The following is a 125589-nucleotide window of genomic DNA, read 5'->3' as shown; positions in this document are numbered from 1 at the left end:
AACTCATTCTTACAGACCTGTTTTTAGAAGCTGTATGATTAAACCGAAGAAATGTTTTTTTATCGATGTGCAATAGCCTCATAGTCCTTGTATGTAAACCACCATATGTTTAATTGCAAGCTATAAAGCTCATTCTGTAAGCATCTGGGTGACTGGCCAGAGGTCACAGAGCTATTGCTTGCAGTGTTGTATATTATTGCATAAAAATCTGTGTTGGGTGGAGAATGATGTCAAGGTAAAGGACAACATTCAAGGTGATTTCTTTGTTCCCCTCCCACTAAATGAGAGAATGTTACACACATCTGTTTACATTCACTTTACCACTGATGAGTTAATAAAGGTGGTGTGATTTACGTGTTGTGGAGCTGAAGAAGACACGTTCAAGTCACTTTCACTGTCGTGCATCCAGCTTTGGACACGATGCTCTCAACCAGCGTGGCTGGAGCTGCGATGGTGTTCAGTGTGCAGATCCCTGTGACACGGTGAGACTGACTCTGCCAGCTACAGGCATTTTAAGAGATGGGCCAGAGTATCTTTGCCTCTTTTCCCACCTTTCCTTCAGGAATACCCACAGAGTGGGGCTTTCAAGAGCTTCCCCTGGGTCTGTGAATCCGATGGATGTGTTACGGCCAGGGAGCACCATGGCGCAGAGGTTCCTGTGGGACCTTCGTTGGAGCACTTACCCTCACCAATGGCTTTTGCCACCCCCGCCGTGCTCCCCACTGTCACCCCACCGAGCCACCCAAACTCTGCCGAGAATGGATTCTTGTTATGAGCACGGAGGGACTTGCTGAAATTCAGTACAGTAACTTTTTGGTTAGTTTACTGTGATGTGAAATTCTTGAAAGTGAGATGCCTATCTCAGTGTTATTTCCCTGGTAAAATGTTTTAATTAATGAAAGCCATTTTATTCCTACTTAGTCTTTATTTCTGGTAGTGCTACCAGGGTTAGACATTTAACTTGTAAATGCCAAGCATTCTATCACTCCTGCTCAGTCTAATAAAACCTATTTATGACTTTCTCCTACAAACCATTCCAATTAGGACAAGTCCAAGGCTTCAAGTGGGTCAGTTCCATTTGCAGCCCTCACTTAGTTTAGAAGCAGATGAAGCATCTGTTTGGCACTGGAGTTCTTTGTGATGGACCGTCAAAGGTCACATTCAGTGCAGGTGAGTCCAAAATAGTCTTTAGAGACGAGGCATTTCAGAGTCTAAGGAAAACAAGAGCTATGTGACCATTTCCTATAAAAATCTATTTGAAACAACCTGCCTTGGTAATAGCTTGTGTCCTGACTACTGTCATTGCCAGAGGCTGCACTTTTCACAGTCCAAGGCCATACCCTGATGGAACAAGAGGACCACTCGATCGTTCCACAAGGAATTGATCCAAAAACCTCGGTTCTCTGTAAGCAAAATATCAAGAGCTATTCCAGCATACACTGTGAGGAGGAACGTCTTGGCCTTTAAGCAATGAGGTGTCTGGAGGAGCAGTGGTACACACACCTGGTGGCTCAGATGAAATTCCAAACGTCAGGCAAGAAATCATGACGCAGTGGAAGAGCTGCTGTAACTTGTACATTGTGATTCTTCTCTAAACCTCTTGCTGATGCTACAGCTACAAGGGAGGGTTGACCCTTTGGATCCGTGCACTGACGTCCAAGTTTAATATTATCAGTACCAAAGGATTTAAAAACTTCCTGTTAGTTGCTTAACTGTGGGTAGCAGAAAGACGTAGACTTCTTTACAGCATCTTGATGCTTTCTGAGTTGAGTCTTTCCCATGAAGATTTCCTGTGGCTGCTGTTTTACCTGCTGGATTCTCTCGTATCACTGGTCTTTGGGGAAGGGAACACACAATTTGTTTTCAATTGTGTATCAAGAAGAGTTTTCAAAACTGACTTTCGGGCCAATATCTTTATGCACCAGGCAACAGGGTGGTTTGCATCCCCATTTCTTCAAGGCAGGGAAAGACATCTGGAGATTAAACACTTAGTGTACAATGTGAGGTTCTTGTAGGCAGCAAAAGGATTTCAGTTCCACAGTTTCCCACTATTACTAATGTGTTTAGCTGCATCACAAACAGGACAATACTAAAGCTGGCAGATTTGGGGAAAAAAAAATATAAAAGGAGAATTTATGGTTGCTGGGGAAAGAATGTCCTTGGGCTAAGAGATAAAAAAAGCCCTTGGCAGCTGTTAGGTATAAAGTACCAATGTGGAAAAAAGAGCAGGAGGTGGAGTGGAGCAGGGAGTGAATAACATCTACTGCCAAGAAAATTTATTGAAATAACTGAAATATAAGGAAACCAGCAATGAGTTTTAAGGCCAAGAGATCACAAAAAAATAGCTGAAATTCTCACTTTTGAGTCAGAAGGCGATGGAGGGGAAGCAGGGACAAGAAGCTGCACCTCTGTCTCTGTACCATTAGTGTGGAGAAAAAGGACATGGAGGATGCATAATGCAACAGTGATTTTTAAAGGGAAAAAAATCTTCCAGCTCCAGGGCAAAAAAAAATGTGCATTTCACTGGGTTTTTACCAAAGGGCTGTTACACAACAGAGAGTTAATTCTGCTTTGTTCTGATTTACATACAATGACATGTTTAAAAAGGTGAAGCATCCCCCGGGTTGGAGGCTGGAACCAGGGTCTGGGCTCTTCTGTAGGACACGGTAACTTGGAGGATCTTTCCTTTTTTCTTTTCTCTCTCTCTTTTTTTTTCCCAGCTCTCTGGCAGAATGAATATTGATCTGTTCACATACAGTGCCAGCCCCAAGGGGGAGCACAGAAAGCTCCTCAGCGGAACATCCTGTAATCTGGTGGTTCACGCATTCCTGTTGGATGTTGAAAGCATTTCAGGGGGAAAGGTTTCCTACACTTTGTAGATAAAAGAACAGGAGCGGCAGCAACATCCATCGCTCTGGCTGACTTTAGAACGAAGGAATTGCCTCCTAAGTGTTGGAACAAAAAGGCACGAATATCGGTTGTAAGGAGGTGAATTCCAGAAGAAGGCACTTAAATCCCAGAGGGGCAGAATCAGTTACACTGCCCTGTGCACAGGGGTGTTTTTGTGCAGGATACTTAGGTATTTAGAGGGCTGGCAAACACGAGATAGGTCTTAAGTATTTTATGGAGTGCTAAGTGTAAATCTGATCCTAAAAATGCTATGTGACACTAACAGTCTGCCAGATCCGCTACTCCTGCCAGGCCGAGCAATGCTGAGTAAGCCTGATATTAACAGCTGATGAAATGAGAGGTCAGTAGTTCGTTTGACCCAAGCTGGACTTCTAGATAAGCAAAGATAAGTTACCCAGCTCAGTAGGTCACTTGCAAAGTGGAAAAACTCCCTGCAAGGCAGGGATGGACACACCAAATGCATGAGCAGGAGCCAGAGTGCTGGGTCTGGGGTGGGATACACAAACTGGCAGCTTGTGACCAGCTGGAAGTTCAAGGTGCTCTGTCCTGAATAGTCTTCAGACAGAAAAAGTTCCATGTTTTGGGCTGAAAAGAGAGAAAAAATCAACACATCTATGCCTCACAGTGATGTGATGAGTTCTGCTAGATGCGCCATGCATAGTATTTGGTACCATGAGCCTTTGAGCCCGTTTTGTGATTGGAGCTTGTAGGTTGCAGAGTTTTTATCAAAACTGAAGTAGGGAAAAAAATACTCTAAGTCGTAATCATGTACCTTAAACATATTAGGATATATGGAAATAGTATTTTAAGACAGTTAGGTGTTGCCCAACTTGGAAAGAAACCCAGCAATTTCTAATGGAAGACACACACTTTACTCCCTGCCCAGTCTTGAGAAGCTGTCTGCAAATCAACCTGGCAATAGTCGTTTATGTCTTTATGACTTATTGACCTTGTAACTTCTTTCTAGGGAAAAGACCCTAATTTGTAAATTGCTGTGTTTAAACAATCATATAGTTTATGTTTTACATATAAAAGGAGTGACATTGGGTAAGGGAATGTGTCAAAACCTCACCCAGCTGAACAGTCACGTACAAAGATACAGATAAAAGTTCCCAGTTCAGGTGGAGTTTCCCCTTACCCAAACAGAGATGCCTCCTCGAGACTTGTGGAGGGGACTCCTGTCTCTTCAGTGACCACCCATCCTGCCCAAGAGCTTTTTGATCAAGATATGCCCCATTTCCAAGGTCCCAATAAACCTTGTTCAGCAACACATTGCTGCAACACATTATCCATAGGGAATGGGCAATGAGCAGTTGTTGGCAAGTAGGGAGATGTGCAGGGAGAAAGGGAAACAACAGAGACCCAGAGAGCTTGAACACCGCTATCATCTTTTTGCTTGATCGAAAGAATCATAGAATCATTTCAGTTGGAAGAGACCCTCAGGATCATCGAGTCCAACCATAATCCAACTCTGACACTAAACCATGTCCCTAAGAACCTTGTCTAAACACCTTCTAAACACCTCCAGGGATGGTGACTCCACCACTGCCCTGGGCAGCCTGTTCCAGTGCCTGACAACCCTTTCCATGAAGAATTTTTTCCTAATATCCAATCTGAACCTCCCCTGGCACAACTTGAGGCCATTTCCTCTTGTTCTATCACTTGCTACTTGGGAGAAGAGACCAACCCCCTCCATGCTACAGCCTCCTTTCAGGCAGTTGCAGACAGTGATAAGGTCTCCCCTCAGCCTCCTTTTCTCCAGGCTGAACAGCCCCAGTTCCCTCAGCCGCTCCTAATCACACTTGTGCTCCAGGCCCCTCACCAGCTTTGTTGCCCAAGAAGATCTTTTAAAGATCAACGGCGGGTCAGAACAAAAACCCTTAGGAAAATCTACCTGCAGTAGTCGAGACAGACTCCATCAGAAAACTCCAGCTTCTCCATCCCACTAAAACTCCAGTGATAAAAGATATCATTATGGACTCTTCCCCTAATGCGTATTAGAACCTGACACTGTCACCTGGGTGGGCTGCAGAGCTGGACTGGGGAGTTCCTACCTGGGAGTATCTCAGCAGGAAAGCAGGGTGCTCTGGGTCTGCTGCAGAAATTTATAGCAATAAAGATTCCAAAAGCTCTACTCAAGCCCTTTCAAATGCTTAATTATCACTAGCCTTCTTTCGACAGGCTTGCTTAACATCTTCCCTAGTTACACCTTGCTGAAATTTAAGCCCCTGGCTTCTCACTCTATCTCCAGGGGACCTATAAAGCAGTTTATTACCATCTTTATGACGGCCCATTTCATACTGGAGGATGGCTTTCAGATCTCTCCTCAGTCTTCTCAAGGTTAAATGACGTAAATCATTTTAGTCTTTCCCCACAGGTGATATTGTCTGTAGCTCAAACCATTCTTGTTGCTCTCCTGTTGCTTCACCTCTTTTCTGAAACATAGTTCTGAAAATTGGGCAGAGCGTTCAATTGAGCCCTTGTTGGGGCTGAAGCGAGTGGAAGGATTTATTATACCGTTCTTGATCACTATGCAAACACCTACAGATCCCCAGGTCTTTTCCTGAAACTGATACTAAACTGGCCGTTTCCTGCATTTTGGGAAATATGTTGCCTACATTTGGGTAGACAACTGGTTTTGCTTGTGTGTGAAGCTTTGTACTTACCATCACTGAATTGCTTCATTTTATTCATTTTATACTATCACTCCACTGTGTTAAAATCCTATTGAATTATAAACCTGTTGGCCAGAAGGATTTAAACCAAGATTTAAATTCTACAAAAGCAATATAAGTAAGACTCAGAAGCTCATTATCGGGAAACATTTGTTTTATTGTGCAATTATAAGTGCCTGAACAACGAACGGTGCAGGCTGCAAGGGTAAGGAGAATTAAAGAGGTGATTATCAATCTGATTTCCAGGGAATGGAAGGTGTTAAGGGATATGGAGAATGCCACAAAAAGGTTAAGATTTAGATCACGTATGAGAAGAGATTTAAAAAATAATCAGCTCCAAACTAAAAATCAAATGTACCACAAGCCCCAGTATCAGAGGAAGCAAAACATGGACAGAGAATTTGACTAAAGCACAACATTTACAACACTTTTTTTAACCTCATCTGTGACCCACAGAGGCCCCAAGGGAAGATGTTGGCTTCTCCCAGCTCAAGTGTTACAAAAGCTCATTATATCTGAAGGAAAACCTCCCTGGGAAGCTTATTTAATTTAACATCACGGTTCAAATGAATGGACAGGAAGATAAACAGAGATGGGGATCGCTGGCAGGCGAGTAGGGTGGCCCAGCTTTCAAATTGATGCAGAATTTATTCATTCTAAAGGAATGAACTCCTTACAGGTGTCCCTCACGTGCAGTTTGGAGTTAATCATCAACCTGACCTGGCTTTGGGGCCCAGCTTGGAGACAAAAGGGAGAAGGGGAAAAAAAGACCAAACAAACACCAGATTCTGGCAGACATCCTGAGGAGACTTGTTTTCTTCACCTAAGCAGACACCATTTTAGGATAAATCAGCAATGAATTCATTTCTGGCCTCAGCTGGATGAGGACTAACGCACCAGTGCAAAGAGGCCCAGGTAATCAGGGAGATATTTAATTTTGCCTCAGCCAATTCTGCGCAGAAATGCAGAGTAAGAGGCGGCAGCCACTTGTGGGGAGGATGGAGGATGATTGTCAGGAGTACAGTTCTCTGCTCAACACACAAATTGGAAAATGGGGTTGTAGTCTAATGCATGACACTTCCAATTAATTAGAAAGTCAGAAATTCAGTGTGTGCAGCAGATGAATCTGCCAGAAAATGAAGGGGGGGAGCAAGAGAGAATTTCTACAATAAATTTTTGATGCCATAGAAAAAATGATCATGAACAACAACAGTAAAAATATAGTTAGCCAGAAAACAGTCTCATATATGCCATGCCAAATGGTAGAGGGAAGCAATCTGAGGACTCAAAGGTTAGAGGCAGCAAGATATGCGACTTTTTCTTTTAACTTGTGGACAATTAATAGTGAGAGTTTTACTATCAATAATAACAGTATCTATGAAGTGCAGATGAAAGATTGGCAATGGATTAAATTACCAGTGTAGATAGCAAAAGGTGAGGAAGGAATAACCCGGATGTTACCCAGCTAATCAGACTTGAATGAAGGTGACATGAAAAAAATGCATCCCAAAAATGTGGAAAGGTTGTGTGGAAGCTAGACCTTCAGAATTCGAAACACGACTCTGTATAGTCAGGAGAGCAGAGAAGACAACAAACTGCCTGGGCTTACAGAGGATAATAAAGACACACTTGATAACATGAGAGGGTCATACAAAAATTGGTGGCACTTCAAAGATGCCATGGGAGAACCAGCTGATTGCAGGCTGCTGTTTTCGGTGGAGATGAGCTGATCAGGCTGGGGAAGCTTCTCAGGTAGGTAAAGATAGGATGTGGTTAGAAATTTGAAATCCCAGAGCCAGCCTGCCTACTAAAGCCATTGCAGAATGGCAGAAATACAAACTGATTCCTTTCCACTCCCCGAATGCTTCTGACAACTTGCTAATCCCAGAAGGAAGCGTGCCAGCCTAAAGTGAGCCCGGGAGCCAAGGAATATAGTAAATGCTGGCACAGAATGAGGCAACACAGGTGGGAAGGAGGAATGAAATCCCAAAATATTTCTGGGCCTTCTTCTGGTAAGGGACTGCATACTTTGATGCAATACAGCAGAATATTCGAAGGGATTTTCTGGTTTGTCTTTCAAGCAAATGGTTGCTGTTGTCCAGCTGGAGAATGACATAAGATGATAAGAAAATTCAGGTTGGGTGGGGGATCAGGAAGTCTCTAGTCCAACCTCCTGCTCAAAGTAAAGTGAGCTCTGAGGTCAAGACCAGGTTGCTCGTGGGTTTATCCAGTCTGGTCTTGTAATGGTGAAGAGAGAAGAGACGCGCTAGGCCATTGAGAAAATATATCAGGAAGGTGTAATACAACCTTCAACCCATTTTTTGGACTCTTTTTCAAATCAGATTAAACAAGAAAATGAGACATCAGGTTCTGTGGACTCCAAAAAATGAAACACGTTTATTTTTAAGGGTTTTTTTCTTCATCATTACCAAGAACAAATGATGCCCTGGATACCCTAGCAGATGCATTCTCTTAGTCTATTCTGTTTTTAAAAATTGAGAAGTTTTCTCTCCCCTCTTCCCCCCCATCACACCTGGGACTAGTGTTTGAACTACGGTTATTATCAAGTTGGACCAGCATTCAAGATCAGAGTCCTGCTGTCCCACAGTGATACGTGGACATTCAAAGATTCAAGTCCTGAGCAGATATCTATTGGTCGTGCCACGTCCATGCAAACACCAACAAATAGCTGTGCTGTTCCATTCCTCACAGACACTGGGCTAAAGTGTTTTCAAACTGCATTCCTTCTGCGCTACTCCACATGGCAAAAGAAGAGATTTACAGATGACCTAATGGAAGACTCAGGCCACCAAAGATACAGCTGACATTAAAACCAGACATACATCCATTCAAAAGGGGTTATTACTGTGTTCAGATATCAATTAATGAAATTTCTGCCCACCAAACAGAAGCTAAGCAGAGCCAGCTGTTAATGCCTCCTCATCTATTCTGTGATCTCCCACACTCATTGATCAATGTTTTTGTAGGGCTGTGCTCTTCAAACAGAAGTTTTGGTTCTTGCTCTACCTCTTCATAGGTTGTGAGAAAAAGGCCAATTTTAGAGATCAAATTGAGAGTTTCAAGGATTGAAAAGGGCTCCTGTGATTGTTCCTGCTCCAGCCTACCCATATTTTACAGTCCCTTTCACGCAGAACCAAAATAACCTGAAAAGGTGGCCACTTATTATAATAAGGCTCTTGAGTTCTCTTGTGTGAAATTATTGTACCACCCAGAAAGAATTCCTGGCGATCATCAAATACAGAATATTTTCACCTGCATTTCTTTGGGAGGAAATTTGTGGTCAGGACTGGCCAAGCTTCCCTATAATGGCTCTTTAGATTCAGGGCAGCTTGCCTAGGGCTTGGAAAAACAGCACTGCCCTGATTTTATAGGTATACATAGATCAGCACACAAGTGTGGTAAAACTGATGCCTCATCCAGAGGACCTTGTTGGGAAATGAAGAGCAAACACTACCCTCAGGCAGCTTGTGTGAGGAAATGACTGCCATGCTAAAGAGATACATACTTCTACAATTCCACAATTTGAAAACACAACAGTTTCCAAAACCTATATGGCCATACAGCATGGAAGGCAGTGGGAATGGATTGTGAAGTAAAAGAAATTGTCCTAAAGACTCAGGGCTCTTCTCAGTTTCTGGGATCTTATGGGTTAAAAGCTGAGGAACTTTGAAGCCAAAGCACTTCAGTGAGGTCTGAGAAATCTAATAATCCTCAAAAATCTATACCTGAACACAGTGGCACGGGGCAGATATTGAGGATTAAATACTCACCTGGCTATCCAAGGAAAACAGAGCCAAAAAATCAGAGAACACATCCCAGTATTTGTAATTCACAGTACAGCAGATGCAATTTACTATCTACCTCTTTTAAATGTATGCATCCTAAGAAACACATGCAAGGCAGAAATCAGCTGGGAAATGTACAAAAAGGGTCGACTTCTTTAATATAGTAGTAAGGTTAGAAATGTAGCCTTAGAGAAGCACAGCTTAATCAGTACAGCCCTCCTGAAAAGAGTAGGTCTTCTAAAGGAGTGCAACGGATGAGAGAACAGAACGTTTCACCCTTACTCAGTGCCACCGCAAGCACAAAAAGCTTGAAAACCAGTAAAAAGCAGAAGAAAATTCATGCCATCTCTTCCCAGCGCAGTGTCACAGCCGTGAACAGCCAACCAAGAGCTGAGCCCCAGCTGATGTGTAGAAGGTTCAGACTTTGCTTACATGACCACTGCTAATTTTAAAACCATAAGAAGTAATTTTTATAAACAACTGACTCACTTCAGCTGACAGGTTACATATGATTAATATGCAATGTAAGAAAACAATGTTTAATAATTTAATGCCTTTAAGTACAATGCAAAATCTTTAATGATACAAATTAAAACTGCTGCAAAATCTTTATAACTATACACTTCTAAAATTTAAATTATATTTCTTTGATCACTTGAGGACTAATGCTGAAAGATACTGAGCACCTCTTAGAAGTTTTGTGCTTGACTTCAACTTCTAAATAACTAGTAGACTTTGAGGACAGTTTCATATTCCATAAGCACAGAGGCAGAATTTGGCAACCAGTAAAGTTATGAAACAAACGCATTTAAAGAATAAACTCTACAGAAAACCAAAATATCAATAACAAATCCTAACATTAAAGTAGGAACCTAAATCCTAAAAAGTATAAGGCTGAATCCTAAAATTTAGTATTACACCAGTAACAGAAATAATAGATTAGACAAAACTATAATCCTCCCTCTAAAGTATGCTAAGGCTACAGTATACTAATTCAGTTTGAAATTAATTAACTTGACAACAATCTGGTTATTTTTAATGTATTTAGGCATCCAGTTTTGTTCATTTGTTTTACTCCAAAATCCTAAATAGAAATTAAGGTGGAAACTCTTCATTTCCAAAGAACTCTTGCTAAGTCTGTGGAACATGACATTTAATATGTGATGCAAACCAAGCAGCTGCCTTCTACTCAAAAATTATAAAATAAGCTGAACACAACAGTTAAGCACTTGCTGTTGCAGTTCAAATAGCATCTTTCTAATGCCAGATTAGAAGTATTTTTACACCGGCACTTCACAAAATATTTAACATTAAAGTCTAAACATCCATATAACTCAAATGTATTTTTTGCGTTCCCAAAGGGTTAATATTGTCTTGCTTCATTTCTTACATGTAGTAATTTAGCTCTGAACAAAAGCAGCTCCCTGCTGGTTACCTTGGCTAAAGGAAACACGATGAACTGGTAAAAACCAGTTTTATCTGACTGCTGTTGCCCAGGGCTACAGACAAAATGAAGTAAAAAAATTCACATGCAGAGTATTAGGTGCTCATGAAAGATCCAGCAGCGCTGTTGCCTAGTGATCCAGCGAGGAATCAGCGCAGGCCAATGAGGTGTACGGCACTGAACAACATCCCCGATGGCTGCTTTACATCTCCTGCAATTCTGTCATACACCCCCATGATTTCCCAGTGGTAAGAATCACTTTCAAGGGAACCTGTCAGCAAAGAAGAAAGAAGAAAAAAATTAAACAAACACATCACATACAGCAAGATTACTATTTTTGCTTTTCCCTTTGGATGTTGATACTGCTCTAAATTACATGCCTATCCAATAGGAAATGTTCTTCATATCTATTAATGCTTAATTATCGCTACCATTTTGATTAAAATACCTTAACCATCAAGATTAACTTTCAGTTTTGAAATTGCAAATACATGTTACTGAATTGCAAGGAAATGCTGAAGCAAAATTAAGCTTATTATGCTTTTCAGAAGAGCCACAAAATCAGTGTTTATAATGAGCAACTTTGTCAGTAATGCATAAAGATACTAGGGTGTATTTTTTTCCCATCCACTTTTCCAGTTCTGGGGTATTTTTGCTGTTGTTTTTGTTTTACCTCAGTTTGTTTTGCAGTCACTGGTGTTCTGTTACACAGTGAATTTTCTGACATGAAAGCTGCCTCATTAGCAAGGACTATATTTTGGGAAAAAAAGCTACTTCAAAGATAAGACATCTTTTTTCCTCAAAGAAGAAAAAGAAGTCTTTCCCCAATAAGACTATATATGTGCTCTACTTTAGTGACACTTTTTCTCCATATTAAAAAATCATATTTATATTAACAGAGCACATAATACATATTTAGTTGAAGCAAGTGTGCTGAAGGAGAGCAGGAGCATTTCACAAAAATCTTTTCATCTTCAACATCTCTAATCCTAGCAGACATATTCTTACTGTATAGAAGAGTAAACACCACCAACAAAAATATAGATTTTTTTTAAAAGATCGCTTTCAACGTCTTCTCTGAGATCAAGCTGTTGGTACTTATGTTTTCTATCTGGCCTCTGCCATCCATCCATTCATGATGCTTCAGAGGAAGATGAAATATCTTCATGACACATGCAGTTCAATGTGCAGTAGGAGTAAAAGTATGTCATGGCTCCCACAGCAATTTGCTCAGGAAGAAGAGAAATAACAAGGGTAATAAAACATGTTCCTCCAAATACTTTTACTGACTATTAAAAAGTCCTAATCTTTCAAATCCCCAGACATGTCCCTAGTGCCCAAGAATGAGTTTCTTTTCACCTATTAAAATGTAGTTGTCATTTAACAGAGACTTGCTGTTCTCACAGGAACAACACATTAAATTCATCGTCGAGATGAATTTGTCAGTATGTGGTAGCTGACACCTTAGACAGAGGTGGAAGAAACTGTGTTCTAAGATGGTGTATCCCATTTTGTTCATAGGACATTAAAACCTTCTGCCAGTTAGTCTGAAATATATAACCCTAAAATTATATTCTGCCCATGTAACTAGGAATGCTCTCATTAACTATGTATACACTTGTCTTTCTCAGAAAACTATTAAAATGTCCATATTTTATTTCATGGCAATGACTTCCTGAGGCAAAGTCTGAATGATATTGTCTCTGACCAAGTTGCCAAAAAGTCTCCTAAAACTATCAAGGAAGGACTATTGTGCTGCCACTCACTTTATATACTATCAGTAATATCATATTTGATTATTTTAATGAACTTTACAGCAGTGTGAGTGCCAGGTGTCTAATACTGTCATTAGAAATATTTAGATGCAGTATACCTTGAAGAAACGTCTTGCTTCTTTCCTTCAAGGCATTTGTAACAAAAGAAGCTAGGAAAGCACAGGTGTTCAATGTAAGCAGCCTATAGAAAAGCAGTTTATAAAGCTTGGGAGTATCAGTGCAAGAAATGTGTAACCCCAGCATGGCCAAAAGGTCTCACTTGATCAAATCTGATAAACAGGGGTGCAAGTTCTTACAATGGTTAAGTGAAGCAAGGTGGGTAGTTTCCAGTGTGGGAAGGAGAAAGAGTAATCTAGATCTCAGATACCCCTCGTTCCCCTCTCTCAGCTCTTGTGGGGCAGACGGGCTCCATAAGGACCCAGAAATTTGCAAGTGCAAGACCTCCAGAGAAAGCCTCACATGTGGCTGAGATACTGGAATAGAGACAGAAGATCTGGAGGAAGAAATATAAGACAGAAATTATCTAGTGGTTTTCTTTTTCAACCATTTCCATTAGTGCAAGTCTGTATGTCGTAACCATTTCTGAAATAAACAGAATAAACATTTTTTCTGTCCCTGAATCTTGTTTGGCAGTGGTGCTGAGTGAGTGACCTGGCAACACCAAATACTCCATTTCTCAGGAAACCAGAACCCCTTGGACTGTTGTTCACTTAATCAGTTTGGGGGCTGCCAGGAACTACAGTCCTTTGTTAAGCAACAAAAGCCGAGCAGTAGGTTAACAGTAGAGGGTACTACTCTCGTACAGAGAAAAATGTGATTATTTTATAAAATATTTACAATGGGATACAACAGATAGATCCAATAGCTGTGCAGCTATCTACTCAGTTTTTACAGATATTGTTCCCATAGATGACGTCCTATATGTTAAACAGCAACCAATGATTCTGTCTGCCTTAGATGTTAGGTATTCACAAGAAAATGTTAAAAAGACCAATTTTCTAAGTGAAAATTACTGAAGAAAGATCTTTTGCAGTAATTTTTCAGCAGTAATGAATGCCTGGCACATTTAGAAAGCCTATTAAAGACACATATTTCTCACTCTACCACACCCAACAGAAATTTCAAGGCAATAAACGAAATTGATTTTGAAATTATCACAGTGCATTGCTAAGACAAAGGGTAGACGACAATCATACTTTCCAAAACAGAGGTTGAGTTACTTGTGGTTATTTTCCTTTAGAATTTTTATAGTAATTTTAAAAAAGCAATTACTTGCAACTATCAAAATGAAACTACTGAAGTGAAAGGCAAAATAGATGTCTCTAGATCCTTAATATGATGACAATAACATACAAAACTAAGTATGCCTGAGACACTAATGCAAATTCAGATTTGTCTCTACCTTTAGTGGCACTTCCAGGGCTGTGGTTTGCTGCAGGGACTCCATTGTTCTTTTTACCAGTGCTGTAAGGTAAATTTGAAAACCCACAGCTTTATTCTCCATGTTAGAATTGCTACACAGAAATAAAAATCACATGCTTTATATCCTGTTATATAATATCTGCATATCTACATTAGAGGAAAAAAAAAGTAACCATTTACCATATTTTCAGACTTTTTTTTTAAGTTAAAATTTATCTCTTGTGGAAGGTTCAATTTCTTATTTTATATTGAATTTTAGGGTGAAATTGGGAGAGTTATTTAACTTGTATATCTCATAAATACGGAAGTGCAGCACTAATATATTTATAAATGTACAGGATGTCTTGAGTGCTGTATTTCCCAGTTTCCAAGTTCATTACTCTTAACTATATCTTTGGGGACACGTTATACCTTTTAATATTCTTGTGCAGCCATAAAACCCAATCTATTTAAAAAAGAAAAGAAAAAGAAGGCAAAAAATACTAGAAGTCCAACCTATCTAAAACATCTTATTATCCAAATAAAAAGATCTGGGCCAAATTAAAAAAATAATAAATCTTCCCTGTGGGATAGTGGAGCTATCAAGAATCTAAACAATTAAACTTTAGCGTGATTTGTGTAACTTAACAACTCATCACGTCATAATGTTATGCTCACTATTACTGTGAAAATGCATCTGTAATTGTTCCAAATCAATCATCTGGGACCAGATTTGTCATCCTTGGTCATGCCAATTAGTGTTTAGCTTGACAAAGATCACTGCTGCAACACAATATGGTTCTAATAAAAATCAAAGAGAGATTCAATGGATAAAGGGCTTTTAAAAAATAAGTAACTTTTGGCTAGTGAAAGTGAAATAGAAGTACCAGGCAGCCCCAGAGCAAAAGTTATTGAGCAACTTCCATTGCTCAGGATGGCTGACTAGATAATTTGTTGCCATGTGCCTCAGAGAATTGAGAAATCTCAGGGTATGCAATACGCGGTGATAACTGCTCGACTGAAACCCACACCATGACTCCGAAGCATTCTTTGAACTTGTCCCTCAATGCACGTTGTGGTCCTTTTGCAGCTGTGGTTAGATGCAAAGGAGCAACAAGAACTCTAAGAAGCTGCATGTGGTTGTTGCTCTGGCTGTGGCTGAATCTTCTAACGATGCCGGCAATGGAGAGTAGTACGTTAATGTTTTGTCTCATATCTGTGACACTGAGGCGGGCTTGACAGTAACGATGATAACCAGCTTCTGCCTGAACAGCAGCGGGGTGCTCAGAGTGTGCTGGCTCACTCCAACTTGTGTGCTAATGAGCTGTCATAAGACTTTTCATGAAGGCCAAATTATGCAGCAACTCAAAAGATCAGCAGCTGCAGTGCCAAGGCTGAGGAAATAGAGACATTTGTTGACATGTCTAGGTACAGATACACCTTCTATTTGCTTCATAAAATCATAGAATACCAGGTTGGAAGGGACATCAAGGATGATCTGGTCCAACCTTTCCTGGCAAAAGCACAGTCTAGACAAGATGGCCCAGCAGCCTGGCCAGCTGAGTCTTACAAGTGTCCGATGTTGGGGAATCCACCACTTCTCTGGGGAGATGATTCCAATGGCTGATTGTTCTCTGAGTGAAAAATTTCCCTCTTCTGTCCGATTGAAATCTCCCCAAGAGTAATTGGTACCCATTACCCCTCGTCTTTTCCATGTGACTTCTTGTAAGAAGGGGAGTCTCCATCTTCTTTGTAGCCACCCCTTAAATACTGCAAAATGTGATGAGGTCTCCCCTAAGCCTTCTTTTATCAGAGCTGAATAAGCCCACTTCTCTCAGCCTTTCCTCACACGGTGGCTTCCCAGTCCTTTGTGGCCCTTCTCTCACCCTCTCCAGCCTGTCTACATCTTTTTGGTACAGCAGGGACCAAAACTGGACACAGTATTCACGTTAGATTTGAGGTAGTTTATGGTCCAGCGTAGGATGCAGAATTGTTTTTGGAGAGCAGAAACAAACATAACAGACTGTGAAAGAGGAAATGCTGGCCTAAATAATTATCCATTTAAGATCTAGTCCAAGTCAACACAGCTGTTAATAGAGGAGTGCAGGACTGCCTCTGTCTTGAGAAGCCCACTCTGAATTTAAACACGTTGCCAGTTCTGGGAGGTCAGCAATGCAGCAGATGCTGCAACACTCCAAACAGGTGGCCTGGCTTCAGACTGCTGAGTGCATCCTCAGTCACCCCCCGGTAAACATCTTTTCCCTTGGTAAACTCCCTACCAGGCTATAACTGCACACAGCTGTTGTGAGAGCGTAACATCTGGACATGCACGTCTCATGCAGGATCCCTCAGCCCTGTATGTTCCACCAAAGCACTTGTGAAGAACCTAAAGACACACTCATCTCTGTGCAACTTAACATTTTTTGAGCTGTTAGACAATTAAACAGCAGGAGATCACCAGGGCAGTGGGAGGAACAGGTCTTTTTGACAAAAAGAGCTCCAAATGACAACAAAAGATGGAGCATGAGTCAGTGGCATCGATTCATGGGTTAAAAGATGTGAGCGGTGTGACAAAAGGTGCTGGCTGCATATGCACTGAGTTAGACCAGTTCTCCAGACCTCTGAATTGAAGTAGTTCTCTCCCATGTAACTCTTGTCTCCAAAAGGAGATTCATGACGGCAGTGATGATTGTAACACCTTTCTGTTGGTCCACACAGTTTTCACTTTAAGGCATCTGGCACAATCAGAATTCTGCTGCATCCTTAACTGCTCAGAATTTCAGACAGCACAGATTAAAGTGGCCACATCAGTGAACAAACCTAATGGTGCCTCATTCACTTTGACAACCCATTAAAAAGTCTGCATGGGTTTGGTCCACTTTCTTCATTGTTTTCTTTCTGTGTCAATTGGGCTCCCTGTTCTCTTTCTCATGTCACACTGACTTCTGCATCACTTCCCAGAGTTTAGTGGGTGGCATAGTAAAACCGTTCATTGCAAGCAATCTGAAGTTGTTTTGCCTGTATTTCAGCCTTTTGATATTATACCGTTGGAAGTATCAAAAAAAATTGCCTATGTGTATTTTAGAAAATGGATTTTGAATTAAGTAATAAATATATAATGGTAACAAAAATATCAAGAAAAAGCAGCTGGATTACCACTCCTGTTCAGTAGTCTGCTAAGTGAGTAAACAGTGAGGTAGGAAGTATTTAAACTACATGACTATTTTTGCACAAAAATAAATAGGTAAACTGGCTGAATACATTTTGACTGGAAATTTAAAGTTCTAGATTATGGAGAGATGAAATTCTGGAACAGTCTCCCAGTGGGAATAGTTTTTCATATGGAGATGATCGTTTATAAAAAGGACCATATGGCATGGTGGTATGGAATCACAGGAGAGGTCCCCTTTAGTTCTGTGTATATAATATTGGATTCTCCCACTATTCTCTCAAATCTCCTTGATAACTCTCCTCTCTCACAAGGCTCAAAATAAACAATCCAGGCTGACACAACTGTATCTTCTTTATCTCATACACATTATACAGTGTAGTCACTAACAAAAGTGACCGCAATGTTTAAATAGATCTGTCTCTACAAACCTTATTTGTTTCTTTTCTAAGATTTAGATTGGAGGCTTTTGAGGCAATGATTATTTCTGTTCAGTCAAGAATCTAGCATATCTAGGGCACATAAATTATTAATTCTAAAATGTTCCTTTGCAGTCAGCCATATACTGCAATGGCATCTGTAAAATGCTGTTTTCTCAACCTTTGCAACTTACTCTCAAAACCCATAGTCAGCAATTATGGGAATTGTTGATGATGGTCATCTTGGAGTGTTCTGTGAGTGCTAAGTATGTCATGTTGAAATATTACATATAAAAAATATGATAACAACAAAGTGAAAGAGATCATAGAGGAACCAAAGTTTTAACCTATATTCTAACATATATTAGATTTTCTTGCTACTGGCCAGAATAAATATGCTTATTGCAAGTGTTGTGAATAGGAGCAAAGAAAAGACACGCATGCCTGCTGTGGAACAAAAGCTTATTTGTCCCTGTTGAACTGAAGACATTTTTCAAGCTCATTCACCTATGAAATTATGACTCCAGAAACATGTCAAAGCTGGCCAGACGTATGATCTACGGAACAGGGATTTTTGCAAATTGAAAGCTATCTGGAGGCATCTTTAGTTTATGCACCAGTGTTTTTCAAGTCAGAAAAAGGCAGCCCAGAGAACAGAAAATGCCACTAACTTGTGACAGACAGTTCATTCTTTTGTTCTTCTGTTACTTGAGTCCCCTTTTGAACACGTGCACTTTTTAATGCAGCTGCCTCAGTACCCAGTAAGGGGGAAACTGTAGCAGAATAAAATGAAATTTCATGGAACTTCTACAGGAGCCAAAAATTTATACTGGCAGATTAATAATAATAATAATAATAATAATAATAATAATAATTTTAAAAATAATTTTAATAGGCTTAGTTTATTCTGGTGGTTGGTTGGTTGGGCGCTAAGTATTTCAACTGAAATATTTTATACCTGGAAGAATATCAGAGAAAAATGTTTAAAACTGTATGTCTTATATGTACCAAATACAAGAACAGATGCAGAAATTAACTTCTTTAATTCTATCAGTAATATGTGATTCTAAATGAGTTCTAAAAAAAGCTACACCTTTAAAAACTGTCCTAATGTACTGTGATACTGAATGGTCTAACAGAAAGTACTGGAATACACGTATTTCTACAAAAATATGTTCTTTCAAGTAGCAAGTGTCTCTCATTTAATTATGCTTCTCACTAATGGATGGAATTAAGCAAGCATAGTGACAAGGAACAATCTGCAGTAACCACCAATGGCAAAGTTCAGTCTTCAAAGCCACCAGGTATATATGGAATACACATCAGGAGTCAGAGCTCGTCATTGTAACTACGGCTATCCTTGTACTGTAAAAAGAAATTATTCTGCATTTCTTCACCCCAAAGCGTATTCTCCTTTTTAGCAGTAATGTATTCAGAATAATCAAAGAGTGAAGAGGCATTTCAAACAGAGTATGGAGAGGTAGTCTTAGAAATGGACTTCACAAAATGAAAAATTGGCTTCTGCAATTCCTCCTGAGACAGACGCCCAGTTCGATGTGGGGACAGTCTGTCTACCTGATGACACAGACTTCAGAGATGCTGAGTCCTCGCAGATCCAAGAGCCCAGTTTTTGGCATTCCCAAAATATCATCTGCCTTTCTGCTTCCTGGGTTGCTGGAGAGCTCAGGATGTGAGGAAACCAGACAGGCAAGCTGGCTAGAAACCAGGCAGATTATTGATGGTAAAGCTGAGAGTCTTCTGCCAAAACCAAACCAATTTCTGCCAAATGTTTTGATTTGATCTTTCCAGATACCCTCTAATAGAAAATGAGGATTTTTAAAAAGCTCTTTGCTGTCCTGTTCTTGCCCAAAACAGAGAACTGAGGCAAATAACATGTCATATCTTTGTTGAAAATCACACAATTCAGAGTAATATGTGCTTTATTGTATTTCAAAGTATGTCAAGGCTTGGAAACTCAAAGGCTTGTTATAAATGCTTTTTTTTTCCTTGTTCGTTCAGAGTGAACAGTATGCATACTATCAAACTGGGTGATGGATTCTGTTTGAAGCAGATATTCTTCCAAAGTACAGGTAACCCCTTACTTAAGTTACATACAGAATTTTGTGCAAAAGAAGGCATTAGAAGAAAATAACACCTTATTGCTTCCCCCTTGTTGATCAGATTCAAAAGATTCAAAAGTATCTGTTGGGCAAAGATTATTAGGTGTACTATAAATTGGATTTCTGTACACTGAAAAGTACTGAAAATCCTTATTGTGACCTATGAAATCCCAAGCAGGAATAGAGAAAGCACCAGTACTATGATTGCCTTGTGCCAATTCTCAACCACCACTCAGAAGAGTCTTAGAAGCAAACAAATATTTAAATGAAGGGGGGTGGTCAGTAGGTCCAGAGAGGTTCTCCTTCCCCTCTACTCTGCCCTGGTGAGACCACACCTGGAATATTGTGTCCAGTTCTGGGCCTCTCAGTTCCAGCAGGACAGGGAACTGCTGGAGAGAGTCCAGTGCAGGGCAACGAAGATGCTGAAGGGAGTGGAGCATCTCCCTTATGAGGAAAGGCTGAGGGAGCTGGGGCTCTTTAGCTTGGAAAAGAGGAGACTGAGCGGTGAGCTCATTAATGTTTATAAATATATAAAGGGTGAGTGTCATGAGGATGGAGCCAGGCTCTTCTCAGTGACAACCAATGATAGGACAAGGGGTAATGGGTTCAAACTGGAGCACAAGAGGTTCCACTTAAATTTGAGAAGAAACTTCTCAGTGAGGGTGACAGACACTGGAACAGGCTGCCCAGGGGGGTTGTGGAGTCTCCTTCTCTGGAGACATTCAAACCCACCTGGACACCTTCCTGTGTAACCTCATCCGGGTGTTCCTGCTCGGCAGGGGGATTGGACTGAATGATCTTTCGAGGTCCCTTCCATCCCCTAACATCCTGTGATTCTGTGATCTTGTAACACAATACAAGAGATACTTCCATAAGGGAAATACTGCTGAGAAGGATTACTTACTTACTTACTGCACTACGATCTAATTGAAATAATACTATCTACCTTTATGTTCTTCATTTATAAATCTTAGGAGTATTTTAAGATTTCATATCCATTTTGCAAATAAAAAAACTGAGACATATAATTGCTGTTACTTTCCTGAAAAAGTATCTCAGAAGCATGATTGGAATCAGAATGCAAACCTGCTGAATAGTAGGCCAGTGCTTGTTGGATCACACTAAAAGCAGGCGCCTAACACAGCACTGACCTGCAGCCCATTAGTGCCACCAAACACCTCTCTTCAGCTTTAAGTCCACAACTTTCCCTTTATTGAGCTTTGTGACTGTACAACTGAGATTTCTCTCTGGATCATTAAGCTGCAGGCTGGAATCTGCAAGTCTGCAGATTCTGCAACTCAAAGCTTCTGAATGGACAAAAGCTCATTAAATATGTAAAGATAAAGCTGACAGCTAAAGAATATCTGCACGTAACAGTAAGAAGAGTAAGGACTTTCAAAAAAAAAAGAGAGAAAGAATTTTGGGTAAACAGATGAAACCCATATTTGGACTTTCAAGCACTAGAGTAAATTATGAGTACATCTCCTACTGACATTCCTTCTTTGGTTTAAAACTCACATACCTAATTTGTTACCTCAGCTAGCAGCTCCTGAAATAATTGGAAAAGATTAGGAGAAAAGAGTCTTCCTATTTAGTTTTATCTGAAAGGAATCTAGGTCAACTGCTCTCAGACTGCTCCGTGATGTGAACCAAAACTGCACCATCTGCACCATGGACTGAGGACAACAGGGAGATGTGCTTCATCATCCTACTCCTGACTGGAGGTTACACACTGATGCAGAGGTGCCCTTTCTCTGCCTGTTCAGATCAAGCAAAATCCTCGTTAATGACACTGAAGGGAGAGCCATCTTCAGTCACTTCTAAGATAACTTGGATTAGTTCTTTTACCAGTAGCAGAATTATTCACAAAGCACAGAATCACAGACTGGTTGAGGTTGGAAGGCACCTCTGGAGGCCACCTGGTCCAACCCCCCTGCTCAAACAGGGATGTGTAGAACCAGTTGCCCAGGACCGAGTCCTGATGGCTTTTGAGTATCTCCAAGGATGGAAATTCCACGACTTCTCTGGGCAACCTGTGCAGGTGCTTTGTCACCCTCACAGTGAAAAAGTGTTTCCTGATGTTCTTCTTCTTTCCTCAAAGCAGAGATGCTCCAGTCCCTTCTGTCATCCTTCTGGCCCTTCACTGGACTCTCCACTATGTCGAAATCTCTCTGGTACTGGGGAGCCCAGCACTGGCTGCAGTACTCCAGGTGTAGCCTCACCAGTGAAGAATAAAGGGGAAGGAAACGAATGAATGAACAAATGAAGAAGGAAATTAATGTCTTAGGTTGGTCTTTAGTGCTAAGGAAAAGACATTTTATCACTCGTCTGCTTTGAGACAAGTGACTATATCTGAAAATTACTGTAATGCAGAATTTTAATTTTCTTTTTTTTGTCTTTGCCTCTTCAGGCAAAGTAGAGACAAACCTAAATATCAATCTTCAAACAGCAGAATGAAACAAACTTCCATCTTGAACACTCGAGCTTGGCGGCTGATGTTAAGCGCAACAACAATTTCCAGGGTGTCTCAGACTCTAGACTGCCCAGGTCCATTTTCTAAAGGCCATCTTAGCAACTTGAATGCCATGGTGGTAGCGTGGAAGCCAAACAGGCCATTTCCAGGTCCATTTGCTCTGCAGGCTGCAGCTCCACGTGGAGGTGTGTGAACTGCTCACACTGTGGTGTGCAGAGCAAACACAACTTCAGTATTTGAACTGGACTTGTTGTGTTTTCAGCAAAGAGTCTCTAGTCATCACATTTATATAGTGAGACAAATTATTACTACTATTCATATGATGGATAGAGGTTCTTTTCCATTATACTGGAAAAGTATTGATTTTGCTGAATTTACTACAAATTCATATCAGTAACAGAGACCAGAATTTGATCTGATGAGGGTGGAATCTGTGATTTTCCGTATGTATAAGCAACCATGAATGATTTTTCTCTTTGGGGTATAATATTATCTTTATATATAATGCAAATTAATGTAAAATAAGATAATAAAAATGCTTCTATGTTGTCTTACAGATCTCATCCAATATGCAATACTTTCTAATTCTTAAACTATGGCGCTTTTAGACATCAGCCTTTTCTGAGTAGGTATTCCAATCTCTGATAAATTGTGTGATGTTTTTAAATTTAAACCAGATTTGAACTCCCGTATTTAGAGGTCAAATGTTAATATATTAACCTAATTCATTACAGTGCCCCTAATATATTGAACTCAAATATTTCCCAGGTTCCCTGTTTTGATTAGAAGGAGGTTTAATGTTCTCATTATGAACTAATACTCACAAGAGGGATCAGTGATGAAGAGAGAGACTAATAGGCCAAATTGTACTGCTTAAATGAAAGCAACACAGGAAGGTGAAATGAACTTTTTTTTTTAGATGCTTATGTTATAATAGAAGATATTTCTTGGATTGGTTCATTTAAAATATTGCAACATTATGGTCATTGTTTTAGCCAATGATATTGTTGAGATTCAAATGAGGCCAAAGATTGTGAATAGATGTTTGATGTCTACAGGAATAAATCCACTACTTACTGATAAAGAGACCCAACAGTCTCCTATGTGTCCTCGTTTGCCAGCTAAATTTGTACCAGATGCTGAGACAAATTCTGGCTTAGGAAATAGTGTCTGGAAGTAAGTCAAGTGAGAGGATAAAAACGCAGGCAGGAAATTTTACTAACCCTTAACCTTGAAAGTTCTGACGTAAAGTTCTCTTAGTATAAAAAAAGCATTAAACTAACTTAGAAATTACAGTATATTATATTCTTACATTAAGAATTTCATACTTCTTCATGTAACAAGCCCCAGTCATAAGTATTTAGGAAGTTACTTTCCAAGCCATTCTTTTTAAGCTCATTTATTTTCTTCTAAAACCCTTTGAAACCTTGGAGACAGTATTATCATTTAGTTTTAGGGGACTCACACATTGGATGGGGGAATCTTAATAAGAAAACTAAATACAAAGAAGCATGTTGATGAACTCCAGATGAGGAGTATATCACATTTAATCTACGTAGGAGCCTGTGGTGGAAAACATTCAGAAAAATCTGCTTAGTATACACTTTCTTAATCATGAGTATCAATGTGCTGCTTCTCGTTACATTAATTCTTTATTCTCTGAGAAATCACAGGTTATAGGGGGAAAAAGGAGGTGGGGGAGAAAAGAGAGAGATGGCATTTACCTGAAAATTCCTGAATTTGAGAATCTTCGACTTCAAACAACAACTCGTCGTGAATCTGGGCAATTAATCTGGAAAATTTTAGAGGTTTTAGATAACATTCAGGAAACTTCTAACATGGTTTTCCATTCATATCATCAACACACACAATGGATATGTTAAAGTGAAAATAAAGACCCTAAGAAAATGAAAAATTCATCAATGGAATTAAAAGGATTGCCACGCCACATAGTCTGAAAACACAAAGGCCATGGTTGTAAACCAAAACTGTGCTTGCCAGCTTATAAATGTAATTCAGGGATTTGATGATGTGACAAGGTGTTACTTAAAACCAATTTGCAGAAAATTGCAAGAAATTATAGACATAGGCTGTGTTTTGTTAATGTAGCTCATTTTATTTTGGTTGAGCTGGAATAAATGTGGTTGCAAATGGGCAGGCAGTTTTACTAATGCAAGTTAGGTCAATCCTAGGAGTACTTGGTTTACTCTCCTTTCCAGGAAATACTCTTTTCACATAAGTACAAAGCAGGTGTCCTCACGCTGACAAACAAGTGGGCTGAAGAAGGAAAACGTAGGCACAGAGACACAATGGGATCTGCTGCCTTCCTAAGAACAGAGCGTACAGCTGGAAGCAGCAACATCTCGAACCCACACAACTCCACACATCTGACCCCTTCCGATAGAGTTGGTTTGTGATGAATTTATACTGCTGCTTTGTTTTGCTCTTTGTGTTAGTTCTATATCAACACGTCTCTTGCATATGGACTGTGACTTAATTGTTCAGTGCTTAGAGGAATGGGACCCTAAACTGTTAGTCTAGGTGCAAAAGTACTTCCACAATGGAAATAATAAAAGTATTTGATTGAATCAAGTCCACAGCAAAATAGTTATAATCCAACACTTTTAATCTTTGATTGTAGTTCTTACTCAGGAAGGAAAAATACTGTATGTCTGATCAGACTGTATTTCTACTAGGTTTATTTTATTACTTCTTTAATTACTGTACCTGGGAGTCTGTCATGGCACTGTACCACCTATTTCCAAGTTGCTTTGCAATTTTTATATAAAAATTAAATTAATGCCCATTGTAGACTTTTCTTAATACCTAGCAGTTATTCAAGTAAATAATTCTTTACAAAGGGCTGAAACATCAATATGGTTAGTACTAATAACTTTTCACAGCTTTCAGAAAAATATCCTAAGATAGTTTTGCACTGCCTTAAATTACAATGTGACATTGAGTAACAGTGTGGTGAGCTCTAATAATAGATCTTAAATTATTAGTCACAACACAGTCAGAAGCAGAGTGAAACAGATTAACGTATTTCTAATAGGTAATTGGGACACGGGACACAAAAAAGAAATAGATGAAAAGACCAGGATCATCCATAGCAAGAGAATACAGTTATATGAGAAGTTATAATTCCCAATGCAAGTAAACTAATTAAAGCAAGAAATTCGTCATAAGCATTGAAATGGCACGTAAAAAGATAGAAATCAGAAAGAACTATGAACATTAGAACCTCTGAATATACTGTGAATCATTGGAATAAGTGAAAATAATTGCACTGATCAACAAAAATGTGACAGACTGGTTATTGTTTGTACCAGAGTGGTATCTCATGCCTTCAGTCACAATTAGAACACCATATATGCTGAATATTTGGTAAGGAAAAGTCCTTTCTTAGAAGAATTTACAATAGAAATTTAAAATGTTATCATAAATTTATCAGGATTTAGGCACGGAGGAAAAAGAACTGGATTTTCAAAACCAGTCAGCACTGGATCAACCAATCACCTCATCTCCATGTTTGAAGTAAAACCGAGCTCAGGAGGAGCAGGGCTGGCCCAGAGATCAGCGCTGACTCAGAAAACCTGTGGAACCAACGTGAGCCGAACTCAACGTTTCTGTCTGGGCAGCACAGACTTGACCCAACTCCACATGCTCCAGTTCACCTTCTGCAAGCAGCACAGCTACTGCAGCTGCTTCTCCAGCTGGGCATTGCTGGTTCTTTGTCCAGCTCTGTTACTCTCCTGCTAAGCAATGCACTTTTGAATAGAAAACAGGGATGATATTTATCTCAGAAATGTGAGATCTATAAATGAGTATCTCAAATACACTTCTATTTTCAAATGAAATATAATACATAAGTTTTAATTAATGCGAAACATGCTTTCCTAGCTTGATGCTGAAAAATGGAATAGTATACACTATTTCCTCCTTAATGTTCATCAAACAAGTCAGATTTTTTACATGATATTTTATCTCTTTTTTTCTTATCCACCTCACATCTACTTCATAGATTCTACCCTTGCAGGTTTATAGTACAAGGCCACCTGTATTTGTTCAGGGTTGTTAGAGTAATAACACTGACACGCAATACACTGCTCCAGAGAAGGAAGCATTCAACTTGACATCAATACAGATGAAAGAAAAATCAAAGCAATTTCTATATTCAAAATTCATAGCTTTCACCATTTCAGTGCATGCACACACCTACCCGTTGCACATCTTGAGTGAAAGAAGTTTGAAAAAATCCCTAGACTTTTGCTTAATAGCTTAATTGAATCATCTTTGCTTTGAAGGAATACTGAAATAGCAAGCTCCTCTCATTACCTCTTGCTAAATTAGAGACTGCAAACCAGGCAAAGAGTAGTATTTTTGTTGTTCTACAGATGAAAGGAATGCCTTTGATTTACAAGCTCATATTTTATTAACTGTTTTCTTGATTGTCTGCACGTTAGGCATCAGTTTTGATGAGTACACACATGAGGGAATTGAGTGTACTATCAGCAAGTTTGCTGATGACACTAAGCTGGGAGGAGTGGCTGACACGCCAGAAGGCTGTGCTGCCATCCAGAGACCTGGACAGGCTGGAGAGTTGGGCGGGGAATAACCTGATGAAATTTAACAAGGGAAAGTGTAGAGTCCTGCATCTGGGCAGGAACAACCCCAGGTTCCAGTATAGGTTGGGAAATTACATATTAGAGAGCAGTGTAGGAACAGAGACACCGCTACAACCAACACCTTCAAATGCAGAAGTATTTCTGTGATTGCCAGTCTGAATATGGCTTTTGTCACCAGTTTACTGTGCTCAACACACAACAGCCTTCTTAATCCAATATGCTGCATGATAGAATATTAAAAGGAAAATCTATTTCATTCTCTTCAACACTACATTCATCATTCATCCAGTTCCCCATGAAACAACACAGAGACTAAACTTCTCAAGCCTTCAACAGATCCACCCAGTTATCATTACTGTATCATAATCTCACTATTGACTTGATATATGCCAAAATAATTTAAAGTATCATCAAGAGATTTTTTTCATAATGTTCTGTTTATGAGGAGATATATATATAGTACGTGTCTCCTTACAGTATATTTTTTTTCCTAATACCAGGCCAATTTGTCTAAAACCAGATGAGGATTTTGTTTGTTACTGTAAAGCAATGTATTCCAGATCTAGGTCTCTCTGTTCAAAAGTACGGAATTGCACGTTTTTCCATGACTACTTCAAATGCGTTGCCAAGATAAAAGTACACTACTGAAATGACTTCAACAAAACAGCTTTTACCTTATTGGTGAGCAATTGTATTTCTTTACCATGAAAGGAAACAACACTTTTTCTAAACTGCAAATGACAGTGCTGTGGCATGACGTGCTGCAGGCTTTATTGTAGGGATATCCTGTAGAAGAGGCCAGCGTAGGACAGAGGGGAAAAAAGACACTACTGTCATATTAGTCTTTCTCAGAAGCTGTTTTTTGTAACAGCAATGTGTGGTGTTTCAGGCCATTGCAATGTGCCAAAAGATGCTCAAACTAATTAAATTCATGCTCCTCCTATAGTCAGGGGCCAAGGTAAGCTCTGACTTAGAGGTTCTGAATTGACAGCTGGAAAAACTCCATCTCTATGCACTGAATTTGTGGGGGTACCACCTCCTAGTACAGCTACCTGCATTCGATACTTAAAGCTAGACAGAGAGAACAGCCCGTTGTACATTTTTGTCGCACATTTTTATATCACATTGGAAATTTTTACTGCTGTTAACAACGCATCCAAAGCATAATATGGTCCAGTTTTCCAGACTGGTCTGCACGATGATAATACAAAATGGAAAGCCCTGATGAAATCCTTCAGACTAAGTGCAGGTTAATTTACTCCATTGTTTTGCAGCAGGCTAATATAATATAAGATAATATTTTTAATATAGAATATATATTTTTAATACATAAATTATAACTCAGCAAGGGTAACAGAACACTGGAACAGACTGTCCACGGGGTTGTGGAGTCTCCTACTCTGCAGACATTCAAATCCGCCTGGACACCTTCCTGTGTAACCTCATCTGGGTGTTCCTGTTCCGGTGGGGGGACTGGTCTAGATGATCCTTTGAGGTCCCTTCCAATCCCTAACATTCTGTGATATTACGATAGGATAGGATAGGATAGGATAGCATAGGATAGGATAGGATAGGATAGGATTAGACCATGCATAATAAGGAATTAAGGCCAGGTTATTCCAACTAAGAACCAGGCTGAGGAGCCCAGATTAAAAGAGTTAAAATGTTTCCTGTTGGTTAGCTCTCCATCTTAAAAAAAAAAATGGTGTGGTATCATCAGGTTGTCTGACTCCAAGCTGAGTGCTCAAGTGTAAAATTTCCATGAAAAATTTTTTATTTCTAGTTTGAAGACAGGCTGAGAATGAAATTATAACTGAACAATAGATTTCCCAAGCCAAAGGATTCTCTTTGGAGAAGGAGTAAAAAAGACGACTTACTTGAAATCCATCATAGCTTATTTGTTTGAGTAAAAATTCTAGTTAAAATATCCTATAATGCATTATTTAAGAGCATAAAACAATGTTAATAGGTAAGTTTTTTATAGGTACAATAAAAATGTATAAGCATTTAAAAAGTTACGAAAAGCACACTACTTTAAAAAAGGCCTTAATGGTCACTTGGTAGCACAATAGACATTTAGAAACATTTTAAGAAATGAGTCATTTTCTATCCACACATGCTTTTCTTCTTATTTAAAAAGTGCTGTGTTCCTGATCGTTGAAATTAATCATGTTTTCTGATAAAACAGTATCAGATTTTATATTCCAAATACTAATATCCTTGTCTATTATCCTATGTTATTGCCTTCCCTGATGAATAAAATAATTATCCAGCTATGAACATCACGTTTTTTTCATTTTGTATCTGAAACCTCTAAATGCATAATAAGAGTCTCCGAAATTGCAGATAGGACAGTGCATGGGTAAAAGCTTGGTTCAAAGTTTCAAAAAAATGTGCCTAAAAGTTTTTTAAAATTCACAAAAGAGCACAAAAGCTGTTAAGCTGTTAGGAAAAAAGACAAAACAAAAAAGATATTTTGAAATGGGATAAATGGAGGAATATGAAAAAGTTTATATAATAACAAATAGAAATATGGTTTATGTTCTGTAACTGAAAAACAATAACTTAATGACTTTAAAATTTGATCAATTCAAACTTAATAAATTCATATTTACTAAAACAAATTATTGGTTTACAAGGCATGAAAGGACACACATTGCCATGTAACAAACACTTGCGTGGATTTCAAGAAAATTTAGAAATGATGACATACATTATTTTGGGGAAGGACTTTTAAATCTCCTGTTTCAGACCTTGGACTCACCCCCGCACTCAGAGCAAGATGCAAATCTGCAGACAGACAGACCACCCTACTCCAAATCTTACACCTTCCTCCTAAAGCAGCTGCTACTGGCCAAATGGATGGACGTTGGATCCAATTCTTCTTAGAAACCTCTGTTTCTGCTACACTAAAACTGTATGATTTTTAATTTTTTGATACTACTATTACTACCGGTTATTTAATTGAATCATAGTTTCCCCACAGAAGTACACAGATTCCAGCAGAAGGAATGCCTATGAAGTTGTCATGTAACTATGGAACAAGGTTAAGATAATTTTGTAACGTTTTGTATATTTTTTTCAAGTTTCTTTTGAAGCTACATTTATAAGGATTTCTAACGTGGTAGTATAAAAGCTACAGCTTAAGATAGATCATGCCTGCATAGATGTGACCTGCATTAAATTTAATCTACCTCCTTCAGTGTTTCCTTAGCATTTTTACTACAAAAATTCAGCTAACCTATGAAATTTGTTTTCTCGGCAGCTACATCAGGAAGAGCAGGAAGCTGGAGAGATGCTTAATTAAAGAGAAGAGAACTTTTGCATGTACCCAAAATGTTTTAAAACATACCATTCTAAAAGGTGACCTACAAAAGGTTTTTATAAACTAAAATGATATATTTGTGTCGAAGGACACATATAAAGGAATACTGAAAAACATGCTACGTCATGAATGTTCTTTTTGGCTGTGATATCTAAGCATATTAAATATACCTAGCTCTTTCTATAAAGAATAAATCATTCTAACTTGTTTTGGCTCACAGTGCACGGAGTGTTCACGTAACAGTTCAGCATCTTATGGGTACATGCAAAATACAGTTTTGTATGCTCGAGGAAATAAAGGATTTTGCTAAGTCACAGCACACCTAGAAATTCAAGGTTATTTGGCCACTTCGGGAAGTGAAGAGCTACTCACTGGATGGCGACAGCAGCTCTGGAGAGCTCACAGTGATTTCTGACACAGCAATTTGATGTGGGATGTTTCCTTCTGCTACTGAAAAAACAGCACGTGTCTGTGAAACAAAAATCTTATTCCTCTCAAGCAGAATCCAAAGCTTTTATCTTTTCCTTATGATTCTATTTCTCCAGTATTAGGATAAGGATAAAACTGACAGCCTTGCTAGAGTTAATCCTTTAGAGCAGATCTGCAACCACATACTGGGAATTCTGGGCAGAGTATCAGAGCAATAAGCATTTACTTGAAAAGCCTGGATAACTGCTAGAGAAGAAAAAGGATTAAAAACAATTCTTTAATTCCTGAAGACACAGATATAGGGACATAAGATTTCTGCCCAGAATTAAAGAAAATCATCACACATGGCAGCATCACTAACTGGTTTACTGAATGTATTTGGTTAAGCTATGACAGAACGAAGAAGTTGGTTTGGTTAGTCTGTCCTTTTGTATGAATCTGAGAAATGGTAAGTAGACAATAAAGTACCAATGCTTGAATCCCTACACACTTTATAAAAATGCCTCTAGGTTCTTGTGTATAACTAAAACTGAAGCTACTTCTAATAAACAAATAATTTATGATTCATCATGTGATTTCTATCTGAAAAAAATCCAGGTCACACAACGCAACGCTTGTTCCTGGGATGATTAGAGCTGTTTCTTACTAATTAAGTGATCTGTGAAGAAGCAAGCTGAATTTACAGTTCACCAACTCAGAAAATCATTAGGTTGGTTAAAGTGTTTGTTCCTTGAGGAAGACATACAAAACCTCCAACATCCACTGCTATTGAAAAGCAACTGGCACTAAAAAAAATTAGACCATGCCTTGTCCTCTTATTTGCTGGTGGCTCCTCCTTTTCAGGTCATTCATGTCGATCTGGCCCATTGCTGAACCTGTCTCTTTAACTGGGCTCTGGACATGCTGAGAGGTAAAGCTGTGTGTTTGTGGCACAGGTCCAGTGCTGAAGGAACAATAAATTGGTGAGAAAGCAGAATTGCTGGATTCACACCAAATTACTCAATAGTTCTGCAGACTTGTTAAATTTCATTGGCATGTTGTTGGGATATTATCATCTTCAATGACTTTCTGAAAAGTCCATGCAGCACCAGGTAGAACTGAGGTGACAACAGTGCACCTTCAGCTTACAAAGTGATAATTTTTGCGAGAATTGCTACAGGCAGCAATTCTCCCACAATCTGCCAGAATCCTTCTTTCTCACCAAGTTTCCACGCTTCTGCCACTGCCACGATGTGTTAAACACTGCAAATGACAACAATTGTCCATCTGAGTTCACCAAGCACCTTTCCACTCTTGTCCATTCCATAAATCTTCGTTGCAGCTGCTACTGTGTGCCTTGATCTCAGTTTCTTTGCTATCATCTGCCTGCAGGTAACACTCTGTGGAGGTTCTGTGAATTGCATCGGACAGGTAAAAGCTGGCACTTGAATAATTTATGTCAGCAGCACAATTTTCAGTAAGCAACTTGGCCATCAGTGACAGAACAGCATCTTAACAGAGATCTGGGTAATGCAGAAGAAGTCTGAAGAAATAATTTTGATTACTCATCAATGCCACACGAAATGCAGAGATGTTAACACTGAGGCCAGTAGCTAACCCATGCTAATATCAGCTCCTTATAATACATATTACACTTAATGCTGCTTTTATCCATTTCTGTAAAATTATTTCCAAGTAATTGATTGACTTTTTATTGTCAACAGCATAAGTTGCTAGGCTGGCATTTGAATTAAAAGATGAGGAAAGACAAAGAGAAAAACGAGACTGCTAGTTGACAGAACAGCCATTGATCAGGCACAGTGGAATACACTGTTTCGTCAAAAGGGCCTCTCCAATGAAGCATCATGAAAATGTGACTTTATTACCTTTCCCTGACTTCCAAATGCAATATCATATGCACAAACGATAACTGAACATGTACTAGCCATACAAAAATGAAGCTTCACACTGTTGGGTCAGAGCTTGCTCGCAGCTGAACACATTACAGTGTAAGCAAAATGATTGCAGTGCTGTCAGTGGAGAAGGCTGCAAACACACCTGCAAACTAACACTAAAAACTGTAAGACCTTATCTAGAATTTACTTTTCTTTTTTTATTTCCAAAGTAAGGAAGACAAAATGTTGAGTGTTAGCCACAGCTTGGCTAGGCCTTATAGGATACTGTCTCTCAGTGTAAATGCGGAGTTCATAATCACTTTTAAAGCATGTATAAAAGATATTTTTCTTTGTTAATGCTGCTCAAAGTGAAAATCCTGTTTCTAAAATTAGAAGTCCTAATAGGAAAAAAAATGCTTATAAGGGGGTGAAGATAGAAGAAAAGATAGTAGTGTTCTATCTTTAGAATGAATATGATCTGATGTAATGATAATAGGAGACTGATTATGTTTCTCACTTTGTAAGAGCTCCTGTGCCTTCCTACTGTTTCAACAACAGCAGCAATTATGTATACACTTCCTTTAAATGATATTTATCAAAGAGCTTTAAAAAGGATATTAGGATCATTATTCTGACTTGACTGATAAGAAAATTAAGAAACAGACCACTGAAAAAATAACTAACTGCATGCCACCTGGCTGACAAGTGGAAACACAAATTTTCAAGTTGCCATCCTGTACCCTTTTGGCAAGACCACAGCGATGCTTTCAAATGCCTGAGCCACCGTCCAAACAGGTGAATGTTCACAGAATTTATAAAGACATTGATTGTGCTTTTCTGACAAGCCTGCCTTGTAAGTACCTACTAAATATTACAGCAAGGAGCCATTAGTGACTATTAAAGGGTTCTCCTTTAGCAAAGCCATCCAGTTGTTAATGGCTGGCAGAAGTTCAAAATTCCAGTTTAAAACCATCTGCTTCTTTCAGACGTCCTTGCAGTCTTGGTGTTTCCTAGCTGTGAAATTTATGATATGAATTGGATTTTTTTTATCCAATTTTAGATTGGATATTATGGAAAATTTCTTCACCGTAAGGGTTGTCAGGCACTGGAACAGGCTGCCCAGGGAAGTGGTGGAGTCACCATCCCTGGAGGTGTTTAAAAGACATGTAGATGTGATGCTTAGGGACATGGTTTAGTGGTGGACTTGGCAGTTTTGGGTTTACAGTTGGACTTGATGATCTTAAAGGTCTTTTCCAACCTAAACGATTCTATGATTCTGTGATTCTGTGAATAAGAAGGATGGGCAGTGTATGTCTCTGATGGCTGGTGTAGCCATTCCCGTATTCTTTCACAACACAAGGAGATTCAACAATACTTCACAACATCCGTTACCTCCTTAGCCACTTAGTGACACTACTCCTTTAAAACAAATAGTTTTGAGAAAGGACCACTCAAGCAAAATTTTCCGTTGAGAGAAGAAAACATTCACAAGCTTTATCAGACATGGCATTAGTCACAAAAACTTTGGCTTTCTCAGAAGTATGACAAAGAACTAGTTACTGAACCTAAAGATCTGTGTGCTGGGTAGGATCTGAAGAAGGGAGCATGTTCTTTGTCCTCTCAGCCCTCCACTTGCCTCCCCCAGTAAAGACTGTTGGCTGATTGCCCCAGAAGGCAGCTGCTCTAGTGCTAATCTAACTCGAACTTACATTTGCTAAAGAAATATTTAGCCAGGCCACAGCTGTCAAATTCTAGACTCTTCGTACGACTCAGGCAGCAGAAAGAATTGTAATCAGTGTAGAGAATCTGCCCCAAAATGTACAATGCAATGCGTTACAGTACATAATCTGACATTTAATACATAAATGTATCATTGTCTCGCTGCATGCAATATCTTCACCAAAGAACCATTTCCCAGTTCAGATTTATACTAGACAACCACACGTTTGTATCTTTTTTTCATCATAGTTCACTGCTATTTTGCTCAAAAAGTTGCAAAAACACTTTGATTTTTCAGATGGGAGTCACCCTACCTTTGGATTGAACACATACAACTTAGGTTTGTAATTAGAAATTACATTTTGACACACTGATCAAATAAGACAACACTGCTGTGTGTAAATGATATACACACAAGCACAGAGTATTTACAGGAATATTACATTACAATAATATTGTAATATGTAATATTACATTATGTATAATTACATACGATATGTAATATTATATATCACGTATGTAATATGTATCATGGATATCATGTATGTAATATTATATTACATATCATTGTAAAGTTTATTTGGAAGGCCAAACTCTGTTATTTTGTAGGGACCTAAACTCCCACTGAAGATCCCAGTACAAGACTGCCACAGCTCAGTGTTTATTATTTCTGGATGGATAACAGAAATGCTGACATTCTGCACCACCCGCTATCTCTGCTTTTATCTGAACTTCTACTGCAAAAATTCCTGTTGTATTTCATTGTTCACTACAGCATTGCAAAAGATAAGAATCCATCTTGTTCGTGCCTTTTTTTCTCCATGTTTGCTTTCAAAGTATCTTTCTACAGCAGCAAATAATAATGCTCACTCTCTGCAGCATCTCCTCCATCCTTTATTACAGGAAAAGTAGACTTAATTATTTCATAAAAATGTTGAGGACATTCTATGATCACCTACCCAGCTATAAGCAGTTACAACAGAAGAGAATCATGATGATCTAGCTTTTCTTTAGCAGAGGAAAGTCATCTATACAAGAATTAAAAAAATGTGCATTTATTTCGCTTGAGCACTGATTTCCTGATTCCTGTTTCTTTTCCCCAGCCCATTGAATGTTCAATCCCCATTGTACAATACACTCAAAATACAGGAAGGATATGATCAGTGGGCTTGATTTCAAAGACACAGAACTACCACTGAACTAGATCTGACTGAATTTAAATGGCCCCAGGGCACTTCATCACCTTGGGATGGATTTACAGATCCAACCATTTAAGCACAAAGATATAACTGAATGTATAAAACCATCCCACAAGTCCTTGCTTGTTAAAAGATTCAGAGGCACACATGACATTTCTACAGCTGCTTAAAATGCCAAACCCACATTCATTTCAACTAATTTTGTTTTAAAGTCAACAGGTTTGGAATCATTCATTACTAACCTGGCTGTTAAAGTCGGAGAAACCACAACAGCGGTAAAAATCTCCACCATAGCCATTTTACAAAGATCAGCTGCAGATCCTATGAAGGAAAGTGATCTGGTTTTAATTTAAAGCATGCAAAAGGAAAATGTTCTTCTTGGAACTATGGCACAGGAATGAAAAACATCCAAGGATTCTGAATTATAAGAATCGGCAAAACTAGCAGATTCGATTTCTGTAATATGTGAAACTTATAATAAGATTAATATATAACAAACTGAACAATTACACATTAACTAAAACCAGAAAATAATTATACAAAATTGTGTTAATTAAAGGTCAATGTTTTCAGTCATGGCCATGAGTTAAAAAATTATTTTTTATAAAAAATGTCTGAAATTATCAAACTCTATATTGGAATTACAAATTAGAACATTGTTTCAGAGCTACGTTTACATTTGGAAACTTAGTTTTATGCATTTTCATATTTCCCTGTCTATGTAATACATATGTATATGCATTACATTACAGTGTTAAGAACAGTGGTGCATGAAACAGTGTCATGTTATATAATAGATTATGTATTTCTAGTGATCAAGAGACAGAACGATTGTCCAGGCCTCCAGTTTGGTGAGAGGGTCTGTTCTGAACCATGCAACAGGGTTTTAATACATTTTACATAAAGATTTATCAGACAAAATACAGAAATAATCCCTTAACCAAAGATTGGAAGCCACAATTGTCCTTGTCCCATCGGTTATACTAAATGTACTTGAACACAGACATCTTCCTTTTTGCACCCTCTAACTTAATGGATCTTTTTTCCAAATGGTTCAACTCCCAAGGCAAGGAGACGGAGCAACCAGGCAGGGAAATGGTGAGGGTGCTCTGCTGGGAGATGCGAGAGAATATCTATGAGATTGAGGAGACACACTTATCACCTCTTCTTTCTTCATGGCTTTCTGTGACAAACTGCCTCCTCTGAACCTCATACTGAGACTCTGCTTTACTCACTGACTATATCAAGTGCAGATCCAAAGCTGATTATTGAGATGTCTGTGTCTAATTGAGGGTTCCACCCCAACTACCTATCTTGTTTTCTTGTTCAAATGATGTGACAAACTGATTCAATACAATGCAAAAAGTGACACATTGATATAGAAGGTAAGGAAGGATGTTTCACCAAAGGTCAGGTAGATGTCTTCCAAGTGACTGGGAGAACAAAATTATATAACTGAGCATTTCATCCACCATAATACTATGTGTATTCTTCATGAAACAATGTGAAGTAATAAAATAGAACTCTCAAAATAAAAAAAACCATTCTTTTTTTCTGAGATGTGATTTTTAGAGATGTACCATTTAGAATACTTTAAAATAAAATAATTATATCCTTGACTTTGCCACAATTTTGTAGAATCTTAATTGATACAGCATACTTCAGAAAAAGTATTTTGATTATATTTTTCTGACTAGCTGTGCAGTCGTTGTTTAAAACATTCCTTAATGTTAATATGGTCAAATAACATAACAGGGCAGATGCGGGTGGATGGCGCTCCATTATCTTCCCAATGCCTTTGGAACTTAGAAACCAGCAAACTCCCAGACTAGAGTTCTTCCAGCTACAGTTTTCATGATTAATGATATCTTAATACAACACATACTTTGTTCTATAAGGTTATCCAGAGCTGAATTGTAAGTGACAAATATTACACTGTACATTGGTTAAAACTATTGAACTGGAAAATATTCAAAAAGAGAAAAAACCCTACAAAAGACCAGTGGCAAATCCAGTTGTAGGAAGTTCAAGCTGGAACTCTGTGTTTCAATATTGTCATGCGTCAGAAGAAGACTTCTGCTAACATAGCCAAAATGCACACTGCTTAAATTAATAAGACTATTCCATACAAGTATTATATAATCCACATGTATGCAGTTTAGTACACTGTGATAAAATGTTTTAGCACAATTAGTATATTTTTACAGTCTTTAAAGATTATCTCAGAGATTAAATCCTGAAATTAAAAAATCCTTGTGGTCTAGAAGGAAATTTTTAATAAAATTTGGGAATACTGAATACTTTAGAGTTTTCAATCCTTGGTTCATCACACCTTCTGATATTGCATGTTTTGAATAACAGTTAGACTATTTTTCACCAGATTTGTCCTCCAATATTTTTTGAACCACCAATGAAATATCATAATCTCATTATTGCGGGTTATGATACCTATAAGTGAGCATTTTGTACACAGTCTCGTGACAGCTCTGCCACAGCTCCAAGCTCTTTGGACAGATGGACATGAGCAAGTGCTGCTCGGAAAGTCATGTCATTTTATTAATGCTCCACCACACGCTCAGAAGGACTCGCTGTTGAGCTCAAGTGTTTGCCTTCAACAGGAGAAGCTGCTGGATGGAAGGTGGTATGAACGTGCCCAGTGCTACAAACACGCAAGCTTTGATGCAGATTTTATAAGGATATTTTAAAATTTTACATTTTGGAGCTTAACAGAGCAACATAGTACAACTATTGTTCAAGCAACAGGGTGTATATCAGAATTCCAGATCTGTACATATTCTTGCAGAGACAGTACTTAAATTGAGTTACGAATTATAAGGAGGGTCAAATATGTCATACATACTTCCTATTTTTTTAAATGAAACATTAAAATGAATACTATCTGGAGAAGAAAAACAAACAAACAAACAAAACATAAATGATCCTTCCAAAAGGAAAATTCAAGTCACTTTATAAAGAGCAGCCCACTTCCATGCCTAGAAAGCACTTTTTACCTGCCTGTAAATGGTACACTTCCAATATAACTTAATGAAAACCCTTTCAGCATCATCCACTTAAAGAAATAATTCTTCTGGGGCAGCTTGGTAGGAGGGCTCCCAGCTTTGGACTGACAGCTCAGTTTTGATTTTTTCTTTAGGTGGCTAAATTCGGTGCAAGACTGAGCCCCAAGTGATTTAAACAGAGTATCGGATTAACTAACAGTCAAGCACTTTATCCTGATTTTTACATTCCCAACCTATATGGCAAATTTGCAATGTTTTTCTGTGAAAAAACCACATTTATTCTTGCCCCATGCAGAATTATGTTTGAATGTTCCTTACAAAGAATGAGTTGGATTTCAAAACAAATAAGAATAATGCACAGTTCTTGTAATATTTTGTATTTCTTAAACTAAAGCTATCTGACAAAATAAATGCTAGAGTCTTTAAGCAGCAAAATCACAGAAACCCTTTCAAGGTAATAAACTATCAAAGCAACCAGAAAGGAAAATGTTTTAAGATGATACTTCTGAAGCACATCTGAGTTCTAGATAATTTTTTCTATACATAGTTTGTATCTATACCTAAATTTAACTACCACAGAGCATTATAGTGTCTTAGAACATTGTGTTTCATTATACTGTTTTGTGGGAATTGTAAAGGTAGACAGAATGCATCATTTAAACATCTCTTTTACAGTTGAACTCACGCCTCAGCAGTCTACTCTAGTATACATGTAGGAGAATAGGAGAATATTCATTCTTTTGAGATGATCAGAGCTGTTGTCCAGTAAAGGCGAGCACAGGTAAAGAGATAGATAGGTAAGCAGGAAGGTGGGCAGGCATTTTTTTACCTTGAACAACAAAATTGACGGCCTGTCTCTCCGCTTGAGTGCGTAGCTTGTAATCCTGTGCATTGATATTAGCCAGCGGTCTTTTACGTCCCATTATGGAAACCACATAACCTTGTAGGATTCAAATAGAAATTAGCATTCTCAGAGTGATTAAAATTAAATTTCAAAAATTATTTTTGAAGATAATACAGATTTTTGTAATTACATGCTGCCTGAGTAAATTTAATACTTTGCCCTCTGAAGATAGTCAGAGCTTCTCTTACTTAAACCTCAAATGCTTATTGTATTTTTGGTCTAAGAATTATTTCATTCAGAGAATTGGTACATGTTATACAAGTAAAACTTCTATTCATAAAAGCTGTATTTTCATTAGGAATCTCTACTGATATACCAGAAACTCTCTCTGTGGGAGATGAAACTATAAATACCTAGCAGAATTAGCTATCTATTAGCGGCCATAATTAGGGATTTCCATGCAATTAATAGTTTACTTAGGAATAGGAAAGAAAAATCAATTTGTAGAGTAATTAAATCATTAATTAATATTTCTCAAAATTATCAAATAGGGTTTTTTTAGGAAAAAAAAAGTTAACTTTTTTTTCCACTTTCTTTATGTGGTATTTTCATGTCCCTTTCACAGCCAAATTTCCTTAAGTCTACTATGCACAATACATACCCAGACTTATGTGCAGGGGCTGAGGGTATCTATGCTGAATTAATACAGCTTTCTGCAAATTATATAGGATATTTTAAAATTTTACATTTGGGAGTATTTCCTGTATCTCCGGGAGCGCTGATACCAAAAGTATCAGTTTTGGAACAAGGAGATTAATTATCTGGAGGTTCAGGTATTCTTTGGCAAATCAGTCTTCCCAGTTTAACTGAGATTTGCCATGATGGACAGTATCTAAAGATGAAAATCTTGAAACATTGGATTCTCAGGGAAAAATGAATTTACTATAATATCTTTAACTTTGTGCGGTGTGTTTCCACAACAGAATCACCCTTGCAATACTCATAGCAGATTAGCATCCCCAAACATCTTTCTTATAGTTGTGGCAGAGTTTGCTTCGGTGGTCAAAGATTAATCTGCAAATGCTTATTTGAATAAGGTCTTGATGTAGCCTTTTTAATATGTTAATAATTTCATTTAAAAACAATATAATAGTTTATATACTAATACTCTAACAAAAATATACTCATCACAAATTAATATTATTTATATGCTTATGTGTACATGGAGTATAGGACATAATATTTAATGCAGGGGTGTCAAGCTCATTTTCACTGGGGGCCACATCAGTCTCGCTGTATGTAGGAGTAATTACATTTATACAGTCCTAAAATTACATTCAGTCTTTTGAAGGCAACCACGAGGCTGATGTGGCCCCAGTGAAAATTGGTTTGACACCCCTGCATTAAATAATATCAGTCGGGTGGGTGCTGTTCACCTTCAAATTGCAGATAAGTAAAGTTACCTTATAATTAGCTCACTAGGTTGGAATGTTTTTGTTGGAAAGACGGAATCTGAAGTGGATTAACAAGAAAAATATTAAATAATGTTGAAGTGCTGCAGATTTTTTTGAGCTTGTGCAACCAAAACAGATTGTTCTTCTGCCATTAATGGTTAAAACAGTGGTTGATAGATGGGAGTAAGTACGAATTAGACAAGTGTGTTTCAATGACAATCAAGGACAGTAGTTATGACACTCTTGTCGACTAAACTCACAAGCCTGACTTTTTTATCACAGAAGTCTGGTTACTGAAATTCACCCACCTTCAAGAAAAGAATGCTATGTTATTTTAAATAGATCAAAGAAATACATAGTAAATGTGTAATATTTTGCTAGATATGTTGTGTTTGGCTTAATTATAGCTAAAAAAGAGAGATTTTCAGTAACTTCACTTTTCTTTAATAGTATGTCCTGGTTTTGGCTGGGATAGAGTTAATTTTCTTCCTAGGAGCTGGTATAGTGCTATGCTTTGGATTTATAATGACAATAATGTTGATAACACACTGATCGTTTAGTTGTTGTTCAGCAGTCAAGGACTTTTCATCTTCTCACACTGCACCAGGTGCACAAGAAGCTGGGAAGGGGGTACAGCCAGGACAGGTCACCCCAACCGGCCAAAGGGACATTCCATACATATGATGTCATGCTCAGTATATATTGTGGGGCAAGCTAGCCAGGGGAACCGCTGCTCAGGAGCTGGCTGGGTATCAGTTGGTGATCTGTGTGCATCACTCGTTTTATATATATATATATGTATATGTACACACATATACTTTTATATATATATATATATATATATATACTTTTTTTTTTTTCCTTTTTTCCCTTTCCTTCCTGTTAAACTGTCTTTATCTTAATCCAAGAGGGGGAATCTGCAGGGGGAGAAGTGAGTGAACAGCTGTGTGTTGTGTTTAGCTGCCTGCTGGGTTAAACCACAACATAATATCAACAAAAGAAAGAACGCAGTTGTGTCACACAATGACAGTTCATGCTTCCAGTAGATTTTTAAGCCCTAGAGAGCAGGAATACTATAATTTTCATGACTAGAAGTCAGTTATGTGTTTCTATCATGACACTCACCCATACAATGATGGGTAATATTATATTGCAAATTTACTATTTACTCCTACAAAATGTCTTGGTACTTTACACTGTGCTAGAAAACAAAAGTCTATTTTGACAGTTCTGCTAATAAGCTTTTAAAAGAAAATATTCAAGCAGCTATATTTTCTCTCCTCAAATTACTGTACTCCTAGGATTCACTAAATATAAATGAACATGTAGACTAACAACAAATTTGATGCAAGAAGCATATGCAGCTGCTGGCTCCAAGAAGCAGTGTGCACACACCTGTCACCACAGACAGCACCTGAACTTCAAGAATATAAATCCTGACTGATAAAGGGGAAAAATACATTTTAAAAATGGCTCTGTAAATTGGCTCTTTGACTAAATGACTGAACTTCCATGGTCCACCAGCCATGTAGCATATTTATTAAGTAAAAGACTCCATGGGCTTTTTTGTGTTGGAGTACATTATATGTTAAAGTGATGCAGTATAACTTGTCACTAAGTAAGTTTCACTCTGAGAACAGACGTCTTATTCTGTTAGCATCTTTCTGAGAAAAGGCAGACAGGACTAACCAGCTCCTCTTAGGGTTAAAACAGAAAAAAACTGATTCAACAAGAAATTATATTCCACCTCTTTTCTTGTCCTATAACTATCTGAATTTTGGTTGAGCTGAATCTTTGTCTTCACCACTGTCATATAGCGCTAATCAGTTAAAAAAAATATGCTTAGAGACTTTAGATTACCTTTATTTCGGCATTGTTCAATGGTTTTCTTTGTAAATTCATATACCTTCTTGTATTTTTGCATAAAACTCTCTATAAATTGACTGGCTTGAAGAGTAGTAGTTCCCAGGCAGTCAGCAAGACGTTCTTTACCTGGTGTTAAAGAAATTTATTATGCAGTAAAGTGGAACAGAAATCCACTACATACTATAGCACTGTTACATTCACAATTAGTGGAATTAGTTAAGCTTTACTTATCTCTATCTCTGTGAAGGAGGATGGATCAGAAATACTATTTGAACAAAACACATGTTTAACTTTGAGCTTGAATGTTTTACTGAAATTACTAGATTAAGAATATACTTAGTAAGAACAATACAAAAAGTATGTAATTAAGAAATTCCTGGTTATAATTTATACTTATAATGCGTTTGAAATCTCTTTTGTTCACAGAAGAAGTTTGTCACTTTAAGTATCGCTTTACTAGTTCAGTGTTAAAATGTGCAAAAAAACCTGAAATCGATTTTAAAGGAACACAAACGTGAATGAAGGTCTGAAAAAGGATGGAGATGTGGTCAGTTGGGTTTGGCTAGAAGTTCTAGATTTGGTGTAGAAGTTACAGAAAAACTTAACTGCTGAAGCAATCAGAACAAGCAGCCTAATTTCAAACAGTTTTAGGCTCCTCAGTGTCTGTAAATCCTGGGTCCAAGTTATGAGATAAAAGGGTTGGAAAAAGAAAAAACAGAAGTGAAAAGTATTTCAACAGAGAGAGAAAGGAATAATAGCTGTTGGTTAGAATATGGGTGCACAATATATATTACGTTGAAACTAAAAGCATTTAGCAGATGAGATGGACAAAAGCTGAAGACAGTTTTCAAGAGTGAGAAAATATAAACTAAGAGCTGCGTTTTAAACACATTTATAAACCAAACAGTTCCAGTAAAAATAAAACATACATCAACATTAGTCATATGACGTTTGAAAGTCATATATTTATGTCAGCTGCACAGCAACACAAAACCAGTGCTGTGTCTGCAAATAACATAAGCACCAAAGGCACAAAATAGTTTTTGTCACAGTAATACTGTCAAGAAAAATTGTCTAGCATTTTTGAAAGAGAAGATTTCAGCCACGTAAATGCCACTGCTGTCAGTCTGATGCGCATTTCAAAACAGTTCTGTAGCATTTTGTTCTCAGTCGTGCCAGGATCTGCACTGAGCTGCAGGAACATCAGTCTGGACAAGGTGTTAGAAGACGTCACAAGATATCCAGGACAACTCTTGCTGAGCTATTATAGGCCTATTTGACATCTAATTCATTTGGGTTTTCTTCCTGGGTCAGCAAATCACAAGTCTACCTGATAAACAGTGTATTGTTAACAGCTGGGAGACTGCTGTGGCTTCCTTAGAGAACTGCAACTTCTACGTTTGTCAGTGCTATCCATCTAAAGAACTATTTAAACACAGAACAAGGTATTGCATAAAATAGTAGGAAAATTAAGCCACAATATCAGTTAGGAAGTCTGAAAAGTTCCAGGGAAATGCAGTTCCTGGGAAGCAAAGAAAGGGGAATGTACAGCCACATAGTTGTGTTAGATCACATTCCACAATGCAGGAGCATGGGCGTTAGATCACATTCCACAATGCAGGAGCATGGGCAACACAAAGCAATGCTCAAGAGTGGAATAAAGCTTCCCTGAGCACTCTCCTTGAGCCATTTGCGCCAGAGGAACTGTCAGCAGCAGCCTATGAATTTTAGTGTCCTCCATTCTGTAACATCATCTTTCAAAACTGAAAATATCATTAGTTTCTCTGCTTTTCATTTAAACATCTTGATATCTCTCAATCTGCCATTAAATGGAATTAATTCCTTATTTTGCAGATGTTTAAGTTGTCTGTACTTTAGTTTTATAAGATGACTGAGGCCGAAGCAGGAAAATTGAATTGAATTAGTCCAAATCAAGCAAAAGACAGCAATAATGTCATCCGTCTCAATATTTGGAGTATTTATTAAAGTACCACCTCCTAGACATAATGAGACTCTTCTTTCTTTTTGATACTATTTTCTGCCTTCCAGGATCATAGAAAAGACCTTGAAAATATAACCAAGTGTAACCTTAAGCTAAGGAAAAAAAAAAAAAAAAAAGAGAGAGAAAAAAAATAGTATTTACTGCATGAAAGATTTTCAGTAACTCCTGCCAAATATAATACAGGCAAACTCCTCATGGAACGTTTCTGTATTTTTCAATCCCAAAAGAATTGAAATAAGTATTATCCATGCTCTTCAGCTGTATCAAAATGTCTCCTTAATGAAAAGTTAGCCATTTTTTGAAGGAAGACAATCTGTGGGTGGAATTCAGTCCATCACTTTCAGGTATCTAACAATTATTTTTTGTCAGCCCAGTTCCCATCTAAATATTTTAATATCATGCCATGTTATGTCTTAATTAGGATATCTGATCACACTGTTAATGAACTGAAGCATCTTATTATCTTTCAGGTGCTTCAGCTGCCCTCATTTGAGAGAGAGGGAGATGAAGCACAAAGAAGTAAAAGGAGATACTTAAATCAAGTGCTGTTGCACTGACATGTTTAGTGCCTGGTACAGAGCAAGTGAGGAAATGCCAATACTCTGATTAATCTCATCATCCAAGTTCTCTATAGCATGAGTAGATAGAGGCTCACTGGAGGGAGGCTCCAGCCCCAGTAACCAGGGTATTTTCATAATCTACACACACCTTCTCTATGCATAGATATTCTGGAGAGCTGAAATTGAAGGGGTTTTCTCCCTTTCCCAGTTGAAAGCCCTAAACAATTAACTCAGTGCCCTTGGCCAGCTCTGCCTTTGGTTCAAGGACTGTTGATGACTCACTGCAAAAGATGGTTTAGAAAGCATTCTCACCCAGGAACCCTAGGTGTAGTTTTAAGTTCTTCAAGTTAAATAATGACTGTAACTTACAGTTCTAATTTCCTAAATGAGTTTTGCAAGAGAGCTTTTTGATTTATCCAGAGACCTACAAAATGTTTAGTTAGCTGTTCACTAAAATTCACAAGAGCTTGTAGGCTGATGATACATATACACCTGTCTTCCCAGAAAAGGTAATTCTAAGCATGTATGAAGCATAAGGAGAGCTGGGCATCATTTAAGAAATGGTAGGCAGTTTAGGAAAGTATGTAGAATGTGTTAACTTATCTAGGACCTGGCCAGGACTTAAGCAGAACGGGTAGCAGTGCGGATTTTTGCATGTTTTCTGCAGCTGTGAATAAATGGCATCAATCATTTATACTGTGTGATGGAACACTGGCACAGGTTCGCCAGGGAAGTTGTGGAGTCTCCTTGAAGATATTAAGTCATCCTTGAAGATATTAAGAAGCCATCTGGACACAGTCCTGGGCGACAAGCTCTAGATGTCCCGGCTTGAGCAGGGGGGTTGCATCTGACTGGTGACCTCCAGAGGTCCCTTCCAACCTCAGCCAGGGAGTGGAGCATCTCCCGTGTGAGGAAAGGCTGAGGAAGCTGGGGCTCTTGAGCTTGGAGGAGACTGAGGGGTGACCTCATTAATGTTTAGAAATATATAAAGGGTGAGTGTCACAAGGATGCAGCCAGGCTCGTCTCAGTGACAACCAATGATAGGACAAGGGGTAATGGGTACAAACTGGAACACAGGAGGTTCCACTTAAATATGAGAAGAAACTTCTTCATGGTGAGGGTGACAGACACTGGACCAGGCTGCCCAGGGGGTTGTGGAGTCTCCTACTCTGGAGACATTCAAACCCATGTGGACACCTTCCTGTGTAACCTCATCTGGGTGTTCCTGCTCCAGCAGGGGGATTGGACTGGATTAGCTTTTGAGGTCCCTTCCAATCCCTGACATTCTGTGATTCTATGAATGTGTTTTGCGACAATATTGGAGTTCTTTTAATTTCATTGCGCTTATTCTCATCTCTGTCTGTATACTGGCAGAATGCAAAGTCCACATAAAACTAAATTCATTTTAGATAAAGACAAATGCTTTGGTTACATCAGCAGCAAAAAAAATACAAGATCAGAGTAATCTTTATATATGTCAATGTGGCTGTATTAGAGAATCTTGATACTAGTAGATCATTTAATAATCCTTTATAAAAATAAAAATACAATATTCTGACAAACTTGTCCCCCTTTAGAAATTCAGTCTACTTTTATAAGTTATGTATAAAGTATAAATCTACTGTAGGTTTTTTTTTTTCCTAAAAATGCCTACCTGCTCCATAAACCACTGAGTAAACGATACGCTTTGCTTGCTCTCTATCAGCGTGTTTCACCTGTTCACTTGGAATTCCCTTCCTGAACAAACAAACAAACAAAAATCATACATTTTCAGTTAAAACTAACATAAGCTTTTATCCCCACAGAAAGTGCATTTAAAGTCAATAACCATTTAATAAGTATAGACTTGTAAGATATGAATAGAAACACTTGAGGGCTTTGGTTTTCAGACAGGAACGCGCAACTTCTTTACAAATTTTGGTGGTGATAGCCCATAGTAAATGAAACTATTTTAATCTTTTTCTTCTCCTTTCCTTTTTAATCGAATTATTGGCTAGGAAAAGGCCTACTACTGTATTATTAGTTCTTTAAGTTGAAGAGGATTCAATATTGACCCATGATAAAAAACTAAATCTTTCCAGCAACATCATTTCTTCAAGATGTGACATATATAGACTCAAAGCATAAGGCTGAGCTAAAGCTTATTTAAACCATGGTTATATCAGGGCTTCACTAATAGCAATATCCAACTTTTTATCAAGAATAATGACCGATAAAAGCATGCACCAAATCTCTCCATATATCTTATTTCACAGCAGAGATGCTTCATAAAACAGCAGCACTGGCTGTTTCTTAACGCAAGAGTGTAGCTCATTAACTCCCAGTAAAGTATCATCCTTCCCAGTTCCCGTTCTCTCACCAACTGATGACAACAGTCCTGTGAAAGGGCTATTTGATTTAGCAATTTGCAAATAAGAAGCTAGGACTCTGCAATCAGTGGGTATGTGCCAGCTGGGCTTTCCCTCATTGAAACATTGCTTCAGAAAGAATGCTGACATTATTGATAATTGACAACACTGAAGAACATTGATCATTTGGTTTAAATGGAAGTGTATTGGCAGGAATCTTGATCATCTACTCACATTGTGAAAACAAATTGTATTTGTAACATAAAGGTGTATTCCTATCATAGACACTTGATGACATACACATGATTTGTGAATAAATCTCCTCATGAGTCTGTTCATGAGGATTTGGTTGCATTTTTAAAAGCAAGGTTTGCTATAATTTGTTATGAAAGGTTTTTCCACATGAAAGATGCTTTGCCCTGAATGTTCTGGCTGATGAGGTTTGAGAAAATGGCATATATTTCTGTGTATCTTCTTGAAAAAGAGTCTTTGACCATTATTATGATATTCAAACACCTAGAAAACCAGTAGAGCCACAAATTTTTGCTTGCTTGGCTCAGACACTGATTTTAGCCAAGCCTGTGCACAGTGCTGGTATAATTAGGCACTCTGAAAGATTAACAGGTAGACCTTAAGTGAAATCAGATTTAAGCAAGTCCTTATGGCAGTACAGATTTTTTGAAGAGGAAAAATAAAATTGAACATGATTTCAAAGTTTAATTGGGGAAATAGTCTTCGGTTTGTAGAAGCTCACATTGTTCTTTGAATGTTACTAATTACTCAGAGAGTAAATGGACTGTTCACTGCATGCTTTAGGCTGAGAAACATGAAGAACTCGATAATTTAATACATAGTGTTTTCCATCTGTAATGCAGACTATTCCCACTTAAGTCAATTGTTGTGGTAGCTGGAGACTCTTATAATTTCCCTCCTTAGTTAAGCCAGGTCAAAAGTTCACGGCTCTTTTGAATAAAGTAGCCTGAGATTCCAAAATGCACCTGAATAAGAGGACAAAGGGGCAATTGGAGCTAATAAGTGCAGAATTAGGAAACTAGACATCATTAAGGATTTCCTGAAGCAACCTCTGGCAGAAAGTCCACAGGAATTTCCTGAAGAACCTGGCAGAAAGCTACATATACACTTGAGAAAGCACCTCTCCACAACCAGGAGGGAAAACAGAATCTCATAAGAGAGTAGATCTTACCTGAGGACCTTCTGAGATGAAGAGCAAAGATTGAAGAATGCTGAAACCACTAAACCAATACAAAACGTGATACTGCTTTCCTAATACTGCATAATTTGAACTAGAGGCCTGGAGAAGGCAAGAGGCAGGAGTACAGCAATAGAGCTGACTTGCAGATTTACTTAAGTCTGAGGCTAGAGACAAGTGAGAACCAAGGGGTCAGCAGGGAGTATGTTGGTGGCTCACTACTCCGAAAAAGATGGGCTATAATGGAAAGGACACAGCGGGTAAGAAGTCAGGGAGATGCGTAGAGGAATATGCACACCATCGGATCATGGTACTGAGGAAGACACAAGAATCTTGCTGGGGGCGACTGGTGGTGGTAGAGAAGATTTAACAGTGAAAAAAGACACCAGAACTTGATTATGTGCACAGTGAGACCCACTGCTAGGGTTTTAAGGATGATTTTGCATTAAACAGGCTCCAACTGGGAAAAAGAGAAATAGACTTTTTGCTGTATTCACAATAGGCAGCATCAGGAGGAGGATCCTGCATTTCCACTGTAAGCAATCAAAATAAAATCTTGCCTAACACAGTTACCAGCGCAGATGTACATGCATCGTGTGATCATGGAAACCACAACAGTCACTCAGCTTTTCCTGATGTTCGGTTAGTCATGAAATACAGGAGACGCTATTAAAATTTCAGAGCTTTGTGTGAAGTGTTTCTTTTAATGTAATGATAAAACAAAATGGTCAGTCAACACCTCCTAGTGTGTCAGAGTGGGAAATGTGAGCACCTGGCAGAGAGGCATCACATCAAACGCTCTGTATACATGTAAATTTATGTACCACATTCAAGAATCTGGAATAGTAAAGTATGAAATTGCCACATAAATCACAAGCACTTGAGCAAACAAATGTTATTAATCAAAACTATTCCTTTTTTAAAAAAATACCCAATAAAGCAAATATTTTTTCTGTTTGTATTGACAATGACTGGTTTCTACCTAGGATGCTTGATTCCCTCTGTAATAGAGCATGACATTCCTGTAGTGCAAGGTAAAGATTATTTATTCCTTTGAATTAAAAAAGCAGGGGGGAGGGTGCGTGTAAGTTCTCAAACACAGCAGCCATGTTAGAAATCCTCAGTGGGTTTTGTTCTTCAGCCTGTTTTGTCTGCAAACAAACTTACATTTCTGATAATTTGTTTTAATGGGTACTATGAGAACCTATCTGAAGTTAGAACTTTTTTTTGGCTTTGGAATCATCACGGAACACCACGACATTGAAAAGGAGGCATTGGTATCTACTTACTTGTGTAAGAAATTTTCAAGTTACAATCACTAAGCTGCCTAATAAAAATACTTGGTACTGAATTGTGGTGTAAAGTAGATCTGCAGTGAAGCTGCATTATTTTTGAATAAACTTGAATCTGAAAAAGGAAGCTGAATGGGCATAAAAAAGCCTTGGCTGCTGGGCCCAGACTGACACGGAAGCAGAGTTCAGCTCACCCAGTAATGTACGTACAGTTAAGTATAAAGAAACGAGCACACACACCACAAAGTATATGAACACACACACACACAAAATCTAAGAGGTCACAGGGCATAAAGTTTGAGCAATGCCAAATTGAAACCTTGGGAACAGGTAGAAATGGGAGGAAATCAGTCTTAAAAGAATGCGATAAGGCATTTCAGCATTTCTGGGAAATGTTGTATGGTGACGGAAGTTGTCTGTTTATGTACAGGAAAAGGCAGAACAAACTCCTCGAACACAATATCTGGCAGACACGCGTTGCCTTGATCTGCATTCCATTCCGCTTGAGCCAAGCTGAGCTCAGTCATAACAGCCACAAAGCTCTTGGCCGCTCTCCTGCATCTGCCAACTAATCCAAGTCCTCGCTGTGAGCTGTTGATGTGGGAAACAAGATGGACTGCCACTAAAGTCATTTTATACACGGTCATTAATGTCCAATAAATGAGTGAATTTATGAGTGCATACACTTTCATTCATCTGACTGCTTTTACGGCTTTTTAAAATTTCATCAGTGAACTCTATAAATCTCTCATTTTTAATCACCTGTTGCTATTTAATAGCAGATGAGGGTTGTATATTTTGTAAGTTTGTGTCTGGAACTTTGTGTTGGCACGTGAGACTGGTACAGACAGTTAAAGCAATTAGTGACAACTGCAAGCTTCAGAAAACCTCAGTTTTACAGTGGTATCATATGTAAAACATGTCACATATATGGATCAATATAGATCACGTAGGACATCAATTCTGAAAGCTTACTTTTCAAATTACATTGGCCTTATTATACCTAAGGCAAGCAGAAAACAGACCACACTGTATGTGAGCATCCTGAACATATGGAAAAGATTGGCTACACAAAACCTAGTCTGCTCACTGTTAATGCAATGCACAAGAATAAGCAATTTTTGAAAGCTGCTATTCCATGACTAATGGAAAATGCTGACAGGGCTCAAGCATAAGTTGTCTCAGACATTTTTAAGGTAACACGTGGAAGTGATCTTGGAACAACTTCTGCCTGGCTAATCTCTGTTACAAAATACAGAAAAGGAGGCAGCTGGGAAACAGTTTCCCTGAAGCCACTGTCGTATCAAAATAGATCACTACTTTTGCCCTCACATGTCAATCAAGAGCCAGGCATAAGGTACATGTAATTAGCCAATTTTTATCATATGCAGTTTTAATGTATGGTCTGATACAGAATGTCCAGTGAAAATCAGATATATAACCATACATATGCCTTCTACAACTATGAGGCATTTACACAACTACATTCTAATCAAAAAGCAGCTAGGTTGTCCTCCTCATAAGAAGAGCATAGAGACATCAGGATAAAAAAATTAAATTTGTCTAGATGGCCCAGAAGAGTGGAAATGAAGTTGAGACACTTTTTGAAAGAAAGAGAAGCAGCACCTACAAAGACTGAAATGCAGACCAGCATCTTGTCAGAAGGGAAACAGCAGGTGAAACAGCTAACAGAAAGATCAACCTTTCTGCTGTAACCTAAGCATATATTAAGTAATTTTTTCCTTTATTTATCTACATCACTTCTAAACACTTCTCATGTCTGATTCAGATGTTATGTCAAATGCTTGTGTTCACATCTCTATTGTAACCTAGTTTGCATAAGTGAGATATTAATATAAGAATCATAGAATAACACGAAGAACCCCCTCACCCAAGGATATGCACCAACAAATGAATGAACAACCAAGGGCACTGGGATATCGTAACTAGTACACCAGATTCCTCCCATCCACAATGTAACACACAGTCTTCCAGTGGCCACTGCACATGTTGGAGAATCTCTGGCACAGATCTCTCATGTGAATATAGGGGTCATGTACTTAAAGACAAAGGGGAGAGGGTCACAACCTCCTACTCAGGGAGTTTAAATTTGTGTTTTGTTTAGTTTAGAGGTTTTTATGCAAGCTTTCAGTTGTGTTCTACTTCTTTGAATGAAAGACTACAGCAGTGTCAGCTTGATGTCATCCTTCCTATACCTCTGCAATATTTTCCTCGTGTCTCTTTTCTCTCTTTGTATGCCACTCTACCAAACTGCATTTATTTGTTTTATGTCTGTTTAGCACCAGAAAAAGCTTTATAACCCCTATAAAACTATTTTGTGAGACTCCAGAAGCACTTTAGTATTTTAAAATCCTTCCAGTGGTTAATCATAAAATCATTTATGTGAGTAGCATCTATAGTCCATTGCAGGAAGATTTATTTCATAAGTCCTCAGCGTTCTTTTAAGGAGCATGAGATCTGGCTTGCATATATTTTACAGCAGATAAAGACATGTCTTTGCAGTTTGCTCGATGGGCCAGAAGTCTCCTGTTACATTTTAAAGTAGCAGGGAACCAGATAAAGAAATTGCAACAAGGTCATGTCATAAATTATAGCTGTCATCAGTAACAATTTGTTGAAAGATTCACTCAGGAGCAAAGTGATCCATTATCTTTATGAAGATATTTACCTGCATGCTGATGTCCCAGATATTGGATACTCAAGATATAAATTAGATAGCACTTCTTTTCAGTGCTCTTGACAAAAAAGGTCTTTTAAGATGCACAATTCTGGACATCCACCAATTAGAACAGAAAGTCCCTGACATCGACAAAGGTGCTTGTAAGAGCACATCCTACCCTGCAACCCTCAATTTTTCTCTCCTTCACTCCTACAGGAACAAAAAAAGGCCTTTCTTGTCACATCCATACTCTCTCTTACATGGTAAATTACGTGGACAAGTGATATTTATTTCTGAGTCATGTGATTGAAGGAATTAATTAACTAGTGACATTCTTATTTTAGGGTCTTTGTGTCTATGAGTGCAGAACAAAACGAAGTCAGGGGAACTAACTCCCAATCTCAGGTGCCAGTGTGAACCTCAGCAGTGATGGGCACCACCACTGAAAGAATAAATACATGTAAACAGATTAAAGGGTCTATACAAACTGGGATGACATAAACCATGTCAGAGGCCACTTGTATAAAACAATAAAGTCAGGTATCAAATGCAAATTAATGCTCTTAGAGTTCTATCTTCGCTTACCACACCTACTTCTCAAGCTTTTCTGTAAGAAGCTTCAGATAGTTAAGAATGAACAGAAGCCATTCTGGGAGATGATACAAGTAGCTGTAGCAGAGTATCAAATAATTACCCATCTTGGACCTGTCAGAAGTCTCAAAACTTTATAGGAAATAGATGGACCTTCAGAGCAGCCTTTAAACAAATACCAGAAAAGTGAAACAGAAGGAATCAGAGTTCTTATTATATAGTCAAATCTCAATGTCACTGCCATCTCACATAACACATAGAACAAAACGTGGAGTATAATATTGTTACAACAATGTACAGATTGTTCAGGAAAGACAATCAAGAGAAGAAGGTAGGAGTTGTCACACTATGTCAAACTGCATCTGCATAGTTTCGAAAAAAAATAAGAAGCAGACTTTGAAGTATCTTGGTAGAGCAATTAAAAGAGAAGAAAATCAGTCATGCTATATATGAGGGTACCTTGAACAAATGGCTTCTGGAGAGCTTCACTCTTTTGAGCTTCACTAAAAACACCTCTTGCAGCTTAAATTTGTAATATGCCTATGATCACACTGAATCAAAGGTAAAAGTAAAAGTGAAGAATTAATTGCTTTTGCATTCTTGATTCCATCAAGATTTACCTTGATGCTAAAGTTAATTGAGCTAAATGAAATAAACTGTAACATTTTACCAAGCTCTAGAGGGTGCTCATAAAATGTAGCATCTTATCAAATTTGTTCTAGAAGGAGATGACTATTTGGAGAGAGTTTCTCATGCACAAGAAAGTGTCTCCATGGAACTGGCAAAGCCAAATGTTATCAGACACCATGGAACAAACTCCTCGGAGCCTGGTTTTTCACTAGCTTGTGTGTTAGTTGTGGTGGTGACAACTCTAAAACTTTATTTTTCATTTATTTTAGAATGCTAAGAAAGTATTTAATGTGCAATAACAATAAGCTTGCAGAGCAACATAGAATTAAGCTGTCTGGTTAAACTTGTAGTTAACAACCTGGTTTATTTAAAGCTATTGTTTAGCTCTTCTAAAAACAAAAGCCATTATGCTTCCTGAAGACTTTATTCCCTCGGCCTCATTATCTGCTAGTCCAAACAAATGTCACAGCTGCACTTCTCCAAGGGACTGTGAACGACAAGGTGAAATTTCCATAAGCTGCCATACAGACAGTCTGTCAGAGTGCAAAGCGTGACAAGTGTTAAGTTTCATTAATATCAACTACCGCAAGCGAGCTTTCAAAACAGATAGAAAATGCTTTGCTGCAAAAGTAAAACTGTTAAAATATTCCACACCAACACCCATGAGGTGTTGAACTCGGAGCTTAAAATGTTTTAAAACTCTGATTCTGAGAAGGCAAACTGAACAATCCTCCCTTTTACTAAATTTCAGCATTTTTATTAGTTATTGGGGGGTGGATGAGGGATGGGACAAGGGAGTAGGTGGAGAAAGCAATAGCTAATTAAACAACTACATGAATGCTCTTTGAAAAAACATACTATAATTAAATATAACACAAGCCAAACCCTAGATATGTCTCCTATATCTCAACAGAGACGTTCAAATATATATACATCTATTTAAACCCCCATTTGTGGAGGCAGAGTTGCATAACAAGGGTATTCCAAAAGCAAAACAAAAATTATTACAGCTATGATGCACATTATTTATGTGAATGCCACAATTTTCAAGTGTTTCCTGTCAGAATCTTTGGAGCAGTATCCTTTAGTACAATTCTTTTATTATGCAAAAATGTAACAGTTACTACAATCATTCATTAAGAAACAGACACATTTCACAAGTGGTTTTTATAAAGGGAGAGATGAAAATCTCAGTCTAGAATTAGTGCTTTTTGCCTAATGCAAACAAGCCTGATTTAAATAATGGTGCTTCTTCAGAACAATTTAATCTGTTAGCCTCACAAAATGCAAATTAAAGTAATGAAGTTTACCAGGCTAAATGACACACTAAGCTAAATACTCCTAGGCCAAAACTGAAGACATAATCCGAGGATACCATTATAGCTGATATCACAGTGTTTTCAAGCAGATGTAAGAGACTGTCTAATCCCAAAGTCAGTATAATAATAGGACAGAAACGAGAAACAGAAATGCAATAAACAGAGATCTTAGAGCTTATCTTCCAAGATGTTTCACAACAAACTCTTCTCCAACACAGCAGAGGAACAACATGAGGCAGCCTGACACCATCTCCCCGCTCTCGACTCCAGGAATTGTGAATGGATCCTTCCTGCTGCACAGCTTGGGAAATAAACCTTGTCACAGAGTCTAAAGGCTAATTGGGACTATTGCTTTTCTGCAAGCTACTTTATTTGCAAATAAGAAAAATTAAAGTATAGAACTTTTGCATAAAGTAGGGGAAGAGGAATTGGAAACAGAGAAAAGATGTAATAATTTATCATGGAACAACTGGGAAACAGCATGATTTGGCTGTAGAAAAACAAATGCAATTTCACAATGTGTCAAGTGAGCCATTTCCAATGACAGAACAATACTAGTACTGCTGTACAATATACTGGTGAAATTTTATCTGGCATAGTTAACAGGATTTCCTTACCACGTTCAAGAAAAATTAATTTGGTGGTGGTAGGCTACCAGAATATTGAATAGAGAAAAAAAAAAAAAACCATGTAAAAGGAGAGACTGACTCTATCAATATTAAGAAATTAAACCTGCCCAAAAATATTCGGCAGCACTGGGAAACACCACCACACATCGATATTTTGAAACTCTCTTACCATCTAAACACGGTGCTGCATCCAGCAGCCTGGTGATAATAACCCCTGGCACTTGCTAATTCAGGAACTGTGCCCAGTAACCGCTGGGTCCAGAACCACAACCACGATCACAATCGATCTGCCAACCCCAATTTTAAGTGCCAGCAACCAGGAACGTCTCTGGCACTAATTAGAATAAAGGTAGCCTCTCAAGTTGTTATTTCTGTCATTCATCATTCTACTAGCACAGTTTCATGGCTATTCCAAAATTAAGTTATGTTCCTGGACTGCGATACAAGTATTCCCACAACTGTTCTCTGGTGCAGAGATTTTGGAGCTGTAGTTAAACAAGCTGCTTTGGTAGCTGAAGCAGATGAGTGAAACAGTCAGTGCCAAAGAGGTTCATTTTCCTTGCCAAGAAGAAATACAGTTTAGCGTACACGGAATTCCATGTAGTCATAACTAGCTGCTCCTAATACTACTTCAATTAAGGTATTTTGATGACAAGTCACCCATGAAAGTGTGTCTTGCTTCCTTAAAGAATGAGGGTTGAGAACAGTTGATTGCTTGCCTTAAGTATTAATATTCATACAAAGCAAACACTCGGGGATGAGGAGAGCTAATAAAGCCAATAGGCAACATTGGCAAGAATAATTGTAGGTATACAAACAGTAGGAATAAATATAAAGTAGAAAGCAAAAGGAGTTTTCTAGCCAGAAGAAGAATGGGATATTCAACAGCTCTTTGATAGCATTATGTAGGTTAAAACTAGTTCTAAGCTGAGAACCTACTAATCTATGAAAGGGAGTTTAGGACATTGTCACCTGCAACAATTTTATGGCCCCAAAGTTCCTTCTAGTCTCATACTCCCATATATGACCAGACATACTCCTACCAAGCATAAAGCACTAACCAGCAATGGGATTCTGCCTTACTTTTTCTTAGAGCTTCTCTTATGAATGCCTGATTCTTAATAAACGCTGTCACCTTGCCAGGGTCTTTTCCTGCCACAAGAGACCACATTTATTCTCCCAGGAATTTAAGCTTATACTATAGTGCCTCATAAGTTTAAAAAATTTCTCAAGAATAATCCTAAGAAATCCGCAATGATGCAGCTGCAGGAGCTGCAAGGGGTACAGACTCACTCACAATCATTCTACCAAACACTTTATTATTAAACACCATATTCATAATAAGTAGTATCTTGACAATTAGACCTTCTGTGACAGAACACTTGTGACTTGATTTGGAAGAGCATGCCTTTCCATTCAAATTGAAATTGTGTCTCTCTCTGAACTGTATACATGAAACGAATTCTTGATTCCTCAACTTTTTATCAGTAATACTCTGAATTAAAACAAAAATACAAAATGAGAGATATTTTAGATATTGATCAGAATAGAAATAACACAAACAATGAGATAATGGATGAGTACTAATAATTATTCAGTTAAAAATACTGCAAAAAATGTTTCTTCAGAATCTATTACACCAAAGAAAAATAAGCAGAAGCCTTGAAACTAATTCAAAATTATAACAGTATTACAAAACCAGGTAATCCAATGATAATGGGAGAAATGTTCTTTTTACGCTTAATGAGACTCCTAGCACATAGCACCAAGTTGAGGACCTCCAAATTTCCAGCAAGCCAACACTGGCTCAGTTGCACAGCCAAACCTCAGAGCTGAAAGATCACAACATAGTCATATATTTCAAAATATACACAATAGTTCACAATAGATCACAACACAGTCGTGTATTTCAAAATAGAGACTCCCGCAGGGATGTTAAGGGGACTGCCACATAACACCATGAAAGCTTTTCTCCGCTCTCTTCAAAGGCAGGATTCTAGAAGTAACCCTGAGTACTCCATGGTGAAGAAAAGGTATGCTTACAATTTGTCTTAATATTGCAAAATATCTCACGATCTCCTATGTGCTCAATGGCATGGAATGTCTCTTCTTCATTGAAACTCAAAAAAACCCCAAAGATTTAATTATTTTGCAATGTATGAAGTGAAATGAATTAACCCAAATTCATTTTAGACTTGACATTTATCTCATAAAAACTGGAAAACAAATCCAATAGACTATATGTTCTAATATCTGATAAGAAACGTATTAAAGAACCTGGGCTACCTAAAAATCTTTAGACAAAGATGGAGTTCTAAAAGTCCTAAATTGGTATATCACATTATTTAGACAACTAACAAAATTGAGAGGTGTCCAACTAGAGGAAAAGGAGCAGTGTAAACCTGCAGCTGCCATCTCGTAACCACAGATCTGCTAACAGGGATGGGAGGAGAGCGTAAGCGCTTCCTGTCTGCTTGCTACAAGTCCACCTGGATAAACATGATTATTTCATTATTCCTTAATTACCTTACAAACACCCAGGTGACATCTCCTGATTAATAATGACTCTTTCAAGAGCTTGTTGATAATGTTTTCATAAAATTAATACGGAAGCACAAATATGCATATCTGTTTAAAAACCATTTAGCTACAGGTGTGGTTTTCACTTCTCAAAAATGTATTTATCTTATTCCTGATTTATGGGCCTTTGTTGTTGCTATTCAAGGGAGTAGGCAGCTTAACTGAATTCAGTGTCAGCTATATCGAACATTTATATGAAGTAAGATAAAAAAAAAAGACAATGTTTTGCTGAGGATGAATCTTTAACCTATTTGACACTGAATGTATTTGAAACAAGGTTGTATAAAATAGGTATGGGCAAGTGTGTATATATTTAGTCAGTCTACCACCAAGCATTTGTGCATACTTGACCTTATCTTTTTCAAACAGACCCTGCACACTATCTTTTTGTATAATTCAGCCCACGGGGACTTATTTTGATTTATTTTAGGAATATCCAAAATACCTCTGCTTATTTCCTGTGTTCTTCAGAACTCAGCAGGATATCAACAGATAGAGCTATTGTCAGGAAGGATCCTGAATTGCCAAGAGGCTGGAAAAACAAGTGTCTCTGTTTTGCCATAGTTCCTGCTGGACCAACTGCCAGCGCACAACAGTCTGGCTCACCTTGCCATGATTAGATATAATCAGTTCCTTGAGTCCCCTGCTTGGCGGGTGGTAAAGAAGTAAAATATCCCCACTTCCTGGAGGAAGACAGTCTGCGAAGAACAAAACAAACCTTTCCGCAATGTGGCCTTGTAAATCTGGTTAAAAAAAGAACCAAACCCAACAAAACCGAAACACTTTTGTCCTTCCGATACAGTCATCCCAAGTAGTTCTGTGCTTTGTTTCTCTCTTGGCTATTTCTCAAGTAATTTCCAAAATTGGCATGTCTGTCTCTTTTTAAAATGGTTCACAACCGATATTACTGTGATCCCACATACATGTCAGCTGAGGAAAGATGGACTTACAGGTTCAGTACATTTTATAGACAGCCTACGGTTCCCAAGACTATGGGAAATAAAGTGTAAGAATAGTGTAAGCTAAAGACTATTCCATATCTTAAAGTGTGAGCCAACTGAGCCCACATTATAAAAAAGGAAAGGAATGTTTTTCAAAATGATTAGTGGTAAAGAATTTATAAATCCCTTGGAATTTTATGACAACTACACACTTCCTTATTTTAGATATTAACTGCCATTGCTACAAAGCAATAACAATATAAGTATTCTTCTTCTGCAGTCATTTTTTTTTTTAACTCTCTGAAAGCCACATAGACTCAGGTGAACATTTATTATGTCCAGTCCTTACTAACAGGTAAATTCAATACCTGGAAGGATATGTATTCACTCTGTTTTACACCATCACACAAATAAAAGCACTATTGGCATGAAGATGAGGAAGCAGATGACAGATGAGAGAGAAGGGAATATTTTGTGGTTTGGTTTTTCAAAACTCAGATCTCAGAGTGAAACAGCAGCAACTAGGCGACTATCAGATTCCCCAGCCTTCTTTCAAGCGTAGCCTTGTGCATAAGCATTGTACACAACTGTCACAAATCGTCCTATCTTTGCTATAATCAGAGTAAATACCATAGTTAAAGAGTACCCACTAATTACCCCGTTACTTTAATTAACCATCAGCAATTAATATGTACAGGTTAAATTACAGTTTATAGGTAAAAATTAATACTCTAAAGATAATGCCTGTTTTCACAGTGGAATGGCGGCAGTTCACAGATTATTCAGGTAATTATATTTTAATACACAGCACATCTGCATATTGAACAGTATTAGAGTTATTCCTCTACTGCATAGTACTACATAAGTATTTTTAATAGACATTATAAAAATTGCTCTACTCTCTTATTCTTTCACTGCATAGTACATAGGAAACTGATTGCATATGGGCTGGCAAACTTTCTGTGTGTTCTCTGATTCATATGCTATAACTGAAAAGAGTTACAGAGTACAAAAGCTAAAATACTAAGTTACAACTGTCCAACAGTCTTATCTATAAAGGGATGTTTCTGAGGCACCGACCATTACACTGGTTCAACAGACAACTAGTGACACAGAATATGTGACAGAAAATGCTTAGGTAATTTATCACCACCTGGAAAAGTTTGTCCACAGGGAAAATTATTTTTCTGCTCTCACAGAAATGAAAACACACAGTTTATAGTAGTACCAGATTTATGGTCCCAATTAGATCATATTGCAAACAATTTACTGTGAGGCCTAGACAAAATTCAAGAAATGAATATGGATGCTCAGATCCAACACAGTGAGCCAATGCCTTTCACTTTACTAAGTGGCCCCTTAATCCTGGATGCCCTTGAAATCTCTGGGTACCTCAGGGAACAATTCCCTCCCTGACAGTTCAGTAGGCTCCCAAAATTCTACATTGTAAACATGCTCATCATAGATTCATTCTGAGCCCACCTGACCTCCCCTTGATTCCTGTAGGACCCAATCTAGGAGATGTAATTTGATTACGTCATTATTCACACTGATAGCTTCTGGCTATCAGGTTTGGATTTAGTGGTTTTTCTTAATATAAGATGGAGGAGGTCCATCCTGAAACAGTTGCTACTGAGGGACAGCAACTCAGTTGCCGCTTCACCTGGTGAGATTCACACCTTGCAGTGACATGCCATTAAAGAATGCTCTAACTACAAGCCACCCCAAAACAGCAACAAAAAAAAAGCATAATACATGAGTTCAGAAGGAAAGCGAACATGAATGTACTCGCTATTCTATTTAGAGTACTCAGGTGAGAATCATAGATCTTTGACTTTTGTCCCTGTAGTTAATAGTAAGAAACAGAATTAAACAATCACTAAGTAAAAAACAAATAATCCCCCAAATGGCACTGAAATAAAGAAAGACCTTTACCAACTGAATGTTTTGAGAAATCTGCAATAAAATCATAGCATCATAAAAATATGGTTGTGAGAGAGACTAAGGAGTCACCTCAGCTGTCCTTGGAAATATTTGTCTAATTGTCTCGTTCCTTTCAGTGATGGAAATTCCACAGTCTTCATAGGTAACCCATCACCATATTTATCTACCTTTAGAACTCAAAAGATTTCTTTAATTGAAACATCTCTTACAACAGCGTAAGTCCATTATGCTTAGTTCACTCTCTACAATAACCTTTTATAAATTTGAAGAATTTTATCATGTTTTTCCTAAATCATATCTTCTCCCAACTAAACAAATCCCATTATTTCAACTTTACAGTATTTGCTGAACAGAATCTCAGTTGCAATGTAGAAGTTCTAACCTTGCTTTGTATTTCCCTAGGTGGAGAGAGATGTAGAGTTGAAGAGTCTAAGATTTAAAAAGTTGAACAGAGGTCTCCAAGCACCTTAACTCTCATGTAAAAGCTGGGCACCACAGGCACTTGAAAAGAGTGAATCCTGCTCCATTTTTCCAAAGAACACTACTTATCTAGCAGGCATCTTCAGGTATAGACTTTGGACCAATGGCTGTCCTTGTCATTCTGTTTCAGCTTTCTAAGAGAAGTTCAAATGCAAACTTCTGTGTTTAGAATTTCTCATTAACTTTTCTTAGATTGCTCTGCAGTCAGCACATGGCCTTTTTCACTCTTGGAGATGCATACTTTGGCACTGTACACGAAGCTTGGCAACCCAGCGTTGGGTTTTGTATTCTATTTCAGGTTCGGGAGCCTAAAATATAGGAAGCAAATGTAATTTGCAGATATCAGAGACATCTGTATTAAACATTGGAACACTGCAACAACATCTTCAAGATCAAAATGACTAAGCTAGTTCCAGTGCCATAAATAATACAAGCTGCATTTGTATGGCCATGCTGCCCTCATGACCCTTGATGGAGGTACCTGTGCTCTGCTGGAGGCAGCTGAGCTCATCACAACCAGGGATCTCCAGTTCTCTAAGTCAGATTCTAAAGCAGCAGGGAGAGGACGTATCCAAATATTTTAAATAGAGCTTAACACTTGAGCCACAAGAACTCTGAAGCAGCACTATCCCAGTTCAAAAAAAACACTCGGACAGGAAAGTAGGCATCAGTCAGGTAAGACAAAAATCACATATATATGGTGTGCTTAGCTAAATCAAGATATTTTTCCTGGATTTTGACGCAATAAGTTCAATATGAGTATATACTATGACAAAGGAACAATAGGCTACTGAGAAGGGTGATAAATGAACAGTTTGAAAGAGATTACTAGTCACTGTACCTCCCATTAAGAAATAAATTGCAGACTACCCAAAAGACTGTAAACTTATTTTTCAGCCTCTGTCTTTGAAAGTGATTTTAAGATATGGCCATCGATGGCATTTTAAATACAATGACTTATTTTTTATTTATTGTGTAAAAACTAGGCTTAAAAGGGAGAGCAATTTCATTTTGAGATTTGTTGTCACTTGGATGTCTCATGGCAGTTACGTCTCTCAGCTGGTCAAACAGCTGCCAAGAGAGCTCTCATCATCTTCAGCACCGGGATGACGATTTAGCTTTCAAAGGACTATAACTGTCACAGGACATCAAGACAATATAACACAAGGTGATCTAGCAGGTAGCTGGAATCCACTATATCATGAGTTTTCAAAAGTTTAGGCAAGCCTTGAAACTTTCCTGTTCAGTAGCAAATAGGTCATAACATAGTACTTGCTGTAAGATCATGCTAGTAATAGCATGTGATCATTATTACAGACAGGACAGGATAACAGTAGAAATAGTACTAAGCATATACCAATGAATATTGAAATCTATTTATATCATCTTAATTTTAGCTGGGGGAATTATGTTAGATGACCAGAAAATATAATCATGGAATCATTTCAGTTGCAAGAGACCCTCACGATCATCGAGTTCAACCATAACCTAACTCTAGCACTAAACTATGTCCCTAAGAACCTCGTCTAAACATCTTTTAAACCCCTCCAGGGATAGTGACTCCACCACTGCCCTGGGCAGCCTATTCCAGTGCCTGACAAATGTACAAGGCAGAGATGAGCTTGGAATTTTCACTGACAAAAACAGCCAATAGAAGTAAATCTATTGCAAAGGGGCTAACAGACACCATTTTAATTTTATTCCATGAATTCCATGAAATTTATTCCCATGTGAAAAAAAAAGCACTTTACAGATAAAACACATGACACCAAACACGACGTGACCCAGAAACTCGCATTAAGTGTCTGGGTAACACCAGCTTGGTAACACCAGTTTGTTGGGTTGGGTTGCACAAGATACTGAATTGCAGCATGAAGTTTAGTACCTCCATTCAGCCATCTGCTGTAATGTACAGCCATAATACACTTACACATCTCTAAACTGCACTGTTGACCAGTGTAAAGATTGTAGATGAACAATGTTTAATAGAAACGCAGATCCAACAGGTTCCCAAGAGAGATGAATCTCTAAGGTCCTGGGAATAGACTGAGTCACAATAGAGCATGCCTAATGAAATAATGAAAGGAAAGCTTTTATGCATAAGTCATCTTAATTCAATCAGAAACTCATAGAGCCAACCTCTTTGCAGAAACTGCCCACCATGTGTATTTGTTGCCAAATGTTATAAAAAGCCTGTAAAGGTTTTTCAAAAGGCTGAATTTCAGATAGAAGGCTTTAGCCTGAAGGACAAGCTAAGAAACACAGGTGCATTTCTGTGGAGAAGCCACTAAGCTTAGGAAAAAAAAAGCAAATAAACTGGTATAAAACTTGGCTTGACTCTGGAGTGTGGCTCAGATTTTTGTCCAATAATATATTCTTTACTATTTATTATTTAATATTCATTAATCCAAGGATTTTAGATGTAGAAAACTTCTAAAAGATACCAACTGACATGCATTCAGAAGCTGGAGTGCTATCAGACACTGATATTAACTTTTTTCTTCTGATAGGCAGTTTCAGAAATGAATTCTTTCTTTATAGATCTCTTAGAGAAAAAGCCCTTTTTGTCAAAGTTTTCTAATTGTTCAAAATGTGTTAGAAAAGATTCACAAATAGCGACAAAGCACAATTCCTTCAAACAGAATAAACCATTTAGTATGCCACTTGGTATAGCACTTGCATAGATTTTAAAGAATTAAGACTCAGAGAAAATCAGGAGATTTAAAGTTTGTTGTTTATTGAAGCTTGTGATTTTATGTCTTCTCTTTGGTGTTAAATAAATAAGGACAAAATTCCAGCACCCAAGGTGAGTTCACTAAGAGCTGATCCCATAGGAGGAACTGAAGTTGTCAGAAAAAATACTCATGTCTGCATGTGAGGTGGCCATCCCAGACATACCTTGTTCTCAATGGTAATAAGTTAACACTTTTAATGTGTGATTGATCTTATTACACAAGGAACATCAACAATAGGTCAAATGAATCTTTCCAGGTATATAACAGATTTCCAGGGTTAGATGAGATTAAACACACCCTTTGCGTTTCTGTAATTAATAACAGTCGTAATAGATTTGATATAAAGTTACTTCCAAGCATCAACTTTCCTGAAACTTAAAAGAAGAGTCAGCAGAATCATTATGTAATGATTTTGTAGACACACCATGACAATTCTGTCTGATAAAAATATTTGCCTGTAATATTTCATTAAATTTAAAGTTACTGTGTAGCAACTATAAGAGGCTGACAGCTGCCAAGAGCTGTGAGGTTGCTGAATAGAATGGTATTCCTGGAGCCTTGCCCAGAGTTGAGACAAAATTTGACTCATCTTCATGCATACATTTGCAATATACCTCCAAACTAAAATAAGGATTTAACTCCATCACGAGGTTCTAGTGATATCATGTTAGAGCTAAGAATTGATTATAATGTCCACAGAAGCTTCTAAGTGACACCAAAGAGAAAGCTGATCTTTCCATGGCTATATTCATTGGGATGTTTGTGACCTGGAGTTGTGTCCTCCCAACAATGCCCATGCTCAAGCACTGTCAGTAGTAGGATAATTATAATTGGAGCTCCATTTTGTTTCTTTGTACTACTTCAGAGTATATTAGCAAATATTGCAGTGAGTTGAAATACTGTGGTTGGGAAGGCTATGTCTGCGAAAATTTAGAAACTGTAGGATAGTAATTGAGCTAGATCAGGACTGATGAATTCATCATACCTATTTTTGCTTTCATTTTCAGCTAAAAATTCCAACAAAAAACTGAGATAAAAGACAGAGGAATGAGAAAATATGAAAAGTGCATGACATTTACAGCACATCATTCTGTTCAATCTGCTTATATGTTATAGCATTTTATTCAATATTTTTCTGACCTATCTGTTCAAACCATAAGCTTCTTGACATCTATTCTGTCACTTATTGAATGCTCATGCACTTTTGAGTTGAAGGGGCATCCCAGTCTCAAGTAAGATTTTTAGGTTTCACCATGATACAAACAGAAATAAGAAACAACGTTAAATAGCTAAGTAACTAATATCACATCTTTTTTGATAGTTAATCTTTGCTCTGCTGAAGAGATCAGTAAATAATAACCTATGAATGGAAATAAGAAATATTATTTTTAATTACTGAAGTACCACGTTTTCCAGGTATCACATCACCCATCAGAAGACGGAAGCACTAAACCCTATGAGTTCAGAGGAACCCCATGACCACTAGTCTCTCTGTTTCTTGTACATGCATAATTTGATCTCAATACTTCTACTGGATAACCAAGCAGGTTTCAAAAAATGCTTTTACTTCTACAGAGAAAAGTTGTTCTGCAGTTTTTCAGTTGGATAACCTACTTAACAGCTGCTCTGGATTTTTAAAAAGAATTGGTGAACAATAACACAATGAGAAAGTTATCAGTATGCACTGTTCACAATATATTACTGCACCAATTATAGTCACAAGGCTTACACTGGTCAGTTGGACTGCAATATTTTGACATACAATAATTACCAGTATGGAGAAGAAAAGGCTCAGAAAGACAGAAAGGGATTATAATTCACAGTGTTAAAACAGTATTAACAATAGATACTATAGCAAAATCCTGCATTTTGGTATTATTACGCAGTAATACAATAGTTTAAGTTATCCTTACTATTTTGTCTAAAGTACTATCCAAAAAACCCACAACATTTTCTCTTACCACTGAGAAGCCAGTGAGGAAAAGATATCAGTAGTTTCAGGTTCTTGGAATAGTTTCAAAAGTTCTGGTTCAGATGACAAGTCAGCAAGGATCCTTAACTCAATATGGGAAAAATCTAGAAGACAGAGCATTAACATAAAACTGTTATCTGAAATAAAAACATATCTGCATTTTAACCAAACTATCAGAAATGAAATGCAACCCTGGACTGTTAATTTCTTCACACTCAAAAAAAAAAAAAAAACCAGATGCCTGTAAAAAGTTTATCCTGAAGAAGTTGCATTCCAGCCACAGATCACAAGGTGTCTGGTTACTTCATTATCTTCAGGTGTCAATTAATCTTATTAGCTCTTGGCTTCTATCAGTAAGCCTTACATACCATCCACTTCCAGAGCACACTAAGGAGTATACATCCTGTAACAATATTAATTGATATGAAGGGCTTTGACAGCCTTGTAAAATATAAAGTCGTCCAAAGGAGAGGAGAAAGAGAGCTGACAGAACTGCGAACATTAATATGTATGAGAATAATAATCTATAATATCCTACCTGCTGCTAAAAATGTGTATCCTTTTTTTGAAACAAACAATGTTCTTGGGGAAATAGTTACTATTTCCTCTTCTTTACCTAGAGAGAAGACAGACTTTTAAGTCCCAAACCCCAGTTCAAAAATATTGTGTTGCAAACCACAGGAGGTTATAAATGACATACCAAACACACAACTAAAACCACACAAATGGCAATATAGGCAATGTAGCAGAGCACCAACTGCCAGCATCACAATTCTTTTATTTTATCAGTCATGTACAATGTCTTTATCTCTGCCACCCTTTCAGTACCACCTACTTCTCCTCCTTTTTCGAAACCAAACCCTTCCCAAAATGCCAGCTAACAAATATCGACAATAACTAACATTATTCACAGGTCACTTAGAGGAGGCATTCAGATAAGGAAGGGTCTATAGAGATCAACAAAAACATATATTTTCTTATCTTTGAATGCGCTGCAGTAATGTGCTAATAATCAAATTCTGAGTTACAAGTGGTAGGGGAATGCAATGTTGAGAACATAGAGCTGATGTAGGCATCGAAATTCTAATGACAGAAATCCCCTAAATATCACAAAGCAATAATGTGTCTTGAGAAGGTATTAGAAAATCAGTGCATCTGGGAATACCACTTGTCTTGGCGTAGAAAGGGATGGTGGTTTGAAACACAACAGAATTAATCCCATCAGCGTAAAAGTGGAAAAAATAAGTGTGTCTTGATGCAGGAATGAAAAACTTAAGAAATAATTTTTTGAGAAGCAGATATCGTAAGATCATTAGCAAAACTGATGGGACTGTTTGCAGAAAGGCCCATGTGCCACAGTCATGCACAGCAGCTCAGGTTTACACGGCCACTGCTCACACATTTTTAATAACAACTTTTTGAAAATACTTATAAAAATGACTCAGGTAGGTAAAACAAAACTGCTGTATAAGTTTTACGTCACCTTCAACAGACTCGTGTTTTATCATCTGTATTATTCCAAATGCAGGCAGTGAATAGCTGTGAAAAGTCAAGCCTGCCCTAAGCTGAGAACCAAGTGTGACAAATGAGCAGCATTTCTCAGGTATGGCTGCAGGGGTTGTTCAAGGAGAGTTTATGCTGGCAAATCTCTCTTATATTTGAGTTTACTCTTGTGGGTTTCTCTCTTTATCACTTGGATCACGCTTCTCTAGACTTTACTTTGATTTTCTCTGAATCATCTGGTTTAAATCCGCTTCTGTTATCAAAAACAACACATCTATTGGTGTTTAGCTGTAAGTTTGATTAAAATGATACAGCTTTAACACCTTCTCAGGAGAAGCCTTATGAGCTGAATGCACACAAAATCAGCTCTAGGATATTTAATGGAGTTAAGATGCATAATTTCATCTGGAAAAAAGGAACAGTGAGATAGTCAGGAGAAACAAAAAAGAAATCTAAGAGTCTGTGACTATTTAGATCAGCGCTGAAATGGCACTTTTCACAGGAACAAACAGCAAAATGTAATGGTTTAAATGATAATGTATAACTAAGCATCAATAATCTATTCTTTAATGCTCAAGCTTTTGCTCTGCTTTAAAATCTAATATAACTTGGTAAAATAATTAGATAAAATTGCCTTGTCATGTTAATCAAAACATAGTTTACCTTTTATGTACTGTTTCTTTGTAATTCTAATGGGATGTCTAGAGATACCTTGAATGTTCTAAAAATAAGAATTAAAAAATATGCTTAGTAAGTTGAAGTTTATACAAACATGTTTATGAACAGCTTATACGCAGCACAAAAACATTAGTGATACTAATGCCAACAGCTTTTTCCCACATGATAAATAAGATTAACCACTTTGCCTTTCAAAGGAATCTTCACAGTTCTGCACCTGTACTTTTGAATATTTGCTATTCCTTGAAAATTGGAAGCTTGTAAGAGCAATTTCTCACTGGCAGCATCTTTCCAAAACCTAATCGCTGGCTACACCATAGAACTTTATTAGTAATGAAACAAAAATAATTTTCTTCTTATTTTAATCCGTGTTTTTTATATATAGTGCATTACTCTCAGGAAAAGAATGCACGTGAACCCAGCCTTAAGCTAAGGGAACAGATTCTTCTTCAGCCTCTAGAAATGTTTCCAATATCTATTCCCACTTTTTTTGAAATGCATGATAAAATAAAGAAGGAGCGCTCTATTAACTACACCACATCAGTCAAGGTTAAAGGTGAGAACTAAGCTTATCAACAAACACGCAGGATGAGGAATAACAGAAGCTGTTTCTTTAAAGATCTGTGTTCATACACCTCCAGTAAAGCAAGACACATGACACACGATAGCTTCCTTCTGTTATTTTGTGTCATTATACCTCTTCATCTAGAAAGGTAACACACGACAACAGATAATGTGTATCAAGCTCAATTTTCATAATTCCATGTAATTAATTTTTAAGTGGTTCAAGAATTAGACAAGCAAACTGATATTACGTAATACTGTGAATTCAGGAGATGGGAATAGTGCCATATAATTTCCAAATCAGAACAATCATTTTCTATGTAATTCTGAGCTCAAAATTGCTATTTTAAACTTGAGAGGGATGTAATCACACTGAAAAAGCCATTGAAATTTAAAGCAGTAGTAAAAGAACAAAACCTACGAAACAGAGCAGTATCATTTCCAGCCTTGGTATCAGCCTTAAAGGTCTACAATCAAAGGTATTGAACACCCACCACAGCACCACTCACAGAGAGACAGGAAACTACTACTGAACATACATAATATTTTCACAGCATGGGTAAACGAGGAACACTGCTCTCGATTCATCAATACAAAGTTTGACCCAGAAGAAACCCTTGCCATCTTTTGTAGTCTACTCTTCAGTTTCTAGAATACAGCTGCGGCGATGCTTACTGTAACGCTAGTAACCATATTTTGATATAAGTGGATATTTAATCTGTGCACAAAACTACCATTACTATTGAGAACTATTGATTTGTATCAATAACATATTGGGGAGGATTAGTGCTTGTTTGTATGAACGACGTGCAGTTTAAATGGAACCCAGTAGATTCTTATGTACCTGGATATGAATGCAGTAGCCTAATTTTACACATTTAAAAACCAAAAATCACAACATTTTAATTCTGACTTGATTCATTTCAATGGTAGAGATCATTGTATGGACTTTTCATTGGGCTCTATACTGGTACTGACGTATACTTAAGAAGAAAACATCCAGCACAGGTCTAAGAGTTGTTTATAGTTACTGTCATTGATTCTTGTTCCTTAACCCATTATCCTCAAAATCTTGAACACAGTGAAATAAATAATATTTTGATATCTATCTACAATCGTAAATATAAATCACTATTGCCATCTGGTTTTCACTGACAGCATATACAGGAAGTCTGCTTTAATGCAATTTTAGGAGTGCTACTAATAATTCTGAAAAACACTAATTGCAAGTGCCAAGTGTGCTTTCACTGGTTAATTAGTTAACAACTCATAGTTTTAATAAATCTTCAGAAAAGAAGTAACTCAAGAAACATGAAACTGGTAATGCCCACCTTTAAGCTACTGGAATAGCTTAATAGATTCCCCTCATCTAATTTTAGATGTCTTTAGGTGAGTTGTTGGCCTAAGCTGGCTGTCCAGAATCCCTCCACAGTCAGTGGACAAAGAATCTCCAGTGGGTAGTTCAGTCTATCTGTATACAACACATACTTATAACCAATTGACCTAAGATTCCCTTGGTGATAATGTTTTCTAAGATTTAGATTATGAAATTTGACAGGATAAATTTACTTTAGATATTTTAAAGGATGCAGAAATACAGAGACAATCTCAAGAGTCTTCCAAATGGATAGCTTTCCTCTGCTAGAGTTGAAAATTAGGTATCAATTTCAATGGATGAAAAACAGAAGGTTGATGTGGCTTTGGTAAATGACTATTATCATCTCGGACTACATAATACAGCCCATATTTTTGCTTTTATATATTTATTTCAAGTACATTTCTGCAAAACCTTCACAGATCTAATCTGAAATAGGACTGTTATCCCTTATTGTTGGAAAAGGGCATTCACACCTTTTTAGAGTTTACAGAGAAACAAAATTGCTCTTCCTGAACAACTACGCTTTAATAGCAAGAAGGAATATACCGGAAATAGTGTGATGGAAAAGCTGTTTGCGAACGTGAAATATTAATACTTTTCTCAATTTTTTGAGTGAGGGTAAAAAAAAAAAAAATCAAACTATTCTAGTGAATGATTAACAAGAAAACCCTAGCACTGTTTAAAAAAAAAAATAAAATAAAATTTTTTTTAAATGCCATAATTCAGAATTTATTTCCAAAGGTTCCAATGGTTAGAAGGATAAATGAAGCCAAGGTCTCAGTTTCAATTATGTTTGAAAGGCTGTGATGATCAGGGGAGGTTCTTGAGCACTGGAAGAAAGAAAGCGTCTCTCCTTTCTTCCAGGAGGGCAAGAGGGAGGATGCAGAAAAACACGGGCCAACGAGCCTTTCCTCAGTTCCTGGGCAGGTGATGGAGCAAATGATTCTGGAAAATATTCGCAAACATATTAAAGTCAAGATGATGATCTGGGGTAATCAGCATGGATTTACAAAGGGGAAATCGTGCTTAACCAACCTTCTGCAATGAAGAGAGAGCAGCAGATGTTGTTTACCTTGACTTTAGCAAGGCTTTCAAAACAATCTCTCATAAAAGCCCCATAGACAAGCTGATGAAGTACAAGCTGGATATGTGGACAGTGATGCGGACTGAAAACTGGCTGAACTGCCAAAGGATTTTGATGAGTGGCACAAAGACTAGCTGGAGGCCAGGCACTACTGGAGTTACCAATACCGCTCAACACCTCCATCAATGACCTGGGTAACAGGACTGAGTGCAACCTCAGCAAGACAATGCAAAACTGGCAGAAGTGGTTGATACATCAGATGGCTGCTTGGCAATTCAGAGGGACCTCAAGAGTCTGGACAAATGGGCCATCAGGATCTCTTAGAGTTCACAGTCTGGAAGGCAGCTTTGCAGAAGAAGAACTGTGGACCCTGGTGAAAAACAAGTTGAACATGAACCAGCAATGAGCCTTGGTACGTAGGCAAGCTAACGGCATCCAGGCCTGCATAAGAAAAAAATATCATCAGCAGGTCAAGAGAGGTGATCTTTCCACTCTGCTCAGAATGCCTGGTGGGAGGGTGTGAAGAAGATGGAGCCAGGTTCTTCTCACTGCTGCCCAGTCACAGGACAGGAGGCAGTGGTCACAAAAAAATCACAGGAAATTCTATTTAAACATAAGGAAAAAACCCACTTTTAGACTCTGAGAGTGGTCAAACATCAGAATAGGTTGCACACAGAGGTGGTGAAGCCTCCATCCTTATAGTTATTCAAATCCCAACTAGACATGATCTCAAGAAACCTGCTCTAGTGGACTGTGCTTTGAGCAGGGTTAGATCAGACTATCTCTAGAGGTTCTGTCCAAACTCAACTATCTTGTGATTCTATTACTCTAGTTTTATAACATTACTGTAACTGATTAGTCTAAGTATCATCCCAGTGACCGCCCATTGCCTTCTCTCTACTTCATATGATTTCTGACTGAGATAGACTTGAAGTCTTCAACGGTATGAGGCAGTGGAAAGCCACAGAAATATTCTGGCTTCATTTCCAAGCATTTTTTGATTTGAAAATACATATATATGTATAAATATATATAAAACCTACACTTTTAGCATAACACTAAAATTCAAAGATTAAAGATAGAAATAAACGTTTTGCAGAAATTGCAGTCAGTTGGGGCATCATGTTGTAAAATGCAAGCTCTGAGAAAAATAATTGTATTGTTTCAATTATGGAAAAAGCATGAAAAAATGAACATGCAAGCTTCATAAATAATTTTGGTAAACCTGCAACACAATTAATAAGAACTACCTGATTTTATAAATGAAAATTTCAATTTTTTATGGTTTTCATAGAATCATAGAATTATGTATGTTGGAAAAGACCTTTAAGATCACCAAGTCCAACTGTAAACCTAACACTGCCAAGTCCACCTCTAGACCATGTCTCTAAGCACCATATCTACATGGGTTTTTTTAGATACCTCCAGGGATGGCAACTCCACCACTTCCCTGGGCAGCCTGTTCCAATGCCTCACAAGCCTCTCTCTGAAGAAATTTTTCCTAATACCCAATTTATACCTTCCCTGGTGCAACTTGAGGCCATTTCCTCTTGTCCTGTCACTTGTTACTTGGGAGAAGAGACCAACACCCTCCATGCTACAACCTCCTTTCAGGTAGTTGCAGACAGCGATAAGGTCTCCCCTCAGCCTCCTTTTCTCCAGGTTGAACAGCCCCAGCTCCCTCAGCCACTCCTCATCACACTCGTTCTCCAGGCCCCTCACCAGTTTCACTGCCCTTCTCTGAACTATCTACAGCATCTCGAGGTCTTTCCTGTAGTGAGGGGCCCAAAACACAACACAGGATTCAAGGTGGGGCCTCACCAGTGCTGAGTACAGGGGCACAATCACTTCTCTAGTCCTGCTGGCCACACTGTTCCTGATACAAGCCAGGATACTGTTGGCCTTCTGGGCCACCTGGGCACACTGCTGGCTCATGTTCAGCCGGCTGTCAATCAACACCCCCAGATCCCTCTCTGCCAGGCAGCTTTCCAGACACTCTTCCCTGAGCCTGTAGTGCTGCCTGAGATTGTTGTGACACAAGTGCAGGAGCCAGCACTTGGCCTTGTTGAACCTCAGATCATGACTGGTACAAAGCTGAAAAAATCCTACACTCTTACAGCTGTACCTTTTCTTTTTTCACCTTTTTGTTGTCAGTGAAACTGAATATACAGTTCCCGGTTTGATGAGTTTATTCTCAATCAGTTACATTTCTGTTGAGCTTTCTATTTTTGGTATCCAAAATTCTACATCTACATTTGCAATTGATTTTTTTATTCCTTCCTAGGTTAAAACCAGTATATAATTTTGGTCCTTTCACATGATTACAGTTATACAGATATATATTGGATAAACCACCTTTGACTGAGGAAAGTTAGACTTCACCTACTCACAGAGGCTGGTGGTATGTTTTAATAATTTCTTCCCCTATGCCAAGTAGGGTTGTTGATCATATTTCCTATGTTAAATTCCCCTTTCAGTTATTTGTATTGATTCGGCTAACCCATACCTCCCCCTTCCTCTCCATGTACATTTTCAGTAGCATAAATTGCTATTTTTTTGACCAAATAACCTCAGTCAACCCTGGTAATTCCTTAGAAACAGATGTCTGTAGATGTATACAAAGTCATCTATGGCCATATATATATATTCTTTTTTTTACAAGAAAATGGCTCATTACTCTACTAACTGCCCAGATCTGCATTTCTAAGTATCTATGGAATATGTCTGTCTGAAGACCTACACACTGCAAGGAGGTGAACAGGAAAAAATAAAACAAAACAAACACAAATACAGAAACAGTAAGTTACATGCATTCCTATGTATTTCAGTAAGTGGCTGCAGACTGTTCTATGGACATCTGATTCTGATTAATTCCTGGATTGATCTAAAGACTTATTTAAAAATAAGAACAGACACAAAACTTACTACTGCGATAAGAGCATCCATTCATCAATGTATATAGTATGGATATGTCATGTGGGAAGATCAAAAGCAGCCAAGGAGTCAGACTGAACAGATCTAAGGAAACAGTTAGACCGGGTAAAGCTATGATGTTATAAATCCTTTGATGTTGCAACTAATCCACCTGCAGTTACACTGAGGCATAGTGCCAAACACCAGAGTAAAATAAAGACAAAATAGGAATTAAATATTGTCTCACTGTGGCTCCCAATGCCAGCAAATAGCAAAAACTAGTTGCATTTCTTGTAGGCAAGAATATTTGCTGGGACTGTGATCTTGTCAGTTTGATTAGTGTAATAGCTATTGCTTCAGGAAATCAATCATTTCCTAATACTTAAGAAAAACAAAGATTTTTCTCTTCTGTTTGAAAAAAGTTCAGAGCGACAAAATTCTAGTTTATCTCACAAAATGTTGCAATCCAGCAAAAACTGAAGTCCTACAAGTCAAAAAGTTTCTGGAGTTTCTGTTAATATCTTCTTTTCCAGAAAGTTTACGAAAATAATGAGTCCACAACTGTTTTGTTTGAACAAGAATTCAGCTATACACAATGAAACACAAATCTTTTAAATTCACGGCATCCATTTGATGATTAGCACTGTATTACTTTTGGAGAAGAAGTAATACTTTGTTCTGTAAGACCAGACTTCATTAAATGATAATAGATAGGTAGTTGACACCTACTTTGAGCTTTATATTCTATATCTCTAATTACTTTTTTCTCTTTATTCTTGTTGTGGATTTTTTCCCATTTATTTACTTCTTCAAAATTTTCTCGCTCCTTTTTAATCTTTTTCAGTTCTCTTTTCTTGCTCTAGATGGGACCATACCTATTGACAAACTGTGCTCTCATAGCTCAGTTAATCAATTTGAAAAAGAAATGTAAGTAAGGTTCAGTGAGCTACTTCCTTAACCATCAACACTCTGTTTGCTCCTTTGTTAAAGGCCAAAGCTGCTGGAGAAACAGCAAGGGAAACTGCGCACTGCCCAGAGAAGCATTCTTGCAATGCACAACAACAGGACTTCAGGTCCCGAGGGCACTCACAACATCAAATTCACTCAATTTGCCTGTCACCTCCAAAGCTGGTGGCAGCTCACACATGAGAAATTACACAGCAGAAATTTTTAAAAACAAAACAAACAAACAAAAACCAAAACAAAACACCTTCATGATTTCTCTGATGGAAAATTGTCATATTTAATTATTGTCCATAGTAGCATTTATTTATTGCTGTAAAGGAACAAACAGTTCTTTTCCGTGACTTCTGTATTAGACACAATTTCAAGACAGTCTGAAGATCTGATTTTTAAAATACAGCTTGTAGATCAATAAACAGAGAAAAAATGAAAATGAACAAGGTCACCGTAGCAACCCAAGCCTGGTGTGTGTGTACATGCATTCCTAAGCAAATCTTGACTTGTCTGCAATTGCCACCTAGTGGCTAGTTACAAAGGAAAGACCTCTATTTTCCTTGTTAAGAAACACAGAATCATACAGACTTCTGGTAAAGGATTTCTTAATTGTTGGTACCAGTTACTGTTTTTCAGCAGCGAAAAATCATTGAAAGGTAATGCACTCTCCTCTTGCCTTACCCAGCAGCACAGAATTATCCAGGTTTTAGATGTCGGTCAAGTGGGAGATGCAGAAGAAATTCATCAAATTCCTACAAGCTTAAGCAGCTTTCAAAGTGAAAACAAGGGAAGAAGAAAAGGGCAACCAAAAATACTGACTTCTTAGTTTAGAGAGCTGGCCATAGCATATTTGATTTCCTATGACTAATCTCCTTTCTGCCATGTTCTTCGAAATTTAGATCTGGCAATGACCTCAGGTAACACTGTTGTAGTAGCACATGAGAAAGGACTTGATGAGTGATTTTTAGAAAAATAAAATATCTTTTGTTATTTTAAGTTATGGATTTGACATGTTCTGTGACACATTGTTTTGTTAAATCCTGGGTTCAGCCTGGATGCCTGAGTATATACTCACAGAAAACTGACCTTTGCACTGCAAGCAAAGTTTCTATATAACACAGCCCTATGCATCTTTGAAAGAGACAAAGACCACTTTTATTTCCCATATATAAAATAAGTTTAATTACTTATTTCATTTTCCTGAAAGAAAATTATACTCGGAACATAAGCTCTGTTAAACTAACGTTCATTAATATGGGAGGATATTACACTCTGGGATGAACTCCAAGATGCGATTTGGTTTTGATGAAGAAACAGGACTAAGACATAGAGATAGCAACCCCTTGAGTGGCATTTTGAGCTAGTAAATTTTGTACTAGTTGTATATTAGCTGTATATTATAGCTTTAAAGTAAACAGTGTCAAGTGAACATCGCCCAAAAGCACAAATACTAGACCTTTAAAGACATGAAAAATGACAAGATTTACAGACTGCAGAAATGTACTTTCTAAAGAAAAGACGTAACAGTCATTTCACGAAAGGGTAAAATTTAGCATCTCATACAAGATTGTTCCACACACTGAGGAATTTACTGAGCATATGTTAGCAGGGAATTCCTCTTAAAAGGCTACAAAAGACTGTGAACAGGAGGCTGACTGAAGGAGTTAAAGGAAACTCAACCAATGCCTCTTTCTTTGCTCACACTGAGGAAAGGGCAGTTCTTCATTTGATAGAAGCAGTCCTTAACTAGAAGTTCCTAAGAGCCACAGCCAGCAGATGATCATGTTTGCATAGGAGAATGAAGGACAACAAGGTCATGTGGGAGTCACAAGATGACCTCTGTCCTGTCCTATCTTCAGTGACCCTTACACAAACCAGTATTTTTTTCTTTATCATTCTTCCAAATCTGAGTGCACCCATCTTCAAAACTGGGGGTGAAATTTCCTGATGTTTTATGAAAGGATGATGAGGAAATAAAGAATTGGCAAATTTTCTACTCATTGACACAGAAAAACAGTAACTGTCAGCAGAGAATGCTGAATGTGATAGGGATAAATAGAGACAGAGATAATTTTCCTGAACTACTTTGGGATGCCCATGACAAAGCTTTTGAAAATCAGTACTGTCTGAAAAGTGCACCACCCAAGAAGTCTCTTTTGCTGCACCTAACTTCTGATCTTCCCCTATGAACCATTCTATTTTTATCATTCTTCATTTCTGTCTCCTCCCTCTTTTGTCTTGTCAGAACTCTCACATTTTTTGAAGCAATTTTTGCTGACTGAGATACAGAACAGGAGAAGCACAAGGTATGGTAGGAGAACACTGTATAGCAAAATAAACTATTTAAATACTTCTGTTACATTAAAACATAACGAAACCTATGCTGAGATCAGAATTAGACTTTTACTTGTCCTTGCAAAAAGGACATTAGAGGAATACACTAATAGCTCTCACTTTCGAGAGTTTGTAAAACGAGATATAACTTGTATGCCTGAGATTTTTTTTAATTCTTTTAAATTATTCTCTCAGAACATAAGTCTTTAAGCTTTCAGTGTTTTTCCTAAAAATTGTGTATCTAAAAATCCCACTAATGGAATACTTCATATGAATGATAAGAATATCTTCAAGCAGAATTTCTAAAATCTTAACTCACAAGAGTTACAAACAGACAACTTCATAACAAGCAGGCACACAAATAATTAAACTAATATAAAGATCATAAATACATTTCTGCACATTGCTGACAATTCGATCTGAGCAACTGTCTTAGGGATGAGGACAGTGGAATCCATAGGACACGGGCATTATTTATCTCCTCAGAAAGGAGGCACAACAGCTGTGACCACATTGAGACTTCAGGGGATGCTGGTGTATGCCAGTGTCAGGTATGTGAAAAGTGCTCAGCCAGGAGTTGAAATTTGTACAGATAAACACTGGAAGACACTGGCTATGATAGGTTACAAGTGAATACCACTAGTTTCTTGTAACCAAAATACCATGCTAACATTGCACTTAAACTGTTGGAAAAATCACATGGAATCAGACAGCAAAATTCCAAGAGACACACAGTGTATAGATTAACTTCTGTAACACTATACTCTAAGTAATAGATATTACTTTAATTACTTCACTTTAAAACACCTTTTAATTCATAGATAGTGAAAGCTACAGAGCTAAAACACCACTTGGGTTGATCAAAGATGATGCTAATTTTTCTTCTTCCTAGCTATGTGTTCCAGACACATTCATATTGGAGAACAATAACCTGGCAGTAGCACTGGCTGTATTCCAGCGTGGATTTCTAAAACGTGACCAGGACACAGCTTTGGCTTCTACCAGCAGCATTCCCAAAACATCACTAGTAAAGGCAATTCAAAGGATAAAATGAATCAGCATATAACGAACTGCTTTAATAAAGCCCACTCAACAGCAGCAGGCATTCAAGTGCTGACAATTTAATTTATACATTGTGTATTGAAATGTAGTATCTTCAAATGTTAGTGAAACAAGTGGAAGTATGCAGTGCTATCATCCCTTTAGCACAGGAAAATTTTCCAGCAACTATTTTTCTCCCAGTTCTACAAGCCCAGGCTTCTCTGAGGAGCTTTTAGCCAGAAACTAAGGGAGAGTGAAAGAGGAACTCAACCTCCACAGTCAATATTTCATAATTTACTAAAAATACTTTAGTTGATATTGTTCTGCGTTGTAGAGAATCTTTAATTTTTGAGCTGTTAACTTTAATTGCTCTCTGTATTTCTGGGCTTATGTTTAGTTTGTAGAAGAAATAATGACAGACTCCCTATCTTATCCTACAGAAATAAAATGCAAGCATTTGGTATGTTGATTCCTGCACAGAAGCAGATTTATACCGGCTACACATTATCTTTCTTTATATACATACAAAGATAATCTGAAATAGCAGAGAAGTTATATACATGATTGAACTACTCTTGTTACTACAGAATATATACATGCATATATCATAGAAAAGGATACTATGTGTACTCAAGATGTTAAGAGAACAAAGTTCTATGATGCAGAAACTCTATTTCTGCATTTGGATATTAAATCAACACAATGATGTTCTGGAGCATCAGACATCAGTGTTATGATATGACTAATAGTGACTTTTCACACTCTAGTTGTCACACCAATAACTAAGAATATCCTATTGTAATGTAAATGTAGTGTAAATTTTCATCATGAATGCAGTTGAACTAAAGTCTTGTCAAAGTGCTCATTCACTCATTTTTCAATAAAATTTCCCTATCACAAAACAAAAGCTGTGATGAATGAGGAAGAAAGAGAAGAAATTGAGAGTTTCTATCTCCAACACTGTAAACGTGCTTTCTTTAAATGCCAAAGCCTTCACTAAAATATACTTCTAAAAACACAAAGCAAGAACAGAGATTGTAAAAACATCAATACTCTAAATACTAATAATATGAGTACTGTTTTAGAGCTATTCATGCAGTCATAATCAGCATATGACTCAAGAGTACTGGAATAAATATACTGAAAAGAAACATTGCACAGAAATATGTTCTGAGTGCAAGAGATACTCAGAGAGCACAGACCAACCATAAGAAATAGCGTTGCACACTCTAACTTTCTCTAATAGCGTATCAGCTTATAGGAGTGATAGTTGTTTGCACTGACTAGAAAATATGACACTAAATTGCTTTGATGCAAAGGTCCAAGACAACACAAACATTCTCATCCCTGTTAAGACAACCTACAATTATTTTAGTGAAGGCCACATCAGAGCACACTTATCTAAAAATGATTTTGTTAGCCTAGGTGACATTTTAGAAGACTTTTGACAAGATGTTTTATATGAACCTGTAATACATCTGACTTGACTCTATCTCCAGTGTTTTCCAACAAACGCACTTCTTTAAAATAATTGGAAACACGCTCAAGTAAGGTTCAATGCAAATGCTAAGGCCCATATGTTCATTTCCGTCCACGTTCATTTCAGTAGGACAGTGTATGAAAACAAGTTTACAAAAATTATATTCCTACTAATGGAGCTTCAAAAGCAGCCAAAGCATTGGTATATTTCTAAAAACAGAACAAATAGAAAACCACCAAGATGTGATCACAGCCCTGCTCCCAGACTTGGTGTCTGGCATCTAACATTGCATCAGCTCTGCCAACACCTTCTAAAAGCTGTGAAGGAAAAGGATGGGGGGAAAACAGGACACTTCAAATTTGTACTGCAGATCACCATTATTGAAACATCTTGTAGAGTATCCTCTTTGTGCTGGAATCCAAATCGTGACTACATATTTTCAGAAAGAGTACTGGTAGCATCACAAATCAGCCTGTAGCCTTAATGAGGCCTAGGACAAAACTCCTGAAATTTGAGAGCTGTCACAATAGTTTTGACAGCACGATTCTGACAGCCCACCTTGCCTGGTGTGCACGTGTGGGTATCCAAGGATGTAAAACCTAGGAGGATGGTGTCGTAACAGGGAGACAAGGCAGCATCCCATCCACACTGTTCACAAACGATCTCAAAACTCTTTGAAAACTACTTTCGAGTTTTATCTTAGAAAGAATTAGTTCCTTCAGACAGCCCAGAAGGGATGTAATACAGATAATCAGAAAAACTGGTTTGCTGAGTTAACTGACAGAACAGACTCATTTTTGATGGCAATTGCTCTAGAACAGTTTCTACTTCAAGAGATCGGCTCTCCCATTATAATGAAAACCAGATGGGTATAATAATTTGTTATTCATATTCCAAACACTATTAGTAACACACATGCAATTCTCTATCATACATTCACTATCATAAAATATTACTTATATCTGTTGGATAGACTGAGGTATATTCAATATATCAGGTTTTTTTATGGTGCTTCTTTGAGTGCTTTAACATTCAACATACCCTCATTAGTTTTGCTTTCAAATTACATTCCTGCTTTCCAAATTAAAGGCTAACATGCTCCTTTGACTGACAGATTAAATTATCTTATGTCTTTGCCTTTTTGGAGAAGCTGATAAAATAATTTTTCCTGGGGAGAAACAGGATTTTTTTTTTTCACTTATTCTGAGAAGGGAAAAAAATTATTTATTTTCAACATTACTTTTTGTTACTAAAAGGAAAGAAATGCCCCCTGAAGCCAAACACTTCATGCTTTTTAGCTTAATGATACAAACATCTTCTGAGGTATAGAAGTGTAAAATCATTAATAGCATTTCAGTTCTCTCTGCTGAAGGAGCCTGGGGGAAAGAAAAATTAATATAGAATATCTGAATAAGATAGAGTAATAGAATATATAGAATAAGCACTGAAGTTTACATCTTAAACCAAATTATAACATCCAATTATATGAATCTTAATATCTTGAGTTAGGATTTCTCTCTGTTCATTCTAAAAGAGGCTTGATCTTAATTGGCTTTATGCCTTTCTACTTCTGTCATGACTTATTTTTGCTTTAAAAGGTGAGAGGCTGGAAAGGTAGGTTTGGAGAACATAAACAAGTCTTTATGAATGTAGTAAATATATTTGACTTTTATAATATATGAGCAATATAATAAAGGAGTATCCTAATATATATCTATACAAAAAATAATTAAAAATAACATATTCAAATAATAAAGCTAATTAATTTCCCCTAAGAGTCAAAAGCAATCCATCATCAAGTAGAAAACTAGCCTACGTATATATCACAAACTAATTTTACTGAAGAATTCTAGTGTTTAGATTTACTTTTAGGTTTCAGATACACAGGTTCTCATGGAGTAGCAAACAGTTACGATGCTATAGCAGGAGACTACAATTTCAAATGTGTCCCTGCTTAACGATGTACTACATTATTATCTAACACTTTGTTATTTGTGAAAAAGGCATTAATCATGCGGCACACGTCTTACAGAAGAAGCAGCCGAATGAGACGAAATCAAGTGCACAGTTAAACTAAAATAGATGCATACATCGAGAGGCACTGAAGTAAAGTTCTACCAGGAAACCCCTTCTAAGTTGCTGCAACACAGAAGTCATAAAAATTCATGTGAATAAACTTATCTATTGAGAGAAACCCACATAAAGCAAAAAATATACACCACCCATACATCAGAGGTGGATTTGTCTGAAAGACAAATCACAGAAGGGTTTGTCTGAAAAAGAAATCCCTTTCTGTGCTCAGTGTCTGATCATTTCCAATTAAACCTATAAGTAAATCTTTCCTGGACTCCATTTAATGCTTGAAAGAAAAGAGGACTGATAGATCCACTACCTTTACAAAAGAAACAAAAGTTAAATAAACCCTTGTTTGGAACCTGATCTCCCACAACCACTGCAGCAAATGGGATTCTCACTATCTGATTTACACTTCTCTTTTGCTTTCATCAGTCCTTAAAGCATTTTAAAACACAGTTAAAAATAAAGTACTTCAGCAAATATTCAGCTAAAATTTGACGTAACATCATAGTAATTGCAAAAATATCTACAATATTTATGATTCCTGGCAAGAATCTTCCCAATCCTTTAACACTTAGTAAAGTGACTGGGCACTGCAGTATATCTCCTATATCAATAAATGATTCAGAAACAGATGGTATAAGTTTCATAAATATTTCACACAGAAAAAGCCATGCCAATGTTTTTCCTTATAAGGAAAAGCCAGCCTTAAGCAACCCCGGGTTCTAACTTTAGCAGCATTATTTTGGAGAAAAACAACCTTTAAGAAAAGTAGATTTCATGCCATTTTTAGCATGATGGGCCAAAGGTCACCTTGTGTTGTATGAGGTTGTTCAAGACAGCTGCCTGTTCAGCTCTGACTCGTAAATGCTTGCACATCACACCAGAATATTTAGCAAACTGTGACCTTCATGATCAACTTTTCCATTCTTCCCCATCGCTTTCCCCCATCTGAGTGCATGAGAAGTGGAAGCAGCAGTAACACTGCTGCATTCTGCTGTTAATTCAGAATCCTAGACACTGCTTTTTACTCAGCAAAAAGCACAAGCACTTCCTATAAATTGTTTGATGATGAATTGTAGGAACAACCCCAGGTTCCAGTATAAGTTGAGGAATGACCTGTTAGAGAGCAGTGTAGGGGAAAGGGACCTGTGGGTCCTGGTGGACAGCAGGATGACCATGAGCCAGCACTGTGCCCTTGTGGCCAGGAAGGCCAATGGCATCCTGGGGTGGATTAGAAGGGAGGTGGTTAGTAGGTCGAGAGAGGTTCTCCTTCCCCTCTATTCTGCCCTGGTGAGACCACACCTGGAATATTGTGTCCAGTTCTGGGCCCCTCAGTTCCACAAGGACAAGGAACTGCTGGAGAAAGTTCAGCGTAGGGCAACAAAGATGCTGAAGGGAGTGCAGCATCTCCTGTGTGAGGAAAGGCTGAGGGAGCTGGGGCTCTTTAGCTTGGAGGAGACTGAGCGGTGACCTCATTAATGTTTACAGATATATAAAGGGTGAGTGTCATGAGGATGGAGCCAGGCTCTTCTTGGTGACAACCAATGATAGGACAAGGGATAATGGGTTCAAACTGGAACACAAAAGGTTCCACTTAAATTTGAGAAGAAACTTCCTCTCATTGAGGGTGACAGACACTGGAACAGGCTGCCCAGGGGGGTTGTGGAGTCTCCTTTGCTGGAGACATTCAAAACCTGCCTGGACACCTTCCTGTGTAACCTCATCTGGGTGTTCCTGCTCCGGCAGCGGGATTGGACTGGATGAGCTTTTGAGGTCCCTTCCAATCCCTAACATTCTGTGATTCTGTGAAGTACATACCTTGAGGGTAGGAAGATATAAAGGAAACCTGAACTGTGAAGACAGGTAAAAGAAGAGCTAAGGAAGTCACTAGTATTATCAGGATGAGAACCTCCCAGGACAGGTTTCTGCTAGAACTCCAAAACTCACCATCTAGTCGTGGTGACCCACATGAGCCCACCTGTGCAAGGTGGTCACAACACAACCATTAGGTCTGACATCTCTGTTCCTACATAGAGCTCTGAAAGACCATGACCTTCCAAGACTGCAGAAAGCTTCTAATGCCATTTGTACCAATGAAGTTCCAGACTAGTACCTGCACAGACAGGTAAGCAGCACTCAAGCCTGCATGGATCAGAACTGACAGTACTTTTGGGCATAAGCTAAAGGACAGCAGCCTTGTGGATTCCCTCTAGCCTTCAGGAGCCATGTTCCACTTCTGCATCTATTCCCACTCTCCCACAGGGCCAGCAGCGAGGTTTTGCTAAGAAATGCCATGATTAAACCAAACTGAACATCTCCACAAGCAGGCAGTCACTGCTGTTTCCTGTGCCTTGACTTGAGCCCCTGAAGCAGCCGGCAAGCCCGACCCTCCCACACTGGGTCCTGCAGGTCCCACATGCTCATCCATGCAGCTGCAGGATGCAACAGGAGTGGAACTCCAAAGTCCTCACCTGTCCCTACAGTCAAGGGTCAGTACACTTCATCCTAAAGTCCAAGTAAAATGGTACAATAAAACATATTCAAATGTGCCCTTTAAAAGGCCACTTTGGTTGGAAAAAAAAAAAAAAGCCTCTAGCAGTCCAAAAAGTCAAATAAAACACATTCCAGCCACAAGCGGGTACATGGAAATGATTATAGCCAAAGACAAGAGAGGAAGCACAAAGAGCTGAAGTGTCACAGCCACAGAAGCATCTGGCAAGGCTTCCAGAACAACAGCCTAAACCAGCTCAGCCCTTTGCTGCTCTGAGGCCTGAAGCCAAATTCCAGAAGAAAAGCATTTCCTTTTTTTCCATAATCCCCAGGGTACCTTCCAGGGCTCACCAGTCCTTGAGGAGGAGTGGTTCATGGACACCAGGAATTCATTACCAAGAAGTATTCAGTGGAAGTCTAGAGGGTACATGCATAGCTCTCAATTCTAACCTTCTGCTCCAGGTAAAAATATTAAATTCTGCTCCACAGATAACAGAAAATATTCGTAAGAATAAATGTTCTAGAGTAAAACACCCATTTAATAAGCTTCTTAGGTCCACCATTTCCATACAATATAATTGCTAGACTTCAACGAAAACAAACATTTCATGTGTTAAAATTACATCTTTTATATAAGTAATATCAATCTTTAATAAGTAATATTACTCCACCCTCAGACACATGATGTGAACTGTAGGGTTGTCTTATGCAGGGACAGGAATTGGACTCAATGATCCTTGTGGGTCCCTTCCAACTCAGAATCATAGAATCATAGAATGTCCTAATTCTAATTAAAATGTAAATCTTGTAATAGGCTCACTTACTGGATGTTTGGCTGAAAGTCTGCCAGTTGCAGTTCCTGTCTGATTCCATGTAGAAGAAATAAAACCCTGTAGTCAAGTAAAGCACAGAATTTTAAAAAAAGGATTAATGCATGTATCTAAATTTTATTTAATGTAAGTATCAGTAATAGAAACTCACTGCAATCAAAAAGAAATACTTTATATTTTTCCATACATAGAAGTTCTTAAACTGTAAACACTGCAATCATTTCACATCCTTTTATGATTTATTTGAACTACCATCTTTTACAGGTTGCCTTTTATATTTCTACCTTTCTCATGCATGTTCGCAGTCCATCCACATAAGTTGATTTCATCTTATGAACCTAAATTCCATAAAAATTTAGGTAAACGCTCATTTATAAAAATAACAGATTTTTCAGATTACATATCTTAATTTCCAAATACATATTAACTTGTTTTGCAGCCTTTTTTTAAAAGACAGTTTTATCATAGTAAATAATGGATGTATACTCACTAATAGCTTAATCTAGTAGTGTAAGTAAGGTAAGTGCTAAAGCCATGTGTTATATGCTGAATCCAGATGTTTGCAGATACTAGTAAATTAACTACTGGAATTTATTGGTTTACATCTTATATCCCCAGGTCAATAAACTACACAAAAAAGCCACATACATATACCAAAAAAAAGAAACAAAAAAACACCAACCAAACAAACAAAAAAACCACATCACCACTTCATTATTTATTTTAAATCTTGAAAATTTATCCACTGAAAACCCAAACATGTGAACGCAAACTAACTAGGTCGTTTGGTATTTTCAGGAGGTCCATCACCTTAGAAAAACCATCACTAGTTATATCCTTTATTTTCTGCAGAGTATTTCCTCCAAACTCAAAAAATAAATGTTTTGCCCTCAGACTTTGTTTTATAGCACCAAAGAAATTTAACAGTGACGTTTTCTAATTGTTTTTGCAAGAGAGTTTTTTGCTAGCTACAATCTCACATACTGCAAAACAGAAGTATAAACATGACATTTGAAAACACTTAATACCTACAACTTCCAAATTTAAATGAAAATTTGAATGAATTTACATTAGAGCCAACTTTTTAAAATGTATTTAGCTGTGGATATGTTATCTTTTTTGCTAATTTTGCTTCAGTGCAACTACATTATGTGAAAAATATCAGCTCACCTGACGGTATTCTAAAATTATCTTAGGCAAAGGATGAAGATCTTGCAATTTATTTAGCTGCAAAATAAATAATATAATATAACAGAAAAGTAAACCAGAAATTCACATTATTTAACAGTCTTAATAAGTTTTGAAGGAAGAATTTTTCTTGCCAAGCTGAATGGACAAAATACTGGCTAAAGAATAATGTGCTTCAAGCAATCTCACTCTAGGCCCAAGAAAACCTCCATTCTTTCCTGCCTTCAGCAGGAGGGCTGGAAATTACCTCTCCCCGTTTCATTTCCCTTCCTGCCCCAGACAAGGACAAAAAAAATATGCAGACACAAAAACCTTTCCACAACAGCTTTAAAAACACTGGGGCATGGGAGAGGGGAAGAGAGGGAAGGGAGTTATTTATGGTCCTTTGTTTATTCTTTGTGCTAGACAGCACCAATGCAAGGAAGAACAGGATAGAAGTATACAAAATAATACATATATACACACATGCATGTTTATACACACACATGAAATCCAACAGAATAATTTCTCCAGTACATCCCCTAATACAAGTTCCAGGAGACCTTTAACAAAAATTGAAATTTTCAAATCCAAAAGCAATAAAACAAAGCACATATCTGATTATTTGATTGTAAACTGCCATAAAACTTTGTTAAGAAAAAGAATGAAAATAATAAAATAAGTTCAACAAAAATATCTGGAATTACGTCAGTTCAGAGTGAAAAAACAGATGCAACTGTACCAAAATGGAGATTTAAAAGCATAGGTTTTTCTCTTGCTATCAGGGAGAGACAAAATATTAAGATTCATTATCTAGTATTTATCTATTGGAAAGTTTCAGGCTACCTTTTCCTAAATAACCAAGTCTCAGCAGTTGTTAGAAAGAGAATACTGCACCGGATAAAAGCATTGCTTTGATTACAGGAACAAATCTTATGTTCCCACAAAAAGATGACATGCATTCTATTTCACTGACCCCTCCCATCTCCCAAGGCTCTCTGTCACTCTCCAAGATTACACGTTTGATCTATGAAACCTCCTTCTCCTTGAGCAGCGTGCAGGTTTTATGGTTATACTGTTGCTCTCACCTCAGCAGGACCAGGGCAGTGATCTCCCCCTGCACACAGTGCTGCTGAGGCCCCACCTCGAATCCTGTGTTCAGTTTTGGGCCCCTTGGGACAAGAAAGACATTGAGGTGCTGGAGTGAATTCAGAGAAGGGCAACAAAGCTGGTGAGGGGTCTGGAACACAAGTGTGATAAGGAGCGGCTGAGGGAACTGGGGCCGTTATGGCTGGAGAAAAGGAGGCTGAGGGGAGGCCGTATCACCATCTGCAACTACCTGAAAGGAGGTTGTAGCATGGAGGGTGTTGGTCTCTTCTCCCAAGTAGCAAGTGATAGGACAAGAGTAAATGGCCTCAAGTTGCACCAGGGGAGGTATAAATTGGGTACTAGGAAAAATTTCTTCACAGAGAGGCTTGTGAAGCATTGGAACAGGCTGCCCAGGGAAGTGGTGGAGTCACCATCCCTGACAGCATTTAAAATACACGTAGATGTGGTGTTTGGGAACATGGCCTAACAGTGTACTTGGCAGTGTTAAGTATATGGTTGGACTCTATGATCTTAAAGGTCTTCTCCAACCTAAATGATTCTATAATTCTATGAAAAGGAAGGGGCATCCATATTTGCCTCAAGTTACCAAGAAGTCTGCAGTTCAGTCTTGACTTCATCATTTTTAGATAAATGTTTTTTGGCAGGTTTCTGCATTTGTGTGGGATCACACATGAATGTCTGCATTGCTGAAAATTATCTGCTCCAACACTAACAGCAGAAAGAAGTGGAGAAGCTTCATATGCACAATATTTATTGCGCTGAATCTGATGATACACTTGAATTCTTGTACAAGTGTACCAAAGTATCTAAACTGCTTGGTCATTATTGCTTTAAGGGAACAAGATCCTGCAGATCTGACTCAAAAATGTAACTGCTCTTACTGAAGACAAGCACCTCCACAGACACAAACACGCAAAAGTAAATCCAACACAAACACACAAAGAAAACACTGGAGCACACAAAAAATGTCACAACTCCTAATTCGCACGTAGCAAGTAATTTCTTACAGACTGCTTTATCTAGCATGAATCAATAAGGGTCCATAAAAAGATGACAATATGTTTTTAGCCCAAATCTCCTGATGGTAAAGAGAAAGTCTGGGTTGCTACTTCCTTCACCAGCAGATTTTGCATTAATGTTCTTTTCTTTTACCAGGGGTCTCTTTCACCTAACCCATCAGCCATGCTGAGCTACCAAAATCTGACCAGGAAGAAATTCTCCCTCCTGTGAGAAGGATGGTCATACATGCCAGGGTTTTTAATCCTAATTTTTAACTGAAGTTTAGCCTCAGTAGCTAGTTTGTTTTTCCCATCGTGGAGTGCAACTTCCATTCCTGGCATAAGTAAATTAAGCATGATTAGTACAATAGAAAAATAAATCAAGATTGTTAGGAAAACTCTAGACAAATTACAATTTCACTGGAATGTAACTTAGAAGTTTTGCTAAATCTTGCAGAAGGTTTTAAACCCCCTCTCCCTCTTACCACAACTTCCGAGGTGGACACGAGTTGTTGTATTTCAGTTCTGTGAACTTTCTCACACAGCATGTGCAGTTTTAACTTTTCAAATAGTACCTACAGTAAGAAAAAGTCCATAAGACAAATGTTTCAGTGTTTCAAGTGCTAAAAGAGAAAGGAAAATTATTTGGTGCCTGCACTTAAGTCTAAAAACAGATTTCAAGGAAAACAGAGCATGCTACGGCGAAGAGAACTAACATAGAATTGAAAAGATGAAATCTTTAGTTTTGAGCTATTGACAAGTAGTGTTTTTACTAAAATCAAGTGCATAACTTATGTAAATCCATTCAAATAGAGATTATCCAACATTGCCAGATTTATGGAAAACTGGTATGTCCTCCATTAAGATCAGAAAATAAGATAATTATTATGAAAGAAAAAGAATTCTGAAGTTGTAAGAACTATTTTATATGTTTTCTAATTCTTCTGTATCAATAACAATTTTCAGAACTGACAACTTACACAATATCAGTAGTATAAATATTACCTCTCTCAGTTGATGACTGCTGGTCAAAAGGAATCGCTCTCCAGCTACTTGATGAGCTTCCTGCTCAAGCTCTTTGAGTCGCAACTATAAATTAGTACATTGGAATTATTCTGTTTACATTGTTATTTTCTTTAATATTCTGCTACTTCCTAGGTTAACAAGTATATTTGACTTAAGTATTAGGTACTTGATAATGTGGCTACCAAGATTCATTTTAATAGACTGCTTATATACTCATTAATCTACATTTCTTCATTATCTGGGAAGGGGATTTACTGTAGTAAAAAGTACCAAAATTTCTGGGAAAATAATTTAGGTTACTGAATACTATAGAGACCTGCAGACCTACGTAAACTTTTCTGATACACTCAATCTCCAGAGCACTATGATTACGTAGTCAGACTTTATGTTACAAAATAGGGTTCTCTTGTAGCTATTTTTATCAAACTTTAAAATTTATGTGTTCTGAGAGTTAAAAGAGTGTTTTATTTACAGAGAGAGACAGAGACACCTCTTGCTTCTCAGGAAGATGGTTACTGATAACTGTAGGTTCAAAAAGAGTCATTACAATCTTTACGACACACAACCCAAAAGGACCTGTGCATTTTGCAAAGTAATTTTAGTTTTGGGGCAAGGCTAAAGAAGCAAAGATCTCTTTTTAAATGTCTCTACATAAACACAGAAGTATCCTAAAATGTAAATAGCGTTAATTATATCCATAATAACAAAAATACTAGAAACCCCAAACTGTCATGTAAAACTTGATAAAACAAAGATTCCTCCTCTTTTTTAATCTGGTGTACTCAGTAAAAGGAGAAAGATGATACTATGTAATTTCCAAAAGAAAGATAAAGGCAAAATTTACCCCTAGAATCTCTGATGTTTTTTTCAGTTCTTGTTTGTTCACATGTATTTTGTGTGTTTCCATCACTGTAAATAAAATTATATACTGAGAACACTTAAAACTGACAATTTTAATCTTACATGTTTCTTAGGCTGTAAAATGGAAACTCAAACTGTTATGAGCCTACAATAACATTTAATATCGTTAGGTATAACATTCTACTTGAGCATAGTCAGTAGCTGCATCAAAATGAAGATTCATATTTTGAACTGAAATCTCATACCTGCCAGAATTTTGATAAGCGGAAGCTCTAATGTGCAAAATAATTTCCACAAACCTTGAACCTGTAAAGCAAGATACAAATAAATTCTTCAGTATCGGCCAATTTTAACCTTAAAACATATAGTAGTGTCATTATGTGGATCTATTTTCCAGAAAGCAGTATTTCACTTTTTGTACAATCCCTTTTTATATGACAACACTGTTTGTGGAATGAAATACTACTTAGTGTGAATTATAATATCTAAATGCTGTAGTTCATTATCACTTCATTTTGTGTGGAATAGCAATACATTTTGTAATAGTAATAATTTTTGTACAGGAATAGTAATAAAGAAATACACAACTCATTTTTCTAAATAGTTTGTTTTCAGAGCAAGCTCCATTATAATAGAAAATATAGTTATCCCTCTTTCTTCACTTGAACAATTAAGGAACCATTTGGAATTCACAATTTTGTTTTCATTAGGAAGAAAATAAATGATGATGGGGCTATATACCTAATTCAGTTACCAAGAACAAGTCTGTTTTTTCTCCAACCACTGAAGCAATCAGACAGTAACAATTGTCTAAAATCTCCCATAAACGGGCTCTCGGTGTTTCTGTGTTTTTGGTGTTTCCCTGTTGCTGTCCCACATTGTTTCATCACACTGCTGGGCCAGTTAGGTATCCAGATTAATGTGACTCCACCAACTAATGGCCTAAGTCCTACACTTGATACCATCAATCTGAAGGAAAACCCCTCTGATCCTGTGATGTACCTTCCACCAGAATTCCATGTCCCTGAATTCTGACACTTTTGCAGGTATGTGATTACAGGGAGAAAATAAACACACACACACAAAAATCTTGAGGTGCGCTCTGAACTGCAATGAGGCCTAGAACAGGATATATTTCAGTCGGAAGGGACCTACAATGATTATCTAGTCCAACTGCCTGACCATTTTAGGGCTGACGAAAAGTTAAAACATTGTCCAAACATCTCTTAAACCCTGAAAGGCTTGGGACACCGACCACCCCTCTGGGAAGTCTGTCCCAGTGTTTGGCCAGCACTGGGCTAATACAATCTAGAGCAATAGATATGCTGAGAGCTTTTGTACCTGAGGAATACATCGAAAAAGAACCCTCAGCTACACTCTGTCTTAACTCTGTTAACACTATTTTTGACAGTTTCATACAGCTTTAAAATATCAAAAGTCACAATATTCCAAATATTTCCCATTCTTTGACACTTCATTTAAATATTTAGTTAACTATTACAGAGGAAAAGTTTCTTGTAAAGATTAACCTTCAGACTAATTATTTCCTGCTCCCGGGAAAAATGGCAAATTTGATTAACAACATTATTTTAAATGTTGACCAGCACTGTAAACCCATAAGGACTGAAGCCTTCTGTTTAACTTGAGTAGAGATTCTGATCTGAATGAGAAGCACATCACTAACTCTCTATAATTCATTATAATTCACAAGTTATATCTGAGTAATTACTTCCTCTTTCTTACCTGTAAGTCATGAGCAAGGTCCATCATTACATTATAAAGTTTCTCCAAGTTGGCACCTAAGTTTTGATACTGATTATAAATAAATTTAAAAAAAAATCAGGTGTTAATGCTAACATAAAAATATTTGTTATATTTTTAAAGGGATTAAAATCTATAAGTACATTTTTCTGTGTGTCTCATGTTATATTTAACATTTTACTAATGTTCTTAGACCTCTGACAAACAATTAATGAGCAGAGCAGCACAGATCATTAATATTCAAGATTTTCTGTAGCCTTTTGTACAGTTCGAGTATGAAGAAATAGTACCACTACACCGCCTTCAACACTGAAGTCAGAATTCTACTACTACTTGTAAAATGTAGAAAAATTCCTTGCTGTTTTCTTTCTCCTACCAGCACTGCCCTCCTTCTGTGCCTGAACTATTCCCTTCCCTTCTGTTCTAGAGATGTTCTGCACACAGGCACATCACCTCATTCCATTGGCTAGAACACCGTTTTGAAATGTGTAGAGACACTGAGAACACGGTCTTTAGCTCCAAGAACACAATCACTAAAGGAAAGGGAAGTTTCTACTTGTTATCAGATTTACTCTCCCCTCTAAGATTGTGTAGAAAATGAAGGCAATGCTTCAGCTTCAAAGAAATATTTTTGAAAGAACAAAATGAAGATTCTATCACCCAGAAGAGTATATGCAATGTAACTAGATGTGATGTCACTCTGCGACACTGGATGTAGCCTAAACCAGAAAGATTGCCATTGAAATTGTTGCCAAGATCATTTTCTTAAGAACAGGTCTGATGTCAGAACATTATGGTCCTCCAGGGCTCCCAATCTGCCCAGCTGTAACAGCAGGTTTTTTTGAAACAAAAGCACCAAGAATAATCAAAGTGGTTGGAAAAATCTACAAAATCCTTCCTACAGGAAGGTCTATACAGTCTAAAGAGATCTCCAAATTAAAGTTTTTTCTAAAATAAAAACAAATAAATTAATATCAAAATTAACGGACAGGGGAGGATCTCCCTCTCTCTTCAGGGAGGTAAGAACCCTTCTGAGTTTGTGAGAAGGGATCTCTGGAGATCTTTTTCCAGCTGAATAGGGTCTTCTGCAGGAATTGCTCCCTGAGCTGGATGCCATTATCTCCTCCTTGTCTTCAGGATGACTCTCAGAACCTCCTGGTTGTGTTTCTAGGGAGTGAGTGCAGGTACGGACTGAGACACAAGCATATGTAGATATTTAATCCTGTGCCCTCACAGTGCAAAAGTCAGCTGTAAATCAACACATAAACATAATTCATTCTCCAAACTGTATAAAAATCTGCCTTCTATACAAAACTCACAATTTTGGCCTACGGTTTGCAAAACAGCCCCATTATCTCAAGAAAAACAGAAGTCTGGAACCAAAGCATTACCACAGATGCAGACTGTCAAGAGCAATGCTTCACATCCATTATTTGATCCAAACAGAATGCAGAAGGAATCCAAATTACTTGCTGTTGCACAAACACAATAGAACCAGAACTGACTGAAAATTAGTTTATATTAGGACAAATTATAACACATTATTGCTACTAAGGCAAGCATTCTGGCACACAGCTGGGGAAGAACCATCACAGGAACTTTATCATATTGGTCCAACTAATTTTTAGGAGAAGAGGAGAAGTACGGAGCGTAACAGAAGTGTGGGAGACACTTATTAGCTATAGGAAGTTATGTTTCATGCTAAAAACAGAATTACCCCAGTTCTGGGGTAATATTTGCTGCAGACACATTTTCCTACCACATATCATAAAACAGCGAGGGCACTAGTGTTGCAGTCTTTCAGAACACACTTAAGCCTGGACCATAGTTGGTTTTGTCTTGAAATTACCATATTACTCAGGATAACAGCAGACAAAACTAAACAGATTTGACATCAGCTCATGCCTGCTAGTGGGAAGCATGTCCCAGCACAGCCCCAGCAGCAGAAAAGAGTTACAGCGGCTTAATGAATCCCCCTGACAGCCCATGCAGGTCCTCCACCTGCTCAAGAGCTGTTAGTCTGTACAACTTCAGCACTGTTTGTGTTGGTCATTCGTGAGCAGACAATACAGACCTTCACAAGCTTTCCCTCTGCCTACAGCAGGCTTGAACACTGCAAGACTGAGAAATAATCAGCCCTTGAAGGTAGGACGCAGCAAGTTATCTTTAAAGCTGAAATATCTAGATCCACTGGTGACCATCCTTGTTTTACAACAGTCTAGTTCTGTCAGTGAGGATTTCTCTCTACCCCAGGGCCATACCACAGTGAAAAGCCATCAACCTGTCTCCAGTAAACCTTGTCCATACCCACTGGTTCTGGAACAAACAAGCTGCCTGTGAAATACTGCACTCTCAGCAGAGAGCTCACTTGATCCCATTCCAGCGGCAGAAGTGAGCCCAATGACAGGCTTCAATTGACACCAAGATTCCTCACCAGCAAATGCACCCATGACAAGAGCAGTGTGATGTTTAGCATCTGTTTCAGCAAAGGTTTCAAGGTATATGGACTATGACCTCTTGCACAGAGCCTTTTGGCACAGCACCAAATATACAGCAAGTAGCACCTATTCTGTGCTAGAGAGGTGTGCAGGTGAGTAGTGAAACAGAATAAACCAGCAGTCATTCCAAGTACTATGCTGGGTGGACAAGACTGGGACAATACAGAGGGAGCTTAACTGACGTTGTGGGGCACAAGACATATATCACAGTATGTTTGGGATTGGAAGGGACCTCAAAAGATCATCTAGTCCAATCCCCCTGCTGAAGCAGGAACGCCTAGGTGAGGTTGCACAGGAACATGTCCAGGCGGGTTTTGAATGTCTCCAGCAAAGGAGACTCCACAACCCTCTTGGGCAGCCTTTTCCAGTGTCTGTCACCCTCACCGAGAAGAAGTTTCTTCTCAAATTTAAGTGGAACCTCTTGTGTTCCAGCTTGATCCCATTACCCCTTGTCCTATCATTGTTTGCCACCGAGAAGAGCCTGGCTCCATCCTCATGGCATTCACCCTTTATATATTTATAAACATTAATAAGGTCATCCCTCGGTCTCCTCTTCTCCAAACTAAAGAGACCCAGCTCCCTCAGCCTTTGTTCATAAGGGAGATGCTCCACTCCCTTAATCATCTTTGTAGCCCTACGCTGGACCTTCTCCAGCAGTTCCCTGTCCTTCTGGAACTGAGGGGCCCAGAAATGGACACAATATTCTAGATGTGGTCTCACCAGGGCAGAGTAAAGGGGAAGGAGGACCTATCTCGATCGTCCACCAGGACTCCCAGGTCCCTTTCCCCTACACTGCTCTCTAATATGTAATTTCCCAATCTATACTGGAACCTGGGGTTGTTCCTGCCCAGATGCAGGACTCTACACTTTTCCTTGTTAAATTTCATCAGGTTACTCCCCGCCCAACTCTCCAGCTTGTCCAGGTCTCTGGATGGCAGCACAGCTTTCTGGCATGTCAGCCACTCTTCCCAGCCTAGTGTCGTCAGCAAACTTGCTGATAGTACACTCAATTCCCTCATCAAAATCGTTAATGAATATATTGAATAATATTGGCCCCAGTACTGACCCCTGAGGCACCCCACTAGATACTGGCCTCCAACTAGACTCCGCACCATTGACTACCACGCTCTGGCTTCTCTCCTTAAGCCAGTTTGCAACCCACCTCACTACTCTATTGTCTAGACCACACCTCCGCAACTTAGCAACTAGGATGCTGTGGGAGACTGTGTCAAAGGCTTTACTGAAGTCAAGGTAGACCACATCCACCTTGTTACATTCTCATAAAAGGCTATAAGGTTGGTCAAGCATGACTTACCCTTGGTAAAGCCATGCTGACTGCCTCTGATAGCCCTCTTATCCTTGATATGCCTTGAGGTGGCACCAAGGATAAGCTGTTCCATTACTTTCCCAGGGACAGAGGTGAGGCTGACCGGTCTATAATTACCCGGGTCCTCCCTCCTGCCCTTTTTGAAGACTGGAGTGACATTTTCTTTCCTCCAATCCTCGGGCACCTCTCCGTTTCCCAAGACTTGGCAAAGATGATGGAGAGCGGTCCAGCAATGACCTCAGCCAGCTCCCTCAGCGCCTGCAGATGCATCCCATCTGGACCCATGGATTTACGGATGTCCAGACTATTTAATTGCTCCCTAACCCAGTCCTCATTGATTAAAGCAAACTCCTCCATTGACCTGGCTTCATCCGGGGTCTCAGGGGTACAGGGCTCCCCAGGACAGCCTCCGGCAGAGTAGACAGAGACAAAGAAGGCATTCAGTAATTCTGCCTTCTCTGTATCTTCTGCCACCAGGGCACCCACCACATTCCTCAGTGGGCCTACATTGCCTCTGGTATTAGTTTTATCTGCTATGTATTTGAAAAAGTTCTTTTTGCAGTCCTTGACCCCTCTCGCCAGCTGTAATTCTAAGGAGGCCTTGGCTATCCTAGCTGCCTTCCTACATCCTCTAACAGCAGCCTTATATTCCTCCCAAGTGGCCAGCCCCTGCTTCCATGAGCTGTAAACTCTCCTCTTCTGCTTGAGTATATCCAACAGATCCCTATTCAACCACGCAGGCCTCCTGGCTCCCTTCCTTGACTTCCTACGTGTGGGGATGCTCTGATCCTGAGCGTGGAAGAAGCAATCTCTGAATGCAATCCAGCTATCTTGGGCCCCTTTTCCTTCAAGCAGTCTTGCCCATGGGATTTCCCCTAGCAATTGCTTGAAAAGGCCAAAGTTAGCGCTGCTAAAGTCCAGGGTTGCAATTCTAATTGCTATTCTGTTCCTGCCACACCAGATGCTGAACTCCACCATCTCGTGGTCACTGCAACCCAGGCAGCCCTCAACCTTTACTGCTTCAATCAGACCCTCCTTGTTAGTGAGGATGAGATCCAGCAGTGCACCTCTCCTAGTCAGCTCCTCCACCATCTGCATGAGGAAGCTATCACTAATGCACTGGAGGAACCTCCTGAACTGTGGCTGGCTGGCTGAATGGTCCTTCCAGCAAACATCAGGGAAGTTAAAATCACCCACAACAACCAGGGCCTGTGACTGTGAGGCCACTCTCAGCTGCCCGTAGAAGGCCTCATCAGCTTCCTCAGCCTGATCTGGTGGCCTGTAATAGACACCTACAACAGTATCACCCCTGCCAGCCTGCCCCTTAATTCCGACCCATACACTCTCAACTCGCTCCTCATCCGCTCCTAGCCTGGAACCCTCTGGGAGTACAGACAACTGTGAGGAACCTACCAGTAAAGTCAGAGTCAGAAGGCTGAAGGGATAAATCTGGCACAGAGCTAGGAGTCACAGAAAGAGCTGGGACTTGCTGAGCAAACCAAGAAGCCAAAAAGAAAGTGGAAGAGTCCAGGGAACAAATTAATTGCATAAGGAATGGGGAGGTTGTGGAGTCTCCTTCTCTGGAGACATTCAAGACCCGCGTGGACATGTTCCTGTGCGACCTCACCTAGGCATTCCTGCTCCAGCAGGGGGATTGGACTAGATGATCTTTTGAGGTCCCTTCCAATCCCAAACATACTGTGATACTGTGAATGGAATGGAACACAGGATGCTAGGGGGAGGTATTAACCAGGACGTGGGTGAACAAGTCAGCATAAAGACTCTGGAGATGGTTGGGGCAAGGAAACAAACTAGACCTGAAACAGGGTGGGAAGGAAATAAGATTTCACTATTTAACTCAGAGCTGGGAATCGGGATGATGAAGTTCAGAAATAATAACTAAGAATAGATGTGATATATGAAGAACAAAAGACTAAAGTCAAGTTAAAGGAAGAGACAAGATTAAGGATGCTGACTCACAAGAGGGGATATCACACACAGCAAGTTTATAGTTCCTGCCTGTTTGCCTGTCTGTTCCCTACACCAATAGCTTAACTCATGAACAACTGCAGTTTACATCTGGTGTTTTACAGTAAATAGGCTGTTTTTTCTCAGAAATGTGTGTATGTGCTGATACAACTGACCTCTGACCATGCTCAAAGCCCACTGGACATCAGTGGATTTGTATCCTAGAAGCCCTATCATCATATTACAATATTTGTGTCTGAACAGCCAAGGCCTCTGAAAAGTGAAAGGTTTTAGAAAAAACACCAGTCAGGTAGCTGCACATCTATTTTTATCATTCAAATGACCTCCGAAGGCTAATGCAGAGAGAGTAGATCACCATCGCCCAAAAGAAATACCAACATTTTATAACAGTATACAAGTCTGAACAGACATTAAGACATTTCTATAGTGGCGGGAATAACTTCTAAAAAATTCATAAAGCATTCTCTCTTATTGAGAACAAAAATTCACACATTTTTCATATACATGCTTGAAGGTTCACATTTGACTCCCTAGTGTTCCTCAGCCTACAATGTATTATCTTTATCAGATGTGAAATTCAGTAGAATTAGTAATTACAATTAACTAAGTATAGGCTAGAAGTTCACAGGAATTAGAGAACAAGGCATGGTCAGCTTTGCAAAGGAAAGCTGGAAATCAGTTTGCAGCAAGGTGGAAAGAAAAAGGATAGGATTATATATCAATTGTTACGGAACTTCATGGTTTTGAAGTTTCACAGCTCTTCCTGGAGAACACGATCTCATTTTGGTAGAATGCAGTGAACCCTTCCTTTCTCCCCTTTCTTTCAAATTAGATCTCCAAAAAGTAGCATTTATATAATCATTTTCTTCCATCAGAAAAGCATTATCTGTAATTTTTTGCAATATTTCGTAAGCAAAAGCAATTATTTCATCATTTCCTTCCCCTTTTAACCCAACCACAATTTCAAACAAACTACTTACTGATGTGTTTCTCAAAGGTGCTGTATCTGTATTTACTGTTTCCATAGAAAAAGGCTTTCCAAAATATTTCTGTATTAAGCATTCAAAAGAGGGAACTGTGTCGCTCGGGTTTATCAACCATGCTGCAATCCTGGGATCTAACACGACACTATCAGCAACTACAAAAACAGTTATTTCTGACAGTCAGAATATTTAAATTAGCTCCCATACTGAGAAATCCCTCGAAAGTTTTGCCCATCTTTCCTGCAGACACACATCATAAACAGACAAGCATTTACATTATGAAAATGCTAAACATTGAATTCACAGCTGGAACAAATTGTCAATATCATAACTGTATAGCATTAAGTTCAATATTGAGTATTTTTGAAGAGCATCTTTTGTGGGGGCTTTTGGTGTGGTTTTGTTTTTATTTTATTTTTTATTATTATTTTGGTTTTCTTTGGGTTTTGGGGGGGTTTTTGTGGTTTTGGTTGTTTGGGGTTTTTGGGGGATTTTGCATGGTTTTGTTTTTACAAGTATTAAAATATAAGTAAACCTTTTGTTCTTAAGATCAACTGTAAAAGCCTCTCTCTCTTAGCACTGAAAAATTTCAAACTGCAGTTTTTCTTGTGACACCTTCAAGATGAGGAGGGACACATGGAACTGAGACAGAACAAAGCTGGAAGGAGTGAAGCAAAACCAGCTCAAGCTGGGATGAAGTGAACGGAAGAGTCTGCTGATAAAAGCATGCTTTCCTCAAGATTGAGAGTTAGTTCTCAAGTCCTGACCCTCCGAAACATTAATGAATCCCAATGGCAAAGCATGCCATATTTTACTGGTACCTGTATGTATTCCACCAGTTAAGACACTAGTTTGAGATAAATCATTTAAGTGATTGGAGTAAATGACGTAGACACAAATTTCAGTGTTTGCTGGATTTACAGTTGATGGAACTTTTTACCTTCAAGGCAGGGAGTTTGTGTTTTGGTGGTGGTGGTTTATTTTTGTTGGGGTTTTTTGGTGGTTTTGTTTGTTTGGTTGGTTTTTTACCATAGCACAAATAATAGATGAAAAAGCATCAACTTCCAAAGTTTAAAAAAAGATAAGAATTCTTTTGGATACCAGAAACTTCAGATGCAAATCCTACTCATCAGACAAGATATAATCTAGATCTAGTATTTACTGTACGTACAGATTACAAAACTGTCACTGGGGCCAGTATCACAACGCTTTTTCCTGCACTTTGCACTCCCAGGGCTAAGTGTCTTTGTGTAGATCTTCACACCACATTCTAAATCATCATTGGTTTACTGTGATTTACTGATGAAACTTTTCAGATGCTGAACACAAGCTGAAGACTCTCCATATAGGAAGTCCTTCCTGAAAGGTCACACATTTTTGTAATTCACTCAGCAGTAAACCAATACATAGAACCTAGGAAAAAATATATTTACATCTTAAAATTTCTGTTTGTAGTTGCTTTTAAATCCATACAAAAGAGTCTTATTTGTTCGCATCAAAAAAACAAGGACCCATTTATTCAAGTGATTCCTAATTCTGACAACAATGAGCACCTCTGGAATTTATTTTAACCTTTTCCCTGAGTGGAGAAAGTTTTTCTAGGGAACATGAAATATGAAGCGATTTGACCTTTTCAGCTATAGCCAGGACTGTGGTAAGAGCTTTTGTTTCCACTAGATGCTATCCTTAAATTATTCAATTATTTGATTCCTGCTCTCAGAAGAAATACATCATCTTGGCATGCCAAGCCTCTGGTCACAGCCTTCCCCAAGAAAGGTGTTCTTTTCCACAGTACTAAAACTCTGTTTTCCAATATATTATTTAACCACCAATCTAGTTACTTGTACATCTAGTGATTTTAACAGAAACATCAAAAGTATAGAGATTTTAGGATTAAATCATACATTAGATTAGATAGTTACCTTGTTTCCAGCTAATTTCATTACCATAAACTTGAAGCAGAGTCCTCAGGAAATCTTTTGCATTGAAGCAAATAATCGGAACTTTGCAATGTAGCATTTGAGACAACACTTGCCTGCACAGAAGTAGTTCATTAACACACACTATACTGCTACTAGATTTAGTGAATCTATTTACTTTATACATTTAATTAGCACCTAATACTACAGTTAACACAAGACATTTCTTTATTCCTGTAAGACCAGAATATTGTATTTGAATATTAAATTCTCAGCTCAATAATATCTGAAGCCTCATTCTATAATAAATTAAACATTATAGCAGATAGGCCTTATCACACATCCATAAAGAAAACAAATCCTTACTTGACACTCAAAATTAAACGCAATCTTGATCTGAAACAGCAACTGGCATCCCCATAATGCTTTAATATACTGAAATAGGATCACAGAGGCTTCTGAATTAATGTAGTATTGTAAAATAATGATTTCAAAGTTACTAGGCAATCTAAATTTCCATAATTGCATAGTGTTATGCTGTTATTTAAATCTAGTATGCTTCATCTTTGTCACATTTTTCCATTCCTCTTGGAAGTGCCTATAATTCCCACATTGATGCTATTTTAAATAGATTTTACCAATTATATATATATATTAGTATATAGATTTTACTAATTATTTGTGTCATGCTTTATAAGCTCTATTTTGGGTAATATAGAAAAATAATTATTATAGAGCTTTCAAGTCTTATCTATCTTGGATGGTATGCAACCATAGTACCACGTTTTAAGTTTTTTGGAAATATTAGAGATGGTGTAGACCATAAGGTATTAATGTATACAGTGTAGATCCACTATTAAACAACTGCACTATTCTTACAATAAATAATTACTTATAGGTTTTATCTAAATGCTAATACACTTACTCAACCTGTTTATTACTGAATTTATACTGTTCATATATGCATGCTTTATTCATATTTTATTCTCAATTCAAAACAATCTATATTCAAGCTAACAATATGTTATAAAATGAGTTGTCATATAACTCCAATATTAGAGCTGGGTAAGTGCAGGTAAGTGAAGTGATTTGTTTCAAGTCACAGTGGAGCAGTGGCAGAGATGCAACTAAAAACCACGTGTAACACCTTGAAAATGAATACTTTGGAACTTAATAATCCAATTCAGCAGTTTACAATAAAGCAGTTATTACTGAAAGCCATAAAATATTCTAATGAAGTTTTAACATGCAGCTATGATATCTAAGACTCAGTTTCAGTTCTCATTTCTCCCTTTATGGGATACTATTTCAAAGTTAATAGTACAGAATAAAAATGGATTTTGTTCATACTAACTGGAAGTTTAAAACACAATCCAACTTTTTAAATTTAGTCCAACTACTAAATAGATACATAATTCATTTACTTTAAAAATTCAATTTGTAACATTATTACTCAATACTAGGAACCTTCATTCAGGATCTCAAAGGCCATTAAAAAAAGCCCACCGAAATATTAGCTCAAAAAGGATGTTTACTATAATAATGTCCACCAAAAACATACAAATAAGAAGTGCAGTTCAGGAAAGGGAAGACACAAGAAAGATCAATCTGGAAAAACAGTATTTTTTGGTGCCATACAGCTGTAAGTTGTTGATAAAGGATTTCTAGGTGAATGTAAGCAGCTCCTACCAGAATCCCAACCTAGTTCTGTAGGGCTGCAGTTAGTGATATGCTGACCCAATGGAACAGTCTATTCTTATTTGGTTTATATTAGCCCAGGCTTGACACAGAGCTAATACAATTAATATGAAATTCAATGAGCTTGACGTATAAGGAGATTGAAGTCTGTGCCATGTAATCAACACCACTGTTGCTAAAAGCATATGTAAAGCAAAATAGTATTTTTTCCTACATACTCTCACCAAGCAAATTTCTTGTGAGCCTGTTGTTCTTGTTCCCAAAGAGATGACCATTCAGTTTTTAAATAAATTAATTTATCATCTTCAGTAGCAGCATTCCAAGTACAGTCAGTTGAAGAGTAACTGGGAGGGCAACAATGATCAGTCTGATTCTTCACTAAGACAACAACTCCTTTTACTGATGAGGTTAAGACCTGTTAAGTATAATTGCAATAGTGTTTCCTCTGACAGATTTCATGCAGTCTTATAAAAAAAAAAATCCCAAATAATTTACAATATGAAATCTATTATGCACACTGGAGCTATTACATACACCAGTGACACAGTACAGGAACACACAAGTCTTCAGCCTTGAAACACAAATCCAGACATAGACATGGTAAAAAGCAGTAAAAAAATACTTGAATTAAACAGCCTCACTTGAAGTATACAAATACCCATTTAGGCCAAGCGGTTTCTTTTTTCAAGTTTTACATAGTAACTAAAAATAAAATGTAGTCAGAAATATTAAGGTCTATCTTGGTTTACGTTTATATTTTGGTAAGCAATAATACACTGAAGTGATCAAGGTTCTAGGCTTCCGATGAACATGGGTTTGCATTTGTCAGTCACACGCACCGTCCAAATGGTTCTAAAAAACTGACTAAACAAAACACATCACCCACTAACCTGCTCCGAGTTGAGCTGTGAAGAACCATCTTGAAATACCATAGTAGTTACAAAAGCCACTGCCTTTTCTATAGTTGCAAGCAATTTTCTTTTTTGTTCACATCCCAAACTCCTGATATCACAAGGATAATTTTCAGAAGGCTCTGTTTGCCCAGAAGTACAGTTGTATCTTCTTTCCTGTGAAGAAGTGTAGATCTTTACAGGCAGTCTTCTTGTTTTCTCTGAACAACATATCGGCACATCTTGCTTTCTTTTAAGAGGAGCAGCTATGTTCTTTTCACCATCCTTTGGGTTTTTCGCTTCTACTGAAAGATTTCTTTTTCTATATCCCCATGTTGGCAAGTCTAAATCCTGGAAACAGCTCACTGTTTTGGTATCTTGACAGCCATGCATTTCATTGGTATGTACTGTCCTGGCTATCTGACCAGCAGTACTTTTTTCAGGGCTAGCAGATGTTTTTAATAAGCCAATTGTGGAATCATGAAGCTTCTGGAAAAATTGGAAATATTTTAGTGAACAAATTATTCGACTTACTAGGAGAAATACAAATAAATGTACACAAGCTAATTTAGATATGCTTTTCAGGAAGTGGTATTTTATTAAAAAAATATTGATACTAACAAAAAATCAGTTTTCAAGAACCACATTACATAAACCAAAATTCAATTATTTATCAGTAAAGATTATTTTGTTGATTTATATTGTTTACATCAAAACCCACCATTTTTTTAAATCTAATTTTAGTCCAACACTAAAAATGGTGAATTAACAACTGTAAGATGCATCTAGTCCAGTAGTCTGTCTTTTATAGTGACTTGGTTATTAGTGACCTTCGCCTGAAGAGAGAATAGACCATTTCCATCTTCAGCTTCAATATTCAGAGCTTTTTTCATTACAGCTTCGTTTACTCAAGAACTTTTAGAAGGGCACCATAATGACTGCTTTGGAAATTTGGCACACTGAGCCAACTGGATTTCCACCAATTTCTTCAAACAACTTACAAGACGTAAAAATATACATGAAAGATGAAATGAAGAAGTATTATGAGGTATGTGAATAAATATTCTATTCTGCTTAACCCACTATGCCCAGAACAGCTTTCCTACTCCAGATAGTCCCTGGATCCCTTTATGGCAGCATGCTATTAAATAGTATTAAGCAAGAAGGTGCATGGTAATTTTACAATTCAACTCTTTCATCCTTGATTTCCTTCACAAATTTCCTTGATATTCCACAGGCCCCAGTATTTTATTGCCGTTTATTTTGCTAGTTTCTTCTACAGACTCTCAAGATGAGACAGAGTCTCTGCCTTGATTTCATAAATAATGACTCTGGACTGGCAACTGGTCCAAGATTCCCCAAGATAAATGTGTATTTAACTATTTACATATGTAGAGAGTTATATCTTCCATCAATACTCCTCTTATGTCTTGATCATCAACAAGCCCTATAGGAGATGGCAAGTTTTTGACCCCTAAGGCATTTGAAAAAAATTATGTATTGCTAGTGATGCATTTGCAAGCTGTTTCTCAGAGTTTATTTAGACTCTACTATTGTATATTTACACTCAACTTACTCAAATGAGGCAACTATAAAAGAATACAAGTTCTTGTAAGTTCAGCCTTTTGCATGATGGTGTTTTTAGCAGTCTGCTTCATACTGGTGCTTAGCCATACTTTTTTTTCTTTCCGGACAGATTTTAGTATTAATTTTAAATGTCCCCTATTCGTTTTAATAAACCTCTATGCTATCCACAAACATTCAATTTGCAGAGGGGATACTCCATATATTTTCTTTTAAAAGTTCCTTCATTTTTATGTAATTTCCTTTTCTGAAATGAAGCATTGATGTGGTGACTTATCTATCTTTTCATGCCTCAGAAAGATTATAGTCCCTGTCAAAGCATCTTTCAGCAGGAAGATTTTGAATATGATCTCATACAGAATCAAATAAAAACCAATTTATCTTTTAAGTTGTCTAACAGTTGAGCAAAGCAGTTGTCTCCTAATTTTTAATCTCAGCATCATACATAAGCGTAACATTCACTCAACTGAAAAGTAACTGAAGTCTCTCATAATTACTGTATTTTCTGCTCCTGTAGCACAGCCAGTCTCCTTTGGTACCTCTGCTGTCATTACCATTCCAAAAACTAAGGCTTTCTCACTTCAAAAGAACCACAAGTTACTGCTCTGCAGGGCTCCCATCCTTTCCCCAAGGTGACAATTTTCACTGACTAAAAATATCGTCCATCTCTATTCAATCAGTATTGACTGAGTAATCCAGGATGACAAAGCCCATTTTTTTTCTTGTTTTGCAATATTCCTGAACCCAGTTCCCATATTCCCAAACCTCAGAACTATGAAAAAGGTTTAGACTGCTTGAGATCATACTTGACAGGATCAGCTCTACAGCTAAAATACAAATAACAGGTTCTAAGTAAATAGAAAAAGGGAGCTAATAAGCTTTTGCTACTATCAAAATGAATAGTGGTTGTTATGAAAGAAGACAAATAAATTGGACTTAGGCAATGCTAATCAAAAAGTTGACATTATAAAAAGTTACCATAAGTGGAAAAATAATAGCACAGAAGGACCAAATGCTTAAGAGCTGTAGAAGGGCAATTAATCCACTCAAGTGTATTCTCCAGTCAAACTAGAAATAGTTTTACTGTTTAACAAAGTAGAATTTGAATTAGGACATTCAAGTAATTATAGAGTCAGGAACAAGCAATTCTCTTTTAAAAGTTCAAAAATAAGAACAAAGCAATTTAATTATCAAGTCAGAATAATACAGCTGGAACTACAATTAACCACAGAAAGAAGCAGCATCTTCCAGGAAAAACTGATCTTCTACTAGAAATAAAGACATAGCTGGAAGTAGAGAAAACAACTCACAGGATATAGTTTCATAATTTATATGCATGTAGGAAAATTTCACTAGATGCAGCAAGTCAGAATTAGCACCTCATCATCACAAAAAGAGGTTCCACTACTATCTATGTGCACCCACAGCTGCATGTCAATCTGTGAGCCACTTTAATTTGTAGGAAACTATGCCACCCCACAAAAAAAGAAAACTTTTTTTACATCTTGACCAAACTGAATTGACTTGCTGAAGTGTGCAACATGCACCAGAGTCAGATTAAGGAAGGCTGTGAAATTTGCAGCTGGGACAGGAGTACACTTGCAGCACTTAGAACTCATCAGTTAACTCAATGGATCTTACAATCACAGTCTGAGTTGGGGCCACCCCTGTTATCCAGTCTCATTCTTGTACTGGCACTCACTTGTGTGTACCAAAACCAAATTCAGAGAGATGATTAAACCAAAAATTTAATTTCCTAATACAAAGTAATTTTTCATATCAATCACCTCACTTTATGTAATGACAAGTACCAGGCTATGGAAGGACCAAAAATGTAAAACAAGGAAAAGCAGAAAAGAAGGAATAGGTGGCGAGACAGACTGGCTAACAGTGCTGCAAACCCACAAATTAAGGAGATTAATCTGTCCCGATTTCAGCTGAGATAGTTAATTTTCTTCCTATTAACTGGTATAGTGCTAGGTTTTGGATTTAGGATGAGAATAATATTAATAACACACTGATGTTTCAGTTGTTGCTAAGCAGTGTTTACACCAAGTCAAGGAATTTTCAGCTTCTCATACTGCCCTGCCAGTGAGGAGGCTGATGGACCACAAGAAGGTGGGAGGGGACACAGCCAGGGAAGCTGACCCCAACTGGCCAAAGAGATATTCCATACCATAAAATGGCATGCTGAATATAAAACTAGGGGGAAAGTTAGCTGTGGGGCAGCTGCTCAGGAACTGGCTGGGCATCGGTCAGCGGGAGATGAGCAATTGCACTGTGCATCACTTGTTCTCAATATTATTTTATTATTTTCTCTCCATTTTCTGTCCTATTAAACTGTCTTTATCTCAACCCACAAATTTTACTTCCCCACCACCACCATCCCACTGGGTGTAAGGAAGTGAGTGAACGGCTGCATGGTGTTTAGCTGCCTGCTGGGCTAAACCACAACAAATCATACAAGCAACACCTACAGAGCAGAAAAAAAATGAAGTGCCACTAGCAACTCTGGAAAAGACAGAGTCGTCTTCTGTAGGAATACAGCCAGGTAACAAAATAACATGTTAAGTTTCATCCACACAGTTGTTATAAGGACATTTAGTACACAGAATGATGTGTTAACTCCAAACAGGTTATCTAAAGGCCACATTATCTATTGGCTCTTCTGTAGAGCACATGAGCATCATATGGGCCTTGCCAGTTACGGATGATGACAATTCACAAAACATAAGCCACTTCACTATTACTGTGAAAAGAAGCTTGCTGCATTTTGAGGGACTTTTGGGGGTGCTAGTGCTTGTTCAGTGATGGAGGTCTGAGAACCTTTTTAAACCCTGGTTTAGATAGCTAAATGTGACAACCCCATTTTTTTTCTGATCAATCTGTCGCAAAAGACTAACTTCCTGTAACAAGAAAAGCAGAAGTAGGGCCAAGACTCTCATAGGTAAGTAGATGACAAGTGCAAAATAAGGCAGAGGAAAGTTAACTATGGGTGTATGTGTTAACTATGAGCGTATTGTGATAAAACTTACTGTGAAAGACCCAGTCTATAACAACTTCAAACCTTCTACAAAAACACTGCTTTTAGTGGTCTCTAGTCTTAAAGTGTGCTTGCCTTTTCATTTTTCAGACGTTTATTTTCCTTTGTCTTCTCTATACCTTTAAGAAAAGAACGGGAAACATTTTACAATTCCAATTAATCTGAAAGCAGTGCATATAACTTGGGTTACATACAGTGTTCCATTACTGACACTTTTACCAAGGCAACTATTTTCCTCAAATTAATATTATGCATGCTTAAAAAGGCCCTGCAGGTTCCTACATATGCATATGTAAAAGCGTGATCTGTCCCTATTAAGAAAAAATGAATTCAAATTTGCTACAAAGCAGAGAAGCACTTTCAACAGTTTTCAGAAAAGGCATTACTGTCATACTGTAAATATGCATATTTCTTTCTTTAAAGCAAACACATTCCATCTTGGTCGAGGTAAAGCTGGAGGAACGGGCAAGAAATAACAACAAAAACTCTACACACTTCACACAGCTCAACTGTTTTCTTAGGCAGTATTATTCCACAATTTTCTTCAGTAAAACCCTGTTTGCATATACATTTTAGCATATCATGCCCTACAGAGAACTGACCATGCTTCACTGCAAAAGATATGTTTTTCTACATTGTTCATCCTCGCAGTAGAACAGCTATTGTAAGACCAGACAAGAGCAGAGAGCAAGGAGAATTCAGACGTATCCAACTGAAAGAAAAGTCAGGTAGTGACTAACACCACAAGAAGCCAGAGGGCTGTCAGTGCTGGGTCTCAGACTGAGCCCTGTGTTGCAGCACGGCTGTCAGCCTGGGCCCAGCGCTGAACCACCGCTGACATTTACCCTGCAGCTTTGAAAGCAGAAAGATGCTGCAGTTTAAGGAAGGCTTAGTAAATGCACTTCAGGACTCTGCACCATGCTAAATGAAACAGTTAGGACATGCCTGCAACGCTGTCCAGTAGCCCCAAGAAAAGGAGAAGGAAGTGATAAAAGTACAAGGGGCAACAGGACAGCAGTAATTACAAACTTGGCAGGCACAGGAAGGGGAACAGTGAAAAACAGAACTCTGCTGAAGTACATGTGTCTCCAGAGTTTGCAATTAGTTGGACTCCTTTGTCTCTAGATTAGAACCACAGAATCATTTAGGTTGGAAAAAAACCTTTAAGATCATCAGGTCTGACTGTTCAATTCTTCTACTACTCAGCCAAAAGACACCTCATGGGTAAAATACATATTTTGTCCCCTTCTAACTCCTAGTCCACACTGAGTACAACACTCCACTGCCATTTTCAGCTATGAAATCTGCATTACCAGCAGCAAGACACCTTCTGAATCTAATGTGCTGATGACCAATAGCAAACAAAGCACAAGGGGATCTATTTCTGTTTACTGGAACTGTTTTAAAAAAAATTTTGTCTAGGCAAAGCAGGATCCTGTACTTAAAATACTGATACTAAAAAACAAAACCAAACCGCACAAAAACACACACCACATTTTCAAAGACTAACTAGCCTAGTCTCCAGAAGAAACTAAGCTTATTACTTTACAGTATCACATGCAGGTTCATGTTGGTGTATATGTAAAATCAGTTCTCTCCAGCTCAGAGTACTAACCTGAGCTGTTAAAACAATTAATCTGGCATAACTGTATTCGTAGCTTCAAACATTTTAGATTTGGTTTTCTTGAGACTTCCTACAACAATAAAATGATAACTTAATAATGATAGTAACTGAGTTTACATTTGGTGCTTTTAATTGTTTCACAGCTAAATATTTCTTGACAAATTCACCCTCAAGAGAAGAAGAGGAGAATTACATTTCCCTCCTTCCGTATGACAGCTACCTAAAGACCTATACAACCCTGAATTTCTGGTTTACAAAAAAGTTTCACCAGATGGCAGCAGAAACCCATCTTTGCTTTCAAACTCCTTCTTTAGGCTAGATGGAAGCATTACAAGCTTTGCTGCCAAGATAACCACTGAATTTCATCTGCCAGTTGAACTTCACAGATATTTGTCCTATTTGAAACTATTATTCACCTTCTAAAGACAAACAGTTTTTCCAGTAAATAGAATTTAATCTTTAAAGATCTCTCAAAATATACTTCAATACAGTTTGAAACAGATCAACTAACATGACAGGTTTGGAGTTGTTTCTTTTTTAAAGGAGGCACTTTTTCTTCTCTACAGGTCCACGCTGAGCAGCTAAATCTATATACACAGGCAATTTCCTAAAAACAATTAAAATAATTTTGTTCTTAAGCCTGTACACTAGAAACAATTGTAACTACTACACGGAAAACAAGCACAAGGAAAGCTAGTCATGTGTCCTGCCACCACTAAATACTGATACTGTTCTTTCACTCTCCAGTGAATAAAGATTTAGCAGCACTACAAAGACAGCAAGCTCATTTGGCTAAAGATACCAGGCACCTTCATTGTGTTTTCTAAAAAAAGAGAATCTGTAATTTTACAGCTTGATATAGAGTGAATGGGTCAAGAGCAGACAACATAACGACATAGATATTGCACAGTACAAAGTTCCCAAGCCTAAGACAAAAAAAGGTTACACAGGAAAACTAAGGAAGGGAAAATTACAAGGTAGCAAGAGAAATGGAATGGCAATTAAACTGAGTCTGAAAAGAGGTCTGAGTTTCCTTACAATATCGTCCCATTTTAAAATGAATCCACCCCACATTTTTTAAAATGTGTATCAGTGATTTACACAGCAATGAACTATCACCCTTTTCACTGCTACACCATCAGGCTCCACTGATCCAATACTTCACTACCAAAAAAAGAACCTGAACTGTTATTTACATAACACTGAGGCTGCAAACAAGAACAAATGCTAGATTTAAATCTCATCCACCAGATGATATTCCAGGATCTAGTTGTCAGGAAAAAACACACAACTGAAATTTAGTAAAACTCTTAAATTTTATCTACTTCTTTCCAGAGCTACAAAGCTGTCAAACTACAAAATCCAAAGAACTGAGAATAAAAATCCCATCTCGCAAAACTTCCCTAGTATCCACAATGTTCTGAACCAGATTGGGTCAACAAAGACCTGCTGAAGCACTTTTAATAGTACCTAATGTGCTCTACCACTGGGAGCTCATGTCCCTAGAATTTGACAAGGAGTGAGCTGCTAACGAACACGTGTTTAAAGGACAGACATGAGTCTGGAGAGTTCACAGTTCTGGCAGATTCCCATTACCTCTAGTCATCTTTAAGTATCTAGAGTCTCTAGAGTATCTAAAGTTAACAAATACATTTAATTTACAGTATTAGTTAATTAACAGTTTGAAATCCTCATTTACTTCTATACCACATAGCAAGAACAGAAAAAAAATAAATAAATAATGTAATTGAGAGCACTGGCAATATCTTAGTTCCTTGACCTCATGTTGCATTACTTAATCAGAAAAGTCCCAGCCAATGTCAGTTACAGCCTCATTTCAGTTGTAAACCTGGAAACATAAAGTCTCAGGTGTTTCTTTTTTTTTCTTTTTGAAAATAGGGACTAGAGATCTGATATTGTTTTGGTTTCAGTTTTTCAACTGAAAATGGAGACACTTAAGCAGTCTAAGATTTACTCACTCTGGTTATTTTTTCTGTTAGTCTGAACTCCTCCTACAGGAACAGACTGCAAAGCTGTCATAATCCTTTGAGCAATATCAGATAAAGGCACTTGAGAAGCCTCACATCCTATGTAAGATGTGTACTGTTCCATTTTTAAGATTAAACCTAAACAAAGAACACACACAAATAATGCATGATATCAGGGCCACCAATCTGCATTCACATTCTGTTGAAACTGAAGACAAAATACAGCAAACATGTTCAGTCATTCATTCTCTGACAGCACATGACATTTCCTCCCTGCCATGCCTATCAGTTTCTAAGTATTGTAAATAAAAATTAGCAATTTGTAATAATGCATAAAAACTACATGAAACTTCTTTGAAATAGTGTTGTAATATACCAATAAAAATTAAGCAGTCCTGTTAAGTAAAACTAACTTCTAATAAAAAAAAAAATCTGACAAATAAACCAAGAATTATAATTTATGTCTGAAATACTTCCCCTTTCCTAAACATCTTTAAACTAGTCTATATCTAGTGTATACATAAATTTACTGTTATTGGTACTAAGATTTTATAAAGGAAAAAACCTTTCAAGTAGCTGCCAAAATAGAGCCAACACAAGATGCAAGAAACAAGAATTATTATCATAATATACAAACATCAGTGATGTGTTATTTCAGAAAATACTTATCATAAAAGACCTATATTCCTTAAATTGGGTATAATGGATGTACTCGTACTATTAAATATTAATAAACTGTAACTATTTTAATGTTATTTGTCAAATTAAGAAACAGGTCAGCAGTATCTGAAGTCTCTACAAACTTAAACAGCAGCTATTGCTGTTCTAAATTTTATCCTTTTTTGAAAAGCAGTTGCTTTTCCAATTGACCTGTAGCCATATTCTAAAATACATACAAAATACTTAGAGAGCGCCTAAATGTAACATATACAGGAGAATTAGAAACAACGGTGTCCACACTGATGACCTTGTTGACATAATATAGTTAGACCAGCACAATGCATAAAACTTACCACCAACATAAGATAAATATCCCAGATTTTCAAAACAGTTGAAGGATTCAAGCTGTACAAGTCAACTGCTCTACCAAAAACTGCTGTTAAGTACATTATTTTTATACAAGTTAATAACTGCAGTCCTGGTACTCTGGTTTTCAACCCCCAAATGCTGTGCATGAGTAGACTTTCAAGTCATTTAACCATCAAGTAAACAATATTTCCTCTGCTTACATGGGAAAATTTTTTCTTAGCTCAAGACCACAAGCAGATTGCAAGTTTGAATACTTACAAGTACAAACATGCATATCCATCAGCCTGCATTAACATTGGCTATATCTTTCTAGCTCTAGATTTACAGTAAGCATGCAAAAGAGAGACAGAATGGTGTTCTTTCCCATCACACTCCAGGAGTCAGAATCTTTCCCTACACACAACTATTCCTGACTTTTATAAGAGCGAGCAACACTTCTTTCTCGCACAGGGTAAAAACGCTCCCTGACTTCTCAGGGTTGGAAGTGGCAGTCCTAATGCTTCAGGAGCATATCAAAATGAGAACCTAGCAGATTAAACACAAACAAGACACAATGCATGAGAACACATCTAAAACCAACACATTGATATACCATAAATATTGACAACACCAAACTGAATTTATAGTATTTGCCATTTAATAATAAACACAATGGATAGAGAGAGTTAAGCAGCATGAGATCCAGATATAAAAGACATCCAACCAATCAGTTAAAAATGTAAACATTTAAAAATAAGTTATACTTACATAAGTTAAAAGTCTGTCATCAAAAGTTAAGACTACTGAAGTTAAAGCTGGTTTATTAACCCTCATCAATATGTACACTACTTGAAAGCAAGCACAGCTGATTCCATCAAAATATTAAACACTGGAAGTTATCATACTGTAAAAGCCTATTTAGTTCCATTGGTACACTGGGGAGCTATATGAAAATTTGATAAACAGTCTAACAATGCACATGAACATAAAGTATGAAAGCATTAGGACTCTGAATTGAAATGCCTATCACTATAAATTATACAGCAAACTCCAAGTTCAAAAGATAAATTTAAACTTATTTTTCTTTGAAGAGCCCAGTATGAATAGGTACTGGTTTAAATGGAGAAGGTAGGCCATAAGTTAAATTATGAGATAAGGGAATGGTCTTAAAACAGATGGTCTTGGTACTTGAAACAGATTCTGGTACATATTCCAATACATTTTTAACAAAACCAAATCTTCTTAGGGGAATTGTAAGAGAAACAATTACGGAATGTCTGCCTTGCAGAACTCTCCTGTTCAGGAGCAGATTACATCCATATTCCAAAATCTGGAATGCCTTCTCCACCTTTATTTTTCAGTTCACATATCAGACGTTCTTAGCATGCAAGAAAACTGATCTCAAGGGTATGAAATGTTCCTTTTTCTGCTATGCTGCGTGCAGTGGAAATCAAGATATAGGCTAGCAGAAGAGCAGTCTGAATGTAATTCATTCAAATAACTAATGTATTACTTCATATCACAGCATTCTGACAAAACTGAGATTTGAACATGGTGGTGGGTGCCAAAATCAGCATACAATCCAAACTTGGTAGCTGTCGCAGTTAAACATGCATTGCAATGATAGGTAAATGTTAGCCTTGATAAGCTAATACTTATCATTCTATAAACTTGTAGACAGTTTACATGAAGATGTTTTCCTTTTTAAGAGTACATTGAAGTTTAAACATTAAGTACTTCACTGGTGATAAAATTCTCATCTTCCAGACCACTGGCTTTAGCCTCAGCCTGCTGTTCAAGCTTCTCCACCATCTCTTTCAAGCGTTCTTGGTCTCTGAAAAAATACACATACAAGTTCCTTTCCATCTGATGCAGTTTATTAGACTCTAAAAAGTTTTTCTTTGACTTCACATCAGCAAGCAGATCCATAAGGAGTTGATTCAGTTTCTTTAAATCAGTCTCCAGTTGGTGAAACTGCTCAGTAAGTTCCTAACAAAAAAAGATAAAAAAATCATTACTTTTATATTGTTAATACACTAGCTGAATTAGAAATAAAGTTCTTTGCTTTTGGTAGCCACTTCTGTTTGTAAGTGAAAAGTCACCACAAAAAAAAAAAAAAAAAAAAAAAAAAAATCAAAACACAGGTGATGAAGGAGGTGATGAAGGATTCCATTCAATTTATGTAACTTTAGAGCTCCACGTAACAGTACGCACATCAGGTAATGAAAATGTAATTTCATTTACTTGTTTACTAAACCAGTTCACACCATAAGAATCTGCCCCTCAATTAGACAGGTGGTTGAATAAGATTTTCAATCGATTACAAGTCTTTGTAGTTAGTCAAATCCTTAAAAAACCCACAAAAAAACAAAGAAAAAAACAAAACCACACACACAAAAACCACACCAAAAAAACAAAACACCACACAGGAAAAAAGCTAATTAAATTTTTAAATTAAATCATTAATTACCAGCTACAATTTTCCCAAAAGTCACCCTTATGATAGTTCAGTGTAAGTAGGCTAGTCGTCTATTTGCACATTATTTCCTAATTAAAGGAACTACTTTTCTTGAAAAACAGTAGCAATAGAAAGAGATATCACTATGTTTTAAGAAGTAACTTGGATCAATAACGGTATTTGATAGATATAATAACGTTATCCCTAGAGGCGTACTGTTCCAATTACAAAGTTTCATTATTAAACAAAAACTGTTGTATATGTTGCAAATTCCCTTGACAGATGGAAGTGTTAAATATATTTTGTTGTATTTAACCAAGTAAGTATTATGTACCAGAAGACTTCCTTCAATCCGTTTCTTAGATATCTACAATTACTTAAGAAACAAACCAGGTTGCATTTGACAACCCTATTGCCATTTAAAAGAGGCTCTAAACCAAACACTTGGGAGCTCTGCAGCAGGACTGTCCTGCTAAAACTGTCCTTCAAAATTCTGATATTCTTATTTTGTCCAAATGAGCCACCTATGACCAGACTTTTTAAGGGGCCAAACTCCACTATTCAGGTGTTACAGACAACAGGTAAAAAAAACCTGTCTCAGTAAGGAGAAATTTAAACTACTTTTCCAGTGACACCATTTCCACATAACATATTTCCCACACTATGAACTTACTACTCATACAGGACTGTACACACCTTTGAAAGGAATTAAAAGTTAAATGCAATTATTTGCTCAGAAACAAAAAAATTACCTGACAAGATTTACAAAATTCTAACATTTGCTAAGAACAACACAAATACTGGGCCCATCATCATTATGCTATTAAATTTGTTGCTGATATGTGCGTGCCTGTGTGTGTCTACAACCTTCACACCACATCTTTCTCATTAAAAGGATAGGGCACACATTAATGTAATAATTTTAATAACTAGATAATGGCTTACCTGACTACGGAGTTGTATCTGATTTCCCCCATGATACAGAGCATCATAAAGGGTATCTATATCGCTTTCTAGCTTGGACAAAAGGAGAGACTGTTCTTGAGAAGATGCTTCTAGCTGATCTTGTGCTGTAACACAGTCCTGCTTTAACTTCTGAGCCATCTCTACCAGGCTTTCGTATGTTTTAAACAATTGTTGGTTTTTATTTTCTCCTTCCAGAAGCTGATATAGTCTGTAACAAATGAAATTAGACACAAGCATTTTTAAGTTTCCTAAGCACTCCTGTCATTATTAGTCAAGATAAGATGTTCATGTTGAGAAGTCAGAGGACTAGTAAAAGACAGTACTGCTCAAGGTACTCTTACAACTCTGCTGTATCTCCCACTAATTGAATGATTCTATCTATATATAGCTAGTATGTGATCAATAGGACTCCACAATATTTAAATATTAAATTAACAGCAATGAAATACCAAAGTAACCATTAATTAGTACACAATGAATGCAAATAGAAATTGTCAATGTGCTTTTACCAACTATTTCCCAACACTGCAAATACAACAAAGTAAGATCCAACTTTTTTAAGGGCTAAAAACCAGCAGACTTCAATGGCCAATGAGAAATAAGATAAATCTTTACGACATTTTCAAGCTTCCTGGACTATTTCCCATTTTGTGTCTATGAAGAGACTGCTAAGAAATTCTCCAATTAGTTATGAGTCATGCGAACGACAGCAATATTTGCCATACTAAACTGTACCTTTACCCTGCATCAAGAAGAATAGATACGATTAGATCTCTTTGCTCACTTGCTACCACCACCTCAGCATATTAAAATCTTTGGAAGCTGGAGCCTCAATACAGAATCCGACTGCCTCTACTAAGAGCAGGAGCTATGTTGCAAAAGTAATTGAGTTTCTTTCAAGTGTCTTCTGCTCTCAAACCCTTTAGGGAGTTTATCACTTTTTCCAACTTCCCTTCAGAATCATGAATACTAACACATGCCTTTTTAAAAAAAGAAAGTGAAAAAGTAGCCAGACAGTATTCTCATTTAGTGATTCAGACTCGTAATGATAAACCTGAACAAAAACGTTACAAGCTGCCAATGCAAACACACAGTGGGAGCGAAATTAATGCAGTTATTCACTGTGCAAGACCATACTCAACTATCACTTAACAATTATTAAGACTTAATTACTTAGACGGTGAAAAACTAGACTTCTACGTGGGTGACAGGACACTGAAGCCAGATGGCAAATCAAGCAGTAAGAATGAGCTAAACGCATTCCATATATTGAAGGAGTCATTCCTCTCCCCTACCACACGGGGGTTTTGGTAGGCTAAGATGCAGAGGCCATGCACATGATCTGGGAAATCATTGTTATTAACAGCTCCCTATATCTATACCTCTAGAATAACTTTTAAGAGGTCCTATATCAGGACACCACATAAGATGGGGTTTAGTTTGAATATTCATTATATTCTGAATATTGCTTGGGAATGCTTCAGCAATATTAAAGACTGATAACTGAAGATTTTTTTCCTTGGGCAAACCTCAAAAGAATTTCAAAGGATAATCAAGAGGCAAGTCTCATATCTTGAAGGCTTCAATTCTGGAGAATTCAAAATACTAATTGGCTATAGCAAGTAATTAAGAACTCAGCAATAGAAAGGGCCTAGATTGCCTAAGCCTTTATCTCCGCAATATAATTTCAAAGTAAGTCAAAGTTCAATAGTGACTCTAATGCTTACCTGCAAGAGAAACCATCATTTGAACTAATAGTTTTTCTCGGTTTTGCACGCTGAGTTTGCTCAGCTGTCACCTGTAGTCTCTGTTGTAACTCATTAATGCTCTGTTTCAGCGGTTCCACCAGATTCTCAAGGTGACAGTAGATCTCCTTATGTTTCTTCAACTCCATTTCACAGGCTAGCTCGATAAGTTCAAATGATGCTTTCTGTCTTACCAAATGCCTGCATATTTCATCTTGTCTTGAAGCATAATAATCCTGCTGAGCAATCTGACGATCCAAGTAGCTTTTCACCACCGGAGCAGTGAACAGTCGTGCATTCTCTTTCAGAAGGGGAAGCAGCTCTTCATTGTTTATCCGAGTTATATCTTGTTTAATTGTTGAAATTTCATCATTTAAACTACATATTTTGGCATCAAGGTTCTCTTGTTTTCCAGTATCCTGCAAAAAGTAAAATATTTGTTAATTTCTTCCTGGTTCCCTCCAAGCCACTTCCCTAATGCATTTCTTCAGTCCACACCAGATTCATGTAGTTCAGTCTCATTTAACTTCACAGATACAAAAGACGCAGTGATTGCAATGTAACCGCCACAAGTCGTTTTACAGAACTTAAAAACATAAGGCAAATACAGACTTTAAAAGTACATATAACTAAATGTATTTAAATAAACAGTGATTTCATTTCATTGCAGCACCAGGAAACAGTTTATCATGAAAAAAACAGACATGCTTGAAATCTGGGTTCTAAGTGAAATTACAGCTCATCTAACTGAAATCTCACATGCAAACATATTTTTTTATATATTTAGTCAGATGACTATCAACACTGCTATCAGAATCAATCTTTTTCAAATTACCCTAATCAATCAAGCCCTATATGCTAGTCATCCATAAATGAAAATATGCAAACTGACACGATGCCTCAAGTTAGCCCGTGACTGGCGTAAGTTAATATTTTGCCTTCTGTTACAATTTCTCCACATACTTAAATTCCAGTAGTCATATCTGCCCATCGTCACTTGTTCAGAGATTTCTGAGGCTTCAACTATCCGATCCATTTATTTGGTATTTAAAACACATCACCATATTACACATACTCGAGTTTCAAAAGAGTAGGTGAACTAAAACATCTCAAGTTCATGCTATGGAATACAGATAGGAATACACTTCTCATATTAACTCCTCAATATCACAAAATTTCAACCAAAGTTAAGCTTTTGTTTGTTGTACAAACAACTGAGAGCCAGTTAGAATTTGAAATTTCAAACTTGAACTAAACTGGAAAGGTACTACTAAATTCTGGGGTTTTTAAGGTAGTAATTCTGGAAAACAGACTTAAAGGTACTCTGCCATACCAAAGCATTTCTGACTATAGAAACCAGAGCTATTTCACATGAGAAATGTTGTGGCCAAGACTAAAACTTTATAGAAGTGCAATTTTACTATGTAAAAATATTTGAAATCACAATAATTCAGCAATTCCTCTTACTAGATCCAGAGAATATGCCTGCCTGTTTAAAACTCACCTTCTGCAGCTTACCTTGTCATTTAAGGACTGCAGCATGCTCTCCACACACTTTATAGCTGAATTCATGCTCTCCTCTTTAGCTTGCATCTGAATTAGCTGGTGCTGAGCACAAATATACGCGGTCTGGAGCCTGGTCATCTCTAGACTCTCTTCACAAATTTCATGAGACTCATCAGAAGTGACTTCTTTGCTTATATCTGCAAGTAGAAAGCTGTCTTCATGTGAATTTTCAACCTGTTCAGACATACCTTGACAAGAGTGGGTTTTTAAGTATGAAGTAAGTGCTGCAGTGCTTTGTTCTTCCTGAGACAAATATTTGTCCAAAGAAAGTTGGGAAAAAAACACTGGATGTGAAGCTGACCCTTCTTCTGAATCTGAAGCAGTGAAGAAAGAGGCCAGTTTCTTAGCTGCATCTATAAGAGACTGCAGTTCATTATTGAGCTTATTACTTGCTGCAGTAAACACTGCCAGTCCTTCTTTCAAATCTTTATGTGCTTCTTCCTCTTCGTTTTTTAACATTTGTAGTACACGGCTGTTTTCAGAAATCATTATTTGAAGCTTATTATGCCGATGAATTTGTAGTTTTTTTAACTTCTGAAGAGTTTGAAGCTCATCCTCTAATTTCTTCCGTTCCTCCTCTTCATCCTCCTCTTCTTGGCTACTGTTCTTTGAAGCCACGGGCTTCAAGGTTTTAAGGACTTCATCCAGTGAATTTCCTTCCAAAATGGGCTTACCAGACTCAAGAAGACTATCAAACTCTTGCAGTTCTTTTTCAGATACCACACACTGCTCATTTACATTTCCACAAAACCACTCCATAAATGATTTCTCTTCCGAAGACTCAAACAGCCAATCAAAATCTTCTCCATTAAGCTCATCAGCTTTGGGATATCCAATTTTCTTAAGAGTTTCCACAAAATCATTCCCACAGCTCATGATTAAAATATTTTTGTAAGCAGAAAAGATCCAAATACATGAAAAAAATCTGGGATATTATTCCAGTTGTAATTTTTTTGTCGTTTTAAATGAATATTCAGTATTTTAGTAAAAAGAGTCTGCACAGGAAAAAGGAAGCGTCAGATCACACAAAAAAACTGAATGCTATTCTGCTTTAGAGTTGCTATTGGAAAACTAGAAACAAATTTTTATTTCAGAGATGTCTTAATAGATCTTGTTTATCAAATCAGGGGACATATTTTTACATTGATTAAAGCCCCGATCTTTGCAAACACTAATGTTTTTCCTTAATTCATATAAATTTACTATTAAAACAGAATACTACCATGAATTTAAAAGCAACAGGTGTAAATACTGAGTAATTCACTAGCCTGCAAAAGTGATTTACTTATATAGTTTCCTCACATTAAATAAAAAACCCCCACCCACAATCATTTTATTTCTTCCAAAATGAGAACAACTTTCAGTTTGTTCTAAAAACAAAACTACAGTGACATTACACTACGCTTCGAGATACTGCTTATAGTGATTTTTTTTTACTTCGGCAGCAAGCAGAACCTTGTCTTCCAAACTTCCATTCTAAAGTTTCCTCTGAAAATGGAGCAAGAAATCCTTTACCATAAAAAACTCTCAACGTAATACTGCACTTTACTTATCAAGTATAAAATATAAAACTAAGATTGGTGTAAGAACTCCGGTGTAATAGTCACAACTTAAAAATTATAAGATAAAGGAGTTTGCCGTTTTGCTATTTCCTAGCATATAAATCATCAGCTTTCAGATCCTAAAGTGAACACAACAAATAGCTAAGAATAGGAGAAATTATCAAGAAAGTTAGGCCTTGTCTGCAATACACGGGTAACATCCATGGGTTTTTTTTAGTTTGGTATTACTTAATACTTTGTTTCTAGAACATACATTCCACCAGAAAACCCTACTTTGCCAGCTGGCCTGGAGGGCATGAGTGCTAAAGGAGTAACTGCATCCTTCTGAAATTCTGTGTATTTAGTTATCTTAGAGTTACAGATTATATAAGAAACAGACTTACAGAGTGCACACCGCTTTCTGTATGCGGATCACTGAGGGACGCTGACACTGCTGCCTGAGCCACCATCAAACACCATAGAATCATTTCGGTTGGAAGAGACCCTCAGGATCATCGAGTCCAAGCATTACCTAACCTAACTATGGCACTAAACCATGTCCCTAAGAACCCCGTCTAAACGCCTTTTAACCCCCCCCCCCAGGGATGGTGACTCCACCACTTCCCTGGGCAGCCTGTTCCAATGCCTGACAACCCTTCCTGTGAAGAATTTTTTCCTAATATCCAATCTAAACCTCCTCTGTTGCAACTTGAGGCCATTTCCTCTTGTCCTATCACTTGCTACTTGAGAGAAGAGACCAACACCCTCCATGCTACAACCTCCTTTCAGGCAGTTGTAGACAGTGATAAGGTCTCCCCTCAGCCTCCTGTTCCCCAGGGTAAACAGCCCCAGTTCCCTCAGCCGCTTCTCATCACACTTGCACTCCAGGCTCCTCACCAGCTTCGTCGCCCTCCCAACCAAACACATCATCTTGGGACCCTTGAGCAAGCCACCCACGATCCCCACCAAGGGGAAGCCCCATGGTCACAGCCAGCCCCGCCCACACGAGTGGGCCCCTCACGGGTTCGCTCTCAGCGCCAACGCGTCCAACCGCCGGCCACATCCCAACTCTGGGGCCGCTGCGTTCCCGGCCAAGAGCCGATCCCGGGCAGGGCAGGACGAGGAGGCGGAGGGGAGAGGGCACGCTGCGCTGGCTGCCCGACCCCGGTACGAGCGGTTCCCGGCCCCGCACCCTCGGTACTCACCACAGTGCTGTGTCCCGGCGGAGCGCTGAGGGGAGAAGAGACGCAGAAAATGGCGGGAAGGCTGAGGAGGCGCCCGCGCGGGGAGGGGCGGGGACGCCGGCGGCGCCAACAGCTCGAAACGCCCGCCACGCGCTAAGTCTCGCGCGGCCTCCCCGCCGCGAGGGCCCGCGTGCCACGGCCCCGCCGTCGACTGCGCCTGCGCGAAAGCGCCTATTCCTCCCCGCCGTCCTTCCGCGCCGCCCGCCAGTGGGGGACGGGATCCTGCGCGGGGATTGGGCGGGGCCGGCCTGCTCACGGTGACGTCACGTAGGCGGGCGATGGGGCGGAGCTCCCCACAGCCGCGGGGGCGGGGCTTGTGGGCGGCGGTTTCTCCCCTCAGGGCGTCCGAGCCCGTCCCGCCGCCCCGGCCCGCTCGGCGGGGTCGTGCTGGGGCCGCGTGTGGGAGGAAGGGGCTGAGGGCGGCCTGGCTGCGGTTCGGCGTCGCTCAGCTTTGGTCCAAGCCGTGCCACGGGCCTGTGTGGCCACCAGCCTCCCCAGAGCGGAGCGACATGGCTGCCGGTGGCCACCCCCCCCTGCCCACGGTGGCTGTAACAGCGATTCATCCCTGCCCAGTCCTTTTGGTATACTTTCCACGGACTTGAGGTCCATGAATTTACCTAACCTCTTTTTGAACCTGCTGATACACCTCAAAACTTCACAAGGCAACAAATTCCTGAACATCACCACCTGCTGCTTAAACAAGCACTTTCCTACCCTCCCACAGAATCTCAGACTGGCTGGGGTTGAAGGGACCTCTGGAGATCATCCAGTCCAACCCCCCTGCTAAAGCAGGTTCACCAGAGCAGGTCACACAGGAAGGTGTCCAGACGAGTTTGAATGTCTCCAGAGAAGGAGACTCCACAGCCTCTCTGGGCAGCCTGTTCCAGGGCTCTGGCACCTCACAGTCAAGAAGTTTCTCCTCATATTCAGATGGAACCTCCTGTGCTTCAGCCTGTGCCCATTGCCCCCCATCCTACTGTTGGGCACCACTGAAAGGAGTCTGGTCCATCCTCTTGATACTCACCCTTGAGGTATTTATGAACATTGATGAGATCCCCTCGCAGCTTCTATTCCCCAGGCTGAACAGACCCAGCACCCTCAGTCTTTCCTCACAAGAAAGATGCTCCAGACCCCTCATCATCTCATCCAATGACCCATGGCTGTAGCACTGCAGGGCTGGTGAATGGCCCTGCTGCATTTACTTTACCTGTGGCCTCCAGAGTGATTTAAAAACCACTGGTAAATTTCCCTTCAGCTCTTCTCTCCGACTTGGAGGGTTCCATGATTTTCTCTGGGCAAAGCGAGTGCTCCGTTCCCTGATGATCTCAGTTGTCTTCTGCACGTTCTACAACATCACTGCACATCACTCCAGGTGCAGAGATGAGGCTGCGCCCATTCCTTGAGGTGTGGGTGCACCGAGGTTTTCTACAACATCCTTCTCTCCAACGATGCTCCATTTTCTTGGCTGTTTGGTTGCTGCTGCCCACGGAGCCCCCAGAAAGCTCTGGACAATGATCACGGGATGTATTCTGCATTGCGAGGGCTGGTTCTGAGCATCATGTAAATTCACCAGCAATCTGAGCATCATCCTTTATCAGCCACTCCTCGCCTTTATCCGTCTCCTGTTTAAGTTTCATGTGCCACAATTTCTGGGCTCCCCTGCTCACCTTGCAATAGCCTCCCTGATGCTGTCACTGAGACACGTAGGAGGGAGGTTTGGGCCACAGGTTTATGTTTGTGTCAAACATTTTACCTGGGCTTCTAGTACAGTGGGGTTTAGTACAGTGGGTTTTAAGCCTTCTGGGTGTTTGTATGCTTCTTGCTTTTGAACTCATTTAGGGTTTTCTGGCATTGCCTCCCATTTTCACATACGTAGTCTTCTTAAAATGGAGTATCTGTCTGCTTTATTTGTCTTGCTCTCTTCTTACAGTGTTAAGCTTAATTATAATGTGGTTGCTACTATGGAGCAGCTCACCCACTAATAGTTCTTGAATTAGATTTTCTGCACCACTAAATTCAGAATGGTGGGTTTGTTGTTTGCTGGGGGTTTTTGTAGTAGTTTCTAAGGCCAGTTATTCTAGAAAGAAACCATGTATTTCATCCAGAAATGTTATCTCTACGGTTCACCCCAATGAGGCATTGACCCAGGCTGTATGTGGGTGGCTGAGTCCTCCCACTACATGTCCTAAATGTGCAGCTTCTCTAATCTCGCTTAACGCAATTGTTGAAATGAATCAACCCAGGGAAATGAGCAACCTCGCAGCTCAGCACAGCTGAGGCTTAACTCACATGAGGTTTTCTAAATCAAAATCAGCGCCTATATCACCTGCAAAGTGCAGTATGTTGATTTCTGGTATAATGTGGTCTGTGCAAGACACTTTTAAATTAATCCCTGACCTGACAGTGAGTTCTCATGGGTAAAAAGACCCGTAGTGTTGAGTTCCTCCCCATCAGATTTTAGCCTGATGTGCAGCTGCAATTTAAGCTATCTCAGGTTTTCAAATTGTCTTGCAGATAGTGCACTGCGCCCTTCCAACGGGGAACGCAAGCATTCACTGGCTTATTTTGCAAGATGACACCCTTTCAGTTCACTCAGTTACTCACGCTAAAATCAACTTGTCCTATGGTAGTATTTGAAGGCTTATGCTTCACAATATAGGTTTTTTTAAAATTTTATAAATATCAGTGCTTCTCATGTAAAAAATGACTGCGTAAAAGCAAATTTTAAACACCTAGAAATCTTCCTAAAAATCTTCCTGTCCTCAGAGCAATTCAGCTCTGTGGAGCCCACCTCCTGGACG

At 38.1% G+C, this 125589-nt stretch overlaps 1 protein-coding gene across 1 annotated transcript; it reads right to left on the bottom strand.

Moving 5' to 3' along the window:
* Positions 1 to 10878: 10878 nt before the first annotated feature.
* On the bottom strand, positions 10879 to 122834 carry POLN (DNA polymerase nu). Its single transcript, XM_080343870.1, has 25 exons — positions 122750 to 122834; positions 112252 to 112398; positions 108724 to 108767; positions 104022 to 104510; positions 103356 to 103546; positions 101437 to 101549; positions 99512 to 99669; positions 92700 to 92768; positions 91202 to 91262; positions 90940 to 91004; positions 90075 to 90158; positions 89555 to 89644; positions 86965 to 87021; positions 86079 to 86132; positions 85789 to 85854; positions 68630 to 68687; positions 67002 to 67079; positions 66453 to 66567; positions 46767 to 46849; positions 42545 to 42676; positions 39216 to 39326; positions 35609 to 35687; positions 23917 to 23984; positions 14013 to 14074; positions 10879 to 11106 (listed from the first exon to the last, which is right to left on the bottom strand). Exons 2-25 carry the CDS (start codon positions 112382 to 112384, stop codon positions 11038 to 11040), a joined length of 2529 nt encoding a protein of 842 aa, XP_080199996.1. The 5' UTR covers positions 112385 to 112398; positions 122750 to 122834; the 3' UTR covers positions 10879 to 11037.
* Positions 122835 to 125589: the final 2755 nt, after the last annotated feature.

The sequence above is a fragment of the Nesoenas mayeri genome (genome assembly GCF_963082525.1).
Source record: "Nesoenas mayeri genome assembly, chromosome: 4".
Taxonomy (NCBI): domain Eukaryota; kingdom Metazoa; phylum Chordata; class Aves; order Columbiformes; family Columbidae; genus Nesoenas; species Nesoenas mayeri.
The sequence above is the reverse complement of the archived record's forward strand: the minus strand, read 5'-3'. Positions and strand labels throughout refer to the sequence as shown.

Bases quoted from the DNA above. Each gene is read 5' to 3' on its own strand.
- POLN (XM_080343870.1), bottom strand. From the start codon at position 112,384: ATGGAACAGTACACATCTTACATAGGATGTGAGGCTTCTCAAGTGCCT. The intron at 91,005-91,201 runs GTATGAGATTTC...TTTTATTTACAG, and splicing joins GCTTATCAAAATTCTGGCAG to TGATGGAAACACACAAAATA. The intron at 66,568-67,001 runs GTAGGATATTAT...TCTGTCTTCTAG, and splicing joins ATACACATTTTTAGCAGCAG to ATTTTTCCCATATTGAGTTA.